This window comes from Pongo pygmaeus, chromosome 14, assembly GCF_028885625.2.
Source record: "Pongo pygmaeus isolate AG05252 chromosome 14, NHGRI_mPonPyg2-v2.0_pri, whole genome shotgun sequence".
Taxonomy (NCBI): domain Eukaryota; kingdom Metazoa; phylum Chordata; class Mammalia; order Primates; family Hominidae; genus Pongo; species Pongo pygmaeus.
In genome coordinates, this window is record NC_072387.2 from 27271498 (window position 1) to 27393393 (window position 121896).

At 43.2% G+C, this 121896-nt stretch overlaps 3 protein-coding genes and 1 pseudogene across 5 annotated transcripts; 3 read left to right on the plus strand and 1 right to left on the minus strand.

Moving 5' to 3' along the window:
* Positions 1-6599: 6599 nt before the first annotated feature.
* LOC129011390 (steroid hormone receptor ERR1-like) lies at positions 6600-8872 on the plus strand (annotated as a pseudogene).
* A 55877-nt stretch (positions 8873-64749) lies between these two features.
* On the plus strand, positions 64750-77491 carry LOC129011933 (mitochondrial intermediate peptidase-like). 3 transcript variants are annotated; one of them, XM_063650609.1, is made up of 4 exons: positions 64750-65344; positions 65712-65758; positions 68285-68458; positions 73115-77491. In XM_063650609.1, exons 1-4 carry the CDS (start codon positions 64870-64872, stop codon positions 73265-73267), a joined length of 849 nt encoding a protein of 282 aa, XP_063506679.1. In that variant the 5' UTR covers positions 64750-64869; the 3' UTR covers positions 73268-77491. The 3 variants fall into 3 exon arrangements, with proteins under 3 accessions (XP_063506679.1, XP_063506681.1, XP_063506680.1); XM_063650611.1 differs by lacking the exon at positions 73115-77491 and adding an exon at positions 68893-72353; XM_063650610.1 differs by lacking the exon at positions 65712-65758 and having other exon boundaries at positions 64750-65307; positions 73115-74968.
* LOC129011868 (nuclear pore complex-interacting protein family member B12-like) lies at positions 74049-103642 on the minus strand. Its single transcript, XM_054447208.2, has 11 exons — positions 103171-103642; positions 97709-97837; positions 94223-94322; positions 93921-94059; positions 89814-89874; positions 89669-89704; positions 89532-89593; positions 89320-89414; positions 88082-88155; positions 85155-86312; positions 74049-74339 (listed from the first exon to the last, which is right to left on the minus strand). The coding sequence occupies exons 1-11, from the start codon at positions 103234-103236 to the stop codon at positions 74049-74051; spliced, it is 2211 nt and encodes a 736-aa protein (XP_054303183.2). The 5' UTR covers positions 103237-103642.
* Positions 103643-103661: 19 nt separating this feature from the next.
* On the plus strand, positions 103662-121665 carry LOC129011937 (uncharacterized). Its single transcript, XM_054447350.2, has 4 exons — positions 103662-103877; positions 115083-115308; positions 118673-118823; positions 121464-121665. Exons 1-4 carry the CDS (start codon positions 103662-103664, stop codon positions 121636-121638), a joined length of 768 nt encoding a protein of 255 aa, XP_054303325.2. The 3' UTR covers positions 121639-121665.
* Positions 121666-121896: the final 231 nt, after the last annotated feature.

Consider the following 121896-nt stretch of genomic DNA (forward strand, 5'->3'; position numbering starts at 1 on the left):
CTTGTCATTCAGTTTCTGTATAACCTAATTCTTATTCTGATCAGAGAAGAAGGAACTGAAAATCAGGATTTTACTAACACCATCGATATCTCCCCACTCTCTGGCAAATGCACAAACACAGTCCTCTGGTTCCTAACGATGCATTTCACAGATGAGTTTCCCTGGCTGCTCTCCATGCAGATGATGAATAAAGTAGCTTTTGTTTTGAGAGATTTATTTGGAAGACCTCTTCATTAAACGCTATTTGGGGGCAGATGCGTATCTATGGAAGGTGAAGAAAAACATGCTGATAAAATAGCCATCAAGGAAATGTGCCACTGACAAAATCTAACATGGTCTGTCTTCAAAGAACACATTTAAAATACAAAAACACACACACATGCACAGGCACACACGGGAAGGAGAGAAGGAAGAGGGGAGAGAAAAAGACAGAGGAAGGCTGGAAAGAGGAATTAATTTTAAAAAGACCTTTGAAACCACATTTAAAATATATGAAATTCCTAACCAGAGTAATCATCACTTCAAATATGGCTGAGTGTTGAAAAGTCAAACCAAGAGGTCTGCCTGTTTGTTCTGATGGTGGGATGCTGGGGTGGGGAAGAGATGATGATGTTGCAAAAATTACCCAATTCTTTAAGGGGGTCTAGTAATTTTGCTTTTTTTAATCTTACAGCTTGGATGAATGGGTTTATAAAATGAAAAGGAAGAAAGTAGAATTCTGACAGGCAGTGGGAAGGGGCTGACTCTACTCCAACTTCTTATGTTGTCAGGCAGGAACTCACAGCCCACAGGGTCCTCATCGGAACACTCAAGGGGTGTGTGTGTGTATATGTATGTGTGTGTGTGTGTGTGTGTATGTGAGAGAGAGAGAGAGAGAGAGGGAATGTCGGGGGGAGCTAGCTAAGGGGAGAAACTAGAACTAATGGCTATTCCATTACAGACACAGAGATACCTCCTGGAAAAATCCTTCCTTCTGTTTTTGAATCCATCACAAATTGGATAAAAAAGGCCATTGAACCTTTAAGAAACAGCAATAGTCTCCTCAGGAAATAAGTGAAAAATGCAACATATTTAGGGACACAAAGAAGGACTCTTCCAAAACAGACTTCGACAGTGAGAATAGCCACTTGCCTGTGCCCAGGATGGAACAGACTGCAGGGTTATCACATTCAGGAAGGGTATGAACCAGACTGCCTGGGTTTAACCTGGCTTCCTCACTTACTTTCAGAGTCTCGTGGCCTTAGGACTGTTATCTAACCTTTCTAGGTCTCAGCTTCCTCACCTGTAAAATGTGAACAGTAACAATATCTATGTAACAGGATTTTTAAAAATACGTAAAATGCTTAAAACAGTACCTGGAAGTAAGGCTTAAGGATCTGTTAAACAAACAAACCACTCTAATTGTAAACATAGACAGGTTGACTGAGCTGGTTTCTGTTACGGAACAATTTGATTTATTAATAATGTAAATGACAGCCATGTTTCTCTGGAAGATTTTAAGCTGCCATACAAATGAAATCTCTTGGAAGTAGAGGTGTCTTTATTCATTTTATAAATAGGGAGACTGGGACACAGTAGGGAACACTTATGTATGAATCTTCCACAAATTCTGCAGAATGCTTCTCACCTGGCTGCAGGTGCTCAATAAACACTGGTGGACTGAGCTGAATTTCCAGAGGTCCAAGACCTAGCTGCCCATGCAACCAAGATAGAAATGTTCTTCTTTATTCTAATTTCACTCATTTTACAGATTCTAATTGCTAAGGAAGACCAGTGATATATTAGGCATACTGACCATTTTGTTTTTACAATTACTTTTTAAGGATGAAAATTATGTATTGGACACAGGGAGCACTCATCCATCGACTGGTAAGATGTTTGTTTAGAGAATGTCACTGGTCTAACAATGAATGAATGAGGGCTGGAAATCACCAGACACACCACCACAGCACATTTATTTCTTACAGCCCATTAGGCCTTGGCTCCATTTTAATACAACTCAGATGTCTCTATGTGAGCATCACAGCTCACCCTGCAGGCAGGGCAACACACTCAAGCAGTCAAAAATCAACCATCATGGAATCTGCAAGTTCAACACTGTTGCAACCACAATGATATCATAAACTTTAGTATTCCATGTCTCAGAGTTTAACATAAAGAGCTATTTTGCTGAAAGTGCAAACAAAATTTTTTTAACTTTGTACAAGGTCAGTTTTTTAATTTGGTGAAATCTGACTAAAAGTTACCCCAGCCATGGAGAGTTTTACATTGGTATTTACACACAAACTTAGAGTTATCTGGTAGCAATGGCTCTGCCAGAAATTGTCAGCATAAAGTACATGAAATTTTTAATAAGTGACTGGTTTTTGATACCTAAAAAAGCAATTTCATATGGGCCACCTGATAGTTGTGTAACATAGGACAGATTTCAAAATTCTCTAAACATCAGTTTCCTCACCTGCAAAATGGGACACTCTTAGTACTTTCTTTATGGTGTTATTGTAAAGATTCTAAGAAATACATGAAAAGTTTAGCGTAGTCACTTTGGGTCCATAAGTACTAAGTCATTATCTGTAGTCATAATATTAGCATCTGGTTCTGATGCTAAACTGAAAGTATGTTACTGTGACCATTTTTAAAAGTGCATCAGGAATTAAGGGCCTGGCTCCTCAGAAAGAACCACTCCATGCCCCAACCTGCAGAGGCAGGACACCTCACGATGCCCTTCTTTCTTTTCCCTCCCTCTTCAGCATTAACAGTAGTTTCAACAAAGCTGCTGCCAGCTAGAGGGGGGTGCCAGGACTCAGAGCAAACAAGCATATGCAGCAACTGGCACACACCTGGCTGGAAACTGCCTGTGTGAGATGCCGAGGGTTCTGCTGCCCTCTGGGACGATGTTCAGCTTCTTCAGCAGCAGCACTAGCTGACATATGACAGATTTTGTTTTTTTAAGAAAAAGCAAAATATAACTCATCTAAAGGCTTTCTGAAATCCCCTTTCTGCCCACTATGGCCGACCCTCATTTCCCTATGTGTGTGCGTGGGTTTTGTTTTTAACTTCTTTTTGTATTCCTAGTCAAGAGAGCACTAAATGTTCTGAAACTGTTTCTTAGGCGTTGCTTTTCTCTCCTCAGCTGCACTTGGTGCTAAGGCAGGAGCCATCCCCAGTGCTGGGCACATACCAGGCTCTCAGTAAACAGATGCTGAAAATCCAGCTGTGAAATGGCTTCTTGTCCTCTGTAATTTTGCACGCCTTTAAGGCTGCAGGCCTTCAAAACAACAATCATGAGCCTTTTCAGCTTCCTGTAAACTCTGTCATGCTGCTGTGAATTCCAAATTCTTAATTTTATGCACACAGAGGGAAAACTTTCCAGAACCAATGAATAGACAACTTTCCCGAAGGTTCTGTTTATCTTTCATACTAAACAAATATGGTTTTTGGCAACCTATGTCTTCCACTAATTGTGCATATTGACAGATAGATATTTATATCCACAGATAGTAACAGAGGACAGGAATCAGTATCCAATATGGATGTGAAGAGGGCTGCCTGGACTGGGAAGGGTGAGGCCTCTGCCTGAGAATGGTTTCCCAACTTTCATCTCATGAATGGCGGTGTCCAGAGCATGACGATCAATCACATCTTCCTAGCACTGTCTAGCACTACCCCTTCACACAAAGCCATCTCTCAGGCAAGGTCTCAGTTACCCTTGTGATATGAGTGAGGGAGGCATTATACCCACTTTACAGAGAGAAACTGAGGCAAATGTGGCTGCAGAGACATATGGGGGCTACTGCTGCTGGCCATGTGGGTATCTGGGTTTTAGGTGGGTGCAGCTGTTAGGACAGGGGCACCTTGTTTCTGTGTGGTTGTTTTTCTGGTTGACCAGACTACAGTATAATAAATATGCCCCAGAGTGCCTCCATTTCTTCAAATGAAAAATGAGAGTAACACAATCTAGAGAATCAAACCATCTTAAACTCTACCCTTTCTTTCTTTCCTTTTTTTTTTTTCTTGAGATGGAGTCTTGCTCTGTTGCCCAGGCTGGAGTGCAGTGGCATGCTCTCGACTCACTGCAACATCCACCTCCCGGGTTCAAATGATTCTCCTGCCTCAGTCTCCTGAGTAGCTGGTATTACAGGCACACGCCACCATGCCTGGCTAATTTTCGTATTTTTAGTAGAGACGGGGTTTCACCATGTTGATCAGGCTGCTCTCGAACTCTTGACCTTGTGATCCACCTGCCTAGGCCTCCCAAAGTGCTGGGATTACAGGCCCGAGCCACCGCACCTGGCCTACGCTTTCTTTCTATAGGCCCTATGTTCTGACAAAGCAAAAGCAGGCAAAACTAAAGGCAGAAAACAACAACAACAACAAACAAACAAACAAAACACAAGATAGGATGAGTAATTGATACAAATGTGAGGGCATTATTTTTTAAAGCTATTTTATTTTTAAGTAGATTTGCAGAGATGCGTAAAGTCTTAATTGCATCATTAATAAGTGACAGCATTGCCATGGTGATTACTTATTTTCAGAAAAGAAATAACCATAGAGAAATCACTAATAACTCAACAAGATACAAGGCACTGGTCAGGGACTGTCAGGCTCACACATCCCTCCACATGCAGTATAAAGCATGTTCTAATGGACAAAGAAAAATACTGGTTTTGGGGGAAAATAACTTGGTCCTTCTGCTAAACCCAGAGAATAGGCATTACAGCCTCGTAACAGTCTGGGCACGGTGGCTCATGCCTATAATCCCAGCGCTTTGGGAGGCTGAGGCAGGCAGATCACCTGAGGTCAAGAGGTCAAGACCAGCCTGGCCAACACGGTGAACTCCCATCTCTACTAAAAATACAAAAATTAGCTGGGCGTGGTGGTGTGCACCTGTAATCCCAGCTAGCTGGTGTGGTGGTGGGTGCCTGTAATCCCAGCTACTTGGGAGGCTGAGGCAGGAGAATTGCTTAAACCCAGGAGGCAGAGGTTGCAGTGAGCCGAGATCGCACCACTGCACTCCAGCCTGGGTGACAGAGCAAGACTCCAACTAAAAAAAAAAAAAAAGAAAAAGAAAAAGATAGGCAAAGTCATTGGTAAAATGTAAGAGCAGTGAAAAACATGTTTTGAAACATTTATTTACACCTTTAAGTACATACAGCAACTCCCAGCAAGGCAAGAAGAAGTTTACACACAAGCCCTAATATACTCATTTAAATACATGTAAAGCATTTATTTAATACACTAACATGGACATTTATAGCTATAATAGTTAAGGCAATGTTTTCTTTCTTTTTTTTTTTTTTTAACGGAGTTTCGCTTTTGTTGCCCAGGCTGGAGTGCAATGGCACAATCTCGGCTCACCGCAACCTCTGCTTCCCAGGTTCAAGCGATTCTCCTGCCTCAGCCTCGGGCATGTGCCACCACGCCCGGCTAATTTTTGTATTTTTCAGTAGAGACAGGGTTTCTCCATGTTGGCCTGGCTGATCTTGAACTCTTGACCTCAGGTGATCCGCTCACCTCAGCCTCTCAAAGTCCTGGGATTACAGGCGTGAGCCACCGCGCCCTGCTTAAGGCAATGTTTTCTATATGTCAGGTACTGTGCTAAGAATTTTGTGTGTACTGAAACTCACTAATCTTCACAAAACCTTATCCTCCACATAAGCATTAATATTATTCCCATTTTACAAATGAGAAAACAGGCCAGAGAAATATCATAAGGCAGTGGAGTTGGGACGTGAATTCAGGCAGTCTGGCTCTAGAGCTCATGTCTTGCCACTATTTTCTTTTTGCTTAGTTGTCTTTTTATTGGAAAATAACTTTCTAATACAAACTGAAAAGGTACTAATTCCACCTTCCAGCCCCCACCCCATGAATTCAGGCTTTTTCATGGCCAGTCACACATGGAGCGAGACACAAGCTGGGTACCGTGAAGAGGAGTTTGGTTGAGCATAACCTCAGCGCAGCCCAGAGTTCACTTCCTGCCCAGTGAGAAGGAGCCACTGTCTGAGCTGCTATGGGGGGTGGTTAGGGAGCAGTGGCTGGGGGCCCTGGCTGATAACTCCCTTTTGGACACCAGCACCAAACAGGTGCTGAGGAAGACGGTATTGGGGCAGACCCAAGAGGACTTAACTATTATTCATTATTATCCAAATGAAATGGAAGTATTATCATATTTCAGGAAACATTAAGATTAATATTTGCAAGAGAACACAATAAAAGATACAACGGCAATCTAATCACTTTTTGATCCAAAGCTACTGTTAGATATTGGTATATCCTGCTTTCCGCCACCGCGCCCGGCCACTTAGTTCTTGAAATTGCCGAATGCGGCGGCAGGGAGGCGGGCGGGGCGGGCTGCAGGCGGGGTCCGGCTCTGGGGCCAGTCTGGGCCACGGTCGGGACCCAGTCGAGGGCCGGACTGGTCAGGATTCAGGCGGGATCCGGCATCCGAGTCCTGCTGGGCCGGCCTGGGGCAGGATCTGGCTCTGGCTGCGGGTCCTGGCCCGGGTCAGGGTTGGGCCTCCGATCCAGCCCGCCCCCGGGCAGGGTTCAATCCTGCCCTTGCCGAAGTCCGTGGGGCTGGCCTTGGTGGAAGACGCGGAGGGCTCTGTGTCAGGGAAGGGGCTCTGAAGACCACGTGGGGGCGCTCGAAGGGGCCTGGGGCCACCCTCCTCTCTGGGTCAAAGGTCATCGCAACGGCGGGGAGAACTTCCTTTTCCTTGGCTCCCCCCACTCACTTCCTGATAACCCGGTAGCGTCTCCCGCTGGCGTCGGGGCTGGGGGGAGGCCTAGCAACCTTAGGCAACTTCCCAAAGATGTGCGCAGGTTCGGGGCGGGGTGCGGCGCCCCGGAGGTGGCGGTCTCTGCGACAGCGGAAGTGTAAGAGTGGACCTGCAGGCCGGTCGCGAGGAGGTGGAGCGGGCGGCCCCCGCCGTGTGCCTGGGATCGGCATGCTGTGGCAGGAGGGCAGCCGCGTGTCAGGTGACCAGCGCCATGTCCAGCCAGGTTTTGGGCATTGAGCCTCTGTACGTCATGGCAGAGCCGGCCAGGCCTGACAGTCCAGAGGTTTCCTCGGAGACGGAGACCCGAGCCTCCTGTGGCCCTGGCCCCTGTCCAGCTCCCACCCACTGCCTCCCAGGCCACAAGGAAGAGGAGGATGGGGAGGGGGCTGGGCCTGGCGAGCAGGGCGGTGGGAAGCTGGTGCTCAGCTCCCTGCCCAAGCGCCTCTGCCTGGTCTGTGGGGATGTGGCCTCCGGCTACCACAACCGTGTGTCATCCTGTGAGGACTGCAAAGCCTTCTTCAAGAGGACCATCCAGGGGAGCATCAAGTACAGCTGTCCGGCCTCCAACGAGTGTGAGATCACCAAGCGGAGTCGCAAGGCCTGTCAGGCCTGCCGCTTCACCAAGTGCCTGCGGGGATGCGCCTGGACCGCACCCGGGGTGGGCGGCAGAAGTACAAGCGGCGCCAGAGGTGGACCCGCTGCACTTCCCAGGCCCCTTCCCTGCTGGGCCCCTGGCAGTCGCTGGAGGCCCCCGGAAGACAGGCCCAGTGAATGCACTGGTGTCTCATCTGCTGGTGGTTGAGCCTGAGAAGCTCTATGCCATGCCCGACCTCGTGGGCCCTGATGGGCACCTTCCAGCCGTGGCTACCCTCTGTGACCTCTTTGACCGAGAGATCGTGGTCACCATCAGCTGGGCCAAGAGCATCCCAGGCTTCTCATCGCTGCCGCTGTCTGACCAGATGTCAGTACTGCAGAGCGTGTGGATGGAGGTGCTGGTGCCGGGCGTGGCCCAGCGCTTACTGCCACTGCTGGATGAGCTGGCCTTCACTGAGGACTGAGTCCTGGATGAAGAGGGGGGCACGAGCAATTGGCTTAGGGGAACGGGGGTTTGCCCTGCTGCAACTGGTGCGGCGGCTGCAGGCCCTGCGGCTGGAGCGAGGGGAGTACGTTCTACTGAAGGCCCTGGCCCTTGCCGATTCAGACTCTGTGCACATCGAAGATGCCGAGGCTGTGGAGCAGCTGCCAGAAGCTCCGCACGAGGCCCTGCTGGAGTACGAAGCCGGCTGGGCTGGCACCGGAGGGGGTGCTGAGGCTGAGCGGCGGCGACCAGGCAGGCTGCTGCTCACGCTACCGCTCCTCCACCAGACAGCGGGCAAAGTGCTGGCCCATTTCTATGGGGTGAAGCTGGAGGGCAAGGTGCCCATGCACAAGCTGTTCTTGGAGATGCTCGAGGCCATGATGGACTGAGGCAAGGGGTGGGACTGGTGGGGGTTCTGGCAGGACCTGCCTAGCATGGGGTCAGCCCCAAGGGCTGGGGCGGATTTGGGGTCTGGGCAGTGCCACAGCCTGCTGGCAGGGCCAGGGCAATGCCATCAGCCCCTGGGAGCAGGCCCCATACCCTCCCCTCCCCCCTCCTAGGGGGTGTCAGAAGCTGGGAACGTGTGTCCAGGCTCTGGGCACAGTGCTGCCCCTTGCAAGCCATAGCGTGCCCCCAGAGTGTAGGGGGCCTTGCGGAAGCCATAGGGGGCTGCAGGGGATGTGTGGGAGGCAGAAGCCTATCTCAGGGAGGGAAGGAGATGCAGGCCACAGTCTCCCAGTGGGTGATGCTTTTGCTGCTGCTTAATCCTACCCCCTCTTCAGAGCAGAGTGGGACTTGGAGAGCAAAGGCCCATGCCCCCTTTGCTCCTCCTCTCATCATTTGCATTGGGCATTAGTGCCCCCCCTTGAAGCAATAACTCCAAGCAGGCTCCAGCCCCTGGACCCCTGGGGTGGCCAGGGCTTCCCCATCAGCTCCCACCCAGCCTCCTCGGGGGTAGGAGAGCACTGCCTCTATGCCCTGCAGAGCAGTAACACTATATTTTTGGGTTTGGCCAGGGAGGTGCAGAGACATGGGGCAAGCCAGGGCCCAGAGCCCTTGGCTGTACAGAGACTCTATTTTAATGTATATTTGCTGCAAAGAGAAACCGCTTTTGGTTTTGAACCTTTAATGAGAAAAAATATATATACTATCAAGCTCAAAAAAAAAAAACAAAAAACTGTGGAATGCGTGATTGACAATATATTTTTTATTTTTATTTTTTCAAGTAATACCAGTATTGTTTAACTATAGCCAGCACTGACTAAAATTTTTATATTTTCAGAGTTGAAGTCAGTGAAGACATTCATGATTTAAACACCAGATCCTGAAAGGCATTAAATCTACTTTGAAATGAATCTGCAATCAGTATTTCAAAGCTTTTCTGGTAATTTTAGTGATCTTATTTGACTAGACTTTTTCAGAAGTACTAAATAAGGAATTTTAACAGGTTTTTATTAATGCACAGATAAATAGAAGTATAGTGAGGTCTATAGCCATTTTATTAAAATAGCTTAAAAGTTTGTAAAAAAAATGAATCTTTGTAATTACTTAAATGTTAGTTAAGAACCCATCAAGCTTATATTTGCTGGACTTACAACTTATTTTAAATGCATTTATCTTTTTTGACACTATTCAGTGGGAATGTGTAAGCTAGCTAATTCTTGTTTTCTGATTTAAAGCACTTTTAAGTCTTATCCTGCTCCCTAAAAACAAAAGGTTTTGATCACAAGGGGAAATGTAAGAATGTTAACCCTGTTTTTCAGAAGGGCTACTGTTAATTGCACATAAACACGAAACGTGTTTTCCCACTGTCTCACAGAATGCAATATTTCATGGGAGAAACCTGACCAAAATTAGCACTATCGACAACTCTAACAGATTCCAGACAAAATTCAAACTTAATAGTGGTAAAGAAACAGGTTGTTCACTTGTCGTGGTGCAACAATTCTTAAGACTTCTGTTTGAAATTGCTCAATGACTAGAAAAAGACGTAGTAGTTTACCAAAATTGTTCTCCCACCATATGAAAGTAAACAATTCATGCCTTTATAGGGTCAGGCCTACAGTGAATAGGTATGGCGGCTCACAGAATTTTAAAATAGAGTGAAAGGGAAGTGGTGTACATTCTGGGGGCATTAGGGTAGGGAGATGAATCAAAAAATGCCCTTAGTAATACTTTATATTTAATACTGCAGAAGCTTTACAAATAGAAACCATGTAGTTACCTACCCTAGTTCTTTTGTCATAAAAACAGTCACTTGCTTGGTTGGATTGTAGCTATTACTTATACAGCAACACTTCTTCAATTAGCAGTCTAGACATTTTATAAACAGAAATCTTGGACCAATTGATAATATTTCTGACTGTATTAATATTTTAGTGCTATAAAATACTATGTGAATCTCTTAAAAATCTGACATTTTACAGTCTGTATTAGACACACTGTTTTTATAGTGTTTTACTTCTGCCTTAAGATTTAGGTTTTTTAAGTGTATTTTTGCCCTGAATTAAGTGTTAATTTGGTAGAAACTCTGCTTTTAAAAATCATCATTTACTGGGTTCTAATAAATTAAAAATTAAACTTGAAAAAAGAAAGAATAACACTATTTCTCAGGTAGAGAAACATTCCATCTTTCCAAGATGTCCTTCCTTAGTGTTCTGACGGTATAATAGTTGAATATTTTAATATTCCAGCCTGTCATTGGCCTGGATCCTGCTTACGAACATGGTGGTTGTTATAAGGAAAACTTGGGACTGTAACATCCCCCCAAACTGGGAAGGCGTCGAGAGACCAAAGAATAATTTGGGCAAGTCCAGCTTGATGAATATATGAGTTTACTAGGACTTACATACTGGACATTCCTGAGCAGCTCTAGAGTCACCCTGCCTCCCATCTCTAAGCTGCCTTTCAGCTAATGTTCTGACCGTTTGCCTACTCTGTGTGCATGATGACAGTGTTTTCTTTGACATGTTCTCAGGTATGCCCTGGGATGTTTGGGTTCTCAGGGATCCCTGCTCCTCAGCTGGGCACCAGGGCCTTGGCTCCCTGCCCAGCCTTCAGGATCCAAGCAACACACATACACTCTTAAGTAACCTGGTGGGGGACACATCACACTACAGTTGTCGATATTGCTAGTTTTGGTCAGGTTTCCCTATGAAATGTTGCATTCTGTGAGACAGTGGGAGGTAAGTACTACCAATTACAGAATCCAGAGGTTCAGATTAGCTACTAATTTGGGTTAGAACATTAATAATCAACTACCATTTACAGTGTATCTCTATGCTATTACATAAAGATATACTGGTTCCTGCCCTTAGGCAGCTTACTGCCTAGAAGAGGAGATAGCATTTATAAAAAAACTTACTGAAGTGACTTAGTGATTGTTCAGGAGATGGGAAGAACATTCAAGGAATATATTTAACAGACTTGTAGTGTTTTCTTTGGGTAAGTAATTTGCAATTTTAAGTCTAAAAGAGAAATAAGAGTGTCCTGTTACTTGACATTAAATTTGGTTTACTAGTAAAATCAATGAAGAAACTCAATACAAATGGTCTCCAGCGTATAAGTGATGAGCATTTCTAAAGAATAGAAGTAAGTTTTTTGGATCTTGGTAGAAATAATGTTGTATATGGACTTGGGAGGCTGAGATAACAGGATGGCTTGTGACTAGGAGTTCAAGACCAGCCTGGGCAACATAGTGAGCCCCTTTCTCTAAAAAATAGAAAAAAATTATCCAGGCATGGCGGTACATGCCTGTAATCCTAGCGACTTGGGAGGTTGAGGTGGCAGGATCACTGGAGCCCAGAATTTGAGGCTGCAGTGAGCCACGATTATGCCATAACACTCCATCCTTAGCAACAGAGTGAGATTCCAACTCAAAGTTGGGGGGGGGGAAAGAATGTTGTACATGATAGATAAGTTCCTAGGCTGGCCTGTAAGGGCTCATTTAATCTTTCTACCAGTTACTTATACAAACTTTTGATTTTCCCCCTATTTAATATACTATTAGGGGCTATATCTCACTCATGTAGCACCTACTCATGTGGCTTACAGATCGTAGAAACTAGTTATCTTAAATCGTAAATTCTTTTTTTGAACAAATTGTACTATAAAATATACACCTATAGAGGAAAGAAGTTAATTCAGTGTTTGTTCATTTGAACTGAAAGTGAAGCTAAAAGAACAACCCCCTTCTTGTATTGCGAAAACTGCATTCTCTTGTGTATGATAAAAAGGAAGTGCAAAATGCATAGGGACAATGACTCGCCTCTTCCCAGCTCAAATGGTTAAGCATGCATCGAAAGGAATTTGTTAGCCGGGCGCATGGCTCATGCCTATAATCTCAGCACTTTGGGAGGCCGAGGTGGGTGGATCACCTGAGGTCAGGAGTTCAAGACCAGCCTGGCCAACATGGTGAAACCCCATCTCTACTAAAAATACAAAAATTGGCTGGGCATGGTGGCGGCCACCTGTAATCCCAGCTACTCTGGAGGCTGAGGCAGGAGAATCACTTGAACCCAGGAGGTGGAGGTTGCAGTGAGCCAAAATTGCACCATTACACTCCAGCCTGGGCAATGAGCAAAACTCCATCTCAAAAAAGAAAGAAAGAAAGAAAGAAATTTGTTGTTGTCAGGGCAGGGCAGCTGCTATTGTCCAGCCAATAGAGACACTTGAAGATTCTTGAGACTCTTGAAGGAGCCAGCTTACTTTTTAAAATAAAAAAATCTTATTTCTAAAACTGAAGTTAGTTGGCAAGGAAGCATTGAAGTTTTATGTATTCTATCAAACAGTATCAAATGATTATACTCTAGTGAGGAAAATAGCACACAAATTTATGTAATAATTTACTCTAATGAAGGTACTGTTTGAATATGCTACCTTTGCATAAGTCTAAAGAATGATTTTTGTTCCAGTTAAGTACAAGAATAGCAAAATGTGGAAACGTAAATTTAGCAATTGTTCACTGTTGTTTTCCCACCACCTCACATAATGCTGGAAATATAGTTGGCATTCAGTAATTTTTTTTATTGACCGATTGAATGAGTTACTCTGTTCCATGATTCCCACATCTTTTTCCACACTAAGTTCTTACCACTGCTACAGAGGATATAGTCATAGGCCCTACTGGTTATCCTAGAGTCGACAGGCAATATAGCTTAACAGAAAGAGTGTTGGTGTTGTGTAGAACTGGATTCAAATTTTGATTCTGCCACACTAACCTTTCCCCACCTATAAAATGGGGGCTAGTACATACATCTCAAGGATTAAATGAGGTAATCTGAGAAAGCGTCAGGCATGGTGCCTGGAACATAGTACATATTTAATAAATGCTTGAGGTGCCTGGAACATAGTACATATTTAATAAATGCTTGCAACTATTAGCAAGTGTAAAAATATAGTGATGATCCTAATGATGATGGAAAAGACATAGGTCAATCAGTGACCACCAAGTAAAAGATAAGAGACAATTAAGTTTTTTTAGTGGTGTGATTGCTCTGTAAATGTGGCTAGCTAAGGCTAACAACTTATTGTTCCCAGTATCAGATGATCTAGGCCAAAATACTTAATATCTAGCAGTGTGGTTAGACACATTTCTGCACATAAAGGCTCAGAAACAGATTCAGAAACAGCAAAATAGAAAAAATAAGGCTTACACAGTTAGAAGAGTAAATGAGCTACTTTTTGATATGCTTTAGTGGGCTTGGCAAGAGTGAGTAAAGAGGTAAGCTGGAGGATAGATCGTATGCAATCTATGCCTCTAACCCAGAAATCGTGTTTCTAGGAATTTGTTCTAAGGAAATATTACAGATATGCACAAAAGTGTAACTACAAGAGTATTTGTCATTAGAGTATTTAAAAAAGAAAATATATAAATGATGAAAATATTCAACTGTAGGGGATTGTGATACATATGTATATATAAAATGAGATACTGATGCAAGCATTCAGTGAAAAAAAGTAGATTACCAAACCATACAATCCTCATTTATTTTATTTTATTTTTTATTTTTATTTTTTTTAATTTTTTTACTTTTTGAGATGGAGTCTCGCTCTGTCGCCCAGGCTGGAGTGCAGTGGCACGATGTCGGCTCACTGAAAGCTCTGCCTCCCAGGTTCAACGCCATTCTCCTGCCTCAGCCTCCTGAGTAGCTGGGACTACAGGCACCCGCCACCACGCCCGGCTATTTTTTTGTATTTTTAGTAGAGACGAGGTTTCACTGCATTAGCCAGGATGGTCTTGATCTTCTGACCTCATGATCCACCCGCCTCGGCCTCCCAAAGTGCTGGGATTACAGGCATGAGCCACTGCACCCGGCCGATCCTCATTTATTTTAAAAAGCAAGATCACACATAAAAAAATAAGAAAGATAAAAAATGTTGGTAAAAATAACTAAAGAGTAAAAATGTAGGGAAAAAGGTAGCCAAGGGATAGATATTGTTATTCATTTTCTTTTCACAACTTTATTAAGGTATAATTTGTGTGCAATAAACTGCACATATTTAAAGTATATAACTTGACTAGTTTTGACAAATATATACACCTATGAAACTGCCAGTTGTAATTTTGAACATTTTCATGACCCTCCAAAGTTTCCTTGTGTCCTTGCAATACATACACACATACACACACAGTATGCAGGCAACCGTTGATCTACAATAGATTAGTTTGCATCTTTTAGAATTGTACATAACTGAAATCACACAGTATGTACTCCTTTGCATCTGGCTTCTTTCACTCAGCATAATGATTTGAGATTCATCCATGCTGTTACATGTACTAGTAACACATTTTATTACTGAGTAGTATACAATTGTATGTATGTATCACATTTTTGTACCTATTCACCTGTTAGTGGACATTTGGGTTGTTTGCCAAATTACAACCCACATTTGGCTATTAGAAAGAAAGCTGCCATTAACTTTTGTGTACAAATCTTTGTGTGGACATGTATTATCTTTTGGGTGAATATCCAGGAATGAAATGGCTATGTTGAGTAATAGATATATTTTTAACTTTTTAAGAAGCCATCAAACTGTCTTCCAAGGTGGTTGTACCATTTTACGTTCCCAGCAGCAGTAACTGGTGGGAATATGGCTCATTCTCCACAGATGATCTGAAGTTTCTTTTTTTTTTAAATTTATTTATTTATTTATTTATTATTATTATTATTATTATTATACTTTACATTTTATGGTACATGTGCGCAATGTGCAGGTAAGTGATCTGAAGTTTCAAAAGTAAATAAGTTATTGAAACATGTAATATGATGGTGGTAATTAGCCAACATGATAATACGTTACTCATAGGGTTGGTTGTGAGGATGACATGCACTAATGCATAAAAAGCATTTAAGCACAGAGGAAGTACTCAGTATTCATTGGCAGTTTTATCATCATTCTGTTAATTTAACTCCTTTGGTTGTTAACAGTAGTACATTAGTGACTAATTTTGATAGACTAAAAATAAACAGGCTAGACTTTAAAAATCAGAGTCACATATTGTACAGAAAACATTCACATTCATAAAAATACCCTGAAACAAAATTTATTTTTTTCTTTCCAGTAGAGGGGGCAGTGATTACCGGGCACTGTTGTAAAACAAAAGTTAAGCCTGACATTATTGTAGTTATAATTTTTAATATAAGTTTTGCAGTTATCTCTCAGTAACTTTTTACTATATACTGTCAAGGTCTGAAAAATACATGATCAATTCAGGATTGGTTATAACTTTTTTAAAGAAAGATATTTACATTGACTTGTTCTTACTTAAAATGTCTTTGTTATACAGACACATCACCTTCACTTTGGGATGTGGAATTTGCTAAGCAGTTAGCCACAGTCAATGAACAACCCCTTCAGAATGGGTTTGAAGAGCTGATCCCGTGGACAAAAGAGGGGAAACTGTGGGAGTCCCCAGTTAACAATGAAGCAGGTAAGTGTTAATTTCAGGGGGTTATAAAATTTATTGACTGAAATTATTTCTGCCAGATATTCACTTTCAGAGTGTAGATACTTACATGAATTTCAAAACACTTTGTAGATATCTTCATTGTGTCCTAAAATAAATCTGACAAGGTTTTTTAAAAAGATGTTAGAATTTCACTTATTTTTAGATGCTTGATAAGGAAAATGAAGAAGTAAAACTATATGGGAAAAATGCGTCATGAATTTCTATGACATAAAAGGACTGAGAACTGCAAATGATTGCAGTTTTCTAATCGCTCAACAGGATATTACTTGGTGAATCTTCTATATATTAAATAAGGGGTATGAGATTATACTTCAATTTTGGAGAACATTACAACTCCTAAAGTCTCATGCTGGTGTCCTTTAGTCATAAAACCAGTGCAATAATGAGGTGCAGGGAACTTGTATGAGCCACTCAAAGCAAAAACATTAGTAGGCTTTGGAAATCTTTGCCTGCATAATATAGATGCTTTGAACTGGCAACAGAATAGCATCTACTTCACTGGGTAGTTGGTGGAGATGTTACCTCTTCCTAAATCAAAAGGAAAACAGTATTACTATGCTATTTATTTTTTTGATACCCATGTTGTCATCAATTAAACATTTTAATTGAATTTATAGAAGTATTTTGAATTAGAAAAGATTGATTTACTTTTAGGGTAAGATTAGCTAGAAGTTGGAAAAGCCTGAATAAGTCTTAGGAAAATGTAGTCCATATTTTAACCTTTATAATGTTGTGGTTTCATTGTAATATCTTAATTTTTGATAATCTTTTATTTGTTGGATTAATAGGTGGAACAGAAGCTTAAATATCAGAAATATTTAGTCTTATATGTAAATAATATAATTAATATAAAGTGTTGCTTTATAGGAAAACTTTAGAGACTTACAGATTCTTTTAGCAAATTCTTAATATTTTGTATATTCATATTTTTGTTTTTGTTTTTTGAGACGGATTCTCTCTCTGTCTCCCAGGCTGGAGTGCAGTGGTGCGATCTCAGCTCACTGCAACCTCCACCTCCCGGGTTAAGCAATTCTCATCCCACAGCCGAGTAGCTGGGATCACAGGTGTGCATCACCACACCCAGCTAATTTTTGTATTTTTAGTAGAGACGGGGTTTCGCAGTGTCGGCCAGGCTGGTCTCAAACTCCTGACCTCAGGTAATCCGCCTGCCTTGGCCTCCCAAAGTGCTGGGATTACAGGCCTGAACCACCATACCCGGCCTGTATATTCACATTGTATCTGCAGTAATACAGCATACCGTGTTTCATGTATTACATAACGTATGTATTGCTTAAAGTATGGTTCTGTGTTCTGGAAGGTACCAGGGTAAGGTAAAAAGACCAACACCTTTTTAAGTTGTACCAACCTGAGTACCAGCTCTGTCCATTATTGGCCATTTGCCTTTGAGGAAATTATTTAAGCACCTGGTCCTTAGTTTCCTCTTCTGTAAAATAATATCTGATATTAAGGAAAGATTTGGTCTACTCTTACAACATGTTTGGATTTCATTATTTGAAGAAACTTGGATGTTCCAAGTCCTCATGGTTAAAAACTTGATTTGAAAACCCAGTATTAGGCCGGGCACGGTGGCTCATGCCTGTAATCGTAGTTACTTGGGAGGCTGAGGCAGGAGAATCACTTGAACCCAGGAGGCAGAGGTTGCAGCCAAGATTGCGCCATTGCACTCAAGCCAGGGCAACAGAGTGAAACTCCGTCTCAAGAAAAAAAAAAATAAATAAATAAAAAAGGAAGAAAGAAAAAAAAACAGTATTGAGGTATAATAATGTGACTTTACTCAGGAGAGTCAGTGAAGCATAGTGGTTAGAAGTTCAAGATCCTGAGTGAGTTACAGAATTGATCTCTCCAAGCCTCACTTCCTTCATCTCTAAAATGATGGGAATAATAATAATAGTACTCATTATATGAGATTGGTGTGAGGAGTAAGTGAGGTTAACCAGTAAAGCATCATCACCACCATCATCCCTGTTTCTACAGCAACAACATTGTGAGGGGGTTTGCTTCTGTAACTATTTTCCGTTGTATACTGTAACATTTTATTTTTCAAAATTTTACTTTATACTGGAACATTTTAAATCTTAGAATATTAGCAAGGATAGTATGTATTATCTGGGAACCACCAAACAGGGTGCTAGGAAAGCACGAACTCGTGGTATATTGTCATCAGCAGTGAAACACTTAAGTGCATCAAAATCATGAGTGATCAAACTCCAACAGAATTTATCTTAAATTTGACCTGGTTTCTGAGAAAATTTAATTTCTAAAAAAGGAGAGAAACATGGTTTTTTGGTCAGGTTGAGGAGATAAATGTGACAATTGTCCACATGTCACTGTGCATATTATCGACATTTCAGGGTTGGAAAAGGAGGTGGTGGGTAACTCGTTTCCAGCTCCCTAAGGCAATTGTTATCTGAAGTAAAAACAGGAAAGGACTGTGGAAACTCTCACTTTGATCACTGCCCTGGGTACACACTTAGAAACTTGTACTTTGAGAAACTGGCATTGTAACCTGGAGCCTCAACAATTCAATAACTTTCTTTTATATTTCTTATATTTAAATGTTGAGATTACTGAAATACATTTCTTTCCCTACTAATATTTAGCTTTATGAAGATTTACTTGGATGTTTTTGGGGAAAGATGTTTTGTTTTGTTTTTAGTAGCTCACTGGGTCAGTGTTGGAACATAATATTGAAAATGACAAAATGACGTCATGTATTTACAATTTAATGTGCACTATGGTGTTTTTCCATTATATAAAAATTAAGGTTTATTGTTTTGCCACTTAATGTGTATAAATTATTTTTCCAATTTAGAATAGCTTTCTGTTTCTGTTTTAAGAACTTGTTAGTCCCTTCTCTTGTGCTTTGCCTGCATAGAGATTTACAAGAACTATTAGGTGGAATTGTTCTTACTTAGATTTGGTACTAGTTTTATATGTTGGATTGTTAATGACATCGTTTTTATTTTAGCTTCTACTTTGATTTTAACTAAATTTAATCACATTTATGCCTACCCAGTAACAGTGTTTCTAAGGCTGGTTTTTATGGGGGAGGGGAGATTTGTGGGGGGGGGCTTCTTTAATACAACATAAAAGCATGATCCATGAAAGAAGAAAGTGGTAAGTTGAACTATATTTAAAATAAGACGTCTGCACTGTGAAAGATACTGTTAAAAAATAAAAAGACGCCAGGCGCGGTGACTCATGCCTGTAATCCCAGCACTTTGGGAGGCTGAGGTGGGTGGATTACCTGAGGTCAGGAGTTCGAGACCAGCCTCAACATGGAGAAACCCCATCTCTACTAAAAATACAAAATTAGCCGGGCGTGGTGGTGCATGCCTGTAATCCCAGCTACTTGGGAGGCTGAGGCAGGAGAATTGCTTGAACCTGGGAGGTAGAGGTTGTGGTGAGCTGAGATCACACCATTGCACTCCAGCCTGGGCAACAAGAGTGAAACTCCATCTCAAAAATAAATAAATAAATAAATAAATAAAAATAAAAAGACAAGCCACAGAGTAGAAGAAAATATTTGCAAAACACATATCTGTGATAAAGGACAGGTATACAAAATATATATTAAAAATTATTGGCCAGGTGTGGTGGCTCACGCCTGTAATCCCAGCACTTTGGGAGGCCAAGGCAGGTGGATCACCTGAGGTCAGGACTTCAAGACTAGCCTGTCAACACAGTGAAACCTCGTCTCTACTAAAAGTATAAAAATTAGCCAGGCATGGTGGTGGACACCTGTAATCCTAGCTACTTGGGAAGTTAAGGCAAGAGAATCGCTTGAACCCAGGAGGTGGAGGTTGCAGTGAGCCAGGATTGTGCCATTGCACTCCAGCCTGGGCAACAAGAGTGAAACTCTGTCTCAAAATAAATAAATAAATAAATAAAAATAAAAATCTTAAAACTCAACAATGAGAAATGAAAAACCCCATTATAAAATGGCAAAATATGGCTTGGTGCAGTGGCTCACGCCTATAATCCCAACCCTTTGGGAGGCTGAGGCAGGCAGATCACTTGAGGTTAGGAGTTTAAGACCAGCCTGGCCAACACAGTGAAACCCTGTCTCCACTAAAAATACAAAAATTAGCCAGGCGTGGTTGTACACTCTTGTAATTCCAGCTACTGAGGAGGCTGAGGCACAAGAATATCTTGAACTGAGGACAGGGAGGTTGCAGTGAGCTGAGATCTTGTCACTGCACTCCAGCCTGGGTGATGGAGCAAGACTGTCTCAATAAAATAAAATAAAATAAAATGGGCTAGTATGGTGGCTCATGCCTGTAATCCCAGCACTTTGGAAGCCCGAGGTGGGCGGATCACCTGAGGTCAGGAGTTTGAGACCAGCCTGGCCAACATGGTGAAACCCCATCTCTACTAAAAACACAAAAATTAGCTGGGCAGAGTGTCACATGTCTGTAATCCCAGCTACATGGGAGGCTAAGGCAGGAGAATCGCTTGAACCCGGGAGGCAGAGTTTGCATTGACTGAGATTGTGCCGCTACACTCCAGCCTGGGTGACAGAGCAAGACTTCGTCTCAAAAAAAAAAAAAAAAAAAAAAAAAATAAATAAAAGTAAAAATAAAAATAAAAATAAATAAAAATGAAATGGTAAACTATCTGTTCAGTTACCTTACCAAAGAACATATAAGGATGGCATATGAAAACATCATATGTCGTTAGGGAATTGGAAATTATTTTTTTTCAAATAGCTAAATTTTCACTTTTTAATTTATGTCTTCTTTTTAAAACTCTCATTTATTTGTGTCTCTAATTTTTGTTTTCCTCCTTTTTTATTTTATTTCCAACTTTTAGGTTCAGGGGTACATGTGCAAGTTTGTTACATGGGTAACTTGAGTGTCATGGGGGTTTGGTGTACAGATAATTTTGTCACCCAGGTAATCAGCATAATACCTGATAGGTAGTTTCCCAATATTCATTCTCCTCCACCCTCCACCCTCCACCCTCCAGCCCCAGTGTCTGTTGTTCCCTTCTTTGTGCCTGTTGTTCCCTTCTTTGTGCCTGTATGTACTTGGTGTTTAGCTCCCACTTATAAGTGAGGAATGCAGTATTTGGTTTTCTGTTTCTGCATTAATTCACTTAGGATAATGGCCTCCAGCTCCATCCATGTTGCGGCAAAGGCCATGATCTCATTATTTTTGTAGCTGCATAGTATTCCATGGTGTATATGTCTCCCATTTTCTTTATCCAGTCCACCACTCATGGGCACCTAGGTAGATTCCATTTCTTTGTTGTTATTGTGACTAGTGCTGCAATGAACATACATATGCATGTGTCTTTATGATAGAATAATTTATATTCATGTGGGCATATACCCAGTAATGGGATTGCTGGGTGGAATGGTAGTCCTGTTTTAAGTTCTTTGAGAAATCTCCAGACTGCTTTCCACAGTGGCTGAACTGATTTACATTTCCACCAACAGTGTATAAGCATTCCCCTTCCTCTGCAACCTCACCAGCATCTGTTGTTTTTGATTTTTTAATAATAGTCATTCAGACTGGTGTGAGGTGGTATCTCATTGTGGTTTTGATGTGCATTTCCCGGATGATTCATGACATTGAGCATTTTTCATATGTTTGCTGGCCATGTGTATGTCTTTTTTTGAGAAGCGTCTGTTCATGTCCTTTGCCCATTTTTTAATAGTATTGATTGTTTTTTGCTTCTTCAGTTGTTTGAGTTATAGATTCTGGATATTAGACCTTTGCTGGATGCATAGTTTTCAGATATTTTCTCTCATTCTGCAGGTTGTCTGTCTATTGAAATTTCTTTTGTTGTGCAGAAGCTCATTAGTTTTATTAGATCACACTTGTCAATTTTTATTTCTGTTACAGCTGCTTTTTTTTGTTTGTTTTTTGAGACAGAGTTTTTGCTCTTGTTGTGGAGGCGAGTGCAGTGGGGTGATCTCAGCTCACTGCAACCTCTGCCTCCCAGCCTCAAGTGATTCTCCTGCCTCAGCCTCCCAAGTAGCTGGGATACAGGTGCCCGCCACCATGCCCAGCTAATTTTTTTGTATTTTTCATAGAGATGGGGTTTTGCCATGTTGGCCAGGCTGGTCTTGAACTCCTGATCTCAGGTGATCTGCCCGCCTCGGCCTCCCAAAGTGCTGGGATTACAGGAGTGAGTCACTGCGCCTGGCCTACAGTTGCTTTTTGACTTTGTCATGAAGTCCTTGCCTGGGCTGTTGTCTAGAATGGTATTTCCTAGATCTTCTTCTAGGGTTTTTATAGTTTTAGGTTTCACATTTAAGCCTTTAATCCATCTTGAGTTGATTTTTGTATATGGTCAAAGGTGGGGGTCCAATTTCAGTCTTCTGCATATGGCTAGTCTAAGGCTATTTTTGATATGCTTTCCTAGAGTAACTCTCAATTTAGAGGCTTCAGTGGCAAAAGAAGGTCAGGATGGATGCTGATCACACTTTTGTTTCTATTCTTTAGTTGGTTTAAACCTTTTCACTTCTTACATATCCTCTATGGTATCTGGAATATATGCTGTAATATGAGGCAAGAAGAACAGTGAGATAAGTTCAAATTACCATAAAACCCTAAAGAAGGGCTCTGTTTTTGAGCAAGTATAGTGTGGAGAAAATTAGGGGAAGTGTAAAGATTATTAGGTAGGTGCTAACTGAAAGGTAGCAGGATCTGTTTGTTGTTTTAGATGAGATTATAGCCTGTGAACAAGAGCCTTAAAGTACTGACAGAAAAAGAAATAATAGTTTTGATAGTACATAGAAGTGGAAAACAACAATTCAAAGTGAAAATGACTGAATTTGGTTCAGTGCTCTACTATGTCCTTCTCAAAAAGAATTGGTCATTGCTACTAACTGCAATTCACCCTTTATTTGTTGTACCATATTTTTAAAGTCTATTCAATATTTAAAGCAGAATTAGACAGAATTAACCTGTCACCTTATTTGATTGTGCATCATACAGAATTTCCTTCTTATGTTTAATGTTTCACTGTCTCTTATGTTTTCTTTACTGTATTGTGCTTCTTTGGTTTATTAAAAATATTTTAAATTACATAATAATGAAAGTTTACCTGCAAAAAAGTCAAATGGTGTAAAAAAATTATACTTTACCTGTCATTTCTCTTCTTTTTTTCTGAAATAAGCATTTTCGATAGTTTGATATGTGTTCTCTCAATCCACATTAAATGGCAGTTACACATTTATCTGCTGTTTTATTTGACTTGTGTGGGAACCTACTATACATATATTGTCCTGCAGTGTGCATATACGTATGTATATTTATTACTTAGCAGTATGTCTTGAAAGCATTTCCTTGTCAGTACATACAGATAGACCTTATTTATTTCATAGTTCTATATGTCCCCTTGTTATGAATGCAGACCATAATTTTTTTTTACCATTTTCCTTTTGAATAATGGAGCTATAGTAGATCCTTTTACACATGTTCTTGAGTACATGTTTGAATACTTTCAATTCCTAGAAGGGTCAAAGAATGGGTGTATTTTAAATTGCAATAAATACTTACAAATTCTCTTCTGAAATGATAGCCAGTTGACCCACTCCAACCAATTATGTAAAAATCCTGTTTTTCCACAGTGTAACTAATACTGAATATTGTTAATCTTTCAAATGTTCTGGGTAAAAACTGATATCAATGGTGTTTTCATTTGCATTTCGCTGATTGATAACCAGATTACACGTCTTTTCATATGTTTATTGGCTATTTGTACTTCCTCTGTGACTTACCTTTTTACATCCTTTGACTTTCTGTTGGGCTCTTTGTTAATTGTGTTTGTAGGAACTCAATATATTATGGGCTTTAATTCTTAAACTCTTACATGTGTTGGAAATATGTTTCCCAGTCTGTCTCTTTGCCTTCTTTTAAAATAATTTGACTTTAAAAATCATAGTAAGCATTTGGTTTAATATAAAAGGTGATAATATAAAGCACAAGGCTTACGAAGCAGTTCTTTTTATCACCTATTAGGCTTGTTCTCAGAGTCAACACCTTTTAATCTTTTAGATGTATTTTACTTTTTATATTTCTAAATTATATGCTTCTATCTATTTTAGATGTCATCTAGTGTATATATCTTGTCCTCATCCTTCCAATATAGATACATCACAATTTTTTGTTAGATCTGTATTCATTGTTTACACTAATATGACTATGGAGAAATGTATGGGTGTTTTTTTGTTTTGTTTTTTGGTGTTTTTTGAGACAGAGTCTCACTTTGTCACCCAGGCTAGAGTGCAGTGGCAGGATCTTGGCTCACTGTAGCCTTGAATTCCTGGGCTCAAGTGAGCTTCCTATCTCATCCTTGTTTATTTATTTATTTATTTTATTTTATTATTATTATACTTTAAGTTTTAGGGTACATGTGCACAGTGTGCAAGTTAGTTACATATGTATACATGTGCCATGCTGGTGTGCTGCACCCATTAACTCATCATTTAGCATTAGGTATATCTCCTAATGCTATCCTTCCCCGCTCCCCCCACCCCACAACAGTCCCCAGAGTGTGATGTTCCCCTTCCTGTGTCCATGTGTTCTCATTGTTCAATTCCCACCTATGAGTGAGACCATGCAGTGTTTGTTTTTTTGTCCTTGTGATAGTTTACTGAGAATGATGATTTCCAATTTCATCCATGTCCCTACAAAGGACATGAACTCATCATTTTTTATGGCTGCATAGTATTCCATGGTGTATATGTGCCACATTTTCTCAATCCAGTCTATCATGGTTGGACATTTGGGTTGGTTCCAAGTCTTTGCTATTGTGAATAGTGCCGCAATAAACATACGTGTGCATGTGTCTTTATAGCAGCATGATTTATAGTCCTTTGGGTATATACCCAGTAATGGGATGGCTGGGTCAAATGGTATTTCTAGTTCTAGATCCCTGAGGAATCACCACACTGACTTCCACAATGGTTGAACTAGTTTACAGTCCCACCAACAGTGTAAAAGTGTTCCTATTTCTCCACATCCTCTCCAGCACCTGTTGTTTCCTGACTTTTTAATGATCACCATTCTAACTGCTGTGAGATAGTATCTCATTGTGGTTTTGATTTGCATTTCTCTGATGGCCAGTGATGATGAGCAACTTTCATGTGTTTTTTGGCTGCATAAATGTCTTCTTTTGAGAAGTGTCTGTTCATCTCCTTCGCCCACTTTTTGATGGGGTTGTTTGTTTTTTTCTTGTAAATTTGTTTGAGTTCATTGTAGATTCTGGATATTAGCCCTTTGTCAGATGAGTAGGTTGTGAAAATTTTCTCCCATTTTGTACGTTGCCTGTTCACTCTGATGGTAGTTTATTTTGCTGTGCAGAAGCTCTTCAGTTTAATTAGATCCCATTTGTCAATTTTGGCTTTTGTTGCCATTGCTTTTGGTGTTTTAGACATGAAGTCCTTGCCCATGCCTATGTCCTGAATGGTAATACCTAGGTTTTCTTCTAGGGTTTTTATGGTTTTAGGTCTAATGTTTAAGTCTTTAATCCATCTTGAATTAATTTTTGTAAAAGGTGTAAGGAAGGGATCCAGTTTCAGCTTTCTACATATGGCTAGCCAGTTTTCCCAGCACCATTGATTAAATAGGGAATCCTTTCCCCATTTCTTGTTTTTTTCAGGTTTGTCAAAGATCAGATAGTTGTAGATATGTGGCATTATTTCTGAGGGCTCTGTTCTGTTCCATTGATCTATATCTCTGTTTTGGTACCAGTACCATGCTGTTTTGGTTACTGTAGCCTTGTAGTAGAGTTTGAAGTCATGTAGCGTGATGCCTCCAGCTTTGTTCTTTTGGCTTAGGATTGACTTGGCGATGTGGGCTCTTTTTGGTTCCATATGAACTTTAAAGTAGTGCCTTCCAATTCTGTGAAGAAAGTCATTGGTAGCTTGATGGGGATGGCATTGAATCTATAAATTACCTTGGGCAGTATGGCCATTTTCATGATATTGATTCTTCCTACCATGAGCATGGAATGTTCTTCCATTTGTTTGTATCCTCTTTTATTTCCTTGAACAGTGGTTCGTAGTTCTCCTTGAAGGGGTCCTTCATGTTCCTTGTAAGTTGGATTCCTGATATTTTATTCTCTTTGAAGCAATTGTGAATGGGAGTTCACTCAAGATTTGGCTCTCTGTTTGTCTGTTATTGGTATATAAGAATGCTTGTGATTTTTGTACATTGATTTTGTATCCTGAGACTGCTGAAGTTGCTTATCAGCTTAAGGAGATTTTGGGCTGAGACAATGGGGTTTTCTAGATATACAATCATGTCATCTGCAAACAGGGACAATTTGACTTCCTCTTTTCCTAATTGAATACACTTTATTTCCTTCTCCTGCCTAATTACCCTGGCCAGAACTTCCAACACTATGTTGAATAGGAGTGGTGAGAGAGGGCATCCCTGTCTTGTGCCAGTTTTCAAAGGGAATGCTTCCAGTTTTTGCCCATTCAGTATGATATTGGCTGTGGGTTTGTCATAGATAGCTCTTATTATTTTGAGATACATCCCATCAATACCTAATTTATTGAGAGTTTTTAGCATGAAGAGTTGCTGAATTTTGTCAAAGGCCTTTTCTGCATCTATTGAGATAATCATGTGGTTTTTGTTTTGTGGTTCTGTTTATATGCTGGATTACATTTATTGATTTGCGTATATTGAACCAGCCTTGCATTCCAGGGATGAAGCCCACTTGATCATGGTGGATAAGCTTTTTGAAGTGCTGCTGGATTCGGTTTGCCAGTATTTTATTGAGGATTTTTGCATCAATGTTCATCAAGGATATTGGTCTAAAATTCTCTTTTTTGGTTGTGTCGCTGCCCGGCTTTGGTATCAGGATGATGCTGGCCTCATAAAATGAGTTAGGGAGGATTCCCTCTTTTTCTATTGATTGGAATAGTTTCAGAAGGAATGGTATCAACTCCCCCTTGTACCTCTGGTAGAATTTGGCTGTGAATCCATCTGGTCCTGGACTCTTTTTGGTTGGTAAGCTATTGATTATTGCCACAATTTCAGAGCCTGTTATTGGTCTATTCAGAGATTCAACTTCTTCCTGGTTTAGTCTTGGGAGGGTGTATGTGTCAAGGAATTTATCCATTTCTTCTAGATTTTCTAGTTTATTTGCATAGAGGTGTTTACAGTATTCTCTGATGGTAGTTTGTATTTCTGTGGGATCAGTGGTGATGTCCCCTTTGTCATTTTTTATTGCACCTATTTGATTCTTCTCTCTTTTCTTCTTTATTAGTCTTGCTAGAGGTCTATCAATTTTGTTGATCTTTTCAAAAAACAAGCTCCTAGATTCATTGAATTTTTGAAGGGTTTTTTTTGTCTCTATTTCCTTCATTTCTGCTCTGATCTTAGTTATTTCTTGCCTTCTGCTAGCTTTTGAATGTGTTTGCTCTTGCTTCTCTAGTTCTTTTAATTGTGATGTTAGGGTGCCAATTTCGGATCTTTCCTGCTTTCTCTTGTGGGCATTTAGTGCTATAAATTTCCCTCTACACACTGCTTTGAATGTGTCCCAGAGATGCTGGTATGTTGTGTCTTTGTTCTCATTGGTTTCAAAGAACATCTTTATTTCTGCCTTCATTTCGTTATGTACCCAGTAGTCATTCAGGAGCAGGTTGTTCAGTTTCCATGTAGTTGGTCAGTTTTGAGTGAGTTTCTTAATCCTGAGTTCTAGTTTGATTGCACTGTGGTCTGAAAGACAGTTTGTTACCATTTCTGTTCTTTTACATTTGCTGAGGAGTGCTTTACTTCCAACTGTGTTGTCAATTTTGTAATAGGTGTGGTGTGGTGCTGAAAAGAATGTATATTCTGTTGATTTGGGGTGGAGAGTTTTGTAGATGTCTATTAAGTCAGCTTGGTGCAGAGCTGAGTTCAATTCCTGGATATCCTTGTCAACTTTCTGTCTCATTGATCTGTCTAATGTTGACAGGGGGGTGTTCAAGTCTCGCATTATTATTGTGTGGGAGTCTAAGTCTCTTTGTAGGTCACTCAGGACTTGCTTTATGAATCTGGGTGCTCCTGTATTGGGTGCATATATATTTAGGATAGTTAGCTCTTCTTGTTGAATTGATCCCTTTACCATTACGTAATGGCCTTCTTTGTCTCTTTTGATCTTGTTGGTTTAAATTCTGTTTTATCAGAGACTAGGATTGCAACCCCTGCCTTTTTTTGTTTTCCATTTGCTTGGTAGATCTTCCTCCATCCCTTTATTTTGAGCCTATGTGTGTCTCTGCACGTGAGATGGGTTTCCTGAATACAGCACACTGATGGGTCTTGACTCTTGATCCAATTTGCCAGTCTGTGCCTTTTAATTGGAGTATTGAGCCTATTTACATTTAAGGTTAGTATTGTTATGTGTGAATTTGATCCTGTCATTATGATGTTAGCTGGTTATTTTGCTCGTTAGTTGATGCAGTTTCTTCCTAGCCTTGATGGTCTTCACAATTTGGCATGTTTTTGCAGTGGCTGGTACCGGTTGTTCCTTTCCATGTTTAGTGCTTCCTTCAGGAGCTCTTTTAGGGCAGGCCTGGTGGTGACAAAATCTCTCAACATTTGCTTGTCTGTAAAGTATTTTATTTCTCCTTCACTTATGAAGCTTAGTTTGGCTGGATATGAAATTCTGGGTTGAAAATTCTTTTCTTTAAGAATGTTGAATATTGGCCCCCACTCTCTTCTGGCTTGTAGAGTTTCTGCTGAGAGATCCGCTGTTAGTCTGATGGGCTTCCCTTTGAGGGTAACCCAACCTTTCTCTCTGGCTGCCCTTAACATTTTTTCCTTCATTTCAACTTTGGTGAATCTGACAATTATGTGTCTTGGAGTTGCTCTTCTTGAGGAGTATCTTTGTGGTGTTCTCTGTATTTCCTGAATCTGAATGTTGGCCTGCCTTGCTAGATTGGGGAAGTTCTCCTGGATAATATCCTGCAGAGTGTTTTCCAACTTGGTTCCATTCTCCCTGTCACTTTCAGGTACATCAATCAGACGTAGATTTGGTCTTTTCACATATTCCCATATTTCTTGGAGGCTTTTTTCATTTCTTTTTATTCTTTTTTCTCTAAACTTCTCTTCACCCTTCATTTCATTCATTTCATCTTCCATCACTGATACCCTTTCTTCCAGTTGATCGCATCGGTTACTGAGGCTTGTGCATTCGTCACATAGTTCTCATGCCTTGGTTTTCAGCTCCATCAGGTCCTTTAAGGACTTCTCTGCATTGGTTATTCTAGTTATCCATTTGTTTAATTTTTTTGCAAAGTTTTTGACTCCTTTGCCATTGGTTCGAGCTTCCTCCTATAGCTCGGAGTAGTTTGATCTTCTGAAGCCTTCCTCTCTCAACTCATCAAAGTTATTCTCCGTCCAGCTTTGTTCCGTTGCTGGTGAGGAGCTGCATTCCTTTGGAGGAGGAGAGGTGCTCTGATTTTTAGAGTTTCCGGTTTTTCTGCTCTGTTTTTTCCCCATCTTTGTGCTTTTATCTACCTTTGGTCTTTGATGTTGGTGACGTACAGATGGGTTTTTGGTGTGGATGTCCTTTCTGTTTGTTAGTTTTCCTTCTAACAGTCAGGACAATCAGCTGCAGGTCTGTTGGAGTTTACTGGAGGTCCACTCCAGACCCTGTTTGCCTGGGTATCAGCAGCAGTGGCTGCAGAACAGCAGATATTGGTGAACCGCAAATGCTGCTGCCTGATCATTCCTCTGGAAGTTTTGTCTCAGAGGAATACCTGGCCATGTGAGGTGTCAGTCCGCCCCTACTGGGGTTGCCTCCCAGTTAGGCTACTCGGGGGTCAGGGACCCATTTGAGGAGGCAGTCTGCCCGTTCTCAGACCTCAAGCTGCGTGCTGGGAGAACCACTACCCTCTTCAAAGCTGTCAGACAGGGACATTTAAGACTGCAGAGGTTATTGCTGTCTTTTGTTTGTCTGTGCCCTGCCCCCAGAGGTGGAGCCTACAGAGGCAGGCAGGCCTCCTTGAGCTGTGGTGGGTTCCACCCAGTTTGAGCTTCCTGGCCACTTTGTTTACCTACTCAAGCCTCAGCCATGGCGGGCACCCCTCCCCCAGCCTCACTGCCACCTTGCAGTTTGATCTCAGACTGCTGTGCTAGCAATGAGCGAGGCTCCGTGGGTGTAGGACCCTCCGAGCCAGGTGTGGGATATAATCTCCCGGTGTGCCATTTGTTAAGCCCGTTGGAAGAGCGCAGTATTAGGGTGGGAGTGACCCGATTTTCCAGGTGCCGCCTGTCACCCCTTTCTTTGACTAGGAAACGGAATCCCCTGACCCCTTGCACTTCCTAGGTGAGGCAATGCCTCGCCCTGCTTTGGCTCATGCATGGTGCACTGCACCCACTGTCCTGCACCCACTGTCTGGCACTCCACCGTGAGATGAACCCGGCACCTCAGTTGGAAATGCAGAAATCACCCGTCTTCTGCGTTGCTCATGCTGGGAGCTGTAGACTAGAGCTGTTCATATTCGGCCATCTTGGCTCCACCCCACCACAGTTTCTTTAGCTATTCATTGATTGATGGGCATTTCGGTTGGTTCCATATTTTTGCGATTGCAAATTGTGCTGCTATAAACATGTGTGTGCAAAATCTTTTTCATAAATGACTTCTTTTCCTCTAGGTAGATATCCAGTAGTGGGATTGCTGCATCAAATGATAGTTCTATTCTTAGTTCTTTGAGAAATCTTGACCCTGTTTTCCATAGTGGTTGTCCTAGTTTAGATTCCCACCAGTAGTATAGAAGTGTTCCCTTTTCACTGCATCCATGCCAACATCTATTATTATTTAATTTTTCTATTATGGTCATTCTTGCAGGAGTAAGTTGGTATCACATTGTGGTTTTGATTTGCATTTCCCTGATCATTAGTGATGTTGAGCATTTTTTCATATGTTTGTTGCCATTCATATATCTCTTTTGAGAATTATCTGTTCATGTCCTTAGCCCACTATTTGATGGGACTGTTTGGTTTTATCTTGCTAATTTCTTTGAGTTCATTGTAGATTCTGGATATTAGTCCTTTGTCAGATGGGTAGATTGTGAAGATTTTCTCCCACTATGTGTGTTGTCTGTTTACTCTGCTGACTGTTCCTTTTGCTGGGCAAATACTCTAGTTTAATTAAGTCCTAGCTATTTATCTTTGTTTTTATTGCATTTGATTTTGGGTTCTTGGTCATGAAATCCTTGCCTAAGCCAATGTCTAGAAAGGGTTTTCTGATGTTATTTCTAGAATTTTTACAGTTTCAGGTCTTAGAGTTAAGTCCTTGATCCATCTTGAGTTGATTTTTGTATAAGGTGAGAGATGGGGATCCAGGTTCATTCTCCTATATGTGGCTTGTCAATTATCCCAGCACCATTTGTTGAATAGGGTACCTTTCCCCACTTTATGTTTTTGTTTGCTTTGTCAAAGATCAGTTGGCAGTAAGTATTTTGCTTTATTTCTGGGTTCTCTATTTGTTCCATTTTTCTATGTGCCTATTTTTATATGAATACCATGCTGTTTTGGTGACTATCGCCTTATAGTATAGTTTGAAATCAGGTAATGTGATGCCTCCCAATTTGTTCTTTTGGTTCTTTTGGCTTAGTCTTGCTCTGGCTGTGCAGGCTTTTTTTTTTTTATTTTTTTTTTGGTCCCATACGAACTTTAAGATTGTTTTTTCTAGTTCTCTGAAAAATGATGGCAGTATTTTGAAGGGAATTACATCAAATGTATAGATGGCTTTTGGCAGTATGGTCATTTTCACAATATTGATTCTACCCATCCATGCACATGGGATGTGTTTCCATTTGTTTGTGTCATCTATGATTTATTTCAGCAGTGTTTTGTAGTTTTCCTTGTAGAGGTCTTTCACCCCTCAGTTAGGTATATTTCTAAGTGTTGGTTTTTTTGCAGCTGTTGTAAAAGGGGTTGAGTTCTTTATTTGATTCTCAGCTTGGTCACTGTTGGTGTATAGTAGAGCTACTGATTTGTGTACATTGATTTTATATCCTGAAGTTTTGCTGAATTTGCCATGTCTAAGGTCGACCATATGGCTCTCGCCTTCACATGTCTAAGGTTGACCAGATGGCTATTATCTTGCCATGTCTAAGGCAACCAGATGACTCTTGCCTTCCTATGTCTAAGGTCAACCAGATGATGTTGCCTTGTTCTGAGTAAGGTCAATCAGATGGCTCTTGCCTTTCTAAGTCTAAGGTTGACCAGATGGCTCTCCCCTTGCCATGTCTAAGGTTGACAAGATGGCTGTTACATTCCCATGTCTAAGATGGATGAGATGGCTCTCGCCTTCCCATGTCTATGGTAGACCAGATGGCTGTCACCTTCCCATATCTAAGGTCGACAAGATGGCTCTTGCCTTGCCATGTCTAAGGTCAACCAGATGGCTGTCACCTTCCCATGTCTAAGGTCGACCAGATGGCTCTTGTCTTCCCATGTCTAAGGTTGACCAGATGACTCTTGGCCTTGCCATGTCTAAGGTCGACCAGATCACCCTTGCCTTGCCATGTCTAGGTTGACCAGATAGCTCTTGCCTTGCCATGTCTAAGGTCAACCAGATGGTTCTCACCTTCCTATGTCGAATGTTAACCAGATGGCTCTCACCTTGCCATGTCTAAGGTCAACAAGATGGCTCTCACTTTGCCATGTCTAAGGTTGACCAGAAGGCTCTCACCTTGCCATGTCTAAAGTCAACCAGAGGGCTCTCGCCTTCCCATGTCTAGGGTCGACCAGATGGCTCTCGCCTTCCCATGTCTAGGGTCGACCAGATGGCACTCTCCTTGCCATGATGATATGATCGTATACCTAGAAAACCCTAAAGACTCCTCCAAAAAGCTCCTAGAACTGATAAATGAACTCAGCAAAGTTTGTACTGATCTGTGTACATTGATTTTGTGTCCTGAAACTTTGCTGAATTCATTTACCAGTTCTGGGAACTTTTTGGAGGAGTCTTCAGGGTTTTCTAGGTATACAATTATATCTTTGGCAAGGAACGACACTTTGGCTTCCTCTTTACTGATATGGATGCTCTTTGCTTCTTTCTTTTATCTGATTGCTCTGGATAGGACTTCCAGTACTATGCTGAATAGAAATGGTAAGAGTGGGCATCCATGTCTTGTTCCAGTTCTCAGAGGGAATGCTTTCAGCTTTTCCCCATTCAGTATAGTTTTGGATGTGGCTTTGTCATAGATCGCTTTTATTACATTGAGGTATGTCCCTTGGATGCCAATTTTGCTGAGGGTTTAAATAATAAAGATATGCTGGATTTTGTCCAATGCTTTTTCTGCATCTATTGAGATGATCATGTGATTATTGTTTTAAATGATCTTTATGTGGTGTATCACATTTATTGATTTGTGTATGTTAAGCCATCCCCGCATCTCTGGTATGAAACCCACTTGATCATGGTAGATTATCTTTTTGATATGTTGTTGGATATGGTTAGCTAGTATTTTGTTAAGGATTTTTGCATCTATGTTCATCAGAGATAATGGTCTGTAGTTTTCTTTTTTTGTTATGTTCTTTCCTGGTTTGGGTACTAGGATGATACTGGCTTCATAGAATGATTTAGGGAGGATTCCTTCTTTCTCTATTTTGTGGAAGAGTGTCAATAGGATTGGTACCAATTCTTCTTTGAATGTCTGGTAGAATTCAACTGTAAATCTATCTGGTCCTGGACATTTTTGTTGGTAATTTTTTTATTACTATTTTAATATTGCTGCTTGTTATTGGCCTGTTCAGGTTATCTATTTCTTTTTTATTTAAGCTAGGAGGGTTGTGTCTATCCAGGAATATATCCATCTTCTCTATTTTCTAGTTTATGTGCATAAAGGTGTTCATAGTAGCCTTGAATGATCTTTTGTATTTCTGTAGTGTTGCTTGTAATATCTCCCATTTCTTTTCTAATTGAGCTTATTTGGAATTTCTCTCTTCTTTATTAATCTTGCTAATGGTCTATCAATTTTGTTTATCTTTTCAAACAACCAGCTTTCTGTTTCATTTATCTTTCTGATATTTTGTTTGTTTGTTTCAATTTCATTTAGTTCTGCTCTGATCTTGGTTATTTCCTTTCTTCTATTGGGTTTGGCTTTGATTTGTTCTTGTTTCTCTAGTTCCTTGAGGTGTGACCTTAGATTTTATATTTGTGCTTTTTCAGACTTTCTGATGTAGGCATTTAGGGCTATAAACTTTCCTCTTAGCACCACCTTTGCTATATCCGAGAGGTTTTGATAGATTGTGTCACTATTATCGTTCAGTTTGAAGAAATTTTTAATTTCCTATTTGATTTCAATGTTGACCCAGTGATCATTCAGGAGCAGACTATTTAATTTCCCTGTATTTGCATGGTTTGAAGGTTCCTTTTGGAGTTGATTTCCAATTATATTCCACTGTGGTCTGAGAGAGTACTTAATATAGTTTTAGTTTTCTTAAATTTATTGAGACTTCTTTTGTGGCCTATCATATAGTCTATCTTGGAGAAAGTTCCATGCATTGATGAAAAGAATGTATATTCTGCACTTGTTGGGTAGAATGTTCTGTAAATATCTGTTAAGTGCATTTGTTCCAGGGTATGGTTATATCCACTGTTTCTTCATCAACTTTCTTTCTTGATGACTTGTCTAGTGCTGTCAGTGGAGTATTGAAGTCCCCCACTATTACTGTGTTGCTGTCTATCTCATTTCTTAGGTCTAGTAGTAATTGTTTTATAACTTTGGGAGTTCCAGTGTTAGGTGCATATATATTTAGGATTGTGATATTTTTCTGTTGGACAAAGCTTTTTATCATTATGTAAGTTCTTCATCTTTTTTAACTGGTGTTGCTTTAAAGTTTTTTTCTGTCTGAGGTAAGAATAGCTACTCCTGGTTACTTTTGGTGTCCATTGCATGGAATGTTTTTTTCCATCCCTTTACCTTAAGTTATGTGACTCCTTATGTGTTAGGTGAGTTTCTTGAAGGCAGCAGATAGTTGGTTGGTGAATTCTTATCCATTCTACAATTCTATGTCTTTTAAGCAGAGCATTTAGACCATTAACATTCAACATTAATATTGAGATGTGAGGTACTATTCCATTCATGCTATTTGTTGATTGTATACCATGTTTTTTTTTCACTGTGTTATTGTTTTATAGGTCCTGTGAGACATGGAAAAGTGAAAGCCATCTAGTTGACCTTACATAGAACAAGGCGAGAGCCATCTGGTCGACCTTAGACATAGGCACACAAAAGCCATCTGGTCGACCTTAGACATGGCAAGGCAAGAGCCGTCTGGTCCACCTTAGACATGGCAAGGCAAGAGCCATCTCTTCGACCTCAGACATGGCAAGGCAAGAGCCATCTGGTCGACCTTATACATGGCAAGGCAAGAGTCATCTGGTTGAACTTAGACAATGGGTTATTGCCTTGCCATGTCTAAGGTCGATCAGATGGCTCTTGCCTTGCCATGTCTATGGTTGTCCTAGGAGATTTATGCTTTACACAGTTTCTGTTTTTATGTGTTCCAGGATTTGTTTCAAGATTTAGAGCTCCTTTTACAGTTCTTGTAGCGCTGGGTTGGTAGTGACAAATTTTCTCAGCATTTGTTTGTCTGAAAAAGACTACATCTTTCATTCATTTATGAAGCTACAAGGCAAGAACCATCTGATCCAACTTAGACATGGCAAGGTAATAGCCATCTGGTCCACCTTAGACATGGGAAGGCGAGAGCCATCTGGTGACCTTATATAAAATTATTGGCTGATAATTGTTTTGTTTAAGGAAGCTGAAGATAGGGCCCCAATCACTTCTAGCTTATAGGGTTTCTACTGAGATATCTGTTAATCTGATAGATTTTTCTTTTTAGGTTACCTGGTGCTTTTGCCTCACAGCTCTTAGGAGTATTTCCTTCATCTTGACTTTAGATAACCTGAAGACAATGTGCCTAGGCGATGATCTTTTTGTGATGAATTTCCCAGATGTCCTTTTAGCTTATTTTATTTGAATGTCTAGGTCTCTAGCAAGGCTGGGGAAGTGTTCCTTGATTATTTCCCAAAATATGTTTTCCAAACTTATAGATTTCTCTTCTTCCTCAGGAACACCAATCATTCTTAGGTTTGGTCACTTAACACAATCCCAAACTTCTTGGAGGCTTTGTTCATTTTTTCTTATTCTTTTTTCATTGTCTTTGGTGGATTGGGTTAATTCAATAACTTTGTCTTTGAGCTGAAATTGTTTCTTCTACTTGTTTGATTCTATTGCTGAGAGTTTCCAGAGCATTTTGCATTTCTCTAAGTGCATCCTTTGTTTCCTGAAGCTGTGGTTGTTTTTTATTTATGCTATCTATTTCACTGAAGATATCTCCCCTCATTTCTTGTATCATTTTTTGGATATCCTTAAATTGGACTTCACCTTTCTCTGGTGCCTCTTTAATTAGCTTAATAACTGAACTTCTGAATTATTTTTCAGGTAAATCAGGGATTTCTTCTTGGTTTGGATCCATTGCTGGTGAGCTAGTGTGATTTTTTTGGAGGTGTTAAAGAACCTTGTTTTGTCATATTACCAGAATTGTTTATCTGTTTCCTTCTCATTTGGGTAGGCTGTGTCAGAGGGAAGATCTAGGGCTCAAGGCTGCTGTTCAGATTCTTTTGTCCCACAGGCTATTCCTGTGATGTAGTACTCTCCCTTTTTTCCTAGGGATGTGGCTTCCTGAGAGCCGAGCTGTAGTGATTATTATCTCTCTTCAGGATCTAGCCACCCAACAGGGCTGCCAGGCTCCAGGCTAGTACTGGAGGGTGTCTGCACAGAGTCCTGTGATGTAGACTCTCTGCAGGTCTCTCAGCCATGGATACCAGCACCTGCTGTGGTGAAAGTGGCAGGGGAGTGAAATGGACTCTGTGAGGGTCCTTAGTTTTGTTTGTTTAATGCACTATTTTTATGCTGGTTGGCCTCTTGCCAGGAGGTGATACTTTCAAGAAAGCATGAGCTGTGGTAGTATAAGGAGAATAGACAGTGGAGAGTACATGTCCTTTGTCTTCAGCTACCAAGGACCATCAGGTGGGGGCAGGGCTAGGCATGTCTGAGCTCAGACTCTCCTTGGGTAGGTCTTGCCCCAACTGCTGTGGGAGATGACGGTGTGGTTCCCAGGTCAATGGAGTTATATTCCTAGGAGGACTATGGTTGCCTCTGATGTGTCATGCAGGTTGTCAGGAAAGTTGGGGAAAGCTGCCAGTCACAGGCCTCAACCAGCTCCCACGCAACCCAAAAGGCTGGTCTCACTCCCACTGTGCACCCACACCAACAGCTCTAAGTCTGTTTCCAGGCAGTGGGTGAGCAAGACTGAGAACTTGCCCCAGGCTAACAGCCTCCCAGGTGCAAAAGCAAGCAGGGATTTTGTGCTTCCCCACCTGTTGAGTCTGCATACAGGATTCATGCCCTGTTTTGGCCAGGAGACTTCGCATTCAGTTGGAATTGTTACAACGTTCAGCTGGAGGTTTCCTTCTCACTGTGGTCTTTCCATAACTCTGGCAGCTCTCCCCAAGGACCCCTGTGAGACAGGTATGAAAGAGCTTCCCAGGGGACCCAGAGAGCCCACAGGGCTTTTTCTGCTGCTTCATCTACCACTGTGTTTTGCTTGGATCTCTAAATTGACTCAGCTCCAGGTAAGATCAGATCCTTCTCCTGTGATCTAGACCTTCAGGTTTCCCAGTGAGGGTATGTGTTCAGGGGCAGATGCTCCCCCTTTCTCACTTTCGCAGCTTGGGCACTCACAGTATTTGGGCTGTTTTCCTGGTCCTGCAGGAGCAATCCACTTTCTTCAGAAGGCCCGTGGGTTTTCTTGACTTTCATGAATTATTACTGCAGTAGTTCTGGAGCAAAAATTCATGATGCAAGTCTCCACACACTGCTCTCCCTGTCTGAGTAGGAGCTGGAATCTAGCCTTGCTTCCCGTCTGCCATTTTTCCCTCAGAGCTTGTTTTTTAAATTTCTTTAAGTTGGTTTTTACCTTTCTCTGGTGCCTCCTTGAGTAGCTTAATAATTAATTTTCTGAATTCTTTATCTGGCAATTCAGAGATTTCTTCTTGGTTTGCATCCATTGTTGGAGAGGTAATGTTGGGATATTATAGAAACTTGATTTGTCATATTACCAGAATTACTTTTCTGATTTCTTTTTATTTGGGTAGACTGTTTCAGTGAAAAGATCTGGAACTCAAGGGTGGTTGTTCAGATTTTTTTCCTCACAGGGTGATCCCTTGATGTGGTATTCTCCTCCTTTTTCTAGGGATGGAGCTTCCTGAGAGCCAGACTTCAGTGATTGTTATTGCTCTTCGGGGTCTAGCTACCCAGCAATGCTACCAGCCTCCAGGATGGTACTGGGGATGTCTGCAAAGAGTCCTTTGATGTGATTTGTCTTCGGGTCTCCCACCCATGGATACCAGCACCTGCTTCAGTGGAGGTGGCAGGGGAGTGAAGTGGACTCTGTGAGAGTCCTTGGTTGTAGGTTTGTTTAGTGCACTGGCTTTCTTGAATGCCGGTTATGCTAGGAATGAAGCTGATTGGGGACACAGCTCTGGTTAGCTTCTTTGGAGGATTGTTCTGGTATGAGTTGCTGTAATAGTTTCAGTTGTTTGGCCTTCAGCCGGCAGGTGGCACTTGCAAGACAGCACCAGCTGCGGTAGGAGAAGGGGGATGTAACCTTGCCCTAGATTGGCCAGGATAAGTACTTGGGTTTCTCAGATGATGGGTGGGGCCATAAGAGCTCCCAAGAGTTTATGCCATTTGTCTTTGGCTATTGGGATGGGTAGGGAAAAACCATCAGGTGAGGGCACAGTTAGGTGGGTCTGAGCTCAGACTCTCCTTGGATGGTGCTTGCTGCAGCCACTGTGGCGGATGGGGGTGTGGTTCTTAGGGGGATGTTCTTAGGGGGATTATGGCTGCCTCTTCTACATCATAAAGGTTGCCTGGAAGTGGAGGAAAGCTGGCAGTGACAGGCTTCACCCAGCTCCCACACAGCCAGCAAGGCCATCTCACTCTCGCTGTGCCCCACTCACAGCACTGAGTTTACATCCAGGCAGCTGGCAAGCAGGGCTGAAATCTTGCCCAGGCTACAAGCCTCCCCATTGAGAAAGCAAGCATGGCTCCCAGGCCTCACCTCTCCCCACCTGCCTACACCTTTGGCTGCAACTTCTATGCTGGTATCTGCACTTCCCATTTGCTCCCCCACCCCAGTTCTGCTCAAGAAAATTTTTGCTCAGTGGAAATTATTATCAGGTTCAACTAGGAGCGTCCTTCACTCTGTGCCCCTCCCTAGTTTTGCTGCCTGCCTTCCCCAAGGACCCCTGTGAGACATGGCCAGGAATGGCTTCCCTGGTCTTAAGCTGGGAACAGGGAGTGCCTACAGGGCTCTCCCTGCTGCTTCTTCTACTTGTATATTTTACTTAGCTACCTAAATCCGTTTCAGCTATAGGTAAGGTCAGATCCTTCTTTCATGACCTGGATTTTCAGGTTCCCCAGTGAGGATGTGTGTTCAGAGCTCCTTTGGGAGCTCACAGGTTTTCAGCCATCTCATGGAGTTTGCAGCAGCAAGATGCTGCTTTCAAAGGGTCACTGAATTCTTTTTTCTTTTCTTTTTTACTTTTTTGTATGCTAATTGTTTTTTATTACAAAATAGCTGTTCATTGCAGAGAAATGTAGAAAACTGAGAAACTTACAAAGGAGAAAATAGTAATCCAGAGACAACAATGTTAACATTTTGATGTATATCTTCCTGGCTTTTAAATACATGTATTGTGTTTCTCTTATTATATAATTTGTATTATACTTTACGTAAAATTTTATACTCTGCTTTCTCCCATTCACCACAGATCATAAACATTTTTACATTTTTTTAGATTCACATATTTTTAATATTTTCTCCATTTTTCTGGCCACTTAATAGCTTGTGTGCTGTCACTTGCTTTTGTTCTTTATTATTATTATTATTATTATACTTTAAGTTTTAGGGTACATGTGCACAATGTGCAGGTTAGTTACATATGTATACATGTGCCATGCTGGTGTGCTGCACCCATTAACTCATCATTTAGCATTAGGTATATCTTCTAATGCTGTCCCTCCCCCCTCCCCCCCCACCCCACAACAGTCCCCAGAGTGTGATGTTCCCCTTCCTGTGTCCATGTGTTCTCATTGTTCAATTTCCATCTATGAGTGAGAACATGCGGCGTTTGGTTTTTTGTCCTTGTGATAGTTTACTGAGAATGATGATTTCCAATTTCATCCATGTCCCTACAAAGGACATGAACTCATATTTTTATGGCTGCATAGTATTCCATGGTGTATATATGCCACATTATCTTAATCTGGTCTATCGTTGTTGGACATTTGGGTTGGTTCCAAGTCTTTGCTATTGTGAATAGTGCCACAATAAACATACGTGTGCATGTGTCTTTATAGCAGCATGATTTATAGTCCTTTGGGTATATACCCAGTAATGGGATGGCTAGGTCAAATGGTATTTCTAGTTCTAGATCCCTGAGGAATTGGCACACTGACTTCCACAATGGTTGAGCTAGTTTACAGTCCCACCAACAGTGTAAAAGTGTTCCTATTTCTCCACATCCTCTCCAGCACCTGTTGTTTCCTGACTTTTTAATGATCGCCATTCTAACTGGTGTGAGATGGTATCTCATTGTGGTTTTGATCTGCATTTCTCTGATGGCCAGTGATGATGGGCATTTTTTCATGTGTCTTTTGGCTATATAACTGTCTTCTTTTCAGAAGTGTCTGTTCATATCCTTTGCCCACTTTTTGATGGGGTTGTTTGCTTTTTCTTGCAAATTTGCTGGAGTTCATTGTAGATTCTAGATATTAGCCCTTTGTCAGATGAGTAGATTGCAAAAATTTTCTCCCATTCTGTAGGTTGCCTGTTCACTCTGATGGTAGTTTCTTTTGCTGTGCAGAAGCTCTTTAGTTTAATTAGGTCCCATTTGTCAATTTTGGCTTTTGTTGCCATTGCTTTTGGTGTTTTAGACATGAAGTCCTTGCCCATGCCTATGTCCTGAATGGTAATGCCTAGGTTTTCTTCTAGGGTTTTTATGGTTTTAGGTCTAACATGTAAGTCTTTAATCCATCTTGAATTAATTTTTGTATAAGGTGTAAGGAAGGGATCCAGTTTCAGCTTTCTACATACGGCTAGCCAGTTTTCCCAGCACCATTTATTAAATAGGGAATCGTTTCCCCATTTCTTGTTTTTGTCAGGTTTGTCAAAGATCAGATGGTTGTAGATATGCAGCATTATTTCTGAGGGCTCTGTTCTGTTCCATTGATCTATATCTCTGTTTTGGTACCAGTACCATGCTGTTTTGTTTACTGTAGCCTTGTAGTATAGTTTGAAGTCAGGTAGCATGATGCCTCCAGCTTTGTTTTTTTGGCTTAGGATTGACTTGGCAATGTGGGCTCTTTTTTGGTTCCATATGAACTTTAAAGTAGTTTTTTCCAATTCAGTGAAGAAAGTTATTTGTAGTTTGATGGGGATGGCATTGAATCTATAAATTACCTTGGGCAGTATGGCCATTTTCACGATATTGATTCTCCCTACCCGTGAGCATGGAATGTTCTTCCATTTGATTCTATCCTGTTTTATTTCATGGAGCAGTGGTTTGTAGTTCTCCTTGAAGAGATCCTTCACGTCCATTGTAAGTTGGATTCCTAGGTATTTTATTCTCTTTGAAGCAATTGTGAATGGGAGTTCACTCATGATTTGGTTCTCTGTTTGTATTTATTGGTGTATAAGAATGCTTGTGATTTTTGTACACTGATTTTGTATCCTGAGACTTTGCTGAAGTTGCTTATCAGCTTAAGGAGGTTTGTGGCTGAGACGATGGGGTTTTCTAGATATACATTCATGTCATCTGCAAACAGGGACAATTTGACTTCCTCTTTTCCTAATTGAATACCCTTTATTTCCTTCTCCTGCCTGATTGCCCTGGCCAGAAATTCCAACACTATGTTGAATAGGAGTGGTGAGAGAGGACATCCCTGACATGGGTAAGTCTTTATTGATGGAAAATATTTTTGTATCATGCATGACTCGTGAAAACTTACATAGTGTTTAAAATGAGGTTTCTTGGCCTCCTTAACTAATTTTCAAGCAGATCTTGCAAATGAAACCTAGTATTTTTGAGTTTTACATACTCAAACTGCCAAAATGTCAGCTGTTTAAACAGTCAAATAACTAAGTTGTCATTAATGCTTTAGTGAAGTTAAGTGATGATTTATTCTTATTTTATATTTTTGATCACTATATATATAGTGATAGATTTTGATTTAGACAGACATCATTTTGGTATACTGATACTGTGGCCATTGCAATGTTTCAGTGTATTTCAATAGTTACAATGCCATCAAACTTAGATAATGTCAGCTTTAAGCACTGATTTATACGGATCTTTTCTTCAGGAAAAATAAAGTTTCCCTAAGGCTTTTCACTCTATCTCTCTCTCTCTCTATCTATCTATCTTTATATTTATGAACTTTTTGGAAGTACTGTTGAAATTATAGAAAATTTCTAAGTTTTAATACAAATAATTCTTTCCCCTGAAGCATGTGAGAGTAAATTGTGGACATTAGGCCAGCACTCCTGATTACTTTAGTAGGTATTCCCACAAGTCAGGACACTCTATATAACTACAATGCAAACTTGATAATCAGAAAGTTAACATCAAAGCATCATATCATCCAGTCCTCAGCTTCTGTTGAGCTTTTATTAATTGTGTGCCATGTCTTTTATAGCACAAGGATCCCATTTAAATCCATGGGTTGCATATAGTTGTTGTGTCTCTTAGACTCCTTCTGTCTGAACAGTTCCTCAGGTTTCCTTGACTTTCATGACTTTGAATCTTTTGAAGAGTAAAGTTCAAAATAAAGAATATCTCTCAGTTGTTTTTTCTGATGTTTCATTATGAATAGGCTTAGATTGTATTATTTTTCACAAGAGTATCTCAGAGGCGATCCTCTGATCTTCTCATTGCATCCTGTCATTTGACCTTGATTTTGATTTGTCTTATTACTAGTGATATTAGCATTGATCATTAATGGCGGTATCTGCTGGGTTTCTTTTCTGCAGTGTTGCTTTTTAATCTTGTAATCAGTTAGTATATTGTGAGGAGGTAATTTAAGACTAGGTAAATATCTCTGTTCCTCTTGAAATCTTCAATTTATTCATTTACTTAGATCAATATGGATGCATGGTTTATTTCATACAATTGGATATAATTTGTTAATATTTCTAAAAATTTGTTTTTCTTTTTAGACATGTTCTGTTTTGGCAATTTCAGACTTAAAGAAAAATTAAAAGAATAGGACCAAAAAGTCTTGGGTTCCATTCCCCAAATTTTAATATTTTACTGCATTTGCTTTACTCTTTCTCCTTCTTTTCCTCTTCTCTTTCTAGATAAATATAAATATAGGTACATAATATAGATTTTTCTTCCTGAACCATTTGTGAGTCACAGACATGATGCCTCTTTATTTCTAAATAGTTTAGTATATATTTCCTAAAAAGAAGGAATTTTCTTACATAACTATGGTGATCATTATCAAAAGCAAGAAACTGAAATTGATTCAATGTTAGTATATAATCGACAGATCTTATTAAGATTTTGCCAGTTTTCCCCATAATATCCTTTATAGCCAAAGAAAATCCAAGATGGGAAATTTTTACAATTCATGATGTGTTGAGTCCAATTGTCCTCTTTCTTTATTCTCCTTTAATCTGGGACAGTTTTGTACCCTTTCTTTGATTTTCATAACATCCATGTTTTTGAAGAATATGGGTCACTTATTTTACTGATTTTTCTCTCAGTTTGGGTTCATATGATGTTTTCTCATGATTAGATTCAGATTATGTCACTGAGGCAGGAATGTCACACAGGTAATGCTGACTTCTTCCGAATGCAGCATATCTGTAGGCTGTCACTTGGTTTCATTGCTGGCCAGTGTTGACTTTGATTCTTTAGTTAAGGAGTATCGTCAGTCAGATTTGTCCATAGTAAAGTTACTGTTTACCTTTTGTATTTCACCAATATCCTGTGTGGCAATATTTTGTGGCTCTGTAAATCTCCAGTTGCTCCTCAAAATTTCACCCACTAGATTTAGCATTGCATTGATTTTTTCCTTTTATTTATTTATTTATTTATTTTTGGAGATCATGGTCTTGCTCTATTTGCCTTGGCTGGAGTGCACTTGCACAATCTTGGCTCACTGCAGCCTCAATCTTCCAGGCTCAAGCAATCCTCCCACCTCAGCCTCCCAAGTAGCTAGGACTATAGGCATGCACCATCATGCCTGGCTAATTTTTGTATTTTTTGTAGAGATGGGGTTTTGCCATGTAGCCCAGGCTTGTATCTCTAACTCCTGGGCTCAAGGATCAGCTCCCCTCAGTCTCCCAAAGTGCCAGAATTATAGGCATGAGCCACTGGGCCTGGCTGCTTGATGATTCTTACTTGAATTAATTATGATGATGGTGGCCACATGATGAGTTTCTTATTCTTTCATGCCATCTACATGGATTAAAAAATGAAACAAAACAAAAGCAATAAACAGGGGAGAAGGGAAAATATTCTTTTGGTGCTCAAATACTCCCAGACTCAGCCAGTGGTCACCATTTCAAGCTGATTTCATGTCTTTTGGACATTAATTCATTGCCATCATTGTTTAAGCATTTCTTTATGGCACACGATGTTCCAAGCTTATCATCTATTTCTCTGCCCCAGATCTGAAATCAGCTATTTTCCTAGAATACTAGATTTCTTCTGGGGGAAAATGGTATTTAGAAACCAAATTCTGGCCACTAGTTGAGGTAGGTGTGGATATTTGCATTGGGATTGTCATTGCTCACAGACCTACTCCATGAACAAAGCAGAGAAATATATGGATATACATAAATACGCAGGCATACATGCTTACATTAATCCACATTTCAGTGTCAAAATATATTCAAAACCATGAGTTTTTGTTGATACTTTCTATTTCAATTCAATCCCACATGGTTCATTCTAATTTTTTTTAAGTACAGTTGACCCTTGGACAATCTGGGGAGTAGGGACATCATAGAAATTCACATATAACTTTTGACTTCCCAAAACTTAACTACTAATAGCTTACTGTGGATGAGAAGCCTTACCCATAACATAAACAGTCAAGGAACACATATTTTGTATGTTTTATGTATTATATACCATATTTGTACAAAAGTAAGCTAGAGAAAAGGAAATGTTAAGAAAATTATAAGGAAGATAAAGTATATTTACAGTACTGTACTGAATTTATCAATACCATAAGTTTACTTCATGTGTTTCTGAGATGAATCATCTTTCTGAAAATGCAGACAAAGATACAGACCTCAAACTATGGTACATATCAGGCAAATCAGCTTTTTCTTATATTGTTATGTTATTTCTCTGCTTCTTGGAAGCACTTTATGCAACACTAGTGGCACTTTCTTTGGGTTCTATGATTTACACTATTAAATTAAACATGATGAAAAAAACAAGAAGTCCTAGCTAGAGCATTGAGACAAGAGAAAGAAACAAAGGGGATCTATTTGGAAAGGAAAAAGTAAAATTACCCTTGTTTGAAGATGATATAATTTTATATTTGGGAAACCTAAAGACTCCCCCTAAGAACTGATAAACAAATTCAGTAAAGTTGCAGGATAAAAAATAAACATACAAAATCAGTAGCCCTTGTATATACCAACATTGAACAATCTGAAAAAGAAATCAGAAACTAATGTCATTTGCAATAGCTAAAACAAAATAAGATATGTAGGAATACACTTCACCTAAGAAGTGAAAGACCTCTACAGTAAGAACTATAAAACATTGATTCAAGAAATGGAAGAGGAGACAAAATTGAAAAAATATTCCATTTTCATGGATTGGAAAAATCCATATCGTTAAAATGTCCATCCTATGCAAAGTAATCTATAGAGTCAATGAAGTCCCTATCAACATACCAGTGATATTCTTCACAGAAATAGAAACAATAATCCTAAAATTTTCTGATGGAATCAGAAAATACCCAGAATAGCCAAAGCCATTCTGAGCAGAACAAAACTGAAGGAATTACATAACCTGACTTAAAATTATACTACAGAGCTATGGTAACCAAAGCAGCATGGTAACTGGCATAAAAAAAGACACATGGACCAGTGCAACAGAATAGAGAGGCCAGAAATAAATGCATACCTCTATAGGAAACTCACTTCAACAAAAATACCAAGAACATGCATTGGTGAAAAGACAGTGTCTTCAATTAATGGTGCTGTGAAAATTGGATATCCATATTTAGAAGAATGAAACTAGATCCCTGTCTCTCATCACACACAAAAATCGAATGCATTAAAGACCTAAATCTAAGATGTCAAACTTATGACATATGAATCTACTGAAAGAGAACATTTGAGAAACTTCAGAACATTGGTCTGGGCAAAGATTTATTGAGTAATACCCCTGAAGCACAAACAACCAGAACAAAAATAGACAAATAGGATCATGTCAAACTCCAAAGCTTCTACACAGCAAAGGAGACAATCAACAAAGTGAGGAGATAACACACAGAATGGGAGAAAATATTTGCAAACTATCCATCTGACAAGAGATTAATAACCAGAATATATAAGGAGATCAAACCACTCAATAGGAAAAAAAATCTAATAATCTGATTTTAAAATGGGCAAAATATCTCAATAGACATTTCTCAAAAGAAGAAATGGCAAACAGGCACACAGTGGCATACAAATGGCAAACAGGTATATAGAAAGGTGCTCAACATCATTGATCATCAAGGAAATGCAAATCAAAACTACAATGAGATAACATCTCACCCCACTAGAAAGGGCTTTGATACAAAAGACAAGCAACAACAAATGCTGGCAAGGATATAGAGAAAAGGGAACCCTCATACACTGTTGTTGGGAATGTAGATCAGTACAATCACTATGGAGAACAGCATGGAGCTTCCTCAAAAAACTAAAAAAAGAACTGCCGTATGATCCAGCAATCCCCCTTTAACAGTCTTTGCTCCTGTACCTCATCAGGAGAGGCAGATGCTATAGCCAAGTATCATGAAGAGGTGGCTCAGCAGTTTGAGAAAAGCAGAATATTTCTATATCCTCTCAGTTCCAGCTGCTATTATGCACAATTATATGATGGATCCAGTGTGAAAAGATGTTAAAGAGAGCATTTGGGTATTTATCCAAAGGAATGGAAATCAGTTATGTCCAAGAGAGATTGGTACTTCCAAGTTTACTGCAGCACTATTCACAACAGCCGATATTTGGAAGCAAGCTATGTGACCATCAACAGGAAAATAGATAAAGAAGATGAGAGATATATATATATATGCACACACACACACACACACACACACACACAAAATGCAGCACTATTCAACCATAGAAAAGAATGAGATACTGGCATTTGCAACAACATTGAAGGAACTAGAGGTCATTATGTCAAGGGAAATAAGCCAGGCACAGAAAGACTTCTCTCACTCATTTGTGGGAGCTAAAAATTAAAACTATGAAACTCATGAACATAGAGAATTGAATGAAGGTTACCAGAGGTTGGGAAGGGTAGTGGGGGTTGGAGATAAGTGAGGATGGTTAATGGGTAAAAAATATATAGTTAGATAAAATGAATAAGATCTACTACTTGACAGCAGAACAGGGTGACTACAGTCAACAATATTTTATTGTGCATTTAAAAATAGTATAATCAGAATGTAACTCAAAGAAATGATAAATGTTTGAGATGATGAATACCTATTTACCCTGATGTAATTATTATACATTGATTGTATGCCTCTATCAAAATATCTCATGTATTTTATAAATATATACCTACTATGCCTCATACAAATAATTTTAAAAAGAAAACTACATGAGTACCACGAGAGGTCACTTTCACTACGAAACATGATTTGCTGGCAAGACGAACTGCATCTGTGAAGATGATGAGCATCACTTGGCGTTTTAAGTGGATACCTGCAACACTTGAGTTCACTGCAATAGCAACAGGAGGTGGCTATGAGATCATTACAATAGTGCAGTATGTACTAGATCTAATTGTATGCAGTTATGATTTATTTATTTTTTATTTTTAAAAGATATATACTTCATTTTTTAGAGCCTTTATAGATTCCGAGAACAGAAATCTCGAAGGCTCTAGTGTCCTTCTCCAGAAGAATGTGCATGGCAGCCTTTAACAGTCCTTGCTCCTGTATCCTGTCAGGAGAGGCAGAAGCTACAGCCAAGTGTCATGAAGAGGTGGCTCAGCAGTTTGAGAAAAGCAGGATATTTTCATATATCCTGTCAGTTCCAGCTGCTAATCACAATTATATGATGGATCCAGTGTGCAAAGACATTAAAGAGAACATTGGAAATTTGGGGAGGATGGAGCCAGAAATGGAACTGATTTCAATAACAACAGGAAAAACAGCTTGTGAAGATTTGACTACTGGCAAATATTGATACAGGAACATTTCAGAGCCAGTTGGTTGCATTGAGGCTGTCACAACTGCAGCCAAAGGAAGAGAAAATGTCATATTTGTTGAAATAGTCCCTAAGAGAGCCCTCCAGAGAAACATTAGAGAAGTCATAGGTAAAGAAACTTAATTTTCTCTTCTCTACAACCAAATAAAGAGTATGAGACACTTTTCGACTTGGTACAAACTCTACTTGAATTTGTACACAACCTTAACTGGCCGTGCTTTTATGAAGGCTTGAAAATAACTCCAACAGTTTACCTGAGGTATCAATTTGATCACAAGAGTCTTCCGCTGCAGAACAAAATAGCTTACTCCAGTCATCCTCTCATTAGTATTGCAAGTGACAACATTAATTTTAGTTGCTTCAGAACTCGGGATAGAGCACCCCATGTTTTTGAGCACAAAAACAATGGAACTACTTAGGTTCCTGTTTCCTGTTTTGTGGAACCTGGTTTGGCTTGTGTGATGGACAGTTTAAAACCCAGTGCACCTCTGAGTACATATCAGGTAAGAGTTGCTTTTTTAGCTCCCCATGTGGTAAGCCAAAAATTTTTAGATATAAAGATGCTGTTGGAATCCGGAGAAAGAGGGAAATCAGGAGAAATAGGGAAATCATGGCTGCGTGTGGTTTTCGTTTTGGGGCTCATGAAGAGGCCTGGGCCCTGACTCCTCCAAGGCTTCCACATCCCAGGTGCTGCGGGGCCTGCGGAGGCGAGAAAGCTGGGCCGGTGACAGGAGGGCGCACCCCACCCCATCCCCCAGGGAAAGGGCTTCTCCCAGTTCCCCACCCTCCCAGCCCCCGCCCGGCCCGTTACCTCTTCTTCTTGTCTCTCTTGTCCAAGCCAGGGTTCCTGAGCATGAGAATGAGCTCCACTCTGGGAACTGTGCCCCTCCAGGCAGCTCTGTGGAGATCGCCAAGATCTTCCAGGCAGACGTCATACCCAGGCTCCAGGAAGGCGCTGTCATTGTGCTCCGCTCCACAGCCCACGCCGTCCTCGCTGCTCCTCCTTATTCACTTATTAAAACTAGTGAATAAATTCAGCAAAGTTACAGCACAAAATGTCAACACATGGTAATCTGTTGTATTTCTAGACACTAGCAACAAACGTGAGAATGTAATTATGAAAACAATTCCAGGCTGGAGGTGGTGGCTCATGCCTATAATCCCAGCACTTTGAGACACTGAGGTTGGAGGCTTGCTTGAACCCAGGAGTTTGAGGCCAGTCTGGGCAACTCAAGGAAACTCTGTCTCTACAAATAATTTAAAAATTAGCTGAGTGTGGTGGCTCATGTCTGTAGTCCTAGTTACTCGGCAGACAAAGGAGGGAGGATTGCTTGAGCCTGGGAGGTTGAGGCTGCAGTAAGCCATGTTCACACAACTGCACTCCAACCTGGGCAACAGAGTGAATCCCTGCCTCAAAAACAAAAAAAAAAAAGACAGAAAAGAAAAAAAATCCATTTTTAAAAATCAACAGGCCAGACGTGGTGGCATACACCCATCATCTCAATGCTCTGGGAGGCCAACAGCGGAGTATCACTTGAGACCAGGAGTTCCAGGCCAGCCTGGGCAAGATAGCAAGACTCCACCTCTACAAAAAAATTTAAAAATTAGCCAGGTGTGGTGGTGCATACCTGTAGTCCCAGCTACTTGGTAGGCTGAGGCAGGAGGATCACTTGAGCCCAGGAGTTAGAGGCTGCAGTGAGCCATAATCGTGCCACTGTACTCTAGCCTGGGAGACAGAGTGAGTCTCCCTGCCTCAAAAAAAAAAAAAAAAAATCATAAGAAGTATGGGTTTATTTCTGGATTCAACATTCGGTTCTATTGATCTATACATGTGTCCTTATGCCAGCATCATGCTGTTTTTATTGCTGTTGCTTTGTAGTAAGATTTGAAATTTGGAAATGTGAGCCTCTGAGTTGGTCATTTTTTTGACATTATTTTGGCTATTCTGGATCCCATGAAATTTCATATAAGTGTTAGGATCAGCTTGTGGATTTCTGCCAAAAGGACTTTGGGATTTTAACAGGAATTGCAATAAATTTGTAGATGGCTTTGTGTAGTACTGCCATCTTAAAAATTAGTGTCTTCTAGTTTATGAACATGAGGTGTCTTTCCATTTATTCATGCTTTCTTGAATTTATTTCAGCAATGTTTTGACATTTTCCATGTTCAAGTCTGGTACCTTGGTTAAATTTATTCCTAAGAATATTAGTACTGCTGATTGTTTTCTGAGAGAGCTTCACACTGTTGCCCAGGCTGGAATGCAGTGGCACGATCCTAGCTCTGCAGCCTCAATCTCCTGGGCTCAAAAGATCCACCCACCTTAGCCTCCAGAGTAACTGGAACTACACATGTGTGCCACCATGACCAGCTAATTGTTAAAAATACTTTTGTAGGGACAGTGTCTGGCTATGTTGCCCAGCTTTCATTATACAATTTTTAAAAATTCTAAAATTTTTGCCATGAATTACTGTGATAGTTAAGTCTAGGTGTCAACATGACTGGATTAAGGGATACACAGAGAGCTGTTAAAGCACTATGTCTAGGTATGTCTGTGAGGGTTTTCAGAAGAGGTGTCATACTGGTGTGGCATATCATGACATATTGTAATACTGATATGACACCCGTAAGACTGAGATGATGCCCACAATACTGATATGACATCCATAGACTGATATAACACCTGCAATACAGATGTGACACCCCAATACAAATGTGATACTGTCATACAGAAGTGACGCCAACAAGACTGCTGTGACACCCATAAGACTGATGTGACACCCAGAATACTGATGTGACACCCACAATACAGATGACACCTGCAAGAGGGCTGTGATGTCCATAAGACTCATGTGATGCCCAAAATACAGATATGACACCCATAAGACTGATATGACACCCACAAGATTCATATGACACTCCTAAGACTCATATGACACCCGTAATACTGATATGATGCCCATAAGACTCATCTGATGCCTGCAATACTGATGACACCTGTAAGACTGATATGACACCTGCAATACTGATATGACACCCACAATACTGATATGACACCCACAATACAGATATGACACCCGCAATACTGATATGACACCCACAATACAGATATGACACCCACAATACTGATATGATACCTACAATACAGATATGACACCCGCAATACTGATATGACATCTACAATACTGCTATGACACTTGCAAGACTGCTGTGACACCCCTAAGACTCATATGACACCTGTAATACTGACACCCCCAAGACTGACATGACACCTACGATACTAGTATGTCAGCCGCAATACTGATACAGCATCCAGACTCTCACCAGGTTGCTTGGTACACAGCTTCCACTGACCTTGATTTGGGTCGGGCTTGGCTTCTGTAATGAAGTTTGATGTCGTCTCTCCTTTACTGACATGGAATTGATGTGGTTGTTTACAATTTACTTTCCAGTCATTTCAGTTTAGGGAGGGTCAGAATCTTGTAGCCTCCAGTTGCATGACTCCTAAATCACAATTTCTAATCTTGTGGCTAATGTTAGTCCTAGAAAGGCAATCTAGTTCCCAGGCAAGAAAGAGGTCTGCTTTGGGAAAGGGCTGTTACCGTCTTTGTTTAAACTATAAGCTAAGTTTCTCCCAACATTAGTTCAGCCTACACCCAGGAATGAACAAGGAGGTTACAAGCAAGGTGGAGTCTGGTTAGATCTCTTTCACTCTCTCAGTCATAATTTTGCAAAGGCAGTTTCAATCCCTCCCTTTGGGTTTTATAACACCTTAATCTTAAGGTGTAGGCTGTGAAGATGGGAAAAGGCCGTTGATCGCTCTGGCTTCTTCCTGCTGACAGAGGACACAGTGGGAATGGGAGTGAACCCCAAGGTGAGAGAGTGGAACCGCTTTGCAACTGTCTGAGCATACTCATGCAGGTCTGGCTTTTCAGTAGGCTTACACAGAAAATGTGAATATCTAGCCCTGAAAGGTAAGCATGAGCTTTGTGCCAAAATCCTAGATGTGGTGGTCTTTTCTTTCACTGAATTCAACATATTTTGATATTGATCGCTTTTTAAAAACACATTTTGCACAAGTTCAGAATAAAGTATTTCAAACCTCAGTTAGTACTTTCAGGAATATATGCACATAAAGCCCTAAATGCTAAAAGAAAGATATGGCACAAAAATAATTTATTATTTGCCGTGATCTTTCACTGAATTCAACATGTATTAATTAAGGGCAGTTTTCAAAGACACATCCTGTCAAACCTCAGAAAACACAATTCTGAGCATAGTAGGCCTATACAGAAAATGTATCTAGTCTTAAAAGGTAAATGCAAGCTTTGTGCCAAAAACCCAGATGGTGTCCTGTTTTCTTTCACTGAATTCAAGATGTTGACATTGATCACTTTTCAAAACCGCATTTTGTACAGGCGCAGGAAAAATTTTTTCGAAGCCACGTTAGTGCTTCCAAGATGATATGCATATGCAGCCCTAAAGGCTATAAGCAACACATGGCACACAAAGAATGTATGATGTGTGGCTTTCTTTCACTGAATTACACATGTATTAACTAAGAGCAGTTTTTAAAGACACATCTTGTCAAATCTCCAGAGACACAATTCGGAGCACAGTAGGCCCACACAGAAAACACTGTGCTGGGAATTAAACGTAAGGCAGGGTTCTTAGTGCAATGATTTGTTTACTAAGTCAAAAGTTAATAATACTAGAAACTAGTATTGAGGTCAAATTAACAATGACCAACCAGTGCAAGGCTACTAATCTTGCTTTCTGAATGTAATGCTAGAAATTCATAAACAAAATTGGCATTTGCTTTTTTTCCCTTATTTTCTAAGATGAACGGCAGAGCTTAAAGCCAGATATTAAATAAATTCCCCATACAAATAAGGGCTGGTCATTGCACATATTCAAACATTTGTTTACTTATTTGGCAAATATCTACTGAAGGTTTATTACATGCCAAACTCTATTTCTTCCAGTGATATGGAAGGAAAAATCAACATCCTTGCCCTTATGGTGCTCACATTCTAGTTGTAGATATATCCCCATGGGATGTGACTGACCTGCTGGCGTTATTCTTCCAGGTGAGACTGAAAAGCCCTGCGTCCTTGAGCTCATGGACGATGTGCTCTATGAGGAGGTAGAGGAGCTCTGCCTGGTACTCGACACTCCACAGAGCAACTCTCCCTTTGGGGCTGCAGTTGGTGAACAAAAAGAAACTCTCAAGGATCCAAGATGATGTTAATAGTAAGAAGTCATTTTTTGTGCTTTAATTGTAAATTGGGAACTGAAATCCACCCAAATCCAGGTTTCAAGTGACTCAGAAAAACCTCCCCACCTCCCCTGCTTTCTGACTAGGGTTTTTAAGCAATTGAGAAATAGGAAAGAGACAAAGCAAATGGGAAATAGAATAAACCATTAAAACTGATAAAGTTGATGTTGGAGAATATGGCTTATATCTCAACAGTGAATCCCAAACATCCATACCCACCCTCTCCTCTATACACACCTTGGGTACAGGGGTACCAACAGTTTCCTCCCTCCCCACCCACCTTCAGTGGCCTGTTCACATGTACTTTATGGCACATAGGGAGAGCCGGGAGCACATGCTCTCTGGGGGCTGGTTAAGTCCCAGGAAGGAGCTGGGCAACACATGCCAGCTTTTCCTTCCACACACACCCTAATTTTGAGTGAGGAGACAGAAGCCAGGAGTGTAATAGTCGTTAAGCCCCTCCCACATGGAAACAAACACAGAAAAGGAGGAAAAGCATTCCCCTAACTAACAATTTCATTTGTCTGTGTTTTCCACAATTTTAGACACTGTTATTAAATTTGGAGAAACCAAATTTAACGTCACTGAACCCGAAGAACCTGTGAGAGTCAGTGGTTATAATAATTCCAGTGATTCACCAAGGAGACACTTCCAAGGTTTCCATCGTGAGTCCACACCAAGGATGGCTCGGCCACCTGTGGAGAAGGTGCGGGGCTCCCAGGGCGTGTCTCTCGATGGCTCATGCAAACTGTGTGTGCCAGTGCCCTAAGTGCCCTTGAGGAAAAGAAGAGAAACATCCAACTGAAAAAAAATAGGCACACTATTTGTTGGGGGGTATAAGTTTAAGGGGTACAAGTGCAATTTTGTTACATGGTTATATTGTGTAGTGGTGAAGTCTAGTGTTTTAGTACATCCATCAACTGAGTAACGTACATTGTACCCATTAAGAAATTTCTCAGTACCCACCCCCTGCCACTCTCACAGCCTCCCAAGTCTTCAGTGTTTATCATTCCACACTCGAAGTTCATGTGTACACATTATTTAGCTATCACTTGTAAGTGAGAACAAGCAGGATTTGACCTTCTGTTTCTGAGAAGTTTCAATTAATATACAGACATATTCTTTTAAATTTATCTTCTTCTTTAGTAAAACAAAAAGAATGCAATTTATTTCCAAGAATTTTTTTATTTTTGACTTACAGGGTATATGTGTTAGGACTTAGAGAAATTGTGAGTGAGAAGGAGCCAAGATGGCCGAATGGGAACAGCTCCGGTCTACAGCTCCCAGCGTGAGCGATGCAGAAGACGGGTGATTTCTGCATTTCCATCTGAGGTACCGGGTTCATCTCACTAGGGAGTACCAGACAGTGGGCGCAGGTCAGTGGGTGCGCGCACCGTGCGTGAGCCGAAGAAGGGCGAGGCATTGCCTCACTCGGGAAGCACAAGGGGTCAGGGAGTTCCCTTTCCTAGTCAAAGAAAGAGGTGGCAGATGGCACTTGGAAAATCAGGTCACTCCCACTCGAATACTTCGCTTTTCTGACGGGCTTAAAAAACAGCGCACCAGGAGATTGTATCCCGCACCTGGCTCAGAGGGTCCTACGCCCACGGAGTCTCGCTGATTGCTAGCACAGCAGTCTGAGATCAAACTGCAAGGCGGCAGCGAGGCTGGGGGAGGGGTGCCCGCCATTGCCCAGGCTTGCTTAGGTAAACAAAGCAGCTGGGAAGCTTGAACTCGGTGGAGCCCACCACAGCTCAAGGAGGCCTGCCTGCCTCTGTAGGTTCCACCTCTGGGGGCAGGGCACAGACAAACAAAAAGACAGCAGTAACCTCTGCAGACTTAAATGTCCCTGTCTGACAGCTTCAAAGAGAGCAGTGGTTCTCCCAGCACGCAGCTGGAGATCTGAGAACAGGCAGACTGCCTCCTCAAGTGGGTCCCTGACCCCTGACCCCTGAGCAGCCTAACTGGGAGGCACCCCCCAGCAGGGGCAGACTGACTCCTCACATGGCTGGCTGGGTACTCCAGCAGACCTGCAGCTGTGGGTCCTGTCTGTTAGAAGGAAAACTAACAAACAGAAAGGACATCCACACCAAAAACCCATCTGTACATCACCATCATCAAAGACCAAAAGCAGATAAAACCACAAAGATGGGGAAAAAACAGAGCAGAAAAACTGAAAACTCTAAAAAGCAGACCACCTCTCCTCCTCCAAAGGAATGCAGTTCCTCACCAGCAACGGATCAAGGCTGGATGGAGAATGACTTTGATGAGCTGAGAGAAGAAGTCTTCAGATGATCAAATTACTCCGAGCTACGGGAGGATATTCAAACCAAAGGCAAAGAAGTTGAAAACTTTGAAAAAAATTTAGAAGAATGTATAACTAGAATAACCAATACAGAGAAGTGCTTAAAGGAGTTGATGGAGCTGAAAACCAAGCCTCGAGAACTATGTGAAGAATACAGAAGCCTCAGGAACTGATGCGATCAAATGGAAGAAAGGGTATCAGCGATGGAAGATGAAATGAATGAAATGAAGTGAGAAGGGAAGTTTAGAGAAAAAAGAATAAAAAGAAATGAGCAAAGCCTCAAGAAATATGGGACTATGTGAAAAGACCAAATCTACATCTGATTGGTGTACCTGAAAGTGACGGGGAGAATGGAACCAAGTTGGAAAACACTCTGCAGGATATTATCCAGGAGAACTTCCCCACTCTAGCAAGGCAGGCCAACATTCAGATTCAGGAAATACAGAGAACACCACAAAGATACTCCTCGAGAAGAGCAACTCCAAGACACATAATTGTCAGATTCACCAAAGTTGAAATGAAGGAAAAAATGTTAAGGGCAGCCAGAGAGAAAGGTTGGGTTACCCTCAAAGGGAAGCCCATCAGACTAACAGCGGATCTCTCAGCAGAAACTCTACAAGCCAGAAGAGAGTGAGGGCCAATATTCAACATTCTTAAAGAAAAGAATTTTCAACCCAGAATTTCATATCCAGCCAAACTAAGCTTCATAAGTGAAGGAGAAATAAAATACTTTACAGACAAGCAAATGTTGAGAGATTTTGTCACCACCAGGCCTGCCCTAAAAGAGCTCCTGAAGGAAGCGCTAAGCATGGAAAGGCACGACCGGTACTAGCCGCTGCAAAATCATGCCAAAACGTAAAGACTATCGAGACTAGGAAGAGACTGCATCAACTAACGAGCAAAAAAACCAGCTAACATCATAATGACAGGATCAAATTCACACATAACAATATTAACTTTAAATGTAAATGGACTAAATGCTCCAATGAAAAGACACAGACTGGCAAACTGGATCAAGAGTCAAGACCCATCAGTGTGCTGTATTCAGGAAACCCATCTCACGTGCAGAGACACACATAGGCTCAAAATAAAAGGATGGAGGAAGATCTACCAAGCAAATGGAAAACAAAAAAAGGCAGGGGTTTCAATCCTAGTCTCTGATAAAACAGACTTTAAACCAACAAAGATCAAAAGAGACAAAGAAGGCCATTACGTAATGGTAAAGGGATCAATTCAACAAGAAGAGCTAACTATCCTAAATATATATGCACCCAATACAGGAGCACCCAGATTCATAAAGCAAGTCCTGAGTGACCTACAAAGAGACTTAGACTCCCACACATTAATAATGGGAGACTTTAACACCCCACAGTCAACATTAGACAGATCAACGAGACAGAAAGTCAACAAGCGTACCCAGGAATTGAACTCAGCTCTGCACCAAGCGGACCTAATAGACATCTACAGAACTCTCCACCCCAAATCAACAGAATATACATTCTTTTCAGCACCACACCACACCTATTCCAAAATTGACCACATAGTTGGAAGTAAAGCTCTCCTCAGCAAATGTAAAAGAACAGAAATTATAACAAACTATCTCTCAGATCACAGTGCAATCAAGCTAGAACTCAGGATTAAGAATCTCACTCAAAACCGCTCAACCACATGGAAACTGAACAACCTGCTCCTGAATGACTACTGGTTACATAATGAAATGAAGGCAGAAATAAAGATGTTCTTTGAAACCAATGAGAACCAAGACAAAACATACCAGAATCTCTGGGATGCATTCAAAGCAGTGTGTAGAGGGAAATTTATAGCACTAAATGCCCACAAGAGAAAGCAGGAAAGATCCAAAATTGACACCCTAACATCACAATTAAAAGAACTAGAAAAGCAAGAGCAAACACATTCAAAAGCTAGCAGAAGGCAAGAAATAACTAAAATCAGAGCAGAACTGAAGGAAATAGAGACACAAAAAACCCTTCAAAAAGTTAATGAATCCAGGAGCTGGTTTTTTGAAAGGATCAACAAAATTGATAGACTGCTAGCAAGATTAATAAAGAAAAAAAGAGAGAAGAATCAAATAGATGCAATAAAAAATGATAAAGGGGATATCACCACCGATCCCACAGAAATACAAACTACCATCAGAGAATACTACAAACACCTCTACGCAAATAAACTAGAAAATCTAGAAGAAATGGATAAATTCCTTGACACATACACTCTGCCAAGACTAAACCAGGAAGAAGTTGAATCTCTCAATAGACCAATAACAGGAGCTGAAATTTTGGCAATAATCAATAGCTTACCAACCAAAAAAAGTCCAGGACCAGATGGATTCACAGCCGAATTCTACCAGAGGTACAAGGAGGAGTTGGTACCATTCCTTCTGAAACTATTCCAATCAATAGAAAAAGAGGGAATCCTCCCTAACTCATTTTACGAGGCCAGCATCATCCTGATACCAAAGCCAGGCAGAGACACAACCAAAAAAGAGAATTTTAGACCAATATCCTTGATGAACATTGATGCAAAAATCCTCAATAAAATACTGGCAAACCGAATCCAGCAGCACATCAAAAAGCTTATCCACCATGATCAAGTGGGCTTCATCCCAGGGATGCAAGCCTGGTTCAATATTCGCAAATCAATAAATGTAATCCAGAATATAAAGAGAACCACAAAACAAAAACCACGATTATCTCAATAGATGCAGAAAAGGCCTTTGACAAAATTCAACAACCGTTCATGCTAAAAATGCTCAATAAATTAGGTATTGATGGGATGTATCTCAAAATAATAAGAGCTGTCTATGACAAACCCACAGCCAATATCATACTGAATGGGCAAAAACTGGAAGCATTCCCTTTGAAAACTGGCACAAGACAGGGATGCCCTCTCTCACCACTCCTATTCAACATAGTGTTGGAAGTTCTGGCCAGGGCAATCAGGCAGGAGAAGGAAATAAAGTGTATTCAATTAGGAAAAGAGGAAGTCAAATTGTCCCTGTTTGCAGATGACATGATTGTATATCTAGAAAACCCCATTGTCTCAGCCCAAAATCTCCTTAAGCTGATAAGCAACTTCAGCAAAGTCTCAGGATACAAAATCAATGTACAAAAATCACAAGCATTCTTATACACCAACAACAGACAAACAGAGAGCCAAATCATGAGTGAACTCCGATTCACAATTGCTTCAAAGAGAATAAAATACCTAGGAATCCAACTTACAAGGGATGTGAAGGACCTCTTCAAGGAAAACTACAAACCACTGCTCAAGGAAATAAAAGAGGATACAAACAAATGGAAGTACATTCCATGCTTATGGGTAGGAAGAATCAATATCGTGAAAATGGCCATACTGCCCAAGGTAATTTATAGAGTCAATGCCATCCCCATGAAGCTACCAATGACTTTCTTCACAGAATTGGAAAAAACTACTTCAAAGTTCATATGGAACCAAAAAAGAGCCCACATCGCCAAGTCAATCCTAAGCCAAAAGAACAAAGCTGGAGGCATCACACTACCTGACTTCAAACTATACTACAAGGCTACAGTAACCAAAACAACATGGTACTGGTACCAAAACAGAGATATAGATCAATGGAACAGAACAGAGCCCTCAGAAATAATGCCGCATATCTGCAACAATCTGATCTTTGACAAACCTTAGAAAAACAAGCAATGTGGAAAGGATTCCCTATTTAATAAATGGTGCTGGGAAAACTGGCTAGCCATATGTAGAAAGCTGAAACTGGATCCCTTCCTTACACCTTATACAAAAATCAATTCAAGATGGATTAAAGACTTACATGTTAGACCTAAAACTATAAAAACCCTAGAAGAAAACCTAGGCATTACCATTCAGGACATAGGCATGGGCAAGGACTTCATGTCTAAAACACCAAAAGCAATGGCAACAAAAGCCAAAATTGACAAATGGGATCTAATTAAACTAAAGAGCTTCTGCACAGCAAAATAAACTACCATCAGAGTGAACAGGCAACCTACAAAATGGGAGAAAGTTTTTGCAACCTACTCATCTGACAAAGGGCTAATATCCAGAATCGACAATGAACTCAAACAAATTTACAAGAAAAAAACAAATAACCCCATCAAAAAGTGGGCGAAGGAGATGAACAGACACTTCTCAAAAGAAGACATTTATGCAGCCAAAAAACACATGAAAAAATGCTCACCATCACTGGCCATCAGAGAAATGCAAATCAAAACCACAATGAGATACCATCTCACACCAGTTAGAATGGCAATCATTAAAAAGTCAGGAAACAATAGGTGCTGGAGAGGATGTGGAGAAATAGGAACAATTTTACACTGTTGGTGGGACTGTAAACTAGTTCAACCATTGTGGAAGTCAGTGTGGCGATTCCTCAGGGATCTAGAACTAGAAATACCATTTGGCCCAGCCATCCCATTACTGGGTATATACCCAAAGGACTATAAATCATGCTGCTATAAAGACACATGCACACGTATGTTTATTGCGGCACTATTCACAATAGCAAAGACTTGGAACCAACCCAAATGTCCAACAATGATAGACTGGATTAAGAAAATGTGGCACATATATTATACACCATGGAATACTATGCAGCCATAAAAAATGATGAGTTCATGTCCTTTGTAAGTACATGGATGAAATTGGAAATCATCATTCTCAGTAAACTATCGCAAGAACAAAAAACCAAACACCGCATATTCTCACTCATAGGTGGGAATTGAACAATGAGAACACATGGACACAGGAAGGGGATCATCACACTCTGGGGACTGTTGTGGGGTGGGGGAAGGGGGAGGGATAGCATTGGGAGATATACCTAATGCTAGATGACGAGTTAGTGGGTGCAGTGCACCAGCATGGCACATGTATACATATGTAACTAACCTGCACATTGCGCACATGTACCCTAAAACCTAAAGTATAATAATAATAAATAAATTAATTAATTAAAAAAAAAAGAAATGTAGGCATAGCTCACTTTCCTCAAAAAAAAGAGAAATTGTGAGTAAATGTGCTATATGACCTTCTGTTTTGAGTTGACTTTCTATTGGTTTTATCTTCATTGTAGTTATGAGATTAAATAATAATTTCCTATATTTTTCTATGTCATTGCAATATGCATGATAACTGAGATAACAATTATTTTAGTTTAGACAATACCAGCAATCTAAATCTAAACCTAGGAAATGTTGTGGTAACAAAGGACAGTAAAAGTATGGCAAAATATTAACTGCAGAGACCATGAATTCTCTGGGATTTAAGAGCTACTTATAGATGTCCTTCATCCCTCTCTTTTTGCAAATCTTGGTTCATTTCACCATTTCCTTTTTTTTTGATACAGTCTTGCTCTGTTGGCCAGGCCAGCGTGCAGTGGTACAATCTCGGCTCACTGCAATCTCCTCATCCTGGATTCAAGCAATCTTCCCACCTCAGCCTCCCAAGAAGCTGGGACTACAGGCACGTGCCATCATGCCCAGCTAATTTTTTGTATTTTGTTAGTCACAGGATTTCACCATGTTAGCCACGCTGGTCTGAAACTCCTAGCCTCAAGTGATCTGCCCACCTTGGCCTCCCGAAGTGCTGGGATTACAGGCATGAACCACCAAACTTGGCCTACCATTTAACTGTTATCAGAAATTAAAACAAGTCAATTCTTCTCTCTCACTTGCTGTCTCTCTGAATTATTTGCTTACAGAATAAACATAACTTTGTGTCCAAAATTACATTTATGAATTATTTCAAGTCTAATTATTCACTGTGTTTCTACTTTCCTACCTCTTACTATCAAGAGTCATTAGTTGTTGACGATCTTAGTACTTCAGGCATTCACCTTTATCTAATTTACAAACAAAGCTGAGAAAACAACTGACAGGTATCACTGAATCGGTAACAAAGTTAGTGAGGCAATATACAAAATAGCATCTTCTACAAAGGAGCTTGTATTTTCTTCCATATAATGGTTCCAATTTGATGAACTACTCTAGCGCTTCAAAGTTGTCCCCAGATTATTCTCTATGTAAAGCATAATATATATTTGAAATAAATCACATATAATCCAAGAGAAGAGAAAACAAAACTGATTAGCTACTTAATTGTAAAATATTAAATGTCTTTCTATAATGAGCAGATTTTACATGAAACAAGAATCTTCTAAATATTGTAACATGACTTTTAGCAAAAAAATGTTTTTCTTGGAAGTAAAATGATTCTTTTTGCTAAAACAGAAACAAAATTATAACTATGTAGTAAACTGAAAAATAAAGTCAGAAAAAACTTAAAATGTTAAATAAACCTGTTGGTCTCTTTTATCCCACAAATGTCAACATGCTTTTTATAATGTTTATACTGAAAAAATTAAATTTTTTTCTAAAACATTTTCTAATTTCTTCTTTTAAGGTTCAAACTGAATTCAGTTCTTTGAAAAAAAAACAACAAAATTAAATATATAAAAAAGTTGAACTTTTTTGCATGCTAAGAAAGTCTAAAGTGACAGGAAAAGATAAAATGTGAATGAGAAAACTTGACCACCATCCAGCAAGTATACTATGAGAAAACAATAACTAAAATATTTAAGATAAATGTTTAATTTTTTAAATTCTAAGAAATTTGGTTTGTATTACTCAAGGCATTACAAAACCTTGAATATTTACAGGTCTAAGACAAGCAATGAAAATGAGTGAAGCAAGGAAATATGAAAGAAAATGGAGTGATTGTAATGTCGTTAAGCCAGCAAGCCCATTCCTTGCTGAGAAAAGCCTGTATTATCATAGCCTAGTGCCATAGACTACTGCTATGCAGGAAGGTGCAAAAGAACTAAAAAATCTGTATTTTTCTATGAAATTCCCAGATTTTTAAGGGTTAGTAACCAATTTTTCAATGTCACATCATACAGGTCAAATCAAACAAATGATTAGCTATTTTCTTCTACTGGAACAAGAACCGTAAGTTCTCTCAGGGTCCGAGAAGTCTGGGACTGATGGGCTCAACTAACATGCGAAGGCTAAGAGGAAAAACTGCTGCACCTGAAACACAGAGAACGAATTTTGAAAAGAAAAAGAGAACATCTTTAAAGATAAAGAGAAAAAAATCCTCTTTGTACCTGATAATTTAAAAATTGAAGCAGAAAAAGGAAAATGCACTGGCAATTTATTTTCTTCTGCCAGACTCGAAAGGGTTCGTAATTTAGAATTAGAATGATTGAACTGTACCTGCATCAGAAAGCATTACCTGTTGACTCTTCTAATTGGGATTATGCTTATGTTCTTTATATTTTCTCTTTTGAAACAGTATCTCAAAAAGTTTAGTAAAACCAGCAAAATAGTTTATCCAAGGTTTACCAAATGATCAGCTGCTTAATTATGAGTTCAATAAAATCTGATAATTTTAGTGTTTTTAGTAATTTTGAAATGAGTGGTTAAAAAAGAATTCTGATTTTTTTTTTAGGATTCTAGATTTAATTTTCATGACAATGAAACAATTCTTTTTTAGTGAGAAGGGAGTGGGTGAAGAGAAAAAAATCACTAGGATTTTTCTAAAATAACTTGTCTAAGTTTCCAAGAAACACAAAAAGAAGTCTCTCTGAAATATAATTTGGTATTACATAAAAACGAAACAATTATATATCCAGCTCTTCTACGTATATACATAATGTAAATTTCATTCACACTCTAACCTATGATCACATTCATTTGTCTTGAGTCCTATTGGTTTAGAAATTCTGGGGAATAAGAGGTTAATTTTTCTGATTATATCCGAACATTAGAACTACTGATTGTCCTTCCCGTAATTCAGCATCTTTTCAAACTGTGGGCCAACAAATCAATATCTTATTAAAATAATAAGACTTGAATCTCTATTTGTTTTCTAGGATTTCCCTAATAAAGTACACAAACTGGGAGGCTTTAAACAACAGAAATGGACTTTCTCACAGTTCTGTAGGCTGGAAGTTTGAGATCATCGCAGCAGCTGAGCCGTGCTCCCTCCAAAGGGGCTACGGGAGGATCCGGCCTTGCTGCTTCCAGCTTCTGGCAGCTGGTGGCAGCATCACTCCAGTCCCCGCCTCCATCTTCAGGTGGCTGTCCTCCTCCTGTATCAGCCAAATTTTCCTCTTCTTACAAGGACAGCTTCCCTAATCTAGTATGACCCATCTTAATCATATCTGCAAACTCCCTATTTTCAAATAAGGTCACATTTACAGGTACTGAGGGTTAGGACTTCATCACCTTTTTGGGGAGACACAGCTCAACCCGTAACAATCTGCCCTCTGATTCCCAAAGTTGATTTCCTTCGCTTGTGCAAAATACATTTTCCCCCCATGTCAACATTTCCAAAAGTTTTAACACTTTCCACATCAACTCTTCTCACCATCTACATCATTTAAGTTACAGAGGAGGCCTACTGTGATTCATCCTGTGGCAAAATTTCTCTCCATGTGTGATCCTGTGAAACCAGACAAGTTAATTCGCTTTTAAAAGACAGTGGGGGCCAGGGGCAGGCATAGGACAGACAGTCCATTCCAAAAGAGAGAAAGGGGAAGGAAGAAAGGGATCATGGGTCCCACGCAAGTCTGAAACCCTGCAGGGAAAATCCCATTAGACTGCCTTCACTATTTCCCATCTAAAATTTTTAAATGAGCTACGCAAGAGTAAAAACAAGTTATCCGACAGAGAAACCAGAGTTAGAAGTGCAGGATGAATTTACCAAGAGGGTAGGTTAAAAGGGAAACTTCTCCCTCAGGCCTATGGTGGGCATTTCTTGTTTACTCAAGTACCTACCTACCATCTCTCAAAAAATAATGTCCACTGGAATTCGATTATGTCATGATATTGCCTGCCCCCGCGCCCCCAGTCACGGCAGGAGGGAAGCGCAACCCTAGCCTTTCTTTACTCTAGAGACAGGAGGCGCTATGCCGCGATGGTGGCGGAGAAAGCATGGGAGCCAGGCTCTTGCTCTCCGGACGTCCACGTGCCCAAGTCGAGGCGGCGCCCAGACCCGGAAGCAGGGCCGTCACGTGGGGCAGCGTGGGCCGCTGCCTTGGAAACGCAGAACGCGCGCTCCAGGTAAAAGTTGCTGCGCCCAGGACAGGGTTCTAACCGTGGAGGAAAGGACTGCTCCGGGACACCACGCTGTGCGCCGGAAAGCTGGGCAGAAAGCTGGGCGGAAAGCTGGGCGGCTTCGCAGCCAGAGCAGCGCCTCTGCGGCGCAGGCGGCGGGCCGGGGCAGCCTTGAAGCCGGGATCCGGCCCGAAGGGTCAGCACCAGCTCGCCTCCGGTGGGCGCCGCCTTCGATGTCATTCAATGTCAAGTTCCAGGGCAGTAGCTTGGACCCGTTTGGCGAGCGCGGAGTGAGTGGCGCAGGAGGAGCTCCCCTAGGTCCCCAAAGTAAGCCGGCCCCTGCTCCGCGCGGCCAGCGACACTCAGAGCGAGATTGTTTGGGCCTGGGAGGAGGCGGGCAGCGAACCCAACTTGTATAGTGGGGTCTTGTGTGCGCTCTCAGTGACAGGCAAGGTCACCTCTGCTATGAGGGGCCGGGTTTAGTGGTCTCCTCCCCAGAGTGTTGGATCTAGGAAATGCCTGCGTTAGCCCCTTGCTCCACGTGAATCTGAATAGTTCGTCCTGGCAGTGGCGGTGAATTCGGCCTGCCAGGACCCGCCCTCTGCCTACACTCAGCGGCACCCCGGCTAAAGCCCTTTAGCTTCACCGCTACAGGCCTGTCTTAAGAGGCCTCTTTATCCCTGTGCCTTCACAGGCGTCATCACGTGGTCTTTTTCCAAGGACAAGGCTGCCTGCAGTCAAGTAATGGTAATTTAATTGATACCTGAAATTCTGTCACCTGTTAATTTATTTCAAAGCTTTGGGCTTTCTTGTTTTGAAACACAAAACTCTGTTGAGACGAGTCTGACTTCGTATAGTGCCATGGAATTGGCCACTTTGATTTCTTACCCCAGGAAGTCACTAGATTGCATTGTTTGCTTCTTATTTATATGTACCATGCCTAGTGTCGTACCTGGCATTCAGTAGGCCTCAGTAATTGTTCAGTGAGCGAATGAAAGGTGAGAGGAAGGCAAGGTTGGAAAGGACTTACTGATGCATGTTCTACTTGGAGTTTGTACATTTTGTACATTTTGTCCATTTTAGTTAAGGATTACTTTTATTTTTGCCTTTCATTATACTGTATTGCCTTATAAAGAGGAGTCTGGGGTATTGTTGCACTGAGCTAAAGGGTGTATAATTCTTGTTTTATCTCCGTTATCAGCTTTGTCGATTTTAAAATTATTTTGTGTGAAATTTGCTACACCACCTTCCTTAAGGGTATGTAGTGTTGATATGAACATAGTTGGTGTGAGAACTGCTTGTAGGCGCTGAGCAGAAAGACGTGAGGGGAAGCCTGATTTTGGGTGGATGAGATATAACTAATTTTAGCTTTATTTTTCTCTTTTGTATATGATATTGGGCACTGATTTTCAAATTTTAGAGTTGGTTTTTGCCTTGGAAAGAAAGGTTTATTCAGTTTTTTAGCATTAGGGTCACTGGTAATCCGAGAGTTAGAATTCCCGAGAGCAATATGGGCAGCTTGTACTGGGAAGTGGAAGTAGTCTGTGCTTGAATCAGATTAAATCAGTATAAAGATGACGTTTGTGTTTGGTCCTGATTCTGCTTTCTCCCCCACTGACTTTCTTTTTTTTTTTTTTAATTTGTAATATATTTTGAAGAGCGATTACTAGCTTAACTTCATCCATCCCTTCTTGTAGCAACAGTAGGGCTTGTCAGGCCTGAAGGTTTACCTGTTGGTATTTCTGAAAATCTATGTGTTAAGCACCTACAAAGTGAATTAACAAAGCCTAGCGTCTGCTCCGGTCATTTGTTTCTTCCGTTGAGTTCCCCCCTGTGTTAGACGGTCTATTGGATAGCTAGTTAAAGAAATGAAGGGCAGGGCTCTTGGGTCTGGAAGCTCACCTTTTCAGGAGAGAAGACTTTCAAACAGATAAGTTGTAATAGAAAAGTATGGAAAAGTGTGGGCTTTACAGATGTACAGAGCGGGTTCGAGTTCTGTCTTTCCCAATATTAATTTGTGACCTCAAACAAGTTTTTTCTAACCTCTTAAAGCATGTATCCTGATCTATAAAAAATGATACTCTGTTGTGTAGGATTGTGTGATTTAAATGAGAACCTACGTAAAGTAGCAGGCACACTTCATGGTATGCCGTAGGTGCATATTAAATGCTTTCTTTCCCTGCCTTCCAGAGTGTGCTAACAAGTGTGATTGAATAGGTAACAAGAGAATGGTCATTCCCATTAGATCAGTGATTTTTGTTTTTATCAAGATATTGAAATGTCTTTGGAACGTATACAATTTGCTCCCAGTTTCAGCCTATGATTTTAATATGTTCATTAAATTTTTCTAAAATATCTGTTGCTTGATAGTCAACTCGTCCTCTCTATTTGGTAGTTGTAGAATAATTGGTACTATGTACTGAGATCTCACTGTGTCAGATGCTGTTGTTAGTACTTTACATATACTTAGTACCTGTGTCCATGCTATAAGGTATGTATCATCATTCCCATTGTACATGATGAAAAAAATATGAGGCCTAGGAGGAGAAATAACATGACCAGGGTTATAAGCTAATAATAATTATGGCTAACATCTGTAAATGCTCTGTGCCAAACACTGCTTTATATCTATCTATCTATATATATATAATTTCATTTAATCCTTGTGGCCACTCTTAGGTTCTGTAGAAGTGACAGAGCTGATTTTGAACCCATACCATTCAGTTTTTGTTTTTTGGAAAATAATTAAAAATTGAAAAAAAATTGGCCAGGCGCAGTGGCTCAAGCCTGTAATCCCAGCACTTTGGGAGGCTGAGGCGGGCGGATCACCTGAGGTCAGGAGTTCGAGACCAGTCTGACCAACATGGTGAAACCCCGTCTCTACTAAAAATACAAAAATTAGCCGGGCGTGGTGGTGCATACCTATAATCCCAGCTACTCAGGAGGCTGAGGCAGGAGAATCGCTTGAACTCGGGAGGCGGAGGTTGCAGTGAGCTGAAATCACGCCACTGCACTCCAGCCTGGGTGACAGTGTGGGACTCTGTCTCAAAAAAAAAATGGAAGAAAAATGATGTTCTGAAATCATTTTTGGTGTAATGTATGTGGGGTGATATGAGGAGTATGATAGTGGTATCCGTGATCACAGGTATAACATGATACACCAATGAAAGCCAAGATCTCCTTTATGATAAAAGTAATTTTAGTAAATATAAAAAAAGCACAATTTTGAATTTTGGTTATAAATGAGACGTATTCTTTGGTTCTAAGGGTCTTTTTGGAGTTCCTGAGCTGAGTGCCCCGGAAGGATTTCATGCTGCACAAGAAAAAGCCTTCAGAAAGACAGAATTGCTTGTGGGCCGTGCGTGTTCCACCCCACCTGGGCCCCAGACCGTGCTGATCTTCGATGAGCTCTCGGATTCCTTGTGCAGAGTGGCCGACTTGGTAAGATGCTTTGCCTCAGACTTGAAGCTACCTCTCTTTCAACCTGTTAAAATTTAAGTGAAATTTATCCTTTGTTGTTTACTATTAATATTAGATTATAAAGTTAAAAATGTCTGAAACTATTTGAGATCCATTGGGTATAATTTTTTGTGATGAAATACGTCATTAGGAATGGGAAAATGTTATAGGAAAAGGTGACATTTAGAACTTGTACTTTAATATGTATATTTAATAAAATATACCTGTAATATATAATGAATGAATGATTACTAATATGGCAAATATTTGCTATATTTGGGTAATACATATTTACATATATATTCATTTGACAGAGATTCTTTATTTATGAAAGCTTCTGCCAAAATTCTAAGAACACTTTATGTGTGCATTTACAACAAAATTCCTCTTTATCTTTTTTTTTTTTTTTTTAATAGAGACAGCATCTCCCTGTGTTGCCCGGGCTGGTCTTGAACTCCTAGCCCCAAGTGAACTTCCTGCCTTGGCCTCCCAAAGTGCTGGGATTATAAGTGTGAGCCACTTCTTTTTCAGAAGAGGTGTGAAAACCAGTTTTAATAAACCTTTTCAGGAATGCTTTTTTTTTTTTTTAATTAAAAACCAAGTTTTCACATCAAAATGATTATAAAGTCTTTTTTTTTTTAACATTTTAAATTTGAAATAGAAGTGTATACCTAGATCTCTTCACCAACTAGGAAATCCATTGCTGAGATAGCAAAATTTTCTTTTTCTTTTTATTTTATTTTTAATTTTTGTGGGTACATGTATATATTCATGAGGTACATGAGATGTTTTGATAGAGGCATGCAATGCATACTAATGACATCAGGGAAAATGGGGTATCCATCCCCTCAAGCATTTATCCCTTGTGTTACAAACAATCCAATTGTACTCTTTGTTATTTTAAAATCTACAATTAAATTATTATTGACTGTAGTCACCCTGTTGTGCTATCAAATAGTAGGTCTTAGTCATTCTTCCTGTTTTTTTGTACCCATTAGCCATCCCCACCTCCCCCATACCACCCTGCTACCCTACCCAGCCTCTGGTAACCATCCTTCTACTCTTTATTTCCATGATTCAATTGTATCTATTTTTAGGTCCCACAAATGAGTGAGAACATGTGATGTTTGTCTTTCTGTGCCTGACTTATTTCACTTAACATAATGACCATCCATGTTGTTGCAAATGACACAATCTCATTCTTTTTTTTTTTTTGAGATGGAGTTTTATTCTTGTTGCCCAGGCTAGAGTACAATGGTGCAGTCCAAGCTCAACCTCCACCTCCTGAGTTCCAAGCAGTTCCCCTCTCTCAGCCTCCCAAGTAGCTGGGATTACAGACATGCGCCACCATGCCCAACTAAATTTTTTGTATTTTTAGTAGAGACAGGGTTTCACCATGTTGGCCAGGATGGATGGTCTCGATCTCCTGACCTCGTGATCCACCCACCTCTGCCTCCCAAAGTGCTGGGATTACAGGTGTGAGCCACCACGCCTGGCAATAATCTCATTCTTTTTTATAGCTGAATAGCACTCTATTGTAAGTACCACATTTTCTTTGTCCATTCATCTGTTCATGGACACGTGGGTTGCTTCCTCATCTTGGATGTTGTGAACAGAGCTGCAACAAACATGGAAGTGCAGATATCTCTTTGATTTGCTCATTTCCAGGAAGCAAGATTTTCTGTCAGCCTGAAGGAGCCGACTCTTGGTTACTCATGTCAAGGAAAGCGGCACACACAATTTAAATAGTGATCATTTATGATCTTGTCTACATAGTATTAAACTACATAGGTTTTTCCCTCACAGTCAGTCAATGTTGAGCACCTACTGTGTGCCAGACACTGTCTAGGCACCAGGGATACATGCAGGAATGAAACAGACACAATCTCTGACTTAATGGAGTTTATACTCTGGCATTAACTTGTTTTTGAAAATTTAGGCTGTGGTCCATTTCTATAGCCTAGTTAGCTGAAGAAGGTTTACCTGGATGAGCTGAGGTAACCTTCTCAGCATATCTCCATTTTCACAAGAGGGAAGAAAGGCACTGGGTGATGAAGGGATGTGCCCCACTGTCACCTGGCCAGCATGTGGTGCAGTTGGGCTGCCAGCCCAGGTCGAGCTCCTCTTCTTTCTCCTGTTCCAACCATTTCAGGGCTGGCTGGCTGCTCAGGTCTCATGGACCCTTACCTGGAAAGGTTGCAAAGTTTGTTAGCCTCTCCATCTTTAAAAAAAATGTACTTGTTTTTAAAATTATTATACAGTAAAATTGACTTCTGTTGGAGGATGGTACAGTTCTATGCATTTTAACTCGTGTAAATTTGTGCAGCCCTCACCACAATCAGGATACAAAGCTATTCCATCAACATCCAAAAATCTCCCTGTATAGTCACACCCACCCCTCCCCACTAACCTCTGGCAACCACTGATCTGTTCTCTCTCCCTATAGTTTTGCCTTTTCTAGAATGTCACATAAGTGGAATCCTGTATACCTTTGACTGACTTCTTTCACCCAGCATAACTCCTCCCCATCTTTTTTTTTTTTCCTTTTTTGGAAAATTTCCTTCCACCCATACACCTGACTTGAGCATTAACACCTTTCAGATGATTATATGTTCACCACAAGCTTCCCGCTCTTAAGGAAGCCGATAAAGTATCTTATTGTAAAGGGTTTTTCTCTGGAGTGAAGTTGCAGGTTCTGGGTAGTTCTGTTGTACTGGGTTTTTGTTCTGTGCCTCCAGTATGTGCATAGGAAATGCGTCTTTGAATGATGGGGGAGCCGTGGAAATGCACTGCTCCAAAGGAGGTTTCATACCCTGTTCACCTAATTGTGTCACTGAAATCAGAAAAGGAAAATCTGTGTCAGTGAATTTCACTATTCAAGTGCAGTCAACCCTCCAGATTTGGGCATCTGTGGAGTCAACCAATCTTGGATCAAAAATATTTGGAAAAAAAAATTGCATTGATGCTGAACATGTACAGACTTTTTTCCTTGTCACTGTTCCATGAAACAATACAATGTAACAGCTATTTACATATTATTTACATTCACTAGGTATTACAAGTAATCTAGAGACGATTCAATGTATGGGTTGTGCTGTGTGTCGGTTATATGATTCGATGTATGGGGTGTGCTGTGTGTCGGTTATATGCAAGTACTACACCATTTTATATCAGAGACTTGAGCATCTGTGGATTTGGGTATCTGTGGGAAGATCTAACCATTGCCCACTGATACTGAGGGGTGACTGTTGGTGTGGCTGTCACAAATCCCAGAATTTACTGTGTATTTGTTGTCTTAGTCTTCATCTTAATCAGTATTCTAGGATTTTTTTCTACATTTTTGCTTTTGGTCTTCACTAAAATATTTTAACTTCTGTACCCTATATTTTGTCTTATTTTGACATTTTTAATATTATGTATAATATCTCATTTTGAAAACTTAAAAAAAAACTGTGATTTATATATGTAGTTCTCTGGGTAAAAAAGAACCTTTCTCCTTTTTGAATTTTTAAGATATTACCTATCAGTAATGTTAGTACTATTATAAGGCAATCGTTTTATAAACTTTTTCACCAAATAGTCATTTTGTTTTCTTTGTTTTCAACACAGTTTTTGTGTAACAGAACTGTTTTCCTCATCACTATTACAAATTTTTAATATGTATGCTAGTGTTTTGAATTTTAATATTATTATAAATTCACAACATGTAGATTAGTAATTTGTAAAAAAAAAAATGTAAATTTACATAACTCATTTTTCAGATACTTTGGTACTAATGTTATTTTATCGTTACCAATTCTTACAACAAATATACCAAACTATGGATTTAAATGTTTTGGCATTAAAAACTATTTGATAATAAAATTAGGAAATTTTACCTTGTGGTGATTTTATTTCATGTTATAGTCACACATCTTCTTGGCAAATAAAATATGTAGTGTTTTGTAGTTTCTCTGCTTTTTGTTACAATTGACATGAAAATGAAAAGTTAGTTTTACATCATTTTATCTTTTAAAAAAGTTGTTGCTCATTTTAATTTCTAATGATTTAAGTAGCAGCAGCAGTAGTAGTTGTACACAGTATTACATGGAGACTGAACTCATATTTTATTAAAAGAATTATAAAGAGACTGTGCCTTTGTTTTCTGCACAAAGACTAGAACGTAGTTATAGACTAAAGTGTAGTTAAATGAGTTTTGAAACTATACTATGTGTCAGTTAAAGAAAACAAGCCTTTAAGAGTTGTTTTCTGGAGGTAGGTTAACCTGTGAGAACCATACTGCAAAGAATTTTAGCCAGAAAGTTGTAGAATATTTGAAACCAATGTCTGCTCTTTTGATTTAATAAAGGGTTAGGAAGATTTTGCTTGGTGTTTATATTTGAAGGAGAAAAACTTTTCTGAAACAAAGTTAATAAAATTTTTTTTTTTGGAATGAAACAAACTTGGTTTCAAGGAATAACAATTAAATGTTCAGAAAGAAGCTGCTTTGCTTTACTCGCTTAGGAAAAAGTCAATAATGGAAATGCATAGGCCAAGCCAATGGCACCTCTTAAAACCCAGTTTTCATTTTCGCCCCCAGATCCTGGAAGAAAGCTTCCCATCAAATTCCCTTTTGGTTTCGTCTTTCCCCTTTATTAGGCTGATTTTGTGAAAATCGCTCACCCTGAGCCAGCATTCAGAGAAGCTGCGGAAGAAGCTTGTAGAAGTATTGGCACCATGGTGGAGAAGTACGTGCTGTTCCCCTCCCCACCTCCATGCCAAGTCCTGGGTGATCCGGTCGCATGGACTTGAGCCGTAGGCAGTTTTGTCCATAGCGCTTGTCCCCCGCCCAGCAGGGTGGGAGGTGTGTGTGACCAGGGGTGGCCGGAGGGAGGGCTCAGGACAGGCCATTGGCTCACCTCGCAGGCGGGCACTGGGCCTCAGGGCTGGTCGTCTGTTCTCTCAGTCATTTCCTTGTCTGTAAATGGGGTCATAAAGTTAACCCTGCCTCAGGGTCCTTGTGACGGTTAAATGAGATCAATGTAAAGGTGTCACTTGATAATCTGAGATGACAGACACCCAGGATTCTTGTCATCACCATTATCACTTACCTTAAATAAGGGCTTTTTAGTGTCCTAGTGGCAAATTGGACTTACTAGATTATCGCTGGATGAAATTGCTGTTGCATCGATGGCTGTGGGCCACAGGGCGAGAAGCCAAAATGCTCTATAAACAGTGTCCTTGTAGCCCCCGTGGAGTTGGAATTAGGGGAGGCCTCCTGTAAAAGTCTGTGGGAGAGCTGGAGCAGGCTCTGGCTGAGGCTGTGATGGAGTGAATTATTTTAAAGTGATTTTGGGGTAAATGTAAATGTTTTTAAGCCACTTATGAGAGCTCCATAGTGCTTGTTAAAATAACTGAATGGTGGACAGCGCTGTATTCCAACACACTTAGCTGCATGGCACCATGCCAGGCAGTGTATAGAGCGAGGCCTGGGCTCGCCAGCATGGATTTACAACAGGGAAAAGGGGGTAACACGATAAGACGATTTCCTATATCAGAAATTGTTGGAGGAGGAGAGTGATGGCTTTTCTGGTTAGACGAGGCTTCCTTGGAAGACCCAATGCTTCAGGATGTGCAGCTGCTGCTTTTCCCCAGGTCGCCAACATTTGTTCACCTTGGCACAATCGTGTGTGACTTTCCCATAGCCGCTGAAAACCAACTTGCGTAATGGGATAGAACTGGGCCCTGCAGAGTGCAGGCACTGGGCATGCTGACAGGGCTGAAAGTGAGGACTCCCTGGGAGAAAGCTTTGCCTCTCGGGGAAAGGCCCCTGGAAAGGAGTCAGCAGTGGGCTGCCTGCTCGAGGCGCTCTGCACGCTGTGTCCTGCCGAATTAGACATGGGCTGGTCTCATGGACAAGCACTCTTCATTTTGTGGGAGGACAAATACAGACTGAAATATGGGCTTTATCTCAGGGTCTTCCAACATAAAACATACTGGGAGATTTCCTTAAACCTCTGCAGTGAGGGCAGTGCGGGCAGCCTCTGAGCTGCTATTCCTTTGCCATGGAATGGCTCCGTGGGTGAGCAGGTTAGGAGGAGGTAGGCCTCCACACTCACTCTCTCCCTGACTTCTGGGATCCATGTGTGGGAGTCTGGCCCTTCTTGCTGAGTGTTTTTAGATGAGTAATGACTACCTCTGTTTCACTAGTATTTGGGAAGGCCCATGTGAATGGTAACAGAAACCCTTCGATTGATGTGAATCTTCAGTGTTTTTATTGTGAACCAGCTGAGGAACAGGAGTATCCTTGAGTCTCTGAGTAGGAACTGGTGGGTGGTTCTTATAAGAAAGAGATGAACCTGAACTATAAGGAAGCTTATAATAGAGTTATTTTCTATTACTTTTTCCTCATCTAGTTTTCTTTTGACATTTTAGACCATTAGGACACCTTGACCAAGCTCTAGGGGAAAGCGGGGAGAGAGGAAAAAGAAAATAATAAAGCCTCTTGATACAGACTATGTTTGAAGTTTCATTCCTCAAACATGTGAACTTGTGCAGGCAATACAGCAAGAGAGACACGGGAATGATAAAGAAGGATAAGATGTGAAAGATACAGTCTAACTGCTAATATTGTTTCGTGTATGTACCTTTTAATAAGAGTAAAGCTTCCCGGCTAAGTTGGGTTGGGGCTCTTGATGGTGGAATCTCAGATATCAGCTAGTACAAGAGAAAGTGGAGCCAGGGGTGGGTGGGCTGGGAATGGCATTCAACCAGGCTGGGGACTTGCTGGAAAGGCAAATTCTCAGGCTGTATTCCAGGACTACTCGGGATTGGTCCCAGTGCTGTTTTAACCAACCCTCCAGGTGATTCTGAGCACTCGCTAGTTGGAGAACCACTGGGTTAGGGAGCTAAGGTCTCTCAAGTCTGCTTGAGAAGGGCTGCCACAACCACCAGTGAAGGAGATGGGTTGAGTGATTGCCCAGGGGCACTTGGCTGGTACCAGGAAGGGTGTGGATTTGAGTCCAAGCCTTCCAATTCTAAGTCCAGGGACTTTTATACTCTGCCAAATAATACTAGAAACAAACAAAATCTCCTGTCTCCCCTGACCTTTTAAATTTAACATGTGAATTCACTTAACTCCATAAAAACAATAAACTACACTTGGGTCTTTAATATATAAAACAGAACAAACTGTTTAACACCGTGAGAAGATTCAGCTCCCTCACTTGAGCTAATATTGTTAATTTAGTTTTGTTGAGGGAATTAGCCACCTCTTGCTTTGATGGATTCTCTTCTTTCTACCCTACCCTGCCCAGCATGAGGAATAATCTCTAGTCCTGCAGTGGTGTATAGCTCTGTCTGTTCTGTGCTCTTCTGTCTATTCTGGGATGAGACTGGACTTTCTTGTCTTTTGTTCAGGCAGGAGCAATGGCATTGAAAAGTTGAAAGAAAAATAAAGTCAGCAGGGGATAGACTTTTGAGATTCTAGCTTTTGAAGCCAAACAGATTGATCTAAGGAATTCAGTCTTTTTCTGATTCTTTGTATTGTTAACATCGTCTTTGCCTGCATGTTGAGTGACTTCTGGCCACCGAGGGGCAGCACTTCAGCCTATGGCCATGTGGGAGGCATTTTCTTCCTTTTGGCTGAAGCTTTGGGTAGGATGGGAGGTAGGGAAGGTGGGGAGTGGGTGGCACAACCCTCTGTCTGTAGCATTTAACCCACACAGTGGGCTTGGTGACATCCTAGTGACTTGATGTATTCCACCCCTAGAATCCAACCTTTCGTGTCATTATGGCCAGACATTATACACTCAGGGCATAAATATGCTGCACATAGAAGCTATAGGGAAACGATACTGGGGAGATCCATTCCGTAATAATTGTGACTTGACCAGTTAGAAATATTACCCAGGGACAAGCATTCTTAGAAATGTTTGACCATTAAGGTTCTTAAACCATTAAGAACCACCACTTTTTCTTAAAGTTCTTTCCCACCAGTATATATTTTAACACATCTTTTAAATTCCCATAGTAAGTGCTAATTCCCTAGTTACCAACTTACTTTAGAATCTAGTTATTCTGCCTGTCTAGGCTCATGCCCATCTAGAGCTGCATGCTTTCATGTGGTAGCCACTAGCCACATGTGGCTATTTAAGTTTGAATTAATTAAAATTAAGTACAATTTAAAGTTCAGTTCTTGGGCCACACTAGCCACATTTCAAGTACTCAGTAGTTCGATGTGGCTAGTGGCTGGACAGTGCAGGTGTGTAATATTCCCATCATTTGAACACACCGCCCTAGAACTCTGAAGACTACATAATGTAGAAATAAATATTTAATATAGGTGCTGGTTAGGATAGGTTTGATAGGAGCAAAGGACACGAGAAGACACTATAAATTGTAAGAGAGGTATACGTAGTGGGTGGGAATAGCTGAAATTTGCCAAATTTATCAAATTTGCTGACCCATTTGAAAGGTGTGGCTTAAAGATGTACTTTTCACTCATGACCAGCTCAGTTGAGTTGGGGAGGTTCTGCCTTTCACCATGGACTCCAAGTTCTTCATTTGGGCTGGGCATGGTGGCTCATGCCTGTAATCCAGCACTTTGGGAGGCCAAGACAGGCAGATCACTTGAGCCCAGGAGTTCAAGGCCAGCTTAGGCAACATGGTGAAACCTCCTCTTTACAAAAAATACAAACATTAGCCGGGAGTGGTGGCATGCGACTGTAGTGTCAGCTACTTGGGAGGCTGAGGTGGGAGGATAGCTTGAACCTGGGAGGTCAAGGTTGCAGTGAGCTGTGATCATGCTACAGCATTCCAGCCTGGGTGACAAAGTGATACTTCGTCTCGAAAAATAAATAAATAAGTTAAAGTCCTTTTTTGATACTCTGCATCCTGACAGCTAATGATAACAGACATAGAGTGTGGATGATAATTCTGTAGGACATCAATTTTGCCCACATTTTATTGGGCAGAACTCCTTACATAGCCTCACTTAGATTAGAAAAAGTAAAAAAAAAAAAAAAAAAAAAAAAATAGTTTTCCTGGTGCCCAGAGGGAAAATGAAATGTTTTGATGAACATGTAGAATGGTTTCTGCCATAGGTTTTATGACTCATGAATGGTTAGGAAACATTGCCATGGGCATCCATGTGTGAAAGGGTATGTTTTGCAGAGTATCATGATTTAGTTTGTCAGGCCAGCTGGGTCACAGGGGAATTTTTAGAATGGAGTCAGAGTGATAGCATATTTCTCTAAAACAATCTTGAAAGATTCTGATTTCTCTAGGAGATCTCTCTAGCAAGATTTGTGGGGCTTAGCATTCTGTGTTCTCCCAACATCTTTCATCACTAAAACTCTGGAGGAGAAAAAAATATCAGGAAGATTCCAAGTACTTGCCACTCTCTGAGTGAGAATAACTACCTTGAGGAACATGAAGAAGACATCTTTCGCAGTATTTTTTCTACAGTTTTGGAGGACAGGGTGTGGGTCTAGAGTTACCTCAAACTTGAAAGTGAGAATTGAACCATGCTTCTGACAGCACCGCCTAAAGGAAGTGAGGTGTTTTAACTTGGTTACTTGGCATTTGGTATTTGTCTGTTTGTTCCATAAAAACTTTTGGAAGTGTTGGTAGATGTAGCTAACATTTGGTCTACTGCTATAAAGGATGTCAAGACCTCCAGTCAGATTTGTGGTTTTCCATTACCTGGGTACCACAGGAAGTCCTCACCTGAGGGGACTACTCATAAGATGACTTTTGTCCTTCACAAGATGCATCCTTACATCCCCTCATTGCCTCCAGCCCACTAGTTAAGGTCCATTATCTGCAAAACCCCAGAGAAGGACATGAAGTCCCATTGCAAAGACAGTTGATGGAAGCTCTTCACCAAGTATTTGATGACTGGTTTACTCATCAGGAGTTGAAGGGCCTAATTCTTACCAGGAGAAGTCAGAGAAACACATATGGGAGTGGATCTTGAGAGTGTTGGGTCAGGAGGTGTGGATATTATACATAAGAGTGACTAGGGAAGGTCTACTGACTCTATCCTATAATTCACTGTCCTCAAAAGGACAATTGTGCCTATCCTAATAATGCTGGTCAGAGGTTTCTTGAAGCTTGGATAAGATGACAGCCTATAGTCAATGAGGGAAAGATGCCATATTTGCCATGGCATGGTATTGAGGAAGGAGTCAGACAGTCCAGGGAAGATTTATTATGCAAGACCAGAGACCCTGATCTTGTTCCCTATGAGGCCAAGAGGACATGCCCTTTGTACAAAAACAAGAAACTCACTGGTGAGGGGCCACCAGCATTGTTGGGAATCTCACTAGTGATTGTCTTCCATGGTCTATGGTTCACAGTAGGAAATGCTGCCACAGAACTGACCTCTCTAATATTACTGAAGATGAAGATATTTTGGAGTAGCAGAGGCCAAGTCGCAGCATTTGGCCATCAAAGTGAATATGACCACCACAAAGTGAATATGACTACCATATGGCAGCAAGGCCAAGGTGCCAGCCAGCGTGTTGTACACATAGGGTATTTCTAGAGGAAAGATAGATGAGTACCCACTGTGAATATTTCTTGACTTGTGTAACCAGAAAAAATATTAAAGAGAAGGTAAGCTGAAATCTGATGTCTGCTGCCAAAAAGAAAAATGATAATCCCTCACCTAGCTCCCAGATTTGAGTCAGTTCTCGGGCCCCTGGCCTAGTGATTGAAGGGGAGGCTGGGCCGCCTTGAAAAAGAACCCTGCAGTGCCACAAACCTTCCCCCAAAGGGACCTGTGTAACTTTACACTAAGAAAATGGAAATATACAGAGTTTTCAGGGTATACAGGGTCTAACCTTACAATGACATCAGCAGAACCTGAAATGCCATGATGACAGCTAGTTAGGATGGGAAATCATGGAGGCAGGTGATAAATGGAGTTCTTGTCAAGGCAGGCTCAGCAGTGATGATGAGGGTGTTAAGGCTCACCCTGTCGTTGCTTCCTCAGTTCCAGTGTGCTTAATTGGAAAGGATAGACTGAGCAGCTGGTAGAGCCCTCACGTTTTGCTTCCTGACCTGTGAAATAAGAACCAGGAAGGAAGAAACAAATGGAAACCCAGAAAGTGCCCATTCCCACTTAAGACAGCAAATCAAAGCAATACCCTATTCCAGTGGAATGGCTGAGATCGATGCCACGCTCAAGAACTTAGCAAATGCAGGGGTGGTCATCCTCATCATATCCCCATTCAGTCCGTCTACATGGTCTCTGCAAAAAACAAGTGGATTTTCATGAATAACAGCAGACTACCGGAACGTTATCTAAGTTGCAGTCCCAATTGTATGTGCTACCGAATTGGATGTGGTATCTTTACTGGAACAGAGCAGCACAGCCTTTGGTTGCTGGGTTGTGGCTATCCATCTGGCAAACAAGTCATCTTCGAACCTCCTCAGCAAGCATGGTCAAGATCAGTTCTGTCTCATTAAGAAAGGATATGAGTACACATTCACTGTCTTTCCCCAAGGCTATATGTATTCTCTTTCTCTCTGTCACCTTGACATATCATGCTGGTATACTATGTTGTTGACATTATGCTAATTGGACTTGGTGAACAGAAAGTGGCCGGTACTCTGGATGTCATAGTAAAACACATGAAGGTAAAACATAAATCATTTACAGTATCAAAGTCCTGCCATATTGGTGAAGATTTTAGGAGTCCCATGGTTTGCAGCATCCTAAGGTAAACAATTACCCCTATGAAAAGGTATATTTTTTGGTGGGCCACTTTGAATTTTAGGAGGCAGCCAATATTGTGCTTGAGATTATTTCTTTGACTCATTTCTTGGGTCATTAAAAGTCTACCAGTTTTGAGTGGAACCCAAAGCAGAAGAAAACTGCAGAAATTCTAGGCTTCAGGACAACATACTCTGCTGTTGAGGCCATATAATTCAACAGATCCAACAGTGCTCGGGGTATCCATGGTAGAAAAGGATGGTATGGGAAATCTTGGACAAACCCTAATAGATTTGCGGTACAGAATGGGTAGGGTTCTGGAGAAAGGCATTTCTACTGCATTCAAGAGACTATTTATTGTTTAATTACTCACCACTCAAAAAAACAGCTTCTGATGTGATAAGGGGTCAAGAGAGATCAAGAACCTGAAAGTGGTACATCCAGTGATTATATGATACGAGTTTACTGTTACGAGCTGGACATTGTCAGATCCAACAAGGTGATAAGGTATGATGGAAATGGTATATTCAGGACCAGATCTGAGCAAGTCCAGAAGGTATAGGGTGGCCCAGAGCTCCATGTCACCTACCTCTGCTGTCCTGACATGTCTCTCAGCTCACATCTATAAATATGGGGGCAGGAGTGAGGGAACTCTATGATTCACTGATGAAGGAGGAACAACACAGCTTATTCCTGGTTCGTGGATGGATTGGTTTGGATAATCAATGCTGCCTGAGAGTGGATAGCTGTCAACACTACCACTCAACTCAGTGGTGGCCCTGAAGGACAATGATGAGGAGAAACCCTCCTAGAGGGTAGAGCTGTGAGCAGTATGCTTGTTTGTCCACTTTGTATGCCAGAAGTGGTATGAGGTAAGGGTATATATGGACTTCCATGTAGTGGCAAATAACTTGGCTGGTCTTGGTCTGGGGTTTAGAAGGGGCGAGTTTAGATGATCAGAGACAAAGTGGTCTGGGAAGAAGCATGTAGATGAATTGTTGGAAGTGGCCGCAAAATGTGCAGATCTTTGTGTCTCACATCATTGCCACTAGAGAAGATTTGGCATAGACAGGACACTCACTAAGCAGGTAGATGGAGGAACCGGCTGACTGGCTGGTAGATGTCAGTCATCTCTGCCCCCAGCCACCCCAATGCTTGTACAATAGATCCTTGAGTGGAGAGTGGCCATAGTGGCCGGGAAGGCCATTATTCAAGGCCTCATCCGTCATCCAGCATGAACTCCTTTTCACCAAGACAGTTGGTAAATTTATTATTTATTTATTACCAAATAAATAAATGTATTAGATCTAAAAAATCTATTAGATAGATAAATGTATTACATACAGGATTTTAGAGCTGACAATGTGAGGTATAATATATAAAAGCTTAGAAAGGCGTAGGGAGACATCTATCTTTTTCCTTTGCATTGACAGCATGTGCTTGCATCAGCTGTGTGTGTGTGTGTGTGTGTGTGTGTCTGTGTGTGTGTGTGTCTGTGTGTGTGTGTGTGTGGACTGCAGAAAGAAATCACTACATCCAGACTGTGCTATAATATTTTTTCTCTTATTGGTAGGGGCTAAATCAGTCTCCCCTCCCCGTGCAAGAAAGAGATGTTGAAATCTTAACTCTCGGTACCTCAGAACTGACTTCATTAGGAAACAGGATTGTTGCAAATGTATACTTAAATTAAGATGAGGTCATACTGGGGTAGGGTGGGCCCTGGTCTGACATGACTGATGTCCTTACAGAAAGACAGCCACAGGCTGGGCACGGTGGCTCACGCCTGTAATCCCAACACTTTGGGAGGCCAAGGCGAGTGAATCACGAGGTCAGGAGTTTGAGACCAGCCTGGCCAAGATGGTGAAACCCAGTCTCTACTAAAAATACAAAAAAATTAGTTGGGCGTGGTGGCAGGCACTTGTAATCCCAGCTACTCGGGAGGCTGAGGCAAGAGAATCACCTGAACCTGGGAGGCAGAGGTTGCAGTGAGCTGAGATTGCACCACTGCACTCTAGCCAGGGCAACAGAGCAAGACTCTGTCTCAAGGTGCTGGGATTGCAGACGGAGTCTCGCTCACTCAGTGCTCAATGTTGCTCAGGCTGGAGTGCAGTGGCATGATCTCAGCTCGCTACAACCTCCACCTCCCAGCCGCCTGCCTTGGCCTCCTAAAGTGCTAAGATTACAGCCTCTGCCCCGCCGCCACCCAGTCTAGGAAGTGAGGAGCGTCTCTGCCTGGCCGCCCATCGTCTGGGATGTGAGGAGCCCCTCTGCCTGGCCGTCCCGTCTGGGAAGTGAGGAGCGCCTCTGCCCAGCCGCCATCCCGTATAGGAAGTGAGGAGCATCTCTGCCTGGCTGCCCATCGTCTGGGATGTGAGGAGCACCTCTGCCCAGCCACCCTGTCTGGGAAGTGAGGAGCACCTCTGCCCAGCCACCCTGTCTGGGAAGTGAGGAGCACCTCTGCCCAGCCGCCCTGTCTGGGAGGTGAGGAGCGCCTCTGCCTGGCCACCACCTCATCTGGGAGGAAGTGAGGAGCACCTCTGCCCGGCCGCCCCATCTGGGAGGTGAGGAGCGCCTCTGCCTGGCTGCCACCCCGTCTGGGAGGAAGTGAGGAGCGCCTCTGCCCGGCCACCCCATCTGGGAGGTGAGGAGCGTCTCTGCCCGGCCGCCCCATCTGGGAAGTGAGGAGCGCCTCTGCCTGGCTGCCATCCCATCTGGGAGGAAGTGAGGAGTGCCTCTGCCTGGCTGCCATCCCATCTGGGAGGAAGTGAGGAGTGCCTCTGCCCGGCTGCCCCGTCTGGGAAGTGAGGAGCGCCTCTGCCTGGCCGCCCATCGTCTGGGAGGTGAGGAGCGCCTCTGCCCAGCCACCCCGTCTGGGAAGTGAGGAGCGCCTCTGCCCGGCAGCCCCGTCTGGGAGGTGAGGAGCGCCTCTGCCTGGCTGCCACCCCGTCTGGGAGGAAGTGAGGAGGGCCTCTGCCTGGCCGCCCCGTCTGGGAAGTGAGGAGCGCCTCTGCCCGGCCACCCCGTCTGGGAGGTGAGGAGCGCCTCTGCCTGGCTGCCCCATCTGGGAAGTGAGGAGCGCCTCTGCCCGGCCGCCCCATCTGGGAAGTGAGGAGCCCCTCTGCCCGGCCGCCCTGTCTGGGAAGTGAGGAGCACCTCTGCCTGGCTGCCACCCCGTCTGGGAGGAAGTGAGGAGCGCCTCTGCCTGGCCGCCCCGTCTGGGAAGTGAGGAGCGTCTCTGCCCGGCCTCCCCGTCTGGGAAGTGAGGAGCCCCTCTGCCCGGCCGCCCTGTCTGGGAGGTGAGGAGAGCCTCTGCCCGGCCACCCTGTCTGGGAGGTGTACCCAACAGCTCTGAAGAGACAGCGACCATCGGGAGCGGGCCATGAGGTCAATGGCGGTTTTGTTGAAAAGAAGCGGGGGAAGTGTGCGGAAAGGAAGGAGAGATCAGATTGTTGCTGTGTCTGTGTAGAAAGAGGTGGGCATAGGAGACTCCATTTTGTTCTGACTGGGAGAAATTCTTCTGCCTTGGGATGCTGTTGATCTATGGGCTTTCCCCCAGCCCCCTGCTCTCTGAAACATGTGCTGTGTCAACTCAGGGTTAAATGGATTAAGGGCAGTGCAAGATGTGCTTTGTTAAACAGATGCTTGAAGGCAGCATGCTCTTTAATAGTCATCACCACTCCCTAATCTCAAGTACCCAGGGGCACAAACACTGCAGAAGGCCGCAGGGACCTCTGCCTAGGAAAACCAGAGACCTTTGTTCATGTGTTTATCTCCTGACCTTCTCTCCACTATTATCCTATGACCCTCCCATATCCCCCTCTCCGAGAAACACCCAGGAATCATCAATAAATACTTCATAAAAAAAAAATTTTTTTTCTGGAATTCACATTTTAAAAGTAAAAAACCCAACAGGTGAATTTAACTTTTATTTAACTCAATATATCTAAAATACCAAATATCATTTTAATATATAATAAATATAAAATTACTAGACTCTTTTACAGTTTTTGGCCTTATGGCTTTGAAACGTGGTGTGTAATTTAAGCTTATAGCACATCTCAATTTGGACTATCGCATTTCAAGGCTCGGTAGTCACCTGTCATTAATGGCTACTGTATTGGGCATTAAAAATCTAAGAACTTGTCTTCTGTAGTTTTCCTACATAGGGAGATAATTTCTGGGCAGTCTGTTGTCAGTATATGGCCCTTTGAAAATGATGCCTAGTTGTTATTGAAACAGAATAAATTGGCCATTGGGCATTTGGTACAAAAAGAGAAAAAAAAAAAAAAAAGAGGCATTGGGGGCTAAGCAGTGAAAAAAATCTAAGCACCTACACTCAAGGAGTTTATAGTCAAAGTGACTGAAATACAAATAAACTAGCAGTTCTAACAGTGAGAAAAGCTTAGGGTTCTGGGAGTGGGGGAGTGATGAAAAAATGCGTATCATATGATAGGTGCACAATCAATACTTAAATGAATTTATGTGTTGTAAAAATGATCAATAAATTGAATCAACAACACACCAGGCCCCTTCCTGCCACAGAATAAAACAAAAAACAAAAAAAAAAAAACAAAAAACAAAACAAAACAAAAAACAGTCAAAACAGTCAGGAGGTTTCTTGAGTCTCCTGATATCATCAGCTCAATGAAATGGTACAGGTCTCAGGTGACACTGGACGGGAGGTGTTTGTGGTCTCAGAAAATCATCAACTGGAGAAGGTGGAACAGGTACCAGAAGAAACTCGGGAGGTGTCTTGAGGCTCAGAGAATCATCAACTGGAGAAGGTGGAAGGGGTGTGAAAAAACAGTCGGGAGGTTCCTTGGGTCTCCTAAAATCATCAGCTCAAGGAAATGCTACAGGTCCCAGGCGACGACGCTTGATGGGAGGTGCCTCTGGTGTGAGAAAATCATCAACTGGAGGTGGAAGGGGTACCAGAAGACACTTGGGAGGTGTCTTCAGGCTCAGAGAATCATCAACTGGAGAAGGTGGAAGGGCTGTGAAAAAACACTCGGGATGTTCCTTGGGTCTCCTAAAATCATCAGCTCGAGGAAATGCTACAGGTCCCAGGCGACGACGCTTGATGGGAGGTGCCTCTGGTGTGAGAAAATCATCAACTGGAGGTGGAAGGGGTACCAGAAGACACTCGGGAGGTGTCTTCAGGCTCAGAGAATCATCAACTGGAGAAGCTGGAACGGGTGCGAAAAAACAGTCAGGAGGTTTCTTGAGTCTCCTGATATCATCAGCTCGATGAAATGGTACAGGTCTCAGGTGACACTGGACGGGAGGTGTTTGTGGTCTCAGAAAATCATCAACTGGAGAAGGTGGAAGGGGTACCAGAAGACACTCGGGAGGTGTCTTCAGGCTCAGAGAATCATCAACTGGAGAAGGTGGAAGTGGTACGAAAAAACAGTCGGGAGGTTCCTTGGGTCTCCTAAAATCATCAGCTCGAGGAAATGCTACAGGTCCCAGGCGACGACGCTTGATGGGAGGTGCCTGTGGTGTGAGAAAATCATCAACTGGAGAAGGTGGAAGGGGTACCAGAAGACACTCGGGAGGTGTCTTCAGGCTCAGAGAATCATCAACTGGAGAAGGTGGAAGGGGTGCGAAAAAACAGTCAGGAGGTTTCTTGAGTCTCCTGATATCATCAGCTCGATGAAATGGTACAGGTCTCAGGTGACACTGGACGGGAGGTGTTTGTGGTCTCAGAAAATCATCAACTGGAGAAGGTGGAAGGGGTACCAGAAGACACTCGGGAGGTGTCTTCAGGCTCAGAGAATCATCAACTGGAGAAGGGGAAATTGGTATGAAAAGACCCTCGGGAGGTGTCTTGAGTCTCGGAAAATCATCAGCTCGAGGAAGTGGTTCAGGTCCCAGGGCACAGTCGTCTTGAGGTGTCTCTCTTTTCAGAAAATCATCAGTTGTAGAATGTGGTTGAGGTCCTAGTGGACACTGTAGTCGAGAAAGAGTCAGCGGTCTCAGACACCCTTTAACTGATGGACGTGGTTGACCTCTCAGATCACACTGTATAGGAGGAGGTGGCTTGTGGCCCATCCTTTTTCTTAAAGTTTCAGCTGGGAGGTAGGGCCAGTAGGGCAATCCTGAGGAATGATGGTGCTCCACTGCCGCCATCCTGACCTGTAGGGCCAAAGGAGGAAATGTTTTCACACATATTCATTTGATGGACAAAATTACCGCCACCAACACAGGCTGCACCTTCTGTTGCTGGTGATAGATTTTTGCACCTTTCCACCCTCCAGGTTTCAAAATAGCAGTATCAGTGTCATAATATCACCCTTCCACTGAGTACTGCCCACAGCTGGGGAGTAAAGAAAAGTCATTGGGACACACTGTTGTCTCCACATGTCACTGTGTCTGTTTGCAAATGTAGGCAGGCTGGGGTCCTGCCCCAGGGAAGACAGAGTCATGACAGATTCATAACAGATTAACAAAGAAGCATGTTTGAGACACAGGAGTGTCTATGTCTATCCTCATTCCTCCCTCACAGCCATCACCAGAGCATGTTTCTTGCACCAGGTCAACAGAGAGTAAGAGAGGCATGAAAAGCCCATTGTCCACACATGTTGCAGCTTCTTTTTGGAGAATGTTTTCCAGGCCTTTTATGTTCTGTCTCTGATTCTCAGAACTCTGCAAGGTCAGTGTGACCACCCTGCTCCAAATCTAAGAAAACAGAGGTTTCCAGAGGAAGGAGAAATTGTGCCCAGGGTCACACAGCTTGCAAGAGGCAGAGTGGAAGTAGATTCCAGCTCTGCCTGCGGGACCCTCTCATTTCCCCTCTGTTTCCCTTCTTGACAAAGGATCTTCTTCACTCTGGAGGTGCCACCCATGAGAACAAAGAGCTCTGGAGAGATGTGGATTCCTGAAGAGCTTCAGGGGAACTGGGAGAGGGATTTCTGACAGAACAATCTTACCTCAAGAAGTCAGTTAGACATGGCTGTAATATTTCTTTTCACTCCCAGGTAATACCAAATTGTAAGTGCACTAGGACATAAAGAATACTTTTGTCCATGGAAAAATGAGGTGAGAATTCTAAACAAAGCAAGTTTGAAAACTGTGTTTCACTTCAAGTGTACAAGTCCCATCATGTGTAATCATAGGACTCGGCAGCTTTTCAAGGTACAGAGGCCACAGAAGAACCAGCTTAGCTGAGCATCATTTAAGGCCTTCATTTGGAATTGTCCCTGTAGGTAATAAGTTACATTCACTCTTCACTAATTTACAGTCAGGGCCTATTTGCTATTACAAATATGGAAGCTCTGACACTTAGAATATTAGATCAGGGGCCCCATTGGGTGGGTATGAAAGTGTTTTTGCACAACACGGTTACCAACAGGGATGGGACTGTGATGAACTATGGAATTGGCCTTGTCAAAGAGCATTCAAAATTGCACAAAGCACAAATTAATGTTAGATTAATGCGTTTTCACTATTTTCACTTCTGGGAATACAGCAGATATTTCAAACGTTAATCACCTACATTATAGCAGAATGCAAACAAAATCACAGCAAAAGAAAATCCCACATATTTCGGAAATGAGACCCCACAACATCTTGGGTAAGGTGGATCAGTCAGAGTTCACCGCGCCATGAGACCTACAGTACTGGAGGTCAGTGGTGCCTCCTCGTGTTATTTCTGGAAACAGAACAGTAAAAGCCCTTCAGCCCTCGGTCCCTGAGCTTTTATGGATTCTGGAGGTGCCACCAACGATGATCAGCTGGGAATGGAGAAGCCTGAAAGCTCATGGAGAAGATTTTGCTTCTCAAGAAGTCGAGACAGAAAAGACACCACAGAACCCACAGAGCAGAGGCCAGGCCAGGAGAGGGCATTGTCGGAAAAGACCAAAGTGTCCTGATATAAGAAGAGTGAAAACGTCCCCAGCATTTACCTTTGTCTTCTCTGTGTTTTCAGCTGGGACGCCGTTGCTGTTCCTCATGGGAACCGAATGATGTCCTGAATCTGCTAAGGGCCAGAGAAGGGAATGGGGCTAAATCTGGCTTGCATGTTCTGTGCAGAATAAGAAACCCTCCACACCCTCCGCTGCCATCTCACTCTCTGCCACACAGGTCCCTTACCAGAGGCACAGGGTTTATTGACCACATGCCTCAGAGGACTCTGGAGCCCTCTGGAGCCTCATCCTTGAGGAAGATACCACAGAGCCCTGGTCCAGGGGTATTCTTAACTCTCAACAGGCTGTGAACAGGTCGGGCTCTAACCAGCTGGAAATGAGCTCTAAATCAGTACATATCAGAGGAAATCACTCATCATGTGAGCACAGACTCAAAATTAAAATAGGAACAGCCATGGTTGGAAGAATATCAATAAACCCTGGACAGGAACAGCACTGCTCCTCTTCTTCAAGCCATAGGGACATTTAAAATTCTGTGGATTCATAGTTAATCTAACTTTCATACCTGGCCAGGTATTATCAATACTTATGAACAGAAATGGACATAAAGAGATGAACAGTCATGAGAAAAGGTAAGAGCTACAGAAATTAGCTGGAAAGTTTTAGGGTTACACTTCAAATGTTAGAGGAGTAGGATTACATAGAAATTTAACTTACTAATGGAATTATATAGTTGACAATAAACAACTTAAACAAAAAGAATGAAGGAAGTTCCAAAAAGTGTAAATAAATGCTTCTTTTCTTAAAGCAGATCTCAAGCTACAATATTGATCCATGAAGACACGGCCAGAAAATCTCTGCTCTCATCAGCACATGTGGCTCCCATTCTAAAGTGCTATTGTTGTTTTCTCAAGTGAAAGAATAATAAATCCTTCACACTGAGTCAAGGTGGAAATGGGAGCTGGCCCATCTGCCTTCTAGGTTCATCTCCTCAGTTAAAAGTAACCAAGACATCAGGGTGGGGCAACGTCCACAGTCAGTGGAGCGGCCTGAGCTCCACCATTCACAGGGGACTAGCCAAGAGCCATTCAGCTCGGGCACCTGAGAAAGATAGGGTCCTGCCACCCAGCGAGAGAACTGTTCTCTTTATAAGTGCTTGGAATTGTTTCCAGGAAACATAACAATCACCCCACCCGAGCCCTCATCCCCAAAAGGAGAAGCAGGATGTGTGGATTGTGCAGGAGAAATTAAGCGGCTGCCTCACAGCAAGCTCCTACCCCTCCAGAAAGGGTTCTCTAGGCCCGGTCGTCCCTGGACTGGCTCCTGACTCATGTGTCTCTCTGGCACTCTCTGCTTTTGCCTCATTCGACACCTAGAAGACAGAGAAAGAATTGACTTGAAGAATTAAAACACCAAGTTCTTTACTAGATGCTCAAAGCTTTATCTCAAAACAAAAACATCCTTTAAAATGTCCATCACAATGACCTACCTGTGCTGCTTGTAGGCAGCCTGCCTCTCTGCCTTCCCCCTTTGCAAGGCTTGAGCACAGAGCTGTGGGGAGAAAAATACATCCATGTCCTGACCTGGCAGACTATGTCCAAAAGCAAGGAAAACAAACAAACTTACTGAGTTGGCAAGATGCTTTCTTGCAGAAGGGGTGATCTGAAAAAGCCAACACATGAGAAATTGAATGTTGAGAGAGTCTAAGGGCCGTGACATCATCTGCATCAGCACTGAACTATCGTGCAACTGTGGGGAGGAAGCTCCTTACTTTGCATCTGTAGTAGTCCTCTGCCCGCCGCCGCAACTCTTGCATGCGTTGAAACAGTTTCCTATGGATTACAATCACTTTCATCAGATAAAGCACCACTTTCAGGATGATTTTAAATAACCTGCCATTTTCTGTTATCCTCACAACTGTACCCTTACACAATCTATCTATACCTAGAAAACGTATTTCAGATGGCTATAAGAGTACAGTCTGAGCTGGTCGCGGTGGCTGACGCCTGTAATCCCAGCACTCTGGGAGGCCGAGGCGGGTGGATCACGAGGTCTGGAGATTGAGAACATGGTGGCTAATACGGTGAAACCCCATCTCTACTAAAAATACAAAAAATTAGCCGGGTGTGGTGGCAGGCACCTGTAATCCCAGCTACTCGGGAGGCTGAGGCAGGGGAATCACTTGAACCTGGGAGGCGGAGGTTACAGTGAGCCAAGATCACGTCATTGCACTCCAGGCTGGGTGACAGAGTGAGACTCCACCTCAGAAAAAATAACAAAAACAAAAACAAAAACAGTACAGTCTGATCCAAACTGTTGCTGTATTGATTCCTCCTCTTTTGCTTACTGCCTGCTGACTTCTGAGTTGAGAATTTCCTTCCCCATTCTCAGTATATCCCTAATTCATACTTCATTGAGCATCTTTTATCATAAAGCTCTATTCTCTTTGTATTAATATCCTTGCCATGTTTCACAGGGCAGAAACAGCTGGGCTTATAAACAGGCATAGTCCTTTTGAAGGATGTGGTTGATCCTACAACAACACACTTTCCTAAGGATGACAACAACTCACTCCACCCCTAGAATGGCTGGTAACCGAGTTTCCACACAGTCTAGCTGGCAATGGCATCAGGAGACGTTTTGCTACTTCACATCTTTTGGTCACTGGTAAATCTTAAGGTACTTTGTTTTCTGTTTTGTCAACTCTCTCTGGATATGTCTTCTGACCATTTGTTTCTATTTCTGCATTTACTGGGTCTAAACATTGTACAAAGGTTAAAAACAACATTCTAATGGGGGTTTCCCAAGAGGGGGGGTTTCCCAAGAGGGTGGGGTTCAGTTTCTGAACTCAAGGTAGGTATGTATTTCTTTCATATCCAATTTCCCATTCTCCTCTGCCTCTGATAGCTGCCTCTCGTTTTCTGCTTGCTCACATTCTTTCATGTTTTGTTTCCTGAGATTAGAAGGGAGGGAAATGCACACACAAGATCCACCAGCCCATGTGGGATTCCCTCTGCCCTTCTGGCATCCGAAGGCTGTGATTCAAAGATCCCCCCTGCAACCTTCCCATAAATGAACCAACTGATTCTCACAACCAAAGGGAGAATTGACACCTCCCATTGAGGGACAAAGAAAAATCACACTCTGGCCTGCTGGCAGGTCACCTGTCATTTCCAGCTCATCTTCATAGTTCTATAGTTAGTCCTATTCTTTAGTAAATAAAGACTATTAAAAGCTTCTATGAGGTGCACTATGTGTGTCTCTGGGGTCAGTCTTGTGCTTGACACAGCGAAAGCTCATTTTAGTTCAGTGTGAAAAACCAGACCTCACCAACTCATCACAACTAACTCCATCAGAAGCAGAGGATTGCTCCTCATCTGACTCCTCCTGTGGGAGACCTGATTCTCAGTCAGAGGCTGATGCTGGAACTGAGACCATCAGCCATAGAGAGATCCTTCCAGAATATGGTGTCATTAACCCTGCGGTTCACTACTGCACTTTGCCGTGATTCAGGACTGGAACTCTTGTCATCGACTTTAAAGATCCTGGTTGAGAGAAAAGGCAATCTGAATGCTGGGTGCATCTATTGAATTAGAAATGATCGGAATGGCTCCTAAGTCAGGGTGTTATGTCCTGAAAATAGATGACAACTGCAAACCATCCACCCTAGTGTTGACTGACTTTAACAAGGTTCAGTTCACAGAGAGTGAGGGCAGAAAAAGGAAATGGCCTAAAAAGTTAAGTTTGCTGTGTTGCCCTCACACCACTTGATTCATGGTCCTGATCCTAAGGACCTCACCTGATACTTGGTTTTATAGGAAGGATGTGTAAAATTCCCAGAACGCTAGGAAACAGGGACAAAAACACTTCAAAGAGAAAGTTAATGAACTTGTTTCTGACCACAGGGCATCCTTCAGCACATGCTGTCTGGAGTGGCCTCAAACAAGGAGTGTGTGGTGAGGTGCTGAGAATGCAATGGGAGCAGGGTCCTGTCACCACGCTAAATGAACTCACAGATTAATGCAAATGAGAAGCCAGTGAGGACCTCACTACTCCTGCTGTGCACTTGGGAACTACAAACACAAAACCTGACTCTGGAGGGAAGCTAAGGAAGCATTCTAATCTTGAGTTGGCATAAGTGCATCTGAAACTTCCGATCTCCGATGAGAACAATGGGGGACACCAAACAGAATATAAAACCCATGATTGAATACATCAAATTGCTAACATGGCAGTAAACAGACATGAGGTCAAGATGGAGAAGAAGGAAACCCAGGACGAAAGACATCCTCGCATTTGGAACCCATTTCCCTGAGTTTCATTGCTGAATTCCAGAAGGGACTACTGAGATGCAAAGAAGCAGAGCAGCTTTTGCACACATGCATGCGATTAGATGAAAAACAAGTGGATTGAGGGTCTGCCAATGAAAGCGACCCGTACTGAAGTCCACTGGCTCTGGTTGAGACCCAGAAGAGTCACACATCAGAACAGAGGTGGATAGGAAATACCTGGCCTTTGTAGGGACTGAGCCTGCACTGACGACCTCAATTGCAGCCTGTATGGAGGACCCCTGACCATCCCCCAGAAGTAGACTCCCATCTCTTCTGCAGCAAGATAACATGCTACTAGGCCTCAATTCATTGCTAAATATTTTTTAACAAGTATCTCACATTTAACAAAAAAAAGATCAGTCATATGGCAGCAAAATACAATGTAATATGACCAAAACATGAAAGACTGTGAAAATGAATCTGGAGGTGACCCAAGCATTGAATTCAACAATCCAGGCTGGGTGCGGTGGCTCACGCTGGGAGGCTGAGGCAGGCGGATCACCTGAGGTCCGGAGTTCAAGACTAGCCTGGCCAACATGGTGAACCCCTGTCTCTACTAAAAATACAAAAATTGGGCTGGGCACAGTGGCTCACGCCTGTAATCCCAGCACATTGGGAGGCCAAGGTGTGTGGATCATGACATCAGGAGTTCTAGACCAGCCTGGCCAATATGGTGAAACCCCGCCTCTACTAAAAATACAAAAATTATCCGGGCATGGTGGCCTATGCCTGTAGTCCCAGCTACTCAAGAGGCTGAGGGATAAGAATCGCTTGAACCTGGGAGGCAGAGGTTGCAGTGAGCCAAGATCACCCCACTGCACTCTAGCCTGGTGACAGAGTGAGACTCTGTCTCAAAAACAAAAAAAAAATGGGCTGAGTGTGGTGGCACAGACCTGTAATCCAAGCTACTTGGGAGGCTGAGGCAGAATTGCTTCAACCTGAGAGGCAGAGGTTGCAGTGAGCCAAGATTGCGCCATAGCACTCCAGCCTGGGCAACAGAGCGAGACTCTATCTCAAAATTAAAAAAAAAAAAAAAAAAGGCTGGGTGTGGTGGCTCACACCTCTAATCCCAGCACTTTGGGAGGCTGAGGCAGGTGGATCACCTGAGGTCAGAAGTTCGAGACCAGCCTGAACAACATGGCGAAACCCCATCTCTAGTAAAAATACAAAAATTAGCTGGGTGTGGTGGTGGGCTCCTGTAATCCCAGCTACTTGGGAGGCTGAGGCAGGAGAATTGCTTGAACCCAAAAGGGAGTGAGCTGAGATTGTGCCATTGCACTACAGCCTGGGCAACAAGAGCAAAGCTCCAAAGGAAAACCAATGCCAGTACTAGCACCTCCTCTTCCCCCGAAAAAATTACAAACAAGAATGTAGGAAGGGAAAGGAATTATACAGATTAAACTAATCAAGCAGAAAGGACAAACTGAATTTTGAACCCACTGAATTTGCCACAAATATTGTAGAAAATATTCTCAAGGACTTTACAGTTGTCTACTTTGATTGGCACATTGTTCATACAACAGTATTTGTGTCAAGGCACATCTTACTTTTTTTTGGCAGTCTTCCTATGTCCATTGATTTTGTAATGACTGTTGACCTTCCTTGTCACCTTATGGACTTTAGCTCGAACTTTGGCTTCCATATGTCTCTGTGAAGTAAAGAGGTCTTCCAGGCCAATTTTAATTCCTGGAAAGGAAGAAACCCTTTTCTTTGTGTGCATACAAATGGACCTCAGCCCTTGGTGAGAGTGAGGAGAGGAGAAGGTGAGAAACCTGAGGGCAAGAAGCTGTTCTTTCCCTTTCCAGGGCAAACTCATTTCCACACTATGGGGACTCCAACAGAGCCATACCTTCCTGGCTACGGCTATTGGACCTCCAGGCTTTCTGCTGTACATCCGTGGATCCGTCATGTACATTTTGTGACTTTAAGACAGTCTTGAGGAAAGACACCTAGGAAATAATAATTTAAGAATGATGGCTGGGCACGCTGGCTCATGCCTATAATCCCAGCACTTTGGGAGGCCGAAGCGGGTGGATCACGGGGTCAGGAGTTCAAGACCAGCCTGGCCAAGATGGTGAAACCCCGTCTCTACTAAAAATACCAAAATTAGCCGGGCATGGCAGCGGGCGCCTGTAATCCGAGCTACTCGGGAGGCTGAGGCAGAGAACCATTTGAAGCCAGGAGGCGGAGGTTGCAGTGAGCCGAGATCACCAAGAGGTGGTGCATGCCTGTAATCCCAACTAGTTGGGAGGCTAAGGCAGGAGAATCACTTGAACCCAGGAGGAAAATGTTGTAGTGAGCTGAGATTGTGCCATTGCACTCCAACCTGGGCAACAAGATTGAAACTCTGTCTCAAAAAAAAAAAAAAAAAAAAAAAAATAGGCCAGGTGCAGTAGCTCACACCTGTAATCCCAGCACTTTGGGAGGCCGAGGCAGGTGAATCACAAGGTCAAGAGATGGTGACCATCCTGGCCAACATGGTGAAACCCCGTCTCTACTAAAAATGCAAAAATTTGCTGAGCATGGTGGTGCATGCCTGTAGTCCCAGCTACTCGGGAGGCTGAGGAAGGAGAACTGCTTGAACCCAGGAGGCAGAGGTTGCAGTGAGCCGAGATCACACCACTGCACTCCAGCCTGGTGACAGAGTGAGACTCCGTCTCAAAAAAAAAAAAAAAAAAGACATGAATATACTTCACACAACTGAACTGTACACTTCAACACGGTTAGATGGTAATTATCATGTTATAAGTATTTTACCACAGGTTAACATGTTTCACAACTTGAAAAGCAAGTAATTACCTTCAGCTCTCCGAGTTCTAGAATTTGTAACATTTCACCCCCTGCTCCTTCCTGATCTGCACTGGAGCATCTTCCTTCTATCCCTGCTCTACTCAGAGTCCACTTTCCCTTCCCTCACATCAGCTTCATTGAGGCTGGTTTGAACCTAACGCAAAACATTCTCACTAATGACTGAATTCCCACCAAGATTTCCATATTATCACAGTATGCTTTTAATCTTCTAAGATATTAAATATTTGTTCTCATCATAGCTAAAATGCAATGCAAATCTCATCTCAGATGTGGGTCAGATACCTATGAATCTCCTGAGGTAGTCATTGAAATAACTTTTTTTTTTTTTGAGACGGAGTGTCACTCTCACCCATGCTGAAGTGCAGTGGTGCTACCTTGGCTCACGGCAAGCTCCACCTCCCAGATTCAAGCGGTTCTTGTGCCTCAGCCTCCCAAGTAGCTGGGATTACGGGTGCCCGCTACCATACCTGGCTAATTTTTGTCTTTTTAGTAGAGATGGGGTTTCACCATGTTGGCCCATCTGGTCTTGAACTCCTGACCTCAAGTGATCCACCTGCCTCAGCCTCCCAAAGTGCTGGGATTACAGGCATGAGCCACCACACCTGGCCTGAAATAATATCTTTCAAATTCTTTGCAGAATTTGTTCTTTTCTGATTTCCGCACATAGGATAAAAAACAAAACATGTACTAGGATTTCGAGAGAAGCATGGGTAATCTAAAAAGATGAAAAAGCAACCACATCTATCCCACAGCTACTGCTAGATTTCATAGGAAAGGTAGCTGGCCCAGTTTGGAGCTAGGAGGAATGTCAAACACATGAAGAAATGAGAAGCAAGGAAATGCCATCATGCATGAACGCTTCATGGCACCCATGATGTCCCTGCTTAGGAGGTAGTGGTATAGATGACTAGATGATAAGGACAAAGATGAGAAGGTGTGAAGTTGTCCAAGTCCAACAGCTCAACTGAACTTTCCTCAATGGAATTTTTAAAAAGTGGTAAATTTAAAAACTTCCCCCGGCTCACGTGGTGGCTGACGCTTGTAATCCCAGCACTTTGGGAGGCTGAGGCAGGCGGATCATTTGAGGTCGGGTTTTGAGACTAGCCTGGCCAACACGGTAAAACCCCGACTCTACTAAAAATACAAAAATTAGCTGGGCATGGTGGTGGGCACCTGTAATCCCAGCTACTTGAGAGGCTGAGGCAGGGGAATCACTTGAAGCCAGGAGGTGGGGTTGCAGTGAGCCAAGATCACACCATTATACTCCAGCCTGGGCAACACAGGGAGACTCGTCTCAGGGCTGGGGGAAAAAAAAAATCTTCCTCCAATTTATACCAAAAATTCTCTCTTCAGGACTAAGTGGCATAGAGAATGTTAAATGTTCCTTGATATCTTCGTAACTCATATATTTTCTGTTTTCTACATATCTTGAAAGGCAGTGCCAAATGACGTGTAATTATCTAGGTGGTAAAACTGAAACATACTTCCTCTTCCCTTGAATATAAAAAAGCATTGTGGTATTAGTACTTTTATCTTGGATCATTGTTCAGAAGGAGGTTCAGCCCCCAGACAACCACATTTTTACTGCCATGAATGGCAAGAGAAAATGTAGAGCTCAACTTACCCAATGGAAAAAAGGCTCAAAAGACAAATTATGGCACAACTTAGCAGCCAAATTCTTACCAAGTACAGACTTTTGACATACTGATCTCTCTCCAGTTGCAACTGGGAACATGCACTTTGAATGATGTCATTCAAAATTACCCTGCCCAGACACACTTTTCATTGATTCTCTGGAGGGCAGTTCTAAGAGATTCTCTGGGGCCTTCTCTGCATCATGAGACGCAGTGCAGTTCTGCCCTTCACCTTCTGGTTGTTTGTCACCTCATCCCTATGACCTCAGAGGAACTTTGTCTCAGGCCAATTGTTTGTTCCTTGAGCTCTTCCATTTCCCCTAAAAATCATTTGCTGCCCCTCTAAATGGCCTACATCTCCATCTATCTCCCTCTTCCCTCAGAAGAGGGTGCTCTTTAAGCATCAACCATCCAGCCCTTCTAGCAGTCTCATTTTTCAGCTGGTTCCCATGTTTATGCCTGTTCTATGTTTTTCTTCTCCTGTTAAGCTGTCTGTTGTCAGCTCATTTCTGCAGTGAATCTTCAGAGAGGAGACTGGAAGCTTTCCTTCCACCCATATGCTAGAACTATAAAGCAGAAGAGTTTAGAAAGAATTTCCTATTTAAGTGATGAAACCTCATACTCCATTTCTGATAAATAACACTAAGGTTAAAAAAAGTTATTTTTGACCAAAAGCTCTGTTGACATTTTATTAAACAAACACCAACCTATTTAATTTTCATAATGTAAGTGGCAGATATTTTCATAATTCTTATGCTAATAAATCATTTCCCTGATTTTTTGGGTAAAACCACATATTCATAATGAAGTCCAGAAACGTGAATTGTTTTAAATAATTTCTTCTTATTTGTGATTACAAGTATACCTCTACAGAAAGTTAGTATACTCACACAAAGGCTAGTTTTCCAGAGGAAAATAGCAAGTGTAGAAATTCCCAGAAACACAATAATGATAACTATCCAAGGAATTCCACAAAAGTCAGTCCCAGGATGAAAATGATCAGGTGGAGAATTGATAACCTGGAATAATAATAGTTGAAATAATGAAAAGGTCAATGACACTGACAATATTTCACTCAGAAAGAATCATCCTTAGAAACCGTCAACCTCCTCCAAAAGGTAACCACATCCCTCAGATATCACCATGGGATTCCATTGCTACAAAAAAGAACAGAAGTTAGAAGTCTCGTGTTTTTCAGATGGCTGGTAGTGTTTTTAGGCATTGCAAATGTGGGGTGTCATCTTTCTTGGTATAAAGCAGGGATATCCAATCTTTTGGCTTCCCTGGCTATATTAAAAGAAGCAAAGTTGTCTTGAGCCACACATAACATACACTAACACTAACACTAACAATAGCTGATGATCTAAAAAAAAGCTCCTTTTTTTTTTTTTTTTTTTTGGAGACAGTGTTCCGGTCCGCTCAGTCGTCCAGGCTGGAGTGCAGTGGTGCAATCTCGGCTCACTGCAACCTCCAGCTCCTGGGCTCAAGCCATTCTCCTCCCTCAGCCTCCCGAGTAGCTGAGATTACAGGTCTCTGCCACCATGCCCGACTAATTTTTGTATTTTTAGTAGAGATGAGGTTTCACCATGTTGGCCAGGCTGGTCTCAAACTCCTGACAGGCGATCTGCCTGCCTCAGCCTCCCAAAGTGCTGGGATTACAGGTGTGAGCCACTGTGCCTGGCCATTGTTTTGCTTTTGTTTTTGTTTGTTGTTTTTGAGATGGAGTCTCACTCTGTCACCCAGGCTGGAGTGCAGTGGCGTGCTCTCGGCTCATTGCAACCTCTGCCTCTCAGGTTCAAGTGATTCTCCTGCCTCAGCCTCCTGAGTAGCTGGGAGTACAGGTGCCTGACAGTGCACTCAGCAAATTTTTGTACTTTTTGTGGAGATGGGGTTTTGCCATGTTGGCCAGGGTGGTCTCAAACTCCTGACCTCAGGTAATCTGCCCGCCTCAGCCTCCCAAAGTGCTGGGATTACAGGCAAGAGCCACTGCACCTGGCCAAAATCTCATAATGTTTTAAGAAAGTTTACAAATTTGTGTTGAACTGCATTCAAAACTGTTCTGGGCCACATGCAGCCCATCACTCATGGGTAAGACAAGCTAAGTATAAAGTAATTATCTTATCTTTTCTTTTCTGTTTTGAGACAAAGTCTTGCTCTGTTACCCAGGCTAGATTGCAGTGGCATGATCTCAGGTCACTGCAACCTCCGCCTCCCGGGTTCAAGCGATTCTCCTGCCTCAGCCTACTGAGTAACTGGGATTATGGGTGCCTGCCACCGTGCTTGGCTAATTTTTGTATTTTTAGTAGAGACAGGGTTTCACCATCTTGGCCAGGCTGGTCTCCAACTCCTGACCTCATGATCTACCTGCCTCAGCCTCCCAAAGTGCTGGGAATACAGGTGTGAGCCACTGGGCCTGGCCAGTAGTTATCTCTTCTTTAAAGTTATTTACTTGTTTTTTAAATTGATGTGTAACATTGGATGCATTTATTATATATCACATGATAAAAGAATCCCTCTAAATAATACTTCTCTCTTGGATTATGTGAATCTTTGTCATTTAAAGCTCAGCATAAGTAAAAAAAAAAAAAAAAAAAAATACAATGAAGAGATTACTTCATTCACAAATAAGTATCAAATTTTAGTGCTTAAAAATTAACAAGGTGGGCCGGGCGCGGTGGCTCATGCTTGTAATCCCAGCAATTTGGGAAGCCGAGGTGGGTGGATCATGAGATCAGGAGATTGAGACCATCCTGGCTAACACGGTGAAACCCCATCTCTGCTAAAAATACAAAAAATTAGCAGGGCCTGGTGGCACGTGCCTATAGTTCTAGCTATTTGGGAGGCTGAGGCAGAAGAATCACTTGAACCGGGGAGTCAGAGGTTGCAGTGAGCCGAGATTGCACCACTGCACTTCAGCCTGGGTGACAGAGTGAGACTCCATCTCAAAAAAAAAAAATAAATAAAAATAAAATTACCAAGGTGGAGATAATGAAAATGGCATGAATAGTGTGGGATTTCTCTAAGACTGTTGATATTAATTCCATTAGACTCTTATGTGAGTGAAGACGAAGACTTCCCCTGAGTAAGTTCAGACAGTTTGTGATAGCATTTCTACATCGATTCCTCAGGATTTAACTATATATTTTTGAAAACATCTCAATTTTAAATGTTTCTTTCAAGATGGTGAATTAAACAGAGATAGCCCTTCAACAGGTTGAACTCAGCATATGCTGAGTCTGAAATGCAAATGATGGAGTTAGAGAACCATACAACAATGTTAATGATTCAGAAACATGGTGTTGAGCAGAATAAGGCAGACACAAAAGAGTACCTATGGCATGGCAGGCATCTGTATACGCGAAATTCCAGAATAAACAAGGTAACCCATGATAAGAAAGAGACTGGCTGGGAAGAGTGAGAGTTCACTTTCTGGGGTGACATAATAGTTAGATCTTGGCTGGGCACGGTGGTTTACGCCTGTAATCCCAACGCTTTGGGAGGCCGAGGCGGGCAGATCACCTGAGGTCAGGAGTCCAAAGCCAGCCTGACCAACATGGAGAAACCCTATCTCTACTAAAAATACAAAATTAGCTGGGCGTGGTGGCACACGGCTGTAATCCCAGCCACTCGGGAGGCTGAGGCAGGAGAATTGCTCGAACCTGGGAAGCAGAGGTTGCGGTGACTTGATATTATGCCACTGCACTCCAATGGGCAACAAGGGATATTGTGCCATTGCACTCCAGCCTGGGCAACAAGGGAGAAACTCTGTCTCAAAAATAATAATAATAAAATAAAAATAAAAATAAAAATAATAAAAATAAAATAATGTAGATCTTGAACGGGGGTTGGGTTATGCTGGGGTACGTACTTTCCAAAGTTAGTAAACTTACACTTAAGGTTATATATTTTGGCCGGGCGCGGTGGCTCACGCCTGTAATCCCAGCACTTTGGGAGGCTGAGGCAGGCGGATCACGAGGTCGAGAGATGGAGACTATCCTGGCAAACATGGTGAAACCCTGTCTATACTAAAAATACAAAAATTAGCCAGGCGTGGTGGTCTGCGCTTGTAATCCCAGCTACTCAGGAGGCTGAGGCAGGACAATTTCTTGAACCCCGGAAGCAGAGGTTGCAGTGGGCCGAGATCTTGCCACTGCACTCCAGCCTGGGTGACAGAGTGAGACTCTGTCTTAAAAAAAAAAAAAAGTCGTCAAACCAGATGACACAAATCAAATGATATTTCACTTTGTTTTGGTCCATTTTGTTTTTTTGAGACAAGAGTGCAGCGGGGCCATCTCGGCTAACTGCAACTTCCAGCTCTTAGGCCCGAGCGATCCTCCCACCTCAGCCTCTCCGGTAATTGGGATAACAGGTACGCACCACCAGGCCCGACTAATCTTTTTTGGAATTTTTTGTAGAGATGGGGTTTCGCTATGATGCCCTGGCTAGTCTTCAACTCCTGGACTCAAGTGATCTGCCCACCTCGGCCCCCTAAAGTGCTGGGATTACAGGCCTGAGCTGTGTAATTTCATGCCACGTGACACAGCCCGGTAACAAGGAAGAAACCCCGCGGGTCCAGCGTCTACTCACATAGGTGGGGTGATGGCTGATAAATCCCAGCAGGAGGAGCCAAAAGAGCAGCCACCACACCGGCATGTCCTGGTCCTCTCAGGGCGCCCTGAGGCGGCCAGGACAGAGGCGGGGGTGGCTTAGGGCGGGGGGAGGGAAGGGGATGGGGACGGGGAGGCGGAGGGAAGGGGGAGGGGAGGGGAGGGAAGGGAAGGGAAAGGAGGAGAAGGGGGCTGTTGGGCACCTGGAGGTGGAAGAGGAGGAGGAGGAGGAGGAGAAAGGGGTCTGGGAAAGGATCCGGTTCAAATTAAGTTCTCAAGCGCTGGTGGAAGGTTTAGTTACAGGTCACGGAGAAAGTCAATCAGGGAAGCAACAGGATGCGCAGGGCAAGGGAGCATGAGGCTTAGGAGCAGTTAGATGGAGACCAAGGTTCTGCTTTCCACCAAACCTTCTTCGGTCTGGGCCCTCTCTTAGCAACCCCGGGATTTTATACTCCCTCTCCACCAATCCCTGACGCTGGTGGTGCTGCCTCACAATGGACATCCCATGAGTGCCCCACCATGCCAATGCCCCCTCCCCCATCTCAGCCCCCCACCTCCTCCCAAGGACAGGTCCTCTCTGGAACCTTCACAAACCTGATTTCTGGTCCTCCCCAACCAGCTCCCTGTCCCTGCTTCTGGGCACTCCTTCCTTCCTGAGCTCACAGGGTTCCTCAAGGTCAAACATGGAGAAACCCTATCTCTACTAAAAATACAAAATTAACTGGGTGTGGTGGCACATGGCTGTAATCCCAGCCACTCGGGAGGCTGAGGCAGGAGAATTGCTCGAACCTGGGAAGCAGAGGTTGCGGTGACCTGATATTGTGCCACTGCACTCCAATGGGCAACAACGGATATTGTGCCATTGCACTCCAGCCTGGGCAACAAGGGAGAAACTCTGTCTCAAAAATAATAATAATAAAATAAAAATAATAAAATAATAATAATAAAATAAAAATAATAAAAATAAAATAATGTAGATTTTGAACGGGGGTTGGGTTATGCTGGGGTACATACTTTCCAAAGTTAGTAAACTTACACTTAAGGTTATATATTTTGGCCGGGCGCGGTGGCTCACGCCTGTAATCCCAGCACTTTGGGAGACTGAGGCAGGTGGATCACGAGGTCTAGAGATGGAGACTATCCTGGCGAACATGGTGAAACCCCGTCTATACTAAAAATACAAAAATTAGCCAGGCGCTAATTAGGTGGTCTGCGCTTGTAATCCCAGCTACTCAGGAGGCTGAGGCAGGACAATTGCTTGAACCCCGGAAGCGGAGGTTGCAGTGAGCCGAGATCTTGCCACTGCACTCCAGCCTGGGCGACAGAGTGAGACTCTGTCTTAAAAAAAAAAAAAAAAAAAAGTCGTCAAACCAGATGACACAAATCAAATGATATTTCACTTTGTTTTGGTCCATTTTGTTTTTTTGAGACAAGAGTTCAGCGGGGCCATCTCGGCTAACTGCAACTTCCAGCTCTTAGGCCCAAGCGATCCTCCCACCTCTGCCTCTCCGGTAACTGGGATAACAGGTACGCACCACCAGGCCCGACTAATCTTTTTTGGAATTTTTTGTAGAGATGGGGTTTCGCTATGATGCCCTGGCTAGTCTTCAACTCCTGGACTCAAGTGATCTGCCCACCTCGGCCCCCTAAAGTGCTGGGATTACAGGCCTGAGCTGTGTAATTTCATGCCGCGTGACACAGCCCGGTAACAAGGAAGAAACCCCGCGGGTCCAGCGTCTACTCACATAGGTGGGGTGATGGCTGATAAATCCCAGCAGGAGGAGCCAAAAGAGCAGCCACCACACCGGCATGTCCTGGTCCTCTCAGGGCGCCCTGAGGCGGCCAGGACAGAGGCGGGGGTGGCTTAGGGCGGGGGGGAGGGAAGGGGATGGGGACGGGGAGGCGGAGGGAAGGGGGAGGGGAGGGAAGGGAAGGGAAAGGAGGAGAAGGGGGCTGTTGGGCACCTGGAGGTGGAAGAGGAGGAGGAGGAGGAGGAGGAGAAAGGGGTCTGGGAAAGGATCCGGTTCAAATTAAGTTCTCAAGCGCTGGTGGAAGGTTTAGCTACAGGTCACGAAGAAGGTCAATCAGGGAAGCAACAGGACATGCAGGGCAAGGGAGCGTGAGGCTTAGGAGCAGTTAGATGGAGACCAAGGTTCTGCTTTCCACCAAACCTTCTTCGGTCTGGGCCCTCTCTTAGCAACCCCGGGATTTTATACTCCCTCTCCACCAATCCCTGATGCCGGTGGTGCGGCCTCACAATGGACATCCTATGAGTGCCCCACCAATGCCAATGCCCCCTCCCCCATCTCAGCCCCCCGTGCTCCTCCCAAGGACAGGTCCTCTCTGGAACCTTCACAAACCTGATTTCTGGTCCTCCTCAACCAGCTCCCTGTCCCTGCTTCTGGGCACTCCTTCCTTCCTGAGCTCCCAGGATTCCTCAAGGTCACTCTTGGTGACAAAACATAAAAAACAAATGATGGCAGGATGGCAGGAAGAACCTCATACCCAAGCAGAGTGCTAGGTTTTACGGCCCCCGCTCAGCCATTCATATCCTAAGCAACAAAACATCAGCAGGATGCGGAAGGTCCCAATAGTAAACCATCTCCATCACATCCATGTAGCCATCAGGCCATCAACCTGTATCTCAGGGACAAATGTAGATACGCTCATTTTAAGCATGCATGGTACATTTACAAAAATTAACCTGACTTATTTTTTTCCAGCAAATCTCGATATATTTTAGAGCAATCAAATCACACAGCATGTTTCTGATCATATAACTGTGCTAGAAGTCAATGATTAAAAGCTGACTCAAAATTATTATTTGCTTGGAAATTCAAAGTGCCCTTATAAGATATAAACATAAGAAAGAATCCAAAATGAAACAAGATTGCCTTTAAACTCAATGATAAGATCATAACATGGCAAGAAAATGTCTCCCTCTGGCCTGGGAATTCCACTTTGTGGCACAAGGTTGTGTGATCTCACATCACCCGTAACCCACCTAGACATGTTAACATCTGAAACAGAGTGATGATGTCACTTATCTATATCATCTTACTGCCTGTGTGCGTGGACTTTAAATTCTGAACCCAAATGAGGGGGAGAAAACCAAGTTGACTTTCATGATTGACCTTTCAGGGATGTCCAAGAAATCTGCATTTCAAGAAACAAAGATCATCAGCTTCTCTCCTAGGGTATTTGGCCACAATACCCAGAGGGCTTGTCAGCATCATGAGTGATGGGTGGGGAGCACCAAGCAGGTGGGCAGGACCCAGGGCCTGGTGACCAGGACAGACCCCCACTATCCATCACCTTTGCAGGCCCTGTCCTCAGCTAAACTTCCCAAAGGCCTTCTTCTGCCCGATCACACAGAGTGTGCCCAAACTCACTCAGGCCTCTAGCAGTTGGACACAATGGCTCATGCCTGTAATCACAGCACTTTGAGAGGCCGAGGCGGGTGGATTATGAGGTCAGGAGTTCAAGACCAGCCTGGCCAAGATGGTGAAACCCCATCTCTACTAAAAATGCAAAATTAGCCAGCGTAGTGGTGGACGCCTGTAATTCCAGCTACTCAGGAGGCTGAGACAGAGAATTGCTTGAACCCAGAAGGCAAAGGTTTCAGTGAGCTGAGATCGTGCCACTACAATCCAGTCTGGGTGACAGAGCAAAACTCAAAAAAATAAATAAATAAAATAAGGGGCCGGGCACCATGACTCATGCCTATAATCCCAGCAATTTGGGAAGCTGAAGTAGGTGGATCATCTGAGGTCAGGAGTTGGAGACCAGCCTGAGCAACAGGGTGAAACCCTGTCTTTACTAAAAAGGCAAAAAATAAATCAGGCATGGTGGTGCACACCTGTAATCCCAGCTACTCGTGAGGCTGAGGCAGGAGAAGCGCTTGAACGTGGGAGGCGGAGGTTGCAGTGAGCTGAGATCGCACCATTGCACTTCAGCCTGGGCAACAAAAGCGATCACTTTGGGATTGTGATTTTTGAGATTTTAGATGTGAGGGATTTTGATCTTTCAGGATTTAACCTATTTTACAGTTGAGCAGACTGAGCCACAGAGAGGGGATGTGAACTGCCCAAGGTCTCACAGGTGGTGAATGTTTGTAGCTGGAACCTGAACTAAGGAAGGAGACCACTACTACTGCTGCCCTCCTTCCACCATCTTGCCTAGTTCACAAGACAGGAGGAAAGAGAGAAAGCAAAAATTTAGAAACAAAAGTGAGATAAACAGCCAGACAACCTTGGCACCACCACCTGCCATAGGAGTTAAAAATAATAATAATGACATCAACCCCTGACCTAAACTACTTGTGTTATCTGTAAATTCCAGACATTGTATGAAAAAGCATTGCAAAACTTTCTGTTCTGTTAGCTGATGCATGTAGCCCCCAGTCACATTCCCCATGCTTGCTCGATTTATCATGACCCTTTCACGTGGATCCTTTAAAGTTGTAAGCCTTTAAAAAGGCCAAGAATTTCTTTTTCGGGGAGCTCGGCTCTTAAGACACAAATCTGCTGGTGCTCCCGGCCAAATAAACCTTTTCCTTCTTTAATCTGGTGTCTGAGGAGATTTGTCTGTGGCTCGTCCTGCTACAGAACCAGGGTCTACCTTGGCAAGGGATTCCACACTGAGTCTCCTCCTGAGAAGCCTGCTCTCAGGGGTTTTGAGGAAATTCATGGTCAGTAAACTGTGTCTCAGGAAATTGTTCCTCTCATGCCATTAGTACCTCTAATGCATCAGTCAGGATAAACAAGATTATGATGCAATAACAAGCAACCTCCATTCTCCCTCTCTTTGTTCTGTTTTGTTTTTTGGAGATAAGAATCTTGCTCTGTTGCCCAGGCAGGAGGGCAGTGGTGTGACCTTGGCTCACTACAACCTCTACCTCTTGGTTCAAGCAATTTTCCTGCCTCAGCCTCCTGAGTAGCTGGGATTACAGGCATGCCCCACCACACCTGGCTAATTTTTGTATTTTTAGTAGAGACGGGGTTTCACTGTGTTAGCCAGGCTGGTCTTGAACTCCTGGCCTGAAGTGATCCACCAGCCTTGGGCTCCCAAAGTGCTGGAATTACAGGCATGAGTCATTCTGCCTGGTGCACCCCCCATTCTCCATAGAGAAATCAACACAACACATCCACAACAGCCTTGGATTAGTCTGCACTGGAAACATCCAGAGTCCTGTGGCACAAAGAAAAGAGACATGCCCGGCCACTTACTGACTCTGAAAGTTTCTGCTAAATAATGACACGGGTTCAGGCCGGTCGTGGTGGCTCACGCCTGTAATCCCAGCACTTTGGGAGGCCGAGGTGGACAGATCACGAGGTCAGGAGATCGAGATCATCCTGGCTAACACAGTGAAACCCCGTCTCTACTAAAAATACAAAAAATTAGCCAGGCGCGGTAGCAGATGCCTGTAGTCCCAGCTACTCAGGAGGCTGAGGCAGGAGAATGGCATGAACCCGGGAGGTAGAGCTTGCAGTGAGCCGAGATCGCGCCACTGCACTCCAGCCTGGGTGACAGAGCAAGACTCCCGTCTCCGAAAAAACAAAAACAAAAATTAGCCGGGCGTGTTGGCATGTGCTGTAGTCCCAGCTACTCGAGAGGCTGAGGCAAGAGAATCGCTTGAACCAGGGGGACGGAGGTTGCGGTGAGCTGAGACTGCGCTACTGCACTTCAGCCTGGGAGACAGAGTGAGACTCCGTCTCAGAAAAAATGCTTTCTTCCAACTTACACAAGCCGGAAGAAGAAAATGTCATTTATTTTCATGGTAGGAGATTGATGCCAAGATTTTACACCAGGTGGAGACCTGTACCAGCTCCCTCTGCTCCCATCTCCCAGAGTTCTAGGAATTTACTTTTGCACACTGGCTCTTTCATGTCTCTTGGACTTTGCCTACGGAGGTCTCTCTGCCTAGCACACCTTCTCTCCATGTCTCACCGTTATCCTCCCGCTTTATTTATTTATTTATTTATATTTATTTTTATTGTTTGAGAAAGTGTCTGACTTTGCCACCCAGGCTGGAGTGCAGTGGCGTGGTCACTGTTGACTGCAGCCTCAAATTCCTGGGCTCAAGAAATCCTCCTGTCTCAGCCTCCCAAGTAGGTATGCGTCGCCACACCCAACTAGTTTTTTATTTGTGTGTGTGTGTTTGGTAGAGATGGTAGAGATGTTGCCCAGGCTGGTCTCAAACTCCTGGGCTCCACTGATCCTCCCACCTAAGCCTCCCAAAGTGCAGAGATTACAGGTATGAGCCACCACACACACCCAGCCTCTCCATCTATTTTATTTATTTATTTATTTATTTATTTCTGAGACATAGTCTCCCTCTGTGCCCCACACTGGTGTGCAGTGGTGCAATCTTGGGTTCACCGCAACCTTTGACTCCCAGGTTCAAGTGATTCTCCTGCCTCAGCTTCCAGAGTAGCTGGGATTACAGGCATGCACCATCATGCCCAGCTAATTTTTGTATTTTTAGTAGAGATGGGGTTTTGCCATATTGGCCAGGCTGGTCTCAAACTCCTGACCTCAAGAGATGCACCTGCCTCAGCCTCCCAAAGTGCTGAGATTACAGGCCTGAGCCAGCATGCCCTGCTACTGCACCCAGCTACTCAAGGCAAATATGGAGCCAACATACTTGACTATCTGCAGGGGTCCACCCAGGGTAGAGGAGATGTGAGCACTGGCGTTGGAGGGAGCCCAGCTTATTGGCCCAACTCAGAGATAGACCCATTTCCTGGTGGGCATAGCACTCCAAGGCTTGTCACTCACAGCCTCTGCAACTCCAAGTCTTGGTATGCCTGAAACCCATACTCCACAAGAGCAAGCCTTCACTGAGCACCTAGGGTGGGACAGATAGGCCAGAGCTGAGCATGCAAGAGGAAGGAGACCCAGACTTTGCCTTGAGGAGATCACATTCAGCCAGGGACAGAATTACTCCAGAGTGTCGCAGACAAAGGGACCAAAGCCTCTGATTTTCTTTTCTTTTTTTTTTCTAATTTTTTTGAGGTGGAGTTTCACTCTTGTTTCCCAGGCTGGAGTGCAATGGCATGATCTCGGCTCACTGCAACCTCTGCTCCTGGAGTCAAGTGATTCTCCTGCCTCAGCCTCCCATGTAACTGGGATTACAGGCACCCACCACCACACTCAGCTAATTTTTTGTATTTTGAGTAGAGACAGGGTTTCACCATATTGGCCAGGCTGGTCTCAAATTCCTGACCTCAGGTGATCCATCCACCTAGGCCTCCTAAAGTGCTGGGATCACAGGTGTGAGCCACCGTGCCTAGCCATCTCCAATAGAAGGAGGCAGAGAGAGGTTTGGCACCCAACAGAAATGAGTTTAAATCTTGGTTCCCCTGGTTCTTGGCTCAAGCTTCTTTGGTGCCCAGTGTCTTCCTATGAAAGGAAATGAGAGGGGTCTGGGGTTGTGACAAAATCATGTTTCTAGTGCTGGGCAAGGTGATATGCACCTGTAATATCAGCAACTCAGGAGCCTGAGGAGGGAGGATTGCTTGAGGTCAGAAATTCCAGCCCAGGCCGGGTGCAGTGGCACACAACTGTAATCCTAGCACTTTGGGAGGCCGAGGTGGGCAGATCACCTAAGGTCAGGAGTTTGAGACCAGCCTGGCCAACGTGGTGAAATTCCGGCTCTACTAAACATACAAAAAGTAGCTGGGCATAGTGGCGGACAGCTGTAGTCCCAGCTACTCCCAACCTGGGAGGCAGAGGTTGCAGTGAGCCGAGATCGTGCCACTGCACTGCAGCCTGGGTGACAAGAGCAAAACTCCATCTCAAAAAATAAAAATAAATAAATAAAATAAATGAAAAAATAAAATAAAAATAAAAATAAATTCAAGTTTAGCCTGGGCAACATAGGGAGACCCCATCTCAAAAAAAATAAAAGGCCAGGCACGGTGGCTCACACCTGTAATCCCAGCACTTTGGGAGGCCAAGGCGGGTGGATCACCTGAGGTCAGGAGTTCAAGACGAGCCTGGCCAACATGGTAAAATCCTATCTCTACTAAAAATACAAAAACTAGCTGGGCGTGGTGGCACATGCCTGTAGTCCCTAGCTACTTGGGAGGCTGAGGCAGGAGAATCGCTTGAACCTGGAGGCAGAGGTTGCAATGAGCTGAGATCACACCACTGCACTCCAGCCTGGGCATCAGAGTGAGATTCTATCTCCAAAAAAAAAAAAAAATCATAATAATAAGTAAAAGTAGTCAGGAAGAGACATCAACAAAAATTGGTGATGAATGGGGTAGCAGTGGCACTGGGGAACAAAAGGGAACAGATATTTTGCACTGCAATTGTCATCTCGTTTCTTTTCTTTTTTTTTTGAGATGGAGTCTCATTCTGTTGCCAGGCTGGAATACAGTGGTGTGATCTCGGCTCACTGCAACCTCCGCCTCCTGGGTTCAAGCGATTCTCCTGCCTTAGCCTCCCAAATAGCTGAAACTACAAGCACATGCCACCATGCCCAGCTAATTTTTTTATTTTTAGTAGACACAGGGTTTCAACATTTTGGTTAAGATTGTCTTGATCTCTTGACCTTCTGATCTGCCCACTTCATCCTCCCAAAGTGCTGGGATTACAGGTGTGAGCCATCATGCCTGGCCAATTGTCATCTCTTTTCAATATTGAGCACATATGGGTACGCTGTAAAGGAAATTTTAAAATCTCAGGATCCCAGCCCCCCATCTTCTTATGCAAAAGAGAAAGTCATTGCAACACCCTTTTCCAAATGAATAGCTGTTCCTAAGATCATGTAACAGCCAGATAGATGTCTACTCAGCAAGAAAAGGCCTCAGGCATCTGGGAAGGGCTGCACCCCATAGATCATTCATAAGTAAATTATTTGCTGGCCTCCTATAATCAAGGACATGACAATGTTAATGTTAGGTCTACAAACTTTTTTTTTCTTTGAGATGGAGTCTCTCTCTGTCTTCCAGGCTGGAGTGTAGTTGCACAATCTGGGCTCACTGCAACCTCTGCCTCTCAGGCTCAAGCAATTCTCTTGCCTCAGCCACCCGAGTAGCTGGGATTATGGGCGTGTGCCTCCACACTGGGCTAATTTTTGTATTTTTAGTACAGATGGGGTTTCGCCATGTTGGCCAGGCTGTTTTCGAACTCCTGACCTCAGGTGATCCACCCGCCTTGGCCTCCCAAAGTGCTGGAATTACAGGTGTGAGCCACTGCACCCAGCTGAGTAAATTTCTTGATTGCACAGAATGTATGGTGATATTGGTGGACTTAAGGACATTGAATTGTTTATCAGGAATAAAGTATTATGTGTGTTTTCTGGGGTCCTGGATAATGCTGTAGCATTCGGGGTAGATTGAGTAAAAAAAATGTAGAGATGGTTTCCTAGTTAGTTGTTTTTGCTTCTAATTTTCATTCATTTGCTATTTATTCTCTTCTGGCTTTGCTTGTGTATGCATATATATAAAGCCATTATTATTATCATTATTTTTAGTTTCTAGTGGAAGGCTTTTATTTGGTTCTGTGAATAGTCATTTTATTTCCTATGTATTTCTAGCAAGTTGTATTCATTCCATTGATCCAGAATTCCTAGGCTGCCTTTGTCGGGCCTGCAGGAATTAATGGAGCATACCACCTTTTTATTTTTTACCTTTATTTTTTGAGACACAGTCTCACTCTGTCGCCCAGGCTGGAGTGCAGCAGTGCGATCTCAGCTCATTGCAGCCTCTGCCTCAGAGGTTCAAGTGATTCTCCTGTCTCAGCCTCTGGAATAGCTGGGACTACAGGCGCCCACTACCACACCCGGCCAACTTTTTGTGTTTTTAGTGGAGATGGGGTTTCATCATGTTGGCCAAGCTGGTCTCAAACTCCTGACCTCAGGTGATCTGTCTGCCTCGGCCTCCCAAAGTGCTGGGAGTACAGGCATGAGCCACCCCGTCCAGCGAGTATACTTTCATAAATAGAATTTGAGTCATATTTCTGTCTCTGCCTAATTTCTCCAAAATTTGTAAACTATTTGTGAATATTTTTAATTCATGGCAATGTGTTTGTTGGCATACAGTTGAACAGGATCCCCAAGGCCGATCAGGGAGAGAGAGCCCAGAAACTTGACATGTTGGCACTACTGTAACTGCTCAAGGGGATGACGTTACCCACTGCCTAGAGAGAGCCGATTTATGAAGACAGGTGAATTGTAATTGACCAACATGGTGAAATCCTGTCTCTACTAAAAAAATACAAAATTAGCTGAGCATGGTCGCGGGCACCTCTAATCCCAGCTACTTGGGAGCCTGAGGCAGGAGAACCAGTTGAACTCGGGAGGCGGAGATTGCAGTGAGCCAAGATCGTGCCATTGCACTTCAGCCTGGGTGACAGAAAAAAAGAAAGAAAGGAAGAAAAAAAGAAGGAAGGAAGGAAGGAAGGGGAGAAAGAGAGAGAGAAAGAAAGAAAGCTGCTAACCCAAGCGGGACAAAAAATTAATTGAATACCAAAAAAATACTTTGCTAAATTTTCATGTTAAAACAGCCGATACCGAAATTGTTTAGATAAACAGTTTGGTTTTTGTTGTTGTTGTTTGTTTTTGTTTTTGTTTTTTGTTTTTTTGAGACGGAGTCTCAATCTGTCACCCAGGCTGGAGTGCAATAGCATGATTTTGGCTCACTGCAACTTCTGCCTCCCAGGTTCAAGTGATTCTCATACCTCAGCCTTCTGAGTAGCTGGGATTACAGGCTCCCACCACTATGCCCGGCTAATTTTTTTGGATTTTTAGTAGAAACGGGGTTTCACCATGTTGGTAAGGCTGGTCTTGAACTCCCAACCTCAGGTGATCCACCCGCCTCGGCCTCCCAAAGCTCTGGGATTACAGGCATGAGCCACCATTCCCTGCTAATTTTGTATTTTTTAGTAGAGACAGGGTTTCTCCATGTTGGTCAAGCTGGTCTGGAAAGCCCCACCTCAGGTGATCTGCCAGCCTGGGCCTCCCAAAGTACTGGGATTATAGGCATGAGCCACCACGCCTTTTTTGTTGTTTTTGAAACAGGGTCTCACTCTGTTGCCCAGGCTGGAGTGCAGTAGAGCAATCTCCCCTCACTGCAACCTCCTCCTCCTGGGTTCAAGGGATTCTCCCATCTCCTCCCAAGTAGCTGGGATTACAGGCTTGTGCCACCATGCCCAGCTAATTTTTTATGTGCTGGCCCAGCCTAGACATACAATTTGAATGAACTGCAGGGTCTAAGTCAAATTACCTATGATAACCCATTAGGTATCAGTGCTATGCACGTAAACTGGAGAAACAACTGATATTCAAGAGCACGTAAGTCCGATGTTAACCATGGACTCATGGAGAATCAAGATGGTCACCTTGTCCTTCCTGACTCCTTAAAGTGTTTGTTATTAAAGGTTCTGCAGTTGGGCATGACGGCTCACACCTGTAATCCCAGCACTTTGGGAGGCCAAGGCGGGCGAATCACCTGAGGTCAGGAGTTCGATATCAGCCTCACCAACATGGAGAAACCCCATCTCTACTAAAAATACAAAAAATTAGCCGGGTGTGGTGGCTCATGCCTGTAATCCCAGCTACTCGGGAGCCTGAAGCAGGATAGTCGCTTGAACCCAGGAGGTGGAGGTTGCGGTGAGCTGAGATAGCATCATTGCACTCCAACCTGGGCAACAAGAATGAAACTCTGTCTAAAAATGAAAAACAAAGGGCTCTGCCTTCCATGACTCATCATGGAAAAGATAAAATGATCTAAATTAAGTATGTATCAGTGTGCTGACTTATAAATTGCTAAAATAGTTCACAACCAATGTTTCGTTTGTCAAATCCATGTTCCTGTGAAGACAAAGCTTCAGGTGCATTTGGCTACCTCATGGGCCGTTTGAACATTTCAGTTGTCAATTGTCATTTTCGATGCATGTTTTCTGGTTGCTTTCCCATGCAGGAGGGCTGATATTACAACAGTAGATCATTATGGTACAGAGTGTTTTCACCAGGTACTGAAAGCTTTTTATGGCTCACTGACTGGGGACAATCAATTCCTTCACAATCTAGAACCTGAAGATTGGATCTTCTGAGAACATCAGAGAAAGAATGTCCTTGCCATCCACACTACAGCAAAACTTCAGGACCTTGAACTCTGGGTTCATAATCTCACAAGAGGGAAGTTTTTCGCCGGAAGAAGATGGCATCCTTGATGTGAACAGCTTTTCCCAAGATCACAGATCAAGACTTCTCGGTTTTTTTTGAGACAGAGTCTTTTTTTTTTTTTTTTTTTTGAGACAGAGTCTCGGTCTTGTCGCTCAGGTTGGAGTGGAATAGCGCAATCTTGGCTCACTGCAACCTCCGCCTCCTGGGTTCAAATAATTCTGCTGACTCAGCCTCCCAAGTAGCTGGGATTACAGGTGCCCACCACCATGCCTGGCTAATTTTTTTGTATTTTTACTGGAGACAGGGTTTCACCATGTTGGCCAGGCTGGTCTCAAACTCCTGACCTCAGGTGATCCGCCTACCTCGGCCTCCCAAAGCGCTAGGATTACAGGCATGAGTCACCGTGCCCAGCCTTGTGATAGTGTCTTACTCTGTCACCCAGGCTGGAGTGCAGTGGTGCAGTCTTGGCTCACTGCAACCTTCGCCTCCCAGATTCAAGCGATTCTTGTACCTCAGCCTCCCGAGCTGCTGAGACTACAGGCACGTGCCACCATGCCTGGTTAATTTTGTGTGTGTGTGTGTGTGTGTGTGTCTGTTTGTGTGTGATGGAGTTTTACTCTTGTTGCCCAGGCTGGAGTGCAGTGGTGCGATCTTCGCTCACTGCAACATCTGCCTCCTGGGTTCAAGCGATTCTCCTGCCTCGGGCTCCTGAGTAGTTGGGATTATAGGCGCCCAACACCATACCCGGGGAATTTTTTGTATTTTTAGTAGAGACGGGGTTTCATCATGTTGGCCAGGCTGGTCTCGAACTCCTGACCTCAGGTGATCCACCCGCCTCGGTGTCCCAAAGTGCTGGGATTACAGGCGTGAGCCCTGTGCCCAACCTCCGTCTCTCTCTCTCTCTCTGCCGACTAAAGAGACTGACCGGGGACAATCAACTCTCTCCAGACAGAGAGAGAGAGGGAGAGAGAGAGAGAGCGAGAAAGAGACAGAGTCTGGCTCTCACCCAGGCTGGAGTGCAGTGGTGTGATCTGGGCTCACTGCAACCTCCGCCTTCCGTGTTCAAGCGATTCCTGTGCCTCAGCGCCCCAAGTAGCTGGGATTATAGGTCCGCACCACCACGCCCAGCTAATTTTTGTATTTTTAGTAGAGACGGTTTTGCCATATTGGCCAGGCTGGTTTTGAACTCCTGACCTCAGGTGATCCACCAGCCTGCGCCTTCCAAAGTGCTGGGATTACAGGCGTGAGTCACCGCGCCCGGCCAAATAAAATAAAATGTTAAAGTAAATTCAGGACTACCCCTCCTCCAAGTCTTCTGTCCCCTTTGGGCGCCCACGTGAGCGGGGGAGGGGCTGGGGGAATAATAACATCAAAAGAGCGCCTTTTCCTCCCTTATTCCGAGACTTCTCTGGGCCTGACTCCCGGTCCTGTCCCCAGCGCCCCGCGGCCTCTCGAGCCCCTTCAGTGGCCAAGATGCAGAGATCAGGATGCCTTTGCGCCGCCCCAGGTGCCCGCCCCTAGCTGCCTCCGCCTGGGCCCCGACGGAAGGTGAGGTCGGGGGCCGAGCCGGGGCGTGGCAGCCGGGGTGTGTGTCCGCCGGGCTTGGTGCCTCAGGTGGCCCGGCAGCACCGTCCCACCTCTGCCACCCTCCGATGGGGCCGCTACCTGTGTGCCTGCCAATCATGCTGCTCCTGCTGCTGCCGTCGCTGCTGCTGCTGCTGGGACCTGCAGAGCTGCACAGACACACGTATGTGCACATAGACCCAGGGGCTCACAGGATGCACAGACAACCCTGGCCCTCCCCGAGGAGGCTGCAGCGGGCAGACAGGGCAAACAGACCCTAGCGTGACCTGCCCCACCTATGTTGGCACAGAGGGAGTGTTTTGCTTGGTTATAAGCACAGTGCTGGATGCCCGCCCCATGCCTAGAACCCTCCCTCTATAGGGCTGTTGCTAGGGCTCTGAGATACCAGAGAGTGGTCAGGGAGGGTGGCAGGGGAACCTTTGGGGACAGCTTCAGGGTACGGTGTTGGGACTGGAACATTGTCAGGGTGCTCAGAGAGGGCATGTTCCCTGGGTCTTGATGGATTTAGAGGTCAAGGGACCATTTCTGGAAGCTCACTGTGTGCCAGGGCAGCTTATATCAGAGCTCAGCTTTTTTTTTTTTTGAGACAGAGTCTCACTGTTGCCCAAGCTGGAGTGCAGTGGCACGATTTCAGTTCACTGCAACCTCCACCTCCCGGGTTCAAGAGATTCTCCTGCCTCAGCCTCCTGAGTAGCTGGGACTACAGGCATGCGCCACCACACCTGGCTAATTTTTGTATTTTTAGTAGAGACAGGGTTTCACCATGTTAGCAAGGCTGGTCTCGAACTCCTGACCTCAGGTGATCCACCTGCCTTGGCCTCCGATTGTGCTGAGATTACAGGCATGAGCCACTGCGCTTGGCCAGAGATCTGCTCTGGAAGACCCCCCAGGCCGGAGGGCACTGCCACAAGCAGACAGTATGGCGAGGGTCCCTATGGCCACCTGGCAGGCAAGGTGGATTCTGGAGGGAGGTGGCCTGGGAGCAGGCTGAGGATGGGTTGAGGGCATTTGAGCAGCAGAGTGTCTGCGTGAGGAGGCATAACTGGAGGAAGAGTAAATGACTCTTGTGTGAGAGGATGAGGGAGGGGTGAGAGGGGCTGACTACCCCCAGGACTTGGGGTGCATTGAGACTCCTTAGCTTTATCCAGACTCGTGGGAGCCATGGAGGTTTGAGGCAGAGGCGTGGGCTTCTGGGAGAGTGACAATCCAGAGAGGAAGGCAAAGCTTTCAACTGCAAATGCCATTTTATTTTCGTGTGTTTTTTTTGTTTTTGTTTTTGTTTTTGTTTTTGTTTTTTGAGACGGAGTTTCACTCTTGTTGCCCAGGCTGGAGTGCAACGGCATGATCTCGGCTCACTGCAACCTCTGCCTCCCGGGTTCAAGTGAGTCTCCTGCCTCAGCCTCCCAAGTAGCTGGGATTACAGGCGTGCACCACCATGCCTGGCTAATTTTGTATTTTTAGTAGAAACAGGTTTCTCCATGTTGGTCAGGTTGGTCTGGAACTGCTCACTTCAGGTGATCTGCCTGCCTCGGCCCCCCAAAGTGCTGGGATTAGAGGCATGAGCCACTGCGCCTGGCCCCAAATGTGTTTTACATTTTCTTCCTCTATGATTCATCTTTGTCCTCCAACATATATATGCTACTTTTTCCACTGATAAAAAAACAAAATGGAATTTAAATCTGGCCTGGACTTCTCAAAAAAGTCAGTGTGATGAAAACTGTTCAAGATAAAACAGAAATGAGACTGGGCATGGTGGTTCATGCCTGGAATCCCAGCACTTTGGGAGGCCAAGGCAGGAGAATCACTTGAGGCCAGGAGTTTGTGAACAGCCTGGGCAACATAGTGAGATCCCGTATCTACTAAAAATTTAAAAATTAGCTGGGCATGGTGGTGCATGCCCGTATGTCTGGAGGCTGAGGCAGGAGGATCGCTTGAGCCCAGGATTTGGAGGCTGCAGTGAACTATGATTGTGCCACTGCCCTCCAGTGTTGGTGACAAAGTAAGACCCTGTCTCTAAAAAAAAAGAGAGACAAGATGATCAGGATGAGCGTAGAGGCTCATGCCTATAATCCTAGCACTTTGGGAGGCCAAAGCAGGTGGATCATATGAGGTCAGGAGTTTGAGACCAGCCTGGCCAAGATGGTGAAACCCCGTTTCTACTAAAAATACAAAAATTAGCTGGGCGTGGTGGTGCACGCCTGTGATCCCAGCTACTTGGGAGGCTAAGGCAGGAGAATTGCTTGAACCTGGGAGGCAGAAGTTGCTGCAAGCAAGATTACACCACTATGCTCCAGCCTGGGCAACAAGAATGAGACTCTGTCTCAAAAAAAAAAAAAAAAAAAAAAAGATGATCAAACACAATGCATCAACTTCCCGGAGCCGTATAAACCCTAACCATAACCCAGGAAGCAGGCAAGCCTGTGTGTGAGTTTCCACTCTATTGCTGGTACCACTCAGCTCTGGCAACCCCGAAGGCCACCTTCCCCTCTTGTTACTGTGTAAGGAGGAAGAAGCACTGGTTTGCAAGTCAGAAGCCTGGGTTGAAGCCTCTGCTTGAGATCCTGCTGGCTGTGGGAATGTGGGGTTACATTTCCCGGCTGGCCTCCTTTCCTACATGTCCAGTGCAGGGGTTCCAGTCACATGCATTAGGCACCATTACGTGTCCGAGCTGTGCCAAGATCTAGAAAAACGGCTGGGCTCAGGCCAAGGGGCCTTCCTGTCTGGCAGTGAAAATAAGAGGAGATACCAAGGGCCCTGAGCCTGAGTCTGGAGGGGAAGTCATGAGCACAGGGCAGTGCCAGGGCCCGGGAGCTGCCACAGAGGAGCCCACCTTGGTGACAGACACCTGTAGGCTCATCCGTGATGTCCAGTGCCCAACACAGGGAACTGGACAAACGTTTCATGCATGACTCTTTTTTCCCTTCTTGGCTACCTTGAGGACGTTGATTATAATAGTTAGCCTTTTTTTTTTTCTTTTTTTGAAAGTCTTGCTCTGTCGCCCAGGTTGGAATGCAGTGGCAAAATCTTGGCTCACTGCAACCTTCCCCTCTCAGGTTCAAGTGACTCTTCTTCCTCAGCCTCCCTAGTAGCTGGGATTACAGGCGTGCACCACTATGCTCGGCTAATTTTTGTATTTTTACTACAGGCGGGGTTTCACCATGTTGGCCAGGCTGATCTTGAACTCCTGACCTCAGGTGATCTGCCCGCCTGGGCCTCCCAAAATGTTGGGATTACAGGTGTGAGCCACTGAGCCCAGCTGGATTATAATAGCCTTTTCATGCACCAGGGGCTTTATACTCATTATCTCATTTCGTTCATATGAGTTGAAGTCAGCTTATCTGCCATTTCACAGGTGAGGAAACCAAGGCCCAGAGAGGTTAGGAATTTGTCCAAGGTCACACAGCTAGGAAGTAGGATTCAAACCCAGACAGCCAGGCTGTAACACCTAGGCTCGTCTCAGGCTAATGCCCTTCCCAGGGGTCTGGGAAGCCCTGACCTGCAGCCTGTCACCTTTGTTTACCCCCCAGCCTCCAGGATATTACATGTGTACCGGCGTGGGATCCTGGAACTGGCAGGAACTGTGGGTTGTGTTGGTCCCCGAACCCCCATCGCCTATTTGAAATATGGTTGCTTTTGTAGCTTGGGAGGCCATGGCCAGCCCCGCGATGCCATTGACTGGTGAGTGCATGCCTGGGACCAGGCCACAAAATCCCTCACACTCTGGGGTAGTCAACGCTTATGAGGAAGTACCCAAAATTGAAGCTGGGATTTGGTCCAGGGAGATCCCAGTGTGCAGTACTACTTTGCAGGCGGGCAGAGGCCTCTTGGATAACATGGCCAATGAGGCCAGATCTTGGTACCAGTTGCCCCTTACCCTGGACTTGGGCTGATTACGTTGCCTTAAACAATTGGCCAGGAGCGGTGGCTTACTCCTCTAATCCCAGCACTTCGGGAGGCTGAGGCGGGCAGATCACTTGAGGTCAGGAGTTCAAGACCAGCCTGGCCAATATGGTGAAACCCCATCTCTACTAAAAATGCAAAAATTAGCTGTGTGTGGTGGCAGGCGTCTGTAATCCCAGCTACTCAGGAGACTGAGGCAGGAGAATTGCTTGAACCCAGGAGGCAGAGTTTGCAGTGAGTTGAGATTGCACCACTGCATTCCAACCTGGGCGACAGTGCGAGACCCTGTCTCAAAAGAAAAAAAAAATAATAATGTAAAGTGACCAGGTGTGGTGACTCACACCTGTAATCCCACCACTTTGGGCCGAAGCAGGAGGATCACTGGAGACCAGGAGTTTGAAACCAGCCTAGGCAACATAGTGAGACCCTGTCTCTATATTAAACACACACACACACACACACACACACACACACACACACACACACACACACACAAAGGCAACCAGACTATGCACTAGGAACTGCCCTGGGAATCCCTTTGCATTCTCACAAGAATCCCATTTCACAGATGAAGAAACCAAGGCACAGAAATATTAAGTAATGTGTCCAGGTGTGGGGGCTCACGCCTGTAATCCCAGTACTTTGGGAGGCTGAGGCAGGCAGATCACGAGGTCAGGAGTTCGAGACCATCCTGGCCAACATGGTGAAACCCTGTCTCTACCAAAAATACAAAAATTAGCTGGGTGTGGTGGCAGGCACCTGTAGTCCCAGCTACTCAGGAAGCTGAGGCAGGAGAATCGCTTGAACCTGGGAGGCGGAGGTTGCAGTAACCTGAAATCACGCCACTGCACTCTAGCCTGGGGTCTCGCTTTTGCCCAGGTTAGAGTGCAGTGGCATAATCATAGTGGCTCACTGCAGCCTCAAATTCTTGGGCTGAAGGGAATCCTCCAACCTCAGCCTCCCAAGTAGCTAGGACTATAGGCATGTGCCATCATGGCGAGCTAATTTTTTGTGTGTTTTTATTTTCTCGAGACAGATTCTTGCTCTGTTGCTCAGGCTGGAGTGCAATGGCACAAACTTGGCTCACTGCAACCTCCACCTCCTGGGTTCAAGTGATTCTCCTGCCTCAGCCTCCCGAGTAGCTGGGATTACAGGCATGCACCATCATGCCTGGCTAATTTTGTATTTTCAGTAGAGACAGGGTTTCGCCGTGTTGGCCAGGCTGTTCTTGAACTCCTGACCTTGTGATCCACCTGTCTCGGCCTCTCAAAGTGTTGGGATTACAGGCATGAGCTACTGAGCCTGGCCTGGTGAGCTAATTTTTAAATTTGTTATAGAGACAAGAGAGACAAGAGTCTCCTTATGTTGCCCAGGCTGGTCTCGACCCCCTGGCCTCAAGTGATCATCCCACCTCAGCCTCCCAAAGTGCTGGGATTACAGATGGGTGTCACCGCACCTGGCCTCTAAGGAGGGTTTCATTATAAACCTACCCTGAAGGGAGGGAATCTGATTTTACGAGAGGGTATAGCCTGGTGAGGCCTGGATGACCTCTGGAGGTAGGGGCTTGTGCCTGGGCTGAGACCTAAGGGACAAAGGGCAGACATGAAGTTGCCCCAGGCAGAGGGCACAGTGTGGGCAAAGTCAGGAAGTGGCAGGGCTTGGATCACTCCAGGAAGAGAGAGGAGTCATGTCACAGGAGCTCGAGACCCAGACAGTGAGGCAGGCAGGCAGGGACCAAGTTTGGGCACAGCCAGGGAGGCAGAACAGGGCATGGTGGGGCCAATGGAATCATTACCCAAGACGGGGATTTTCAGGGAAACAGCTTAGATAAGGCCAGGCGTACAGTAGCTCCCACCTGTAATCCCAGCATTTGGGGAGGCTGAGGTAGGAGGACTGCTTGAGCCTGGGAGTTCGAGACCAGCCTAGGCAACATAGTGAGACCCCATATCTACAAAAACTTTAAAAAAGGAGTTTGTGTTCCTGTAGTAGCATACTTGGGAGGTTGAGGTGGCAGTATCATTTGAGCCCGGGAGTTCAAGGCGAAAGTGAGATGATTGAGCCATTGCACTCCAGCCTGAGCGGCAGAGAGATATGCTGTCTCAAAGGAAATACAAATTAAAAATCCAGCTGGGCAGGCTGGCATGTGCCTGTAGTCTCAGCTACTTGGGACGCTGAGGTGGGAGGCTCGCTTGAGCCCAGGAGTTCAAGGCTGCCGTGAGCTATGAATGTGCCACTGCACTCCAGCCTGGGTGGCAAAGAAAGACCCTGTCCCTTAAATAAAAAAAAAAAAGAAAAAAAGCTTAGATAAGAGGGCGCTGTGCCTCCCCGGGGGTCTTCAGTCACCCATGGTCCTGGCAAGAGAGGAGGGCCAGGAGAGAGCTTCACCCGCCTGCTGTCCTGCCCATGTGACATCCGCAGGTGCTGCCATCGCCACGACTGTTGTTACACTCGAGCTGAGGAGGCCGGCTGCAGCCCCAAGACAGAGCGCTACTCCTGGCAGTGCGTCAATCAGAGCGTCCTGTGCGGTGAGTCCCCAGCACCACCATGCCACACACCCCGAGTATCCCCTGGGCATCCTGGCATAGCCAGATGATTTCTGTGCCCCTGTTGCAATAACCACTGCTTCCAACTCTCTATAGACCACCCCTTGGGTATATCTAATGTAAATGATATTTATTTTATTTATTTTTTGAGTCAGAGTCTCGCTCTGTCACCCAGGTTAGAGTGTGGTGGTGTGATCTTGGCTCACTACAACCTCTGCCTCCTGGGTTCAAGCGATTCTCATGCCTCAGCCTCCCAAGTGGCTGGGACTACAGGCATGCACCACCATGCCCAGATAATTTTTGTATTT

Bases quoted from the DNA above. Each gene is read 5' to 3' on its own strand.
- LOC129011868 (XM_054447208.2), bottom strand. From the start codon at position 103,236: ATGCCGGTGTGGTGGCTGCTCTTTTGGCTCCTCCTGCTGGGATTTATC. The intron at 97,838-103,170 runs GTGAGTAGACGC...TTATTATTCCAG, and splicing joins TCAGCCATCACCCCACCTAT to GTTATCAATTCTCCACCTGA. The intron at 89,594-89,668 runs GTAAGTTTGTTT...TTCTCCCCACAG, and splicing joins GAAAGCATCTTGCCAACTCA to CTCTGTGCTCAAGCCTTGCA.
- LOC129011933 (XM_063650609.1), top strand. From the start codon at position 64,870: ATGCCGCGATGGTGGCGGAGAAAGCATGGGAGCCAGGCTCTTGCTCTC. The intron at 65,345-65,711 runs GTAAGCCGGCCC...GTGCCTTCACAG, and splicing joins AGCTCCCCTAGGTCCCCAAA to GCGTCATCACGTGGTCTTTT. The intron at 65,759-68,284 runs GTAATGGTAATT...TTTGGTTCTAAG, and splicing joins ACAAGGCTGCCTGCAGTCAA to GGTCTTTTTGGAGTTCCTGA.
- LOC129011937 (XM_054447350.2), top strand. From the start codon at position 103,662: ATGCCGGTGGTGCGGCCTCACAATGGACATCCTATGAGTGCCCCACCA. The intron at 103,878-115,082 runs GTGACAAAACAT...GCCCGCCCCTAG, and splicing joins ATTCCTCAAGGTCACTCTTG to CTGCCTCCGCCTGGGCCCCG. The intron at 115,309-118,672 runs GTATGTGCACAT...TTTACCCCCCAG, and splicing joins GCAGAGCTGCACAGACACAC to CCTCCAGGATATTACATGTG.